Source organism: Choristoneura fumiferana, chromosome 19 (assembly GCF_025370935.1).
Source record: "Choristoneura fumiferana chromosome 19, NRCan_CFum_1, whole genome shotgun sequence".
NCBI lineage: Eukaryota > Metazoa > Arthropoda > Insecta > Lepidoptera > Tortricidae > Choristoneura > Choristoneura fumiferana.
The window spans coordinates 9,215,969-9,360,147 of record NC_133490.1 but is presented as its reverse complement, the minus strand read 5'-3'; the positions used below and the strand labels follow the sequence as shown (position 1 = coordinate 9,360,147).

At 36.2% G+C, this 144,179-nt stretch overlaps 1 protein-coding gene across 8 annotated transcripts; it reads left to right on the top strand.

Moving 5' to 3' along the window:
* The first annotated feature begins 47,257 nt into the window (after positions 1-47,257).
* Positions 47,258-132,508, top strand: dati (zinc finger protein datilografo). Of its 8 annotated transcripts, none has more exons than XM_074102778.1 (9): positions 47,258-48,054; positions 50,210-50,272; positions 50,781-50,846; positions 52,829-52,921; positions 92,458-92,689; positions 122,671-122,855; positions 124,131-124,296; positions 125,087-125,308; positions 126,426-132,508. In XM_074102778.1, exons 1-9 carry the CDS (start codon positions 47,551-47,553, stop codon positions 127,379-127,381), a joined length of 2,487 nt encoding a protein of 828 aa, XP_073958879.1. In that variant the 5' UTR covers positions 47,258-47,550; the 3' UTR covers positions 127,382-132,508. The 8 variants fall into 8 exon arrangements, with proteins under 8 accessions (XP_073958879.1, XP_073958876.1, XP_073958880.1 ...); XM_074102775.1 differs by having other exon boundaries at positions 50,781-50,876; XM_074102777.1 differs by having other exon boundaries at positions 47,259-48,054; positions 50,781-50,876; positions 52,829-52,897.
* Positions 132,509-144,179: the final 11,671 nt, after the last annotated feature.

Here is a 144,179-nt window from a genome sequence, read left to right as displayed (position 1 = left end):
TAATCACATATAACTAATTATACCCTTAACCGCATCTCGTAGTTTACAACACGCGCTTTTTGCCCCAGGCTCAGACTTGACGTATTACTAGCATTAGCTTTAATGTGATTCTAAATGACACTTAGATCTTATGCGGGGAAAAAGACTCCATAATAATAAATACCTACAACTCCATTGGTTTCTTCATGATTTTATTACTGGCGGTATGATAAACAAGATATTCGCGGTCGTAAATAATGGTGATAACTAAAGTATTAATTTTTATACTTGACATTTTAAACTTTATTCTTTTTAATTTTTATTGTGCTTTTATTATGACGATCTCTAGAGGAGAACTATTCTTATTTAAATTCTTTAAATTAAAAAAAAACCTCATAGAACATGAAACTACCGTGAGACTCACTCATATTAAATATATTGACCCGGATAACTCACGTCTTAAATCGAGTTTAGCTCGACATGTTTCGGGCTAATCCGTAGCCCTTCGTGTTCGGAGCAACGCGACTCAGCGGCTGTTGCAACACGCGCACAAAACTCGATTAAACTCGATTTAAGACGTGAGTTATCCAGGTCAATATATTTAATAAAACCTCATAGACTTTAAAAACTTACATAAAATAAAATTTAAACTTAAAACTAAAAAAAAATACATAAAGAGTACCCCTTAGGCAAGGTCCCGAAGATGCTGGCGGCGTTCCTCTTTGAATAGCTAGGCTAATTCTTTGTAAGCTAATTTTAATTTTGATTTTTCAGAAAGAATATCAACATCCTTAATTTTTTTATATTTTTTTTTATCTTATCTATCTTTATCTTCTGTCTATATCTATCTATACATACGCTCATAAGTCATAACTTGTGAACGACGGAACCGAATTGGATAGTTATATTTTTTGTTGTACTTATTTGTTAAGGTCAGGACAAGGTTTGTGTTAAACAAAATAAAAAAAAGATTAGAACGGGGGCAAAGCCGCGGGCAACAGCTAGTTTATATTAATTTTGACGACTTCAATATTAACTTAGCTAAACCCAAAATGTTAATTCATACAACACCTAAAATGAGTCGTGGTGGCCTAGTGGTTTGACCTATGGCCTCTCAAGCAGAGGATATATACCAAATTTCATCCAAATCCGTCCAGCCGTTTTAACGTAAAGGAGTAACAAACATACACAGTCATACTCACAAACTTTCACATTTATTATATTATAGTGGGATAACAACCGGTTAGGATTTACAAAGTTACAGATTTTCAATGCTCTACACTACATTTCCATATTACGAGTATCCAGCTATGTTATGATATATGCACGATTCACAATCGCGGCTGGTTTTGCCATTGGTATGCGTATGCGCATTGAAGAATGTGTTCGGTGTAAAAACTCCTGTCAGCTACAGTGCGCTTTGTCGAACTAGTGGCTCTACAAGTAAGTGAGAAGATGTAATTTCAGAATTTAGGGAGGGGCAAGGGCAGGTGGTTTGTAAACAAAACCAAATAATTGAAAATTTCATAGCAAATGTGTGATAAAGGGAGAAGAAGCTAAAATGGTCAAAAAATGGTTACACAATGGTTTGATAGTTTAATGGGGCAGATATTTGTATGAATAATACAAATGTTTTTTATCGGGTTTGGATGTTTAATATCTATTATGTAAGTATGACATGTATCAATCTATATAAGTATGTTTATCCGTTGCCTAGTAGGTAATATAGTACGGCCATTCTCATTTTATTGTGCACCTGTCTAATTACCGTACCGCTTTTTTACCGCACTATTGACACGGTAATTAGACTTGAGTGCACTGATAAATGTAAATGGCTGCCGTCCTTTTTCTAGATGTGCACTCCAGTTGCAGTGTCAGTTTAGAATGAAAAAAAAAAGCGGTATGTTAATTAGACAGCTGCACGATAAAATGAGATTGGCCGAGTACAAGCTTTGCTTAGTTGGGACTAGGTCAATTGGTGTCAAATGTCCCATGTTTTTTTTTTACTTATGGATGGTTACACGTAAAAAAGCAACAAACAAATATACTTATAAATAAGTTTATATATATTTGTATACATATAACTGAACGTATACTTGCAAATTTTGCATTTATAATATTATTATGGATATTAATATAGAGGTAGGAGTAGATTCGTTTCACACCGACCGCGCGGCCCCGTCGTTCGCGTCAATTTTCTAACTCCATTAAGTGCTCGCGCTTTTTGCAAAGAAAAATGTTTCTTATTACATTACACATTACGATGCGCGGAGTCTGATCGAATAGCATCTGACAACTAAGTTGAACGGTATTGTTTGAAATACTAAACGGGGTTTTATCTGCGAAAGCATAAAAATATTATTAAAATATCTTAAAACAATACTTATAATATTAAAACCCGCGAGTTAGTGCGAGTCAGTTCGCCCCCTTTGTTTGCACAAATGTAGGACTACGAAATTAGAGTACAGAGCCCTTCTCCTGAGCAAATGGACGCAGTGTGGGTTCATGCTGACATGACAATTAACCTACGAGTACTAGTCATGTTATATAAGTATCTTTGTTACGTTGATTTCCATCCATAGTAGACCTAATCGTCGTGTTCGGACATAGGCCTCTCCCATTTTCTCCACTGCCTGGCGATCGATCAACCATATTGCATACATCTGTCGGCAGATATCGTTCTTCCACCTCATTGGTTGGTCTTCCCTCTACTTGCGAGTGTTTTTCCGAGGTCTCCCTCCAGTGTCGCCTTCGCCCAACGATCGTGGTCATTCCGAGGCAAGTGCCCGGGCCCATCTCCACTTATTTCCTCTCGATCTCTCCACAGTCCGCTACTTAGTGACTGTGTGCTGACATGTACTGTCATGCCTCGAAAGGTTTCAGTTTTCATACGTAGTTTATTACGTTGACTTAAAAAACAAAAAAATGAAATGATATTTTATTATTCCAGATTTATTTATTTTTTTATTTTTGACTTAGGTGTTAACTTTTTTTACTTCTTCAAGATGTAGCAGACTTGAATATTCGATATAAATTTAACAAGTTTAGAACATAGTTTGTCTGACGCCATAAATCTAATTTACGGTTCTTTTTTCATTAAACTGGCAAGTACTTTTCGGACCCGTGCACTGAGGGTTCTACAGAAATGAAGCTAAAGTTATATTTCTTAATTTTTTGGATTAACTTATATGACAGACTTGGCCATCAGATTCCTTGTCTTTGATAAAAGCTCTACTTGTCTGATACCAGTTCTTGATTAAGCCGCTAACATTGAATGAAATTTAGTATGAAGATAGATATTTAGTGTTAAACCCTGGAAAAAAAGGACATAGGATATATTTATCCTGGGAAATTGCATACATTATAGTTCCCTCAGGATAGTGATAAACTGCTAGTCTTAAGACAGATTTGGTAGTCAATTCATTTGAGTTTATCTAGCCTTTGCCCACGACTCCTTTTGCGTAGAATTCGTTTAGTTATTTTGCGGGAACTATGCAATTTTCCAGGACAAAAACTATCCTAACTCGCAAAGATTACGAATAACAGTTCAGAGAGGTAATGCTGCCAGTGTCTTGGGGTTAATGCCTGAGGCAGAAAATTTGGATGTCATTTTTATTTTGTAACATTAGTTTAGTTTTTATATAGTTTTAGTTTTGGATGTAAGATAGTATTACCTGCGACAAATAAAGGATCCTAAGTCCTTTCTAGGGTATCAAACTATCGCCACATCAAATTTCATCTAAATCAGTTCAGCGGTTTAAGCGTTAAGAGGTAACAGACAGAGTTATTTTCGCATTTATAATGCCGCCATAATTTTCGTTTCCTTATATTTCTAACTCTGTGAGAACTCAAGCTGCGTAGGAGTCGAATTGCAACGACGCCCTTTCGCACGATCTTTAATGATACAAGACTAGAAAATTTGAAAGTTTGATTTGGAAATGTAATTAGTCTCTGCTAAAACTTACATTTATAATACCTGCTTTTTAAGTCCTGATGCAAAAAGACGGGTGTTATTAATTTGACCGCTAAGTGTGTCTGTCTGTGGCACTGTAGCTCTTAAACGGGTGGACCGATTTGAAGGCGGTTTTTTGTTATTTGAAAGCAGGTTTCCTAGCAATGGTTCTTAGATACGTGTAATCAAAATCGGTTCAGCCGTTTTTGAGATATTGTACTTTGAAGTGACAAAGTCGGGGTTTCCAACTTTTTTTTTTATTCGACTGGATGACAAACGAACAAGTGGGTCTCCTGATGGTAAGAGATCACCACCGCCCATAAACATCTGCAATACCAGGGTTATTGCAGATGCGTTGCCAACCTAGAGGCCTAAGATGGGATACCTCAAGTGCCAGTAATTTCACCGGCTGTCTTACTCTCCACGCCGAAACACAACAGTGCACACTGCTGCTTCACGGCAGGATTAGCGAGCAAGATGGTGGTAGCAATCCGGGTGGACTTTGCACAAGGTCCAACCACCTTTTTGTTGGTTAGGTTAAATAATTATCATTAAAATGACTAAGATAGCGCGTCAAAGTACCTAGTGGCTACCGAAGTAGTGGCATCCCGTGACGTCAGGCCGTGCTTTAATGTCGCACGGCGTGACATCACGCAGACCGTTAACTGGCTAAAACTTCACTGTACATTTAATCGAACTTAGTTATGTATCTACTTATACTTGAAAGATTTGATCCGACAACACAATACAAGAAGGTAAATAAAAGCTTAATTGTAAATAAGTACCCTAACATTGCTAATTAATTAAGCGGGACGTTAATACAAGTAGAAATGAATAAAGAGCAAGAATAATTATATTTTTCTCTTTATTTATTTTTTTATAGATAATTGTAATAATTTCACTTACTTTTGCTAAATATTTGCTATAAATGGGTATTTCTATCTACCACTGTACCCTGAGTTTATCTCTCAGATTTCAACAAAATTTGGGAGGTAGACTCAGTCCATGATTCCGAACTGTAAAACAGGGTCTCCAGATGTGTCCCCAAATGTGATGTGTGTGTGTGTGTGTCAATGTTATTTTTTTATTCTTCCCATTTAATGTATTTTTATGTGTGTCGAATATATGTGTAAATAAATATTTCTCTCTCTCTCTCTCAAAATATTGTATGGATGTGTCAGTTGTGTTACGAAAATTATTAAGAAAAATTCGTAACAAAACGGACATCATACAATATTTTGGGGACACATCTGGAGACCCTGTTTTTACAGCTCGGAATCGTGGACTCAGTCTACCTCTCCAATTTTTTTGAAATCGGAGAGATAAACTCAGAGTAGATAGAAATGCCCAAATAAGATTATGTGTAAATCAAAAACATTTTAGGTACGAAAAATGACATAAAATAAAAAAAACTGACACTGTTTTACTGAGCGTAATTAGTTATAATTATTACAAATATTGCACCAGTAAATTAGACTCTAGTCTAAGTCTAGTCTAGATCTTGGAGCAATTTATTTCATTTGATCTATTGAAAGTTCCCTTAAAGTTAACGGAAATCAAAAATAACAGCGTAGAAAGGATGATTATAGGAGCAGTGTATGTAAAAATACATAGGAATGTTTATTAATTCTATGTTCGTGGTTCTAATTATCTGAAATAAATGTTTATTAACATTATTTTTATTATAAATTGGGGAAACGTACAAAAGTGATTAGTAACTTAGTGATTAGTGTCTTTTTAAATTTGAAACAATCATCTCGTCATATACGTCTCACTGTAGGGCAAAGGCCTCCTCTAGGAATTAGAGGTCTTGGGCCTTAATTGCCACAGGCTGGGCTCCAATTTATCCATACAGATAAGTTATTATATACAATACAAAATTAGCCTTTTAAATAAATAAATATGTTTATATCTATTATAATATAAATATAACTGTATACTTATCTGAGTGACAAAAAATTTGGCACTCAAATGTATGCAGTGATTTTGTGCAGTTTAGTATACTAACTGACACACAAAATAAAAGTAGCCAATTACAAATATCCCCCAAAACCAGTACTAAAATCTGAATAGTCCTAAAATGCTCCCACACAAACGTTCCGCAATTCCTTACATTTATACCAGAGTATATCTCGAAGATTTCTAACATCCAATGTCCTAGAAACAACGCACGCCTACAGACACCATTTCTTTCTACAACTATACCTAGCTAAAATTCATAGTGAAATAAGTATAAGAACTCGCTTCTAAAAAACTTCGTTAAAAACGGCATAGAAACGTTTAACATTCATAAGAAAACAACTTGCGTTATAACGGTGTAAGACCTGTTTTGGAATAAGTCGCGATTGTAGTTATGCCGTTTTGCGTCGTGTCTATCGTTTCTGCAGGCCAATGCACGATGCATACAACTAACTAGTGATGGGTAGTGCTGTACCTTGAGAGAATGTTCGTTAACGATGGTTATTTTAAGTCAATTTTGGTTAGGTAATTTCAACCGTTACTTTTGAATTTTGTATCAAATTTGTAGCATGTTCAGACTGACAGGTATATTTGTTGCCCGTTTTCTCTTACCGTGATGAGTTTGTTGTATTTTATGTGGCAAATATCTGCCTCTTTTTATGCGAACAAAATAAACAAATACAGCAGTTAATGTCTGTGAAATAAAATATAAAAAAGTTTTCAGATTGTAGTGAAGCAGGTAATTGAAGAAACAAACACGCCAGAAATCGCTGAATAGAATGCCAGCACTAATTGATGATTAATATATTTTTATGTTCTGCGAAATTTATGTACAAATTATCTACTTTCAAAAAGTTGTGAATTCGGAAAAAAGTTTTGCGCTTAAATTCTTCGATATAATCAAGTTTTTAATCCCTTGTGAAGCAATCTCGTTTCAGTTTAATTAAATGAGCAGTTTACATACTGTCGCAATCGATGCATGATTCGCAGTGTATAATGATTAATGATTTCCAGTTAAATTTCCCGTTGAAAATTTTACGTCACACGCATGTATAATTTCATTGTATATTATATTTCAGCTAAACGACTTTTCATTACCGAAAGGGAGGTTATTTTGTATAATTTTGGATATGGTTTGATTTCAATATATTATAATTTATTTTTACGGGTATGCGTTCAACATTATTATGCGTATTCAAGGGTGGTAATGTGTATTCAATCTCATGCATCTTGTTTTTTATCATCATCGTCATTATTGCAGCCGTAGGACGTCCATTTGCCTGGATTTTATAAAATAGAAAATTTCGTTACACGTTTTACCGTGTCTGCTTTTATAAATCGGGTAAAGATGACGTTCTAAAAAAGATAACATTATAAACATTTTGATTAAATTACATATTAAGTGATGATCAGTGGTCAAGTGAGTGAAATAAACTTTTATGGATTTATTATATCGCACACCTGGGCCTTAATCAGATTATTATATTGATAAAATTAGCTCAATGATTCGACCACATTACTGTACCTATCCGTAGTCTGCCGGCCTCTGCTACTCGTATAGTTGAAAAGTCAAAGTATTTTAATCAGTACAAAAAGCATGATTGCGTCCAATAATTTAACTTTAAATAGATAAAATTTATTCAGCTATTAGCATTTAAGTAGAAAAGAAACTGTTAAAAAACAGCTACACTTTTAAAATTCATTCCATTTTTAATAGAACTATCATAGAATTATTAAAAGCTGGCCAGCAACTAAACCAGTTATTTCATAACGTAGTTAAAACGAAATAGCGTAACCGTTACAAAATTGCCACGTTTCGGAGCCCGCGCTTAGACGGTGCTTGTAAGCGCTCAATATAGGCTAAAACATATTATTATATGCAAGACGTTTCTTGTACTACGCGAAAATTAGGGTTGTCACTATTTCAGTCAAGCGGTAAATTAATATGAATTTCATTTTATAAAAAAATATTTGTTACTGTCAATCATAAATATCCAGTTTACCTACAATAAATTGTTGTTCCTATTGAGATTAATTTTTTAGAAGGGCCTAATCAGAGCGATTAAAAATCGTTTTTTCAATTCAGTATTTTTGATTTTATAATTCATTGACAAGACAAAATAAAGTTAAGTCTGTCTGTTTATATAATTTTCCATATGTTTTCATCCCATTTTTTTTTTTAATTTATGTGATTTAACTTCGTTTGATTAAATCCTATTTTAGGCATAACTAAAATTCTCTTATAATGTTAAAATTTTGTTTTTGTTAAATACCCAAAAACAAAGACACAAGTTCCTTAGTTCTCATAGGTCATAGGCCTACCATCTAACGCTAGCTCAACCCTATACCTGCAGGCAAATATGAACGAATGTAAGTTGACTTAGAATAAGTATGTTCTGCAATCGAGAGCTAGCCAGTGTTAGATCATAATGTGTTGAAACAGCATGTGCGCCGCCCGTCGAACAATGAAAACAAACCGAATTAAAAAAGTAAATTAAAAAAAGCCTTTCCAAAACATGACGTGGCGGATGGAATTTTTGAATTTAGAACGCGCGTCAAGCCGGCGCGCGAAAATGTGACATTAAAAAATCGAGTTTTCTTTTTAAAAAATCGTTTGCGTTCTTTTTATAGTGACTGCTTTTTTATCTTTAATGGTATATAAAAACAGTAATTTAAATACAGCCAGTACTGCGTGAAATTGAAAAAAATAAAAATCTAAAGTTGCGCAGCGCGTAAAAATTCTGTGTTTGCGATAAGACTTTTCGCGGTAAATTCTGGAAACTGTTCGTAAAATTCTGTGAACTTTTAGCAATTTATTTTTATTTAATTAAAGTGACTTTAAATGGACGTTTGAAAGTGCCGGATAATAAAAAGGAGTGAAGGTTTGTTGTGTTTTATTTTATACATTTTTTTTATATAGTAATTATATACTTTCTAATGCTTGTAAGCTTTTTTAAGAGGCCGGATGGCCTTGTGTGTTTAACGCTGCAGCGTTCGAGTTTTAAAATTTGCGCAATCGATCGTTGTTTGTGCAAAGTATCGAGTTTCTTAACATATTCGTATGTGTGGATTTTTTTCGTTATTTACCTGTTATTTAATATTTTGATGTCAAAACTGCAAAAACGCAGGATTTTAAGTAATTGAACAAATATTGATAAAATATGATCGCCAAAATTTATGGTACGAGTACATAGCTTCTTTTCATAGCTTTACATAGCTTAATTTATATTTATCAAAAATGAAATCACTAAAATATGAAAAAATCTTTCTGTTTAATTTTTTTTTCAAAATCGTTCCGAAGAAAATTTTAACAAAAAACGTTATTTTTTGTATTTAAATTTAACTGTACTTAGTGATAATTTTCCGTTGCTTAAAATTGGTATCAGAAAATATTGTTAGCTCTTTTAAAATTATCTTACATAATAGGTACATTTATTAAAGAAATAAAAGACATTAGTGTCCAACTAGCTTTTCCCGCGACTTCGTACGCGCAAAAATACAAATTTGTGCTGAAATTTCTTAATTTCTGTCATTGAACAAAGCAGAAAGGTTTCCATACTGCGGTATCAAATATTCAAAATTCTGACCAAGTATTTCACCCAATTAGAAAAAAAACTTCTCTTTCAATTAGGGGTTGATACAAACCTAGATTAAAAAATCTGCAAGTAGACGTAAGTTTATCATCTTTCATTTCAAAACCATAAATTGCCCCCACAATTTCCACCCCTTCTCACCCGTTTAATGGATTATTTCCGAGATAGACACTATTTTCTATACTTTTGAAGGTCTTAAACTACTTATACTTTATACTACACTAAATTCCATCTAAATTTTTCCAGCAGTTATTGTGAAGAGGAACCTCTTACTTAGGTAAGCATTTTTAACATTGTAATTTAGCAAATTTAACATTTACCTACCTAACACAAATAAAGAAGCAAATACAAATTGACGTTGACGTACAAATACGAACTTATGTCTTTGAGGGATCTCTACTATTCAAACTTGGAGTGGATGAGAGAAGCATTCATTTAGGACTCGACAAAGCGTGAGCTTAAGTAAAAGTCAGAAATAGTAGAAACTACAACACAATGATTTAAATAATAAATATTATATAACATAACTACGATAATGATTCTCGATTTAAATGAACTTACTGTGTACAAATAAGAATAAATTAGGTTTTTACCCACCCTGGAAAATTAGGTATACAATTCTCTGGTTAATACAAACGCCACAAAGCGATTAAGATGCAGATCTTTAAAAAAAGGTAATCTATATAACACCGTCAAAGTTCTTTTTAAACGTATTGATGGTTTCTGTGACAGACTGATTGGCGACGAGTATCATGGGGTCTTTTTAACAGCGTTTGCGATTGTTAAATATCTAAATGAGCCAATGCTAACGTCTATCGGAGCTCTCGATATTAACGCCATCTAGCTTTCGCCTATCAAAAAATCCTCATTGTATGTTCGATTATTTTACTCAGATCTCTTCCTTGTTTAGCTTTATAATAGTCAAATTATAAACCAGGGCTTGCAGAAAAATCCGTGATATTTATAGGCAACAAAGCAGATTAAAAGATTGTTATAATGTAAAGTTATTTAATAGTTATTTATGTGGCTGGTGCATAATGAGAGGCATTAAAGTACGAGTGTGGTTTTATGAAACGAGCCGAAGGCGAGTTTCATAATAAGATCGCACGAGTGTTTTAATGCCTAATTATGTATAGCCGCATACATAACTTTATCTACATGCATATCATAAGTTTTCTATAATATGTTCAGATATGGCCTGTATTTTGACTTTGACTTTGACTTTGACTTTGAATAATAATTATTATCTACATGCATGTCATAAGTTTTCTACAATATGTACAGATATGCATTGTTAAAAAAAGTATTACCGATACTTTAATGTAAACATTAAGATGCACTGTACTTTAATGTGAACATTAAGATGCACCCGCAGATACCAGGTTTCTTAATAAAGGCCATTTGATAGTCGTTTCTGAACATATAATAGGGAAGTTATGATATGCATGTAGATAAATACAATTATATTTAAGCAACTCTTGCGTATTACAGGGAAACCACACGCCCAAGGAATCCTTATAAAATTTAGGATTAGTTTAACAATGGGAAGTTGTCTCTTATTAGCCGTGAATTAACAGATTTTTTATTAAATAGCCGTTGCCAGCGACTCCGTCCGCGTAGTTTTCGTTTATAGCTATCCAGCGGGAACTATGCAATTTTTCGGAATAAAACTATCCTATGTTCTTTTTGAGGACTCAAACTATCTGTACACCGAATTTCATCTAAATCGGTTCAGCGGTTTAGGCGTGATTGAGCAACAAACATCCTGACATCTTAACTTCCAAACATCTTCACAAACTTTCACATTTTATAATATTAAGTAGGATAGGATATCTCTTCTAAGTCTCTAGGCTGTGGTTACGAGTAAGTAGTCACTCTTTCTAAAAAAGCTGTGGCGGCCTAGTGGTTCCATCAGAGGATCATAGGTTCAATCAAACCCCGGCTCGCCTCACTCTCGCTCACCTCTGAGTTTTTCGAAATTCATGTGCGAAATACATTTGAAACTTACCACTAGTTTTACGCTGGAAAACATTGTGGGGAAAACCGCACAAACCTGCAAAGCTATTCAATGGTGTGTGTAAGTTTCCAATCCGCACTGGGCCCACGTGGGTACTACGGCCCAAGCCCTCTTACTCTGAGAGGAGGCCTGTGCCCAGTGTATAGGTTGGGATGATGAGGAGTCTGCTCGTGTGGTCAAAAAGTAGAGATAATTTTATTAATATAAGTCCCCGATGATATTAATTGCGATGTTATTAATTGGGAACAGTGAAAGTTCAAAACATTATAATTTTAATATTCTATTTTATTTAATTAAATCAACGCTGTCACCTGTTTAATATGTATACTGACATAGTTATAAGTAAACCACTAATAATATATGAATCTTTGTTGTCTGAATAAATAAATGAATGAAATAATTAAATATATAATAGAAACTATGTAAATAACCGTTAATAGTACATTACTGCAGAGGCCGGGAAGTAGGGGGTTGGTGGCCAAGCAGATTTAGACGGCCGAGCGTAGCGAGGGATGCGTTCCGGTCGAGGTTTGTGTAGTGCTTTTCTGAAACATGACATGAAATATAATAAAAAAAAAACAAGAAATGAAGCTAGCGGGACGCTAGTCTCGTCGCCGTGTTGTGTGGCTGCTGGCGCGGCGGCTGCAGGCGGTGATGCCGCAGCTCGCGTTGAAACAAAAGACGGTCGTATTGCCGGCCGAGGGCGGGAAATTTGTATAAATCTCTTTGCAGGCCGCTAGAGTGACTGCTGCCGGCAGCCGAGCCGCAGCGCCTGCAGCACGATACTTCCCGGCCTATTATTTCTAACACAGTTTGAGAAAAACTGTATTATCTGTTGTAACCAGCTGTTGCGGCTTGCAATGAATTCGTTTATTGCTATCCTACGGGAACTATGCAAATTTTATGGGATAGAAACTGTACTATGTCCAAAGGTCTCAAACTAAGCTGAAGCTTAAGCGTAACGAGATAACAAACCGAGTTACTTTCGTATTCATAATATGAGTAAATAAAAAAGATTCTCGAAACTTCGAATGGAGAAATTTGGATCGCAGGAGTCGATACTAAACTAACGGCAGTTATAGTAGACGGCACGGAAGCAGAACCTAAAATCATATTTCCCTCTCGCTTGTTTGAAACATAGGCGAGCGAGAGAGTAATATGATTTAGGTTCTACTTTCATGTCGCTTACTACCCGATAGATGGTACAGTCACCGGCACCAATATCTGACACAACAAGCGTGCATAAATATCTGTTACTACTCATTTCTAGGGCCGGTAGGACGTGTCAGATATTTTTGCACGCTCCACTGTGACAGGTATTAATGCAGGTTACTGTACCACATGCCACATTGGCGTGTGCATGCAACTAAGATTTGATATGATATGATGGTCTGACTGTACAGTCGTACAAATTGAATCATGACCCTAATGCTACTAATGTCATGTTGACATCTCATACTTTTGTAAAGGAAATAATACTGAAATTGATTACTAAAAGGTTCCCTGGGCCATGATTCAATACGGTATTTATTTAACAACTCCTTAACTTGCCATGTCTGATATATTATTATGAAAATATAGATATACAAACAGTGTTTAGCGAAGAGAAAACTGAAATCAGTTGGAAATTGGATTTAAAGTGATTTTTTGAAAAATCTTTATACCTGTCTCTTTCTCAAACGCTTTTCTCTATGCAGCAAGTATGGCGCGTGACGTCATGCATGTCTTGCTCTGTCTAATCTTGAATTTCAAACCTATAACTTTGTTATTTGTAAAGGTAGCTTAAAAATTGTTTCTCTATTCGATAAACGACATTGTGAAGTTTTAATTTATAAAACATATAAAAAATTGACAAATACCGTATTTGTGCGACCGTACGACCGTTTTTAGTATAAAGATGCCCGTGTGGTGTCGGTCGAGAATTGCACCACACCATCTCTTCCCGTGGGTGTCGTAAGAGGCGATAAACCGGAGGATGGGCAGCAGGGTCCTCCGCGAATTATCTGGTATAACCTTAGAGCAACGCGGGCTTCCTACGGAAGGGAGTAGCCATTCGCCGCGTTCCCCTCTGTCAAAGTACAAGCCCAACTGGGCATACGAATTTTATAAAACAAGGCGCGCTCGGATTTCAAGCTAGACCGAATCGAGTCGCGCGAGTGAACGCTGCAGTGCTAAAAATGACGAATTGTTCACTATCGAAAATACAAACTGAAATATATAAGCATAGAAAAACCAGAAAAATAAGACCAGTGCTGGGAATCGAACCCAGGTTCTCGGCATTCCGTGCCACGTGCCACTACACCACCACTGGACAGTGATACAGACACGAATTTCTCTTATGCACCACATATCTCAGCTTGTTTGTATTCTTATTTAGTCACTTAAGCAGCGTCACTAACAATGCCACCGCCAACCGAAGCAACTGGAGATGTATGGGAGAGGCTGTCCAACAGTCCACGTAAGACTAATACGATGACGATGATGAGGTTTTATTAAAAAATAAATGCACAACGGTGCAACACGCATTCTTGTGCCATTGAGGACTTATGTAACGTTTAAAAGCAACCCGTTTGAGAACACGAGAGGACATCTTTGCGTGTGTTTCCATAACACAAAGGACAAAGTTAGTTTTGTTGCACGTCGTCTTTACTAGGGCCCGGAATTTTGCGTGCGGCTATTGACAGGTTGTAGGGGGAGAGCACCGCTTTTTATCGATTTTATCGGCTAATCGATAGTTTATTTTTTAAATTTATGTTTTTATGAAATAAAGCCTCAATCTTTGCGATGGTACGTACTTTTAAGTAAGTCTGTTTATTTGTTACTTCATCACGTCTAAACCGCTGAACCGATTGAGATGAAATTAGCTACAGATAGTTTGAGTCCCGGGAAAGGACATAGGATAGTTTTTATCCCGGAAATTTGCCTAGTTCCCACGGCTCAGCGATAACAGAATGCTATGCGGACGGAGTCGCGGTTAACGACTAGTTACCTTATAAAATTAACGTCAGTGATGAAGCAAGGTGTCTTAGGAGGTTTTTTTTCTACGTTTGGCCGTTGTTCTGTAGTTTCGGAATACGGTTGTTTGACTTTGAATTACGGATGCGTTGCCAATCCTTTAAGAAAAGCGAGTACTTAGTTTTGTTTACAGCATGTCGTGTAACAAGGACGTATCTGAACGAAAACTAATATATTATCTAATGTTTAAAAGTCGACGGTCAAAATATCGAAAATAGGTTACTTAGGTAGGTTAGGTCCGATATTTTGACCGTCGATATTTTAACTATAGATATTTCAATTTCCGATATTCAGATACGTGCCCCGTGTAACAGTGGAAACGCATCCCGCACCGGCTACCTCAACCTATACATAATTTACATACATTTTAATAAAACTGGCGACACTAGATGGAAAAATTCTATAATGCTACCAAGAATCTGCCGGCGATTTCTAGATAATGTGAACGGGTTTGATGGAGCTTAGGGATACATTGAGAAATAACCTAACATACAAAAAGTTGGAAAACCCCCGACATTGTCACTTCAAAGTTCAATATCTCAAAAACGGCTAAACCGATTTTGATAAAACATATCTAAGAATCATCGCTAGAAACCCTGCTGCCAAATAAAAAAAAACGCATCAAAATCGGTTCACCCGTTTAAGAGCTACGGACCAAAAAACGCATTAAAATCGGTTCACCCGTATAAGAGCTACGGTAACACAGACAGACACAGGGACACACATAGCAGTCAAACTTATAACACCCCTCTTTTTGCGTCGGGGGTTAAAAACTGGCCAAGCGTAAGCCGGACTCGCGAGCTGTCGGTGCCGCACAAAATGCCGGCGAAAAATAAGTCTGTATGAAAAAAAAAACTTATTACCATGATTATTGTCTACACTCGGATTCACGATCGTTTTCACCGGTTCTTTCTGTCATACGGTATAAGATAGAAAGAAAGAAAGAAAGAAAGAAAATAATTTATTTATAACAGCAATGACACATAATAAGTAAAAATAACAATAGGAAATGTTGCCGCTATAAAAAGGTCCCGGCTCAGCATATCGCTGGTTGAAAACCAGCACTGGTCTTCCGCCGGGCCAAAGATGAGGGTAGAAAGAGATTATTATTGAATACTTAGATATTCAGGTACTGTCGTCAGTGCATGTCAGGTGGCGGCGCTTCTAAAGAAGAAATTAGTCAGGTAGAATGGAAAGATGTTATAAAACGATATGGTATTCATGCGGTACCTACAATTATTTAAAATTCATTAAAAAGTTTTGCTTACGGTCTCTCATTGCCGGATGGCCAAGTGGTTAGAGAACCTGACTAAGAAGCTTGAGGTCCCGGGTTGGATTCCCGGCCGGGGCAGAGATTTGTATGAATAATACGAATCTTTGTTTTCGGGTATTGGATGTTTAATATGTATGTAAGTAATTATTTATCTTTTATTATATTTATTCGTTGCCTAGTATCCACCGTACAAGCTTTGCTTAGTTTGGAACTAGGTCAATTGGTGTCAAGTGTGCCATGATTATGTATTTATTATTTCTTCTCTTACGAAATTTTTCCGAAATTACGAATTACGAAACCTTACACTACCAGTGACCCGACATGCGCTTGACCGATTTAAAAATCTTAATTTACATTATACACGTGCCCCTGACTCATTCTATCCTTCTCACTCCGATGACACATTAAAAAGCACCTGGCGGACTCGATGCAGAAAATACAAATTTTCTGTAAATCTATTACAAAATACGTTTCTAAAACAACGTGCTAGAACAATGATTGTTGTGATAGTGTCGCTAAAACACGCCAATTGCTGGAAAAACGGTACAATAGCAGAGCCATCTAGTTTACAAACTGTGCAACTAGGCGGGTCATAGTTCTTAGTAACAGCGTGCGTAAGAGCATCGTTTTTGTCCTGTTTCTTTGTTCTGCGATCTTGTAGAAACATACATAAGAACGTTTTTTTATGCTACGAGAACAAAACAATAGGGTATCTTCTTACCATGGAGCTCTAAATGCAATGCTCTACTCGTAAATATAACTGAGCTACTTTTATTGCGCATTTTTTAAAAACATGACCACTGTTTATTTTATTATTTTCAAAAAAAAATGTGATTTCAATGTATGCTAAATTGACAACAAATTGGTAAATGTTGAACGTTTCAACGTTTCATGAAGAAAACTGTGCAAAATATTCATGACCTAGCGGCTAAAATATTTTTATTATTAAGTGGAAATATAGGAAAAATCATCCTTTGTATTATTCTCAAAATCCAGGTATCAGTCCTTTAGGTATCAATTTAAAAAAAAACACAATTTATTAGGCACATTTATATTATTGTAAGTCGTGATGTGAGATTATCTGTAAATTTTGTTGTATCATTTTATTTTTTGTAGCTCATTTATTTACTTACAAATATTTTCTGTATATATATATTTATCTTTATACGTACAATGTGTATTGGATAAACGTAAAAAAAAAATCTAGAGAAACGTGTTTTAAAAAAAAAGTATTTCTCAGCTAGCTAGGTTGAACCCGTTTAAAAACTACATTTGCATACTAGTTGTCTAACTGTACTCGATACCTATCTATCCTTGAACGGTACAGTTAGAAAAATAAATGGTCGGAGGCAGAAAATGCACTAGTGTGTTACTGGTTTTTGCAACATTGTTGCATTAATTTTTAGAATGCGGGAGTCAGTTGAATGGCGTTTAAAAGAACTTTTAGGATATATAATGAGAGAGCGAGAGAGATAAAAATTCATTAACGCATATAAGAAACAAAGAAAAATACATTAAAAGGAGAGAATAAATAAAAATTAACATCGAATCTCTAATACGTGTATCAAACTCTCGTGTCATGGTGTTTGTAACCAAATTCCTCCGAAACGGCTTGACCAATTTTTATGATTTTTTTGTGTATATTCGGTAGGTCTGAGAATAGGACGTAAACTATTTTTCATAATTCTACGCGGACGGAGTCGTCGGCAACAGCTAGTCTAGTAATAGTATAAATTGGGCCCCACTCAGCATAAAGTGCGTAGGAAGACGATTTAAATAATTGTTTAATTTGGTTGTTTCTTGACAACTCCCCCTTGAGGACGGATTTAATTTATTACATACATTATACTTATTTGATCTTCTTTTTCTTTGCTTATTGAGATAAGTGAGACGAAAAAGCATAAGTTCACAATATCTGTTAATGTATTTATATAATGTAATAGTAATATTGAGTGAATAAATAAACTAACTAAACTGTTACCATTCGGAGGTCCATGTCAAAGAGCTACAAGGAGAAAAAAGGAAGAAATATTCTTTTTTATTAAGTGACTATAGGTGTGTTTTAAAGCCAAACGTATTAAAAGGAAAGGGAAAGATTTTTTTTAAAGATAAGTAAATCAAAACGTTTACAATTTAGTTGGCCACTAATCTTATGCAAGTAAATACAAAATTATATTGAAATATTAAAAAATAACGTTAACTCAAAAATGATCATGGTGCCGACATTAAAAAAATGAATCTAAAAAGTCCCTGTGGCAAAGATACAAAATAATTGTATGCTAAAAAACAATATATAACCCCCTATAGCTTACGAACGCATGTCCTCTCGTACAAACTGGAGTAATGCAAAACTTTCAATCAATTGGCTTGTATGAGTGCGGGCTGCGCGCGCGCATGCGTAAACCACTGTTTGGCCGCCGTGCCAAAAAACACAAAGGAGCGTCTGGAACAGAACAGTTTTGATACTTGCTTTTTTGACTGCATTTTTTGACTACCTACGGCATCGTTTATGAAAACTATTTAGAGTTCGGAGTATAATTTAAATTTTGAAATTTTAATTGAATCACAAAGAAATTTCTAACACACAGTCAAGAGAAGTCATGCAATTCATTCAAGATTTAGCGATTTTACGTTTTTAATTCTGATCTGTCGAGATTGTCGAGATAAAAAAGTAGCTGGTGTTAATTCAGAAAACCAGTTATCTGTAAAGGTACTAAACTCATCCAAATCCGTCCGGCCATTTTAGCGTGAAAGAGTTACGTTGCTTACTTTATAATTTTGTTTCTATGTACACTTAAACCAACTGAATCATGGCCCACTGCGGAACCTTTTCGTAGAAAGAGTCATAGTGACATCGCATTACTTGACAAGGGAATTTATTATGACATTTACTCTGAGAACGTTCTACGCTGGGTCAGGAATAAAATGGTTTGACTGTACCGGTTTTTTGTATCGCTTGTGTTATTTGTGGTGTCCAATAAAGAGTCATTGTGCTGTATTATACGATTTAATTATAAAAAAAAACAACTCTTGCTGCTGTCTCTGGGGTCAGATGATGGTCAGATTGCTGATCTCTGAATGAATTTGCAGCGCATTAAAAACACTGAAAGCAAAATCTAATTAAAATTACTTACTTATATTGATCTCTAAAAAAGCTAACTTTCTAGTATTGACCCAAAAACTATCAAAACAGTTGAAGCGGCGTATAAAAAGAATAAAAACTTCACAACAGCAAAAATAGACGGGCGAAAAATGAACGCATACTCGTATATTTGAAAACTGTGTGCGGGCCAATTAGAGCGGCGCGATCTCTGTGTGTGTGGCCTTTGTTTGTAGGCGTTACTAATTTGCCTATTCTAACTGTCTTAAAATGGCGGTTGTGTAGGTTTAGGCTCTAGAATGAGTCGCGGAGGAAAGTTTCAGAAATCGATTTAATATTTAAAAAAGGGCGAGTATTTTTTCGTTTTTTTTTTCTTTTCACATTTTTTTTCGACTAATAGGCAGAGTATGGCGTACAATAATTTGACACGAAAGAAAAGCAGCAGCTACTACGAAACTCGAAACTCGAAGTTCGTGTCGTGCGGTCCGGTCCCTCTGACACTTATACTATTTAATACGAGAGCGAGAGTTTCGAATAAAAACAAAGTAGTGCCGACGTAGCGATACATCGCGTGCTAATTTATTTTACAAGGAAAAAAAGTCCTTATTTTGATAGAACGTAACATGAAAATATGTTTATTAGAGCCTTTATTAGCTACCCTTGAAGTTTGCGGCCAATAAATAATTTAAATTTATTTTGGGGTTTCGATTTTTGGTAAATTTCACTAGTGATCATTTGAGGCTTCAAGCGTGAAAACGTCACAAACACACTCACATTCACATTTATAATATTAGTTAGGGTTAGGATTCTAGAAACATAAAAATAAGTAACTACCTATTTTTTTGTATTTTACTAAAAAACTACAATAAAACATTATCACGTAGCTTGTAATTGTATTTTTTAAACTCGTCACTTCTTTTAAAAAAATTCGTACCCTCAAAATCGATAATTTATTTATCTGAGTGAACTTTGTACAGGGTAACCCATATTTGGGCTACTGAGTACTAATACGATACGAGTGGAAAAAAATTAAAAAAAAATATGAAGTTTTGTGTGGAAGTTGAGTCACAAGCATTGGCGTATCTAGGGTTATTTTCCAGGGGGGGCCTGGCCTGGATTTTTGTGTGAAGATATCATTATTATAGAATTTAGAATCAGTAGCCCAAAATCCTGGGGTGGGCACTAGACCATACTGAGGTGGGCACGGCCCACCCGGCCCCCCCTCTATATACGCCTATGGTCACAAGAAGACTTTATCTCCGTACCTACAATATAAAAAAAAAATTCAATGTTTTTCCACTTGTATGGTATTAGAAATTACCACCATAGGGCTATCCCTATTATGGGTTACAGTATAGTACAGGTTTTTTTAACACCCTGTATAAATTATTTCAAGAGTCAATTTTGTTGACGTATTGATTGAGATGCGAGATTTTTCAAGGCATTGACGATATAAAAAATATGATCGGTTTTTTGGAGTCTATTTGTATTTTTTATTTCAACTCCAAATTTGTTATTTTTACAGGTATCCTGTCCTCAAGCGGTGGTGTGGGGGTTATAGCACGCAGCACGGATTGCTGAGGACCTGGGTCCGATTCCCAGCGCTGGTCTCTTTTTCTGTTTTTTTCTGTGCATCCATATCTCAGTTCGTATTTTCGAGAGATATAAAAAATATCGAAAATACAAACTGAGACATGGATGCACAGAAAAACCAGAAAAAGAGACCAGCACTGGGAATCGAAGCCAGGTCCTCAGCAATCCGTGCTGCGTGCTATAACCCCTACACCACTGGTACCCGTAAAAGTAACAAATTTGGAGTTGAAATAAAAAATACAAAAATACTCCAAAAAACCAATCATAATATAAAAAAAAGTTAACCTCAAAAATATTTCCACCACAAAAAAACAAACTCGAAAAATATCATTGCATATCAGCGTGTATAAAAAAAGAAACGCTCGCTGCACCGAAGCCAAGTGCAATACAAAAATACCCAGTAAAATTCAAGGTCGCATCGCGAAAATAACGCGGTGCATTCAGCTTCGCCCGTAAAATACTCATCCATCCGTTAGAGAACGAGATGCGAAAATTTTGTGAGAAAATATATTTTGCCGTTCGTGATGGTACTCAATTCGATGTTTCATGCAATATCATAATCTATTAGTATCTGTTATAATCTAATACTATCTAATATTATAAATGTGAAAGTTTGTGAAGATTGTAGGATGTTTGGAGGTTTGGACGTTTGGATGTTTGTTACTCAATCACGACTAAACCGCTTAATCGATTTCAACGAAATTCGGTATACAGATAGTTCGAGTCCCGGAGAAAGAAATAGGATAGTTTTTATCCCGGAAAATTGCATAGTTCCCGCGGGATATCGATAAACGCATTCTCGCGCGGACGGAGTCGCGGGTAACGTAATCTCCCTCGTGGCTTCATTTGGAGTAATTTTAGGCTGTGGTAGCTTAGTGGTTCGACTTGTCATCTCAAGCAGAGTCGTGGGTTCGAGTCTGTACTTGCACCTTTGAGATTTTTACTCGGACACGTTGTTGATTGATCTGTCGAATCTCGAGGCTTCAACAGGAAGTTCCATGTGTCAAATAAATGTCAAAGGTTTCTTTAAATTTAAACAAAAATAATGAGGAAAATTACAGTGCGATAAGCATAAGGGTGCTTTATTTTATATTTATATTATTAAATTTTTGTTATTTTAATTTGATTGTGCATTGATCTTAAACTACAAATAAAAACCACGCACACAAGAAAAAATAAAAATAAATTCACGGCTAACTATAAAAAAAATAGTTTTGCAAGATATCCGCATTATCCATTTTTTTGGCACGTTTATTAAAATCTTCTCATACTAACCGTTACTATTTCGTACAGAATTTGATGGAATATCAAGCACCAGAATGTCGAGCTAAAAATATAATGTCATATTTAAAAATACCTACGAATTTTCCAATTCGTTGGTTGATAGCACTGGCCAGCCACGCCTAGACGAATAAATAAAATTCAAAAATAGAACGAGCTTCCTGCGATTCCAATTCTAAATTTAAATTTCAAAAATGGCGGACCATCCGGCCGGCGCGGGATTTTGTGCATAAAACTGCATCGCGCATTAACCGATCTAAACATTAAAAATAGAATTTGCTAGTTGTGGTCGGTGCTGGGAGCAGGCTGAAGCGAGAAGCGGAGCGATTTATATTTACACAAAAAAAAAACTGCTACTAACGAAAATAACTGCTACTGATGGTCTCTTGCGACACATGGCGATTGACTTGTTTATTCCCGCAGTGAAATAGTTCAATGCTTATCAAAATAATAGCGACTTAAAAGATTTGATATTACCTCCGAGCTCCGTGCCAGAAAAATTAAAGTATATTAATGAATGCAGCTTTCGCATTGGAACACGGTAGATTTGGTCTTCATGTTACCAATAAAGTACCTATAGCATACTATTTATTCACATGTATCCTATAATAGCGAAGCGAAGCGATTCAATGGTGCGTGCGAAGTTCCCAATCCGCACTGGGCCCGCGTGGGAACTATGGCCCAAGCCCTCTTGTTCTGAGAGGAGGCCTGTGCCCAGCAGTGGGACGTATATAGGCTGGGACGATGATCCTATAATCAGTGGTATAACTATTTCGTTTGCGATGGCATTGACTCTTCTATCACGGCTTTCTCGAATCCCTTAAGATTACCTACATCTGATGGTATGGTGAACGGTTGTATTGCTTTGAAAATGGTTAAGTGTAGTCGGGTGGTGGTGATAGATGGGTTTGTGTGATTTGTGCATGTTCTCACAGTGTGTAGGTAGAAGAACTGCATGAGCACGCATTTCTTGCATGGCTATTTTAAGGTCGCGAGTGCGCAAAGTAATTATTTTAGTTAATTGACATGGACCTCCGCAAAGTAACACCTAATTCAATAAAATGATTTTAAATGATTTGGCCCTAAGCGGATTCTGTTGTATTTTGGCCGTGCTGTAGCATTATTTTTACACCACCGACCGAAGCATAAACAAAATTACAACCCGTCCAAAACTCACTAAGACCGTACCCTAACAAACACCAGATTGCCTTCTTTCAGCCAGTGAAAATAAACACGCAGATATTTACCAGCTCCTTGCACATGCACTGGGCGAGTGTGTGCGTAGCTACGTATGTGTGTGTTAATGTACAATGCGTTTTATACGAAATGTGTTGTGATATTTTGGAGGTCACAAAGTGTGATTCGCAATGAGATGTGATAGATGGCGTTAGTATTGTGACGTGAGGTCCGTTTGACAGATTTGACATTTGCATCATGTTTGTGATTGGTTGAATAACTGGATGAGCCAATCGCAAGCAAGACTGTATTAAACAAGATCTCTATTTAGTATTGCTGTTATTAAAACAAATTAATTTCATTGATATCTCTCTGCAAATAGGCATAGATGTCGCTAGCGTCGCTGCTTTTGCTGAGATAAGGTTGAAATTCGTGTCGACAACTGGTGTAGCTATAGCACGCGGTACGATTACCAGACCTGTGCATCTAATTCAGTTTATTTTCAAGTTTACAAATTATCTATTCACGCAGTTTTATATAATTGATAATGTGTAGTATATTTTATAACGGTCAGAGGGTCACCGACGGTGCTGGCTGAAAATCAGCGATGGGGCGTTTTTAACGTCTCAGCATTATGCTGAGCCCGTGCGGGAGGCCGTGGTGGCCGAGTGGTTTGACCTATGGCCTCTCAAGCAGAGGATCGTGGGTTCAAATCCCGGCTCGCACCTCTGAGTTTTTCGGAATTCATGTGCGAAATTACATTAGAAATTTACCACGAGCTTTGCGGTGAAGGAAAACATCGTGAGGAAACCTACACAAACCTGCGAAGCAATTCAATGGTGTGTGTGAAGTTCCCAATCCACACTGGGCCCGCGTGGGAACTACGGCCCAAGCCCTCTCTTTCCGAGAGGAGGCCTGTGCCCAGCAGTGGGACGTATATAGGCTGGGATGATGATTATGCTGAGCCAGTGTCCGATTCACGATACGGTACTATCTTCAAGGTGTTAATTAAACAACCGAAAACCTCAGACACCCCAAAAACATTTTTTCATTTTAAGTTAGTCGATTGCATTTATTTTCGAATACCTTCATTATTTAAAAAAATATTCGCGTGTTTTGCTTTCTACATGATTTCTAACTCTACACTCAAAATTTGTATTTTTCAGTTGTGCTTCGACGTTTTTAGAAGAAAATCAGGCTGACAGCAAAACGGCCAGTATTAAATTATCTAAATAGTATGCAATCTCGCTAAAACATTTAGTTGGCGCATGTAGTATTCGTAACTTTTAGACTAGGCACATTAAAAAAGGCTTTAAAAACAAAAACACAACCTGATTTAAAACATAGTGTAATCGATTCTGAGCAAAGTACTTTCTGGTTTTCAGTTATTTAATTAACACCTTGTATACTATATCGTACTTAATAATGTTGTTGTGTCTCTTATCTTGGGTATTGTGTTGTGAATAAATGTATTTCTTTCTTTAAATGATTTTGTAACGGATAACTCACGTCTTAAACCGAGTTTAGCTCGACATGTTTCGGGCTATTTCGTAGCCCTTCTTCTCAGGAGCACGCGACTCTGCGGCCGCCGACAACACCGCCGAAACATGTCGAGCTAAACTCGGTTTAAGACGTGAGTTATCCGTTACAATATCATTTAATATGAGTGAGTCTCACGGTAGTTTCATGTTCAAAATTTCTTTCTTTCACGCCATCTAGCTATATTTCTCCGGTCAAGAAAGTATATCGAAGTGATCATAGTCATAGTGCCTTAAAGTGGAAATATTTGGCCAATACACAATTTACTGTTGGGCATAGACCTCATCTCAGATTGCGCCAGTTCTCACGCGAGCCCAGTACGGATTGAAAACTTCAGACACTCCATTGACTTGCTGCGCAAGCGTGTATGCAAGTTTCCTCAGGCTGTTTTCTTTCACCGAAAAGTTCGTAGTCAATTTCAACCTAAAGATTGTTAAAATACGAAAACGACTGAAAAACCTAGCCAAATATCGCGTAGGCGAGCAAAAGGCTGCGCGCGGGCACAATCCAAAATGGCGCCTAATCCTAACGCAGCCATTGTTCGAACCGGTAGAATTTCGGTTGGGCAACGCGCATGACTCAGGCAACGGGACGGGTTTGCGCGCAAAAATGTGCGCGTAGTTGTATCTTTTTATATATTGACATAGTTAAGTACATCCGGTAAGTATGGCGTATAACCATTACATTATCCACTTGGTGGAAATTATAGAACTAAAAGAATTTCTTTGCTCACCCGCGACCTTATGATAGCTATGCTATGTTAGATACGCATGTTCGTGCAGTGCCTCCACCTCCACAATGTAAGAACACAGATAAAGCCATCTATCACCACCACCAGACTACACTGACGCGTTTCGAACTCAAACAGAGCTCATCTTCAGAGCAACACAACCATACACCATGCTACCAGATGTCAGACTCGTAATGTGATGTGTTGTGTGATGATGTGTGTGTTGTGATGTGGAACCTCGCCAAAATATTTAATTGGCGCATGTTGCAGTCGTAACTTTTACACTGGCCGCAATTAAAAAAGGGAATTAAAAACAAAAACACAACCTAATTTAAAACATAGTGCAATCGATTCTACTGTGGATTCTGAATAAACTACATACATAGGTACTGCTGGCATAATACTACATAGGTACTGAGAGGAGGCCTGTGCCCAGCAGTGGGACGTATATAGGCTGGGATGATGAGGTACATACTCAAACTCTTATAACTAGCCGTTACCCGTGACTCCGTCCGCGTAGAATTCGATTTTCACTGTCCCGCGGGAAGTAAGCCATTTTCCGGGATAAAAACTATCCTATGTCCTTCCGCAGGACTCTAACTATCTGTATACCGAATTTCATCGAAATCTGTTCGGCGGTTTAGACGTGATGAAGTATCAAACAAACAAACAGACTTACAAACTTTCGCATTTATAATATTATTAGGATGCCCGGGCATTATCTATAATTATATAGACTAGTCAGAGCAGAAGCGACTTGGATAGGTAAGGTTCAGAAGGCTATGGTGGGAGCGAAGCGAAAAACGTTTGCAGGCCTCCCACTAGGTGGACTAACGGCATTGTTGCGGGAAACCGGTGGATGCAAGTGGCGAGGTTTCGTTCATTGTGCCTTTGTTCAGCAGTGGACGTCTTCCGGCTAATGATGATGATGAACTCAACGCGTTCCTGAGAAAAGACAGACGTCCACATACGTGACAATAAAATGGTCCTACAAGGATTCCGTTTTTTCCTTTTGAGGAACCTTAAATCCTCAATTCCTCACACAAAGTAGTGAGCGCGGCTAGCTTAGTGTACGGACATAAGTTATGTTGCTAAAGCTAATGTAATACGATATTTCAGAGAAAAAACAGGTCGAGCGAGCAGGCAACCTCGCTTTGATACTGGTTACATAATATTCTTTGTGTTTTATAAAACACGGTTATACAGCTTAGGTTGTATAAAGGGTCATCTATTAACGTTTTTCTTAGTTAACTATTTACAGTCAATATTTTTACCTATTTTTGAGTTCTTAAGGAAAAAAGGAACCTTAGTAGTATCGCTTTGTTATTCATGTATTTGATTGTAGAGCCCTTTTTCACTGGCACGTGTGGAAGTATTTAATACAATGTGTTCTTAATGCAATTGTAATTCAACTTATGTTATGGGTGTCCATGTGCGGCGGTGATACATTTCCATCAAGACCCGCTTGCTTGTTTTTCTTCTAGGTATCATAAAAAAAAACCGTTTAGTTTAAGGAGACATTCAAGCTCAAATAAATTTATTTCCTCCAAGACGCTAATTTAGTCTTACTGTTTAAAAGATAATCAGAATAAAGATAATTAATTGTACACACTAACTCTTACCTTAGTTTTAAATATGTACAACCCTCGGTGCGCGAGCCGTAGTCACGTGTGCCGTGTACTTGACTGTTTTTTTTTTAGCTAGAACTACCTAATTGATTAAATAATAGAGTAGTCGAAGTAGAATTGCACTTTTGAACGACTTTATAATTCCCTTCAATTCGCCCAGAGCTCTTCAATTAAATTAATTATTTTATAATTAAAACTATCTTTATAGCACTAGAGTTACAAGCCCTATCTATCTAACTGGTCTATAAACATGCCAAGAAAAAGCATCAATTAAAAACACTACGCATCTAAATCACGTCTCGACAGATTCATTAGAATAACCCAACTTCTATAACACCTTAATACAGCTATCCAAGGTCTCGATTGAGAAAGCAAGTAAAGGCTATAAGGAAGCAATCGCGATTTTAATAGTAAGCTCTATAGAAAATTGTAGGTACTGTTTTATTTTAAGTTGAAATTGTGTTGTAAATTTCATCGTGAAATTTATTGAGAATTGAGGTATTAGAGAGTTAATTTACACATCTGTGAAGGATAGTTAAGGGGTAATCTAATAAGTTTTATAATAATATGCATTTATCGAGTTTTATCGTTTTTTCATCATCGTCATCATACCATATACGTCCCACTGCTGGTCACAATGATAGGGGCTGGACTGTAGTTCCCACGCGGGTCCAGTGCAGATTGGGGTTAATACACACACCATTTTTTTTTCGCAAGTGAGTGCATTCCTCTCGGTTCTTTCGCATAAATTTAGAAAAACTAGGAGGTGCGAGCAGAGGTTCGAACCTCTGCTTGAGAGGCAATAGGCCACCATGGCTTCTCGTTCGTTCGTTTGTTTCTGTTGCATTATTTTAATTTGTGATATACCTACCTATTCAAGGTTTGATTATCAATATAATGATCTTTTGAATTGATATAATAGGACACAATCCTAAAATTAATGAACAAATAACTTATGTAAATTATACATGGCCAATATATACATAGCTATATTTGAAGTAGGTAAGTCAGAGGTAGGTAAGGTTTATTTTTAATTTATTTAGTTCGTAGACTAAAAAATAGTATTCAATTGATTTCAGTATTTTGACAAAATCTGAAAACTGTTTATTTAAATCTAAAAATAGCGACCCTAAAAATATAAGCGAAAATAAACTTCAAAAAAAACTTAGCCTGATTGAAGTACCTGCCTCCGTCACAGGCTTCCTAATGTAATTAGAAGGCTTGGGTAGTTCCTGGACAAACCAAAGCAGAATGGATTGTATAGCTGCTGATGTATTTTATTTATTCATGCAAGCATTTAGGCCTATGTTGATATATTTTTTACTGTATTCTGACAAATAAAGTTAATTTGAATTTTGAATTTGAATTTGAAGAAAATTACAGATAAAAATAAATACCTACCTGAATAAAAGAAAATCGAAAAAGTAAATTTATACCATTTTCTTGTTTTATCTCAATCACTCCTATTGTTTAAGTTAACAATCAATATAAATTACAGTAGTCTGAAATCATTACTCTTCCTTTTGCCTTTGCCATAGTCGAGTAAAGAGTAGGCAATTATAGACAAACCATAATGAAAGTAAACAAAAAAATCTTAAAAGCTTTAAAAAACTAACGGACAGTCACTAGTTAGCACTAAAAACGTTCGCGCGTTCAAATCAGGAAGAACTTTTCCAGCACAGCAACGCCACGGCTACGTTCGGAACTAAAACCGGCGCGAACGACCGCTCTTTCCGCGCTTTCTTTTCGCCCGTCTCCCTCTATCCCGTGCAAAACGCCGCCATTTTTGGCTCTAAAAAGGGACGGGACTAAAAAAATGGCGAACGCACATGTGCGCGAGAGTTCTATTCGTCTTGTTTTTCGTAGGTCGTTCAACTTGGATATATTCGCTTCGTTTTGCCGGATTTTTTTGTCTTGCTCTAGACTAGCTTTTGCTTTTTTGCCTTCGCGTGTGTCCGCGCTAGGTCGCGTGGGCAGTTGATTTATTTTTCATGTTCTATGGTTCGTTCTAGCATTTTTAGCTGAGTAATAGTGTTATTGGATCTCTTTTAAAGCATTTATGGTGATTGGTGGAAGCATGGTGCTATAAAGATGATTTATGGTGTTAGAACCTAATCAACTTTGGCAGTTCGTGGGGAATCACTAGTTTTTTAAGTACCTAGGTATAGCTTATTAAGTATAAGTTCCTAATTATTGTTACGAGCATAGACAGTAATTTTAAAAAATCTATTTTTTCTAAGAGCGGGGTCTCCTGCTACAGATAACCTACTTACCTACTAGGAGGCCTCAAATACTTGTAAACGACACAGTTATAACAATAAAAAAATTATTATTATTATTATTAATTAGTTTGGGAAAAGTTGAACTTTTTCGTAGCAATTAGTTTCCATTGTTCGTAATAAATATATGTAAGTGAAAATGGGCCGTTCTAAGAACAGATGACCGTTGGACAGTTGAAATTGATACAATACAATTTTACTTAAGTGTTCTGTCATTCTACTGTTACCTTAGAGTTAGATACTGTGATTCCTATACTTTTTTCATTTGTCTGACACTTTGTAGATGTTGTCATAATACCCCTGGAAAGAAGTACAAAGCGAGTCTTCAGTCACGTTTATAATTCACTTTGTCTCATAGCATCTTGTTTGTTACCCCTAACTAAACACAATTTTACCCCTTTGTGGGGTAATTTACCCCTAGGTTTGTAACCAATGAGTTAGAAGAATAAGTTTTTTTTTAATTTGAGTTGTTTTGTTTGGTTTTAATGTACTTTAATGTATGTAATGTAGGTAATGTAGTGTATTTTTTTTCAATTTTTAAATATACGTGTAAATAATATGTACGTGTCTAGATAGATACAGCGAATCATAGCATTGCAAGTAATTTAAGTTACGTTTTTTTTTATTCGACTGGATGGCAAACGAGCAAGTGAGTCTCCTGATGGTAAGAGATCACCACCGCCCATAAACATCTGCAAGGGGTATTGCAGATGCGTTGCCAACCTAGAGGCCTAAGATAGGATACCTCAAGTGCCAGTTATTTCACCGGCTGTCTTACTCTCCACGCCTAAACACAACAATGTTTTTTTTTTCAAAATAATCCCCTTTTTAGGACCATTTTATTTTCCCTAATTAACTAGACCTAAACTATAGTTTTGTGACTAGGAAGAAACAAAATCGGTTTAATCAAAGCCCTTAGTTAGTTAAGGAATTTTCTAATCAAAGTGCGTTGTAAAAAGATCTATCTTTATGCGCCAACGCAGCCGCAGGGTTACCAGTTGCTGGGACGAAATACCCCAAAAATATTAAAATTTCCCACAAATTTACTAGCTACCTAAGTTCAAAAAATTTAAAGGGAATTAATAATTAATAGATACACTTACTATATCTGATTTTGCTGATTTCTCGTAAATAAAAATTACAAATGGATTACAGACGGAGAGCATTCGCAAAATAACGCCTAAACAAATCAATTATTCGAACATAACTATTTTATAAAAATATTATAATAATAAGCATCGTGAAATTAACTATACTTGGTTTGGATAGATATTTAACTAAATGTAAACAAACTTCAGCTGCCCGATTTGTTACATTCAAGGATTTTAAACATTTTACTTATCTATCATTGTAATATAAACTAGACTAGTGTATTTCAATACTGAAATGTAATTGTTTAGATTGTTTAATGGGGGATTTTCAATATTTAAGACACGAATGACGTTGTTTTGTTTACATTTAGTCAAATACCTATCCAAACCAAGTATAAGTTTATTGATAAGTCACACCAAAAAGTCTTTATAAAACTGCTTTTATTCAATTAATTAATGATTTTAATCGCAATATACCTACTTCATCTGTATCTGTTTCACACAAAATACTGTTTCTTAATTTAAAATTCTCCCTAATTTGTGGATTTACACTCGCAAAAATTGTGGCAACCCTGCCCAGTTTCGCCAGAGCTAGTGAGGGCTAATTGGTATATCGATATCGATAAAATTTATCTTAATGCTTCACGGTATTCTTCTAATTGGATTCGATATAGATTAATGTTGCTGTTCCACTGATAGATGGCGCTCTCTACAAAGTTTAGTGGGGTCACGGTTGAAATCTGTTTAAAGTTTGTGTTCGGGGAATGTTTGATTATTTTTGAATATTCATTTTAGGTCTCGCTTTTTTCAGTCTTTAGGAAAGAGGGGAAGCGTTGCCTAGCAGTAACTAAGACCCAGTTTTTATAAGAGATTGTACATTTATATTTAGGTACTTAGGTTAATTAATTGATGGCCAGTTCCTTTTTCTTTGAACCTGGCTGGATTCGCTGCCACGTTTTTAATTAGAAAATTGTGTAACTAGTCAAGTGTTGGTTAATTTGCCATCTTATGTCATAAACATTTTAAAGGCATAACAATTATTAATATTATTATGTTGCTTTGGACTTGTCAGATAGTTTTACTACCCATTCACATTAAGTAGGTAGGGTTTGGTCTTTTTACCAGTGGCGTGTATTTAGATATTATTTTCTTGGTATCCTTTGCAGGTTGTTTTCAATGCTCCAATGATTTCAGCTGAGACCTGAAAAGCATAATATCAGAAACATTAGTATAATGAGAATAAACAATAAAACTATTTATTTTGACTAACACGGCTCATGCAATAAATAGGTAGCTTACAAAGTAACATACGAGTACCTATATGCTAATTAACAAAACAAAATTAAATATGCGGTTCGTAGGTGGTAGGTAACTAGGTCATATTAAGAAAAAAAACCGTAAGATATGAAATATATTGCATTGAATTGTAAAGGTGGCCCGGAAGAGATCGCTCGCCTATTGCTTACCTTAGAAAAAAATCTATGTATATACCTGTGTTCTCTGTACTGCTTGCTATATGTTGGTGTGCAATAAAGAGTTATTGTATTGTATTCTTTCTAATTTGTTTGGATGTAGGTAGACTACTTTGTTCTCAAATGCATAAAAAGGGTGTTACGAAAAAAATCCCTTTTACTAAAAAGAAAAACAGAGCAGATGTGTTTTTCTAACAACCAGGCAGATAGTTATCGAAATATTTTAAAGTTAGTTTTTAGGTACTCTTATTGAACAAAGGCATTCGTTCGGTGAAATTCAGACTGTGATTTATGTATTTAAAGACGTTCTTGTACCTATGCTACAGTAAAATCTCTCCACGCGCCATGTTCTGGCATGAGCATGACACCTTCTAGAAGAAATATTGCTGCTATGCCCTCTCAAGCAGAGTATCGTGGGTCCAGATCCAGACTCACACCTTTGAGTATTTCAAAATTCCTGTGCGATTTACATTTGAAATTTACCACGAGCTTTACGGCGAAGGAAAACATCGTGAGGAAACTGCACAAACCTGCGAAGCAATCCAATGTGTGTGTGAAGTTCCCAATCCGAGCTAGGCCCGCGTGGGAACTACGGCCCAAGCCCTCTCATTCTGAGTGGATGCGTGTGCCCAGCAGTGGGCGTTGCGATGATGATGATGAATCTCTAGAGATTGATTTCCATAGGATGGCCCCCTACCCATATCCCCCATGTCTGTTATAAAAAAATGCACTTACCAAGAGGTTCCTCAAAGTAGAGTACAAAAATACGGGTGGTATTTCAAGAAAATCTAGCTAGTACTTAGTTAAAGCTAGGTAATAATAGTTCTTGTCCTAAGACGTCACACTTAGTCTAGTACTTATCTATAAAAGAGCACTATGCACTTCTTATCTATGTGCGTGTGTGCACGCACACAAGCAAAGCGTGATAACGTTACAACAAACAAACACTGGCCACAGTTTATTTATAAGATGCGCAGGATTCATAGTTAGGGCTAGGAATTTTGCTGACGAAAAAGTTTGAACCCGCACGAAACCTGCGAAGCAATTCAATGGTGTGAAGCTCCCAATCTGCACTAGGCCCGCGTGGAAACTACGGCCCAAGCTCTCTCATTTTGAGAGGAGGCCTGTGATCATAAGTGGGACGTATATAGGTTGGGATGATGATGATGATGATGAAAAGTTTGCTAAAAATGTTAAGTAGCAAAAGCTTTTATACTGACTAAACCTACTTGAATTATAAGTCCGTCATAAGTGTTTAATGATTTTTTTTGGTTTTTAAGTTTTTTATTTAAAATTTAGCAAATATACATAAAATAACATAAAACACATGAAATTAACAGTTAAAAAACAACTAACCTAAGATACCCTAACTAAATATTATGTACCATCAGCCAAATATGTGGTCTACCACCCTAGAGTTGATAATCGTTTGCATGTCAAAAAACAACAATGCCAATAGACGTATAGATCTGTCAACTTGAAAGTTCGACTTTAACTTTAGCAACATATTAATTTGATAGGAACTTGTTTAAAAATTGATAGACCTTCTTGTTTCTCTTCTTGTAGACTTGTTTAAAAATTGGCTGATGGTACATGTTACTATAAAAATAAAAATTATAAAAAGAACACCCATGAATGCGACGTCGGGGACGGTGACTCAACGGGGTCACGCCGTTTTGTCACCAAATTAGTTTTAAATATTATTGATTATAAATATGTATCTTAGTCTGTAATAGGTATTTATTGTATGGGCCAAGTTGCCCGAAATAAATGAAATTATTATTATTATTACCCGTTTGGACCGCAAGTGCGAACCGCTTAAATGAATTGAACTTATTGAGTAATTTAAGCGTACAAGCGTAACAAAAACATACGTTCGCATTTATAATAAATATTAGTTAAAATATCAGGGACTTGGCAGAAAACTGGTATTTAGTCTCGCCTATGGATTGCGCACTCGAGCTTTTTTCCCGCGCGCCCGTCGGGGTTATCGCGGAAAAGTTAAGAATTTTTCAAAATTTTATCTACAAGTACACACAGCAACACACACACTTACAACTAGGGATGGGCAAGTTCATTGCGAAATCATAATCGAGGAAAACATCTAGACTTAGCTGGCGTCATAATCATAGAATATAAAAATAATAGAAACTTCATTCAAAAAGAGTTACGTAATGTGTATTAAATCTTTAAATATTAAGACAATCTCAAAAAAGTGACTGAAAGTAAAAAGTATTTTTACAATGCACAGTAATGCACATGATCACATGAATATTTGAATTACATATTAAATTAGAACTATGAAATCTTAATAAAGTTGAAATCAAGTTAAATATATTTTGAATTGTTTGTAAGTAATTCTTTCGAAAACAAATATGGCCATGTTTTCACTACTCCAGCTATTACTTCGTGAACGGTTACAGTACACACCGGTGAAATATAATCTTTTTGTAGCACAATCTGCGCGTGAACCAGTTTTTTTGGCAATCTAATCCAAAAATAATGAAACAGTAGTTTTTTTTTCATGACATGCCAATTTTTTTCTAGCAGCTATTACGGACTAAAAGAAATAAGAAATACACGTCTTTTTAGCACGTTTAACTTGCATGTCATTTTCTATTCCTTATAATGTTAGTTATGTAATAATCATTATAATTTTTATGCAGTCTTTACAAAGTCGTGAGTCATTTTTATTAAACAGTTTATTAGCGGAAAAATACGCGTAAAACTTGTTCCTTAAACACGTTTACATTACTTATAAAAACACTTGTGCAATTACTAAGTAAGTTTTCATGCGGTCTTGTGGAAATAATGTTTTGCATTTGCGTTTCATATTATTAAAATTAAGCATTAAATAGTGTTTCGAGTTTTTTTTATCTTAAGTATTGCTTTTTATTTTATTTGTAATTAGCTAATAGAATCATGACACTTTTTGTCATTGCACACTCCACGTACATTTCTTTACAGATTACTTATACAAAAATCTGTCAAGGGTGAGTCGGGATTGCACACAAACTGTACCCAACTACCACTGAACAAAATGATCACTATATTCAATTAAGAGTAGTTTATTATGTAACGTTTATTATGTATCGCGGAGACCGCTATGATTTAAATGATTTAAAACTGTAAATTAATTTCACTCCGTTGTATTTGTTTATTCTAATTTTGAACTCCCAGTCACTTTATAGCAACAATATCGATTTTATAGCAGCTTCAAAACTATCAAAATAATTCTAATTCTATAATCACCCTCGTTTCATGTTAGGTTAGGAGCCCATAATGACAAACGATCCAAAATATTCAACCCTATGACAGACAGACTGATAAACAGCGAAACCTTTGCAATACCTTTTGTAGCTTTTTACCTCGTAATGTCGTAGGTTTTCATTTTTCATTTTCATTTTCATTTGTCACACGCAAAAATAATATTTTTGCCGATTCTTATAAGAAATTAACTAGAACATTATGTCCCATCACTATTAGCCAATAAAGTAGACCAAGGAGCTCGACTCTGCGAATCCCTTAACATCCTAAATCGCAACACAACACAGGGAATATGCAAACGTAAGATATAGTCATAGAGTTGATTTGAGTATGAGACAGGATGGGTTTTAGGGCGTTATAAAAAACTAAAAATGCATTTTTTCGTTATAAAAAAGATAATAATGCAGTTGGTTTTAATGGAAATTTTATAAGTCGCCGTTGCTCGGGGCGGTTGTTTTTTTATACGTTTCGCGTAGAATTTTCCACGCATTGCGCATTTGGGATTTTTTGTGAGTTTTAATTTTTTTCATTTAGTTTTTGACGTGCGAATGATTACATAGATCTGTGTTGACTTGATGCTGTGATGGTTTTTTACATAAACATTTTCGTGGCTGTTTTTTTTTTTTTTTTGATGCCAAATTTCAAAGTACCTATGCTGCCTTGTAAATTATACGCAAACAGGTTTGAGGGAGTGTTTTTCCTAGCGATATTTTTTGTATTTTTTTTATCACGATCGTGCATGATTTAGTTTTATCTTTACTTATAGAAAAAGTTTTAATCTAGTCACCGATAGATGTCGTGATTCTGTTGTTCTTATTAGATTTCTCATAAGTTTTTTTTTTAATTTCATGTTCTTTTTCTTAGTCCGTGACTCTTTAAACTTCGTTTAATGACAACCAGGTGTCAATATGTCAGATAAATTTTAGAATATCTTTGCTCAAAAATATGAGGAGTGTTTTTTCATACTATGTTTACCAATACACTATCAGTGGAACTTACAATTATGGAAAACTCTAAGATTTAGATTATAAGAAAGCTATATATATGTTTTCATAAATATTAGAGCTGGACTAGGACTGGCTTAATAATTTTATTAAAGTGATGAAGTTATAGAAAAAGCTACGTATCTACATATACGAGTACCTACTTAATTGTTTGAATATAGACCTATTATGGTTCACAAAAAATTAAAAAAGAAAATTTCTTGAGACTGACTTTTCGGGACCTGGTGCCTTAGGCCGAGTTTAGACTTGCAAGAAAAATCGTGCAAGTTGCATTAGATTGCGGCGCTCGATTGACCACTACAAACTCGTTGGCTTTACGGCCTCGCAATGTAATGCAACTTGCACGATTTTTCTTGCAAGTCTAAACTCGGCTTTAAACTAAATTAAACCGTGGTTTGGTGGCCTAGCGATTTGACCTATTAATAGTCTCTCAAGCAAAGGATCGTGAGTTCAAATCCGGTCTCTATCTCTGAATTTTTAGAAAGTGAGAAATTATATTCGAAATTTACCACGAGCTATACGGTAAAAGAATACATAGTGAGGAAACCTGCAGAACCTGCAAAACAATTCAATGGTGTGTGTGAAGTTCCCAATCAGCCCTGGGCCAGCGTGGAAACTACGGTCCAAGCTCTCGAAGTGTGAGAGAAGGCCTGTGCCCAGGAGTAGGACTTATATAGGCTGGGACGATGATGATGACAATGGCACCCACTGTCGCTTGCTTTGAACTTTTTATAAAGGAAATATAGTTTTTTTTCTTACATTACGTCTTAGGTTACAATAACAATAGCAAAAAAGGCATAAATTATGGACTGTTTAAACGTAACAAATTACATCACTAAGCTACTGTGAGCCGTTTTAAAAGTAATAAACCTTAATTGTAACAAAAAATGCACCCCACGGCATAGAAAGGGAGGCCGCGGTCTAAAAAAAACTAAAAAAAAAGCTGAGGGGCGGCACGCGTACCACCAATTACTTTTTTTTAAAAAGCTAACATATTTTTTTAAAACCTTTTTATTGGTTCGGCGTGCAGGGGCGTTTTTTTGTCGGCTTAACACCAAGGTGTCAATGTTGACGCGTTTTTTCGATCATAAACGTTTTACCGCTTGTTTGAACGATTTTTGAATTTGGATTTTTTCTGTTTGACGGTTGGTTGGTTTGAGGTGTTTTTTGCCGAATGAATATCGGGGTGTGTTAAGTAATAGATTTTTTGTTTTCCTTTACGTTTAGCGCTTTTGTTTTTTACCTTTTCCTTTTTGTAGGTACAGATGGTGTTTTTGTGCGCTTGTTATAACGTTTACATTTGACATGGCTTATGAGTATTTGAACAGTTTTTATTATTTCATTCGTGCCAGTGACTTCGTGCTGTTTTTTTTTAATTTTGAAGACTGGAGGCTTGGAGCCGCTTTAGGCTGTGATTACACCAGAGATTTGCGGAGCGGGGATAGGTTTCTATTGGTTCATGAAGAACACATTCCTCGCAACACATGCTCACAAATCTCTGGTGGAAACGCTGCCTTACAAGCCTCATGTAGACAGAGCAAGAACTATCATGAGTTGCTGATGTCTTCGAAATTCCGTATTTTTTCTTTTTACGTTTCCTAACTTTTACGCATCTGTGGTAAATACGCAAACCGAGTAAAAAAAGCTATCAAACGACTTGTGGTAGATAGTTAAATAGTAAGATTGAATTAAGCGACTGGATAGCCAAATAAATAAATAAATATCACGGGACGATTCACACCAATTGACCTAGTCCCAAAGTAAGCTTAGCAAAGCTTGTGTTATGGGTACAAGCAACGGATAAATATAAATAATAAATATAGATGGTAAGTGAATGTAACTGTGAAACTTAAGGGCCCTTTTTATCGTATCGATTTCAAATTTTATATTCTTTCTGTCCTCAAAGGTGCCCTACATGATAAAACACTAGAATTAATAAATCAGTTTTTTAATAATTTTCATCTTCAAACCGGAATTGAAATATTTACATACTATTCATAAAAACTCTCAATTGATAAAAAGAAGAAACACTCTACTAACTTCTAATAAAATACTATACTACTATTACTAATTTCTACTCGTAGAAAAGTAATTCTTTATTTATTTTACATGATCCATCGTCAATTAATAACCAAAGTACGAACAATTTCTCGAACTCCATTTAAGGTCAGCGAAGGCTTAATTTTTAAATAGTTCAGTAGTTATCGACCCGAAACAGACAGACAGCCCTTTGTCTGCGTATCACTTTGTCACGGAATATGGCCATCAATATTGTTTTTATTCACGTGCTGTAAAGTTGTGGAGACGGACTATTAAAAATAGAAATATTTTTAAATCGAAAATACAAACTGAGACATGGATGCACAGAAAAACCAGAAAAAGAGACCAGCGCTGGGAATCGAACCCAGGTCCTCAGCAATCCGTGCTGCGTGCTATAACCCCTACACCACCGCTGGACAGGAATCTAGACACGAATTTTTCCTATGCATACATATCTCAGGTTGCTTATTTCTACTACGCTACTTATGCAGCAGCACTAGGGACATCTATGTTCCGCTCTCATCGATCCCTGTCCAGCGGTGGTGTAGGGGTTATAGCACGCAGCACGGATTGCTGAGGACCTGGGTTCGATTCCCAGCATCCATGTCTCCGATATGCAAATATCTAAAAGTATTTGCATCGCAAATTTTTCGCTATTTTTTTTTCAATTGATCCATTTCCCAACTGTTTCATATTCATTAGATTAGGAAGAGATTAGGTTAGATTGAAATCAGCGCCAAAATACACTAAGTAGTTTGGAAGAGTAAATAGGGGCCACGTAGCTTTATTGGTACTTACTAATAAATAAAATACTTTATGACATCCCTCGTCTTAAAGATGGATTTAATAGTACAACATAATACAGTACAAACACTTTTCATTCATTAAATATATTCAAATAAAAACGCAAATGTGTTTTAGATTTAATTTTACAGATGAAACTCAAGTGGCCCTTATTTTCTTTTGATGAGTATATAAGTACTGCAGGGCTACTACGCAGCTCGAAACTGGAAGTTCGTATCGTGCGGTCCCACTATTTAATACGAGAGCGAGAGGGACGGTACGATACGAACTTCGAGTTTCGTAGTAGCTCTACAGGTTTTTATTCGTCAAATTTATTATAGATACACAGACTCTACCTTCGTTCCTTACTTCGTTCGTGTCAAATAGTAGATTTGGCGGTTGAATTGAAATCCTGTTATACTAAATTTCAGTGGCAATATGAAAGAGTGACCAACAAGAGTAGGTACCTACTCTAACAAACATTTAAATACAAAAGCGGACCAATTTTTCGCACTTATATTTAGAGTAATTTATAAATATAAAAGTTAGGTATTTGTAAAAAAAAATAGTTTAGGTACGTGTTATTTATTTAGGTTAATTTAATAAAAAAGACTGTGCTTAATAAAATAAATTAAAAATATTTTTAACTTAAATTTGACTGTCAATTGCTTATAAGCGTACACAAAACACACAATTATACTTTCTTTACTACTTATAAATTGCAAACGGTCTTCATTCAGAACCTATAAATTCACAGTAGCTGTATAAATTGCTTAACAACTTTATGATCACCATATCTTATCACCTCATTACCATAACATAATAATTTTAGTGTCTCTAGAAATAAAAATAATGAACTTGTGTCGTAATATCACTTACAAGCAACAAAATACCACGTTTTATGTAAGATATTACATCCTGTAATAAGTTTTTTAAGTACTAATAACGATTTAGACATTTATAGGTATCATTTAAAGTTTTAGTAATAAAAAAATATTAAATACATTTATTTATTTATTCATCATGAATTGTACGTTTGTACATTAAAATCTTATCAAGATCATTCACTTTTTTAATTATTTCAATAAATAAATGTGTCGTTTTTCAAAAAAATTATTTTGCGTCACTTCAATCATCTGCTAATCATTAACATGCTTAAAAATATATGTATAAAAATCAAAACGCGTGGCTTAGGTTAGTGTAAGTTAGGTTAGTTTTACAAAGTTTCTAGGAGACTAGTTACACTAAAAAGTTGGTTGACCCCAAAACACACATACACACACACGCGCGCGCACACACACAAGTTTTTAAGTCTGTTTGCTTGTTACATTTTCACGTCTAAACAACTGAATCAATTTAGATGAAATTCGGTATACATAATGTATACCGGATAAAATTTATTAGTTTGAGTTCCGAGGAAAGACATAGAATACATTTTATCCCGGAAAATTGCAGGATTCCCACGGGATAGCTATAAACGGATTTTACGCGGACGGGGTCGCGAATAACAGCTAGTTTATGATATTAATACGATACAGATTTCAGTCGTGTTAGTGATTTCGAGACCCAGAGTTTACGATGGTAAATAAGGTAGACAATACATTGTTCATTTTCTACGACTCCATACTAACTTACCCCAACCCTTCACGGTTCTTCCAAAAATGATTAAAAATAGGCCGCGATGCGCGCGCCGCCCCTATACCAACTTTTATATCGGCTCCAATTTGTGGACTAGTTTGAATTTCGAATGGAATAACGGAATATGTTCGAATTATTGGAATGAGTAGTTACACTGGCCGGAAAGGATACCTCAGTTAATGGAACGGTGAGTTTTAAATTAAAAAAGGTATAGCGGCCAGTAATTTACTGTTCTGTTTCACAAATTTGATGGCTAGTAAGGCTAAATATTTAATTTACCTAGTGAATTTAAAGTTAATTAAAGGCATTGACTTACTAGCACTAGTCACCAACATAACTGATCATTTGTAAATAGAAAATGCTACTTTCCGTTTCTACCATAAAATACCTATCGATCTACGAAAAAATGACACATAACTTAGAAAGTCATAATGTATTGTTTGCCAATTTTTTCCCTCCGAAACCGTTTTTTTTTAATGTGACCTTATTTTGACCTCAATCTTTACATTTCCCATCAAAATTTTACCTTCGTCAGTTTCATTATTAGATGTACCTAACTACCTACCCAGGTATAATACGACATGCGAGAAACAACAACAGTTCCATTTCCAGGAACTAAATTCAATTTTATTCAATTACCATGCTTAAATATTACTAATGCAAAAACAACCTTACAAACACTCCACTCTATCAATCAGTACAACCAACATGAGAATCAAAATCCAAACTCCTTTCCCATTAAAAAAAAACAATAACGATTTCTAGTTCTCGAAACAAAAGGTATTTTATCATGCAATCTTGTCTCCAGTTCCCATAGACAAACAATAGCCCCTTCGCGACCAAAAAAGACCCAACCGGTTCCAAAACTAAAGGTAAAACAAAAAAGCGACAATATTAGTGCCCTTGTGCTGTTTGGAAATTTGCATATTTTGAAGGGTCAAATGATTTTGAAATGCGAATGTTTTTTTGCGCGAAGAAAGTATTATTCGGTATCACCTGCGCTTGATGTCGTTAAGGGTGGAAGACTCCCTGTTATTAATATGTTTTGAAATAAAGGGACATACCTCAGTAGCCCAGTGATTTAACATATGGCCTCTCAAACAGGGTTGTGGGTTCAAGCCCCAGGCTCGCACCTAAAAAAATTTCAAAATGTATCTACGAAATCACATTTGAAATTTACGATGAAAGAAAATATCACGAGGAAATCTGCACACTCCTGCGGAGAAATTTAATTGTGTGTGTGAAATGCTAACAAACAAAGGTGCCATAGTCATCAAAAAACAATTAAGAAAATTTGAAAAATTTTAATATCAAAGTTCAATATGAACTATTTAGCAAAGAAATCTCGATTAAAATAGCTTTCGAATAAAACCTTGCATGAAAATCGGTCCATCGGTCGGTCGGTGTTTAGGAGCTATGGCACCACAGGTAGACGTACAGACTGGTCATATTTTTAACACCCATTTTGCACGAAAACATCGCGATCATAATATGTAAGGTCACGGGTGAGCAAAGTAATTGTTAGAAAGTAGTTAATTATAGTTCGTTTTTTTTAGCATTACAAAAAGGGTAAAGGGTATTTTATTGAAAACCTTTTTTTTTAAACAGTCACTATTATGTACTTATGATACCAAAAGCATGTAAATGTTCGTCCTTGCTAATTGTTACTATTTGCTGTGACTTATTTTTCAAAACATTTAAGCAGCGCGATGTACTTTTGTTCGTAGTGAACCTACTTGTTCTCTTTTACTTTGGTGGAGGTGGAGAAGCTGCATGAGCACATTTGTTGCATAGAAGTAGCTATCATGAGGTCACGGGTGAGCAAAGTAATTGTTTTCAGTTCATCGATGTAGATGGCAGCGTTTGCTCTCGACTACGTCCGCGTAGAATTCGTTTATCGCTATCCCGCGGGAACTACGCATTTTTCCGGGATAAAACTATCCTATGTCCTTCCCCGGGACTCAAACTATCTGTCTACCGAATTTCATCAAAATCGGTTCAGCGGTTTAGACGTGATGAAGTAACAAACAAACAGACTTAAAAACTTTCGCAATTATAACATTAGTGGGAAGAATAGTATTAAAAAAACTGCAAAACAAATTAACATATGTATAAAATACCTGGCAGTTTTAAGGCGGTGTGTTCACTCACCGTGGTAAAGAATCAGCGGCCCTCCCAGGCCACGCCTGTCTATTACTTGTACCTAGCCTTATAAAGCCCATGGCATAAGGGAGAGCGATTTTTAAAACAAGACATCGTTTTCAAATGGTTAAAAGTTATGATTGACTCCGCAAATGCAAGGCAAAACCCTTGAATGCAATAGTGTTATATGAGAAAGAAAGTGAGAAAGAAGACATTTATTAACACTAGCACACAAATAAAACAAAAAATATAAAAGTGAAGGTAGTACACATACACAATTTAGTAATTGTCTGTGTGCGTGTATGTGTGTATGTATTAAAAGAGGTCAGGTACGAGTACGGTTGTTCTACTTAGTTAGTAAAAATGCGACGAATTGTAAACTTTAGATTAACGTAAAATCGATGAATATGACAACACTGCAAATTCAGGAATTTTCAAGAAATGTATTTCAACGTATGAATTAATTAGCATTATAATTGACCTATGGAGAAGCCGTGGTGACCTATCGCCTCTCAAGCAGAGGGTCGTGGGTTCAAACCCCGGCTTGCACCTCTGAGTTTTTCGAAATTCATGTGCGGAATTACATTTGAAATTTACCACGAGCTTTGCGGTGAAGGAAAACATCGTGAGGAAACCTGCACAAACCTGCAAAGCAATTCAATGGTGCGTGTGAATGTCCCAATCCGCACTGGGCCCGCGTGGGAACTATGGCCCAAGCCCTCGAAAGGAGGCCTGTGCCCAGCAGTGGGACGTATATAGGCTGGGATGTCCACTGTTGGAAATAGGCCTCCCCCATAGACCGCCAGTGGCTTCGGTTGGAAGTGGCCTGCATCCACCGTGAACCCGCGGTCGTCGAAACATTTTTTTTTACCGCTTGCTCCCCTAACTTGAACCACATGATCGTTTTATATTATAGCTATGTAGTCACTAATGATTGTGTAGTAATGACTAAGAATTGATGATCTAGCCTAGATCATTAAAACAGACATAAAGACTTAACTATATCTGTCACGGAAACTGTCATCATTACAAATTACATACTTACTTTTCTTTGTATGTACAATCGGCGTCCAATCGCGTAACGCAACCGTTTAAATTAAGTCACTGTGGAACCTTTTCTAACTAAAATTTTGTTAGTAGTTACTACTACCAACATTTGAGTGGTAGGTGCCGTCAAGGACTTTCATTCACGAGCAACCATTTCATAGTAAACGTCATAGTGACATCACATTAATTATCAAGGGAAATCGTAATGAATTTTCCTTTGAAAAGGTCCCATGGTGGCTCATGACTTTGGACCGTACATAATATACCGACCAATAAGTCAAATTTCAGGAAAATAGATCCAACCTTTTTTATCAAATATCTGGGAAACGAGCAGGCGGGTCACCTGATGGTAAGTGATCACCGCCGCCCATGGACACCTACAACATTATTAGGACTGCGGGTGCGTTGCCGGCCTAAAAGGGGAAGGGGTAGCTTAATAATATAAATGCTAGTGACAGTGTGTGCGTTTATGTGTGTTTGTTAATATTTCGCGCTTAATCATCAGAACGTATTATTTAGATGTTATGAACAACATAAACCCCTAACTATAAAGCTATTTGTAATCGCTCTATTTGTCGATCTCTAATTGATTGCTCTTCTCTACTACTCAAAGGTTCACTGCCAGAGATCCCTTCAGGGATAAGTCCATTTTTGCACTTTAGAGTTCTCTGTTTGTAAGTTAGTACCTGGGTGACAGAGCTCCGCTCGGGCTAAAACTCGGTGACCAGCGTTTTCCCAGAGATAAGACCAAGCTAGATCGATTTGTCATCCCCGAAAACCCCCACATACCAAATTTAATCGAAATCGTTGGAGCCGTTTCCACACACATACACATGCAAGAATTGCTCGTTTAAAAGTACTTATTAGATTGTGTTTTCGTTTTGTATATATTATATTAGTACTACTTTTTGACTATTTAAATATAGATAAGTATTCTTTTCAATCGATTGTTTACGTTCACACTAACACTTTTGTTTTGATAGACACTAGTGCCATCTAGTTCATTTTTCCCAAAACTGGGCAAGGTGAAAATAAGTAACAATCAAGACTTTATAAAAATAATAAATGTACTTAAATTGTATATTTAGGTATCTACTTTTGTTTATAAACATACGTATAATAGCAAATTTAAGCTAATATGCTAAATATGTATCAACTGTAACACAGGAGTTAATGAGAAAATTTAGAGACAAAAGAAAATGGCGCCACTTTCTTTGCATAATGTAGAAACATATCGTCCAATATTTTACAAGCTTTTTTTTAATTGTATTGTAAGTTAAATTTGATCGATCGAATTGAAGTGGGCATTTCAATTTATAGTTGAGCCCTGAGTTCGTCTCTCCGATTTCAACAAAATTTGGGAGGTAGACTCGGTACATGATTCCGAGCTGTAAAAACAGGGTTTCCAGATGTGTCCCCAAAAGATTGTATGCATGTATCCGTTCCGTTACGATTTTTTTAAAGGAACGGACACATCCATACAATATTTTGGGGACACATCTGGAGACCCTGTTTTTACAGCTCGGAATCACATACCTCCCGAATTTTATTGAAATCGGAGAGATAAAATCAGGGTACAACTTTAAATAGAAATGCCCGTCGGATTATGTACCTTAAAGTTGACAGCGTATCTAATGAGATACATAATTTAAGATCATACCTATTTTTGTATTTTATTCAAGAATCCAACAAGCCTTGAATTGAGTACACTTGTCTCAACTTGCCAAGTTTAGGGTTGACCTGGAATTTGGCATATGTAGGTACTTATGCGAATCTGGTGACAATCAAATGTTCTGGTTCTCCCCAATGGTTAATGGCATTAACTTGAAACTAGAACGAAAATTTAGTTATTTTTATCAAATAGCTGGCAAAAAAGCATGCGGGTCACCTGATGGTAAGTCATCACCACCGCCCATGGACACCTACAGCATTATTAGGACTGCGGGTGCGTTACCGACCTAAAGGGAAGGGGGATATTATTTCACGCCGGTATTCTGGGGTGTGGAGTTTGGATGACAATGTTTTTTTTTAAATAGTGTAGTTCCCTTGGCATTCCACACAGCAGAGCTGGAGCCCGGAGTTCGTAGTTGGCAATAGAGAGCGCTGCCCCCTCTCACACCAGGTTTCTTAGTCGCCTTTTACGACACATAGGTAGGTACGGGAAGAGATGGGTCTATCCTATTCAAAAACTGGGCACGGCACGGACTGGTAGGTAGAGTCGAAAAACTTATAAGAAAGCGGTGTATTATATTTTTTATAACAGGAGAAGTAATTCCATCGATTGTGGAAGGAAATAAAAAACATACTTTTCCCCGTAGTAACAATTCTGTGCAAAAAAAACGATTTTAATCTACCGCACTGCAATATTTTTACCATTTTCCTTAACTCACTAAAAATGTTATTGCTTTTTACAAACGATTGATGACAGTTACATGAAAATTATTAAAGAATACGATTAAAATTTGTTAAATTTCTGCTACACGCGTAGCTTAGTACAATTATTTTTTCTAAAATCAAGTCATTCTTTTTTACCCGACTGCCTAAAGAAGAAGGGTTACCTATGTTTTCGAGCGTACGTAAAATACTATGTTACATTGTACATATTTTACCTAACAAGGCTTTTATTTCAAAATACTTAAAACCTTTGAAAATGTACTTAATCTAGACTTAATCCAAATATTATTGTTTTTTAGGTTCGCAATGAGGACACCTACCACCATCTGTTGACAATTTTCTTAAGACTTTCCTCAACGTTTCATTATTTGCAAGTACATGTCTGTTCCAAAAATGTACTAATGAAAATCAAAATTACGTATCTATTATTAATAAAGTTCCAGTATCTTGTTAAACAACTTTGTATTTGATTATATGATTAAGTTATTTCATTACTTTTCCGTTAATAAAGACAAGGTTGGCGCGCATTGCCATCTATCGGGGGGTAGCGGAAGCACCCTATAAAGCTTCATTCTATGACAATTAGAACCATTTTGCCTTAGATAGGAACCTTACGGAGATTACGTTTGAGAAAAGTTCAAATTTGTTCATGATTCATTTTCGTCTTGTAAAGTTGATAAGTTTCCTAAGAAGTATTTTTAGATTTCGTTTCTGCACTTATTACGTAGGTAGTTTTAGATGGTTCCGTTTTAGTTTGAGTTTAAGTATAGCAACGTACGTTGAACAGTAGGCAAGAAAGAATAAGAAAAAAGTTTAGGTAGGTAAACGACTACGGAAAAATGTAAACCACTTAAATACACCGTTGGCCGAAACCCCTCGGCCTAAGCCCCGCCTGAACAGAAAAAAAAACGCACCGCTAAAAGAGGCGTAGCGAAAAGAACTCGAAAAATTCCAAACGAAACAAAAATAGGGGAACGCCACGCGCGCGAGCGGGACGGGAGCTATTAAGAAAAAATCACAAAGAAATCCATTCTTTTCCATTTCCTCCCTCGCTTAGAAAAAAATTGGTAGCGTCGTCCCGTTCTGGCGCGTCGGGGTGGGTTCGGATCGCGGCCGGGCGAGCGAGAGGGCCGACAACCCTTCGGGTGCTTTCGCGCCCTTTTTAATAGTTCTTATTTCGGCCGTGGTCCGAACGGACGGAGAGGCGCGGGGCGCGCGGCCCGCGCCTCCGTTTTCTTGACCGGACGCATTTTTCCGCGGAAAAATCGTAAGGCGCGTGCGCTTGGCACAGGAGGGGATGTTCTTAGCGGCGTCTAAGGCGGGGGCGGCGCGTCTTGCTAGTTGGAGCGCCGTCTTCGCAAGGCGCGCGCGTCGCCCCACCCCGCAAGAAAGCGTCGCGACGCTAACTTTTCCACCAAGAAGTTAGTCGACGTCCGCCCGCGTCTCAAGGAGGACTCGTTTCCTCACTTTTCCCAACGTTCGCGCGGGAGTCTGACTCTACTTCTTCATTTCAGATCGCGACGCATGACTTTGTGACGACGCACAGAAACTGGAATTCATGTTGAAATACTTCAATGAGAACATATCCCTAGCGCTCCAGGAGAGGTATAGGGACCTCCATGAGTTTAGGAAGACGGAAGCGGTAGAGGAAGGGTCTCCTAGGGAGGCTAAGGTACCGAAGATAGCTGAAGAAGGGGAGCAGGTCGGCGGCGAAGGCGCGTTTGAGGCGAGCGCCCCGCCGCCGTTTCCCCGTCTCTTGGAGCAGCCTAAGGAAGAAGACAACTTCGTGGCATCGTGGTTACAGAACAGCTTTAAGATGACGGCAGCGGATACGAACGAAGCCGCTGCGGGCGGGAGTGCCTTGGACCTTAGAGCGGCGCCTCTCTCCCTGCATATCCCTGCGTTGCAGCAAGACCAGAGGTTCAAGATGCAGGACTTTTGGAGCCGGAGCCGGCCTGGCTCGCCGGCTCAAGAGCAGGAGCCGGGCCCGGCGCCGACTCCGCAACCACCCGCCACTCCAGACCACAAGATCATCACTGAGAAACTCGTCAACGAAATACAGGTGAGTTGTTTTTCTTGTTCCGCGTTTTGTTTTTGTTTTTTGACGGAAGTCTGACGTAATCAGGAAACGGTTTAAATTTTTGTCGCGAGCTCTTGTTTACTTTTGGAACGTGGTGAAAAAAAAAACGAAATGCCGCTTAAGTTGTTACGGCACTTAGGTGTTTTATTCAGTTATGAACTAATAATGTGCAAAGTTGCGCGATGAATTTTTTAAATTGTATTTTTTAAATGTGCTTTTTTCTGGAGTTTAGTAAAAGTTAAAAGTGATATTTGATACTTGATCATTTTAACTGTTTTGTGACCCGTTAGGATAAAAAATATTATTTTATGCTTTTCCTTTAGTTTTAAAATTAAAAACTAACGCAATCGCATATTATTTTTGTAGTTTCAAGAAAATCTTTTTTTTTTTGTTTAAAGTGGTAAATTAAGTAAAAATCCAAAGTACACCTAATCAGTATTTTATACCAACTCAAAATGGTTTTTTTTTTCAATAGATATGTGTTTATATTTAATTTACTTTTCAATCTGAATATATTTTAATGTTCACATTATACTTCCGGAATTATCAGAACAGTTTTTAAAAATGCTTTACCTATTTTAAATAAAATAAACAAAATAAGTTTACCTTCCGCTACGGTACTTTTCCGTCGGCAAATTTTTAAGCCAAAGTAGTGACCGAAACTTACTATTTCACCGGAAAATAAATAAGTGTATTTAACATAATTATTGTTTAGTTTAAAATATGAATTATTTTATCTTAAAAATATACTTTGACATTTTGAAAAATATTTCGCGCATGTTTTTCGTCACTTCACAAATTTTTAGATTATGTTTATGATTTTTTTGTTTCATGTTCGATATTCGAACAAACACTAGGTTCTCGAATTTAAATTTTATTTAGACCCTGCGTCTACTTTCCGCAACCAATGTGGATCGACTGACCTCAAGATTGAGGTCTCACAAAACTCGTTCCAAATTTAAATAATCCCTTCCTAAAAAACAACATATTGTAGTACCTTTGTTAAGAAAGGGTTAAGGAACTTATTATTAAATCGTTTTTGTCCTTCTGTCGCATCCGGCCCCACAAAGAACATGTAAATTACTATAATCTTTGATAATTCTATTATTTCGGTATTAGCTGTGATCAACTTGTCTTCGATATCATTTTTTCAAAGCCATATGGCAGCTAACCGATATTTTGATTACGGAACGTGTTTGTTTAACGTTTCCGTTGCGCTATAATTTTGTTTTTTGTAACTGGCCAGTGAGAACGCTATTTGAATAAACGAAGGAAAATTGCATTCCGTTTTCCGCGTTCCATTTGCGAAATATGAAAAGAAGGAATTACTTTTTAAATTTGTTTTCGGCCTGCATTTGTCTATTTCCCACGGCTCGCGGGATTAGGGGTTCATTGTGATTTCATTTTTTAATTTTTTGCGTTTTGTTTCACGAAGGGGTGTTGACAGTTATTTGTTACTGCAAATTTGTTCGAGTTTCGAGTTTTTTTGTTTTTAGAATCGTTTGAATGTCGAACCGGTTTCGGTATCCTGTTCGTTTGAAAGAGTTTTTTTTTCGTAAATAGAGATTTAACGGTTCGTCGCTTGGAAGTGGTTGCGCTTTTGTGGTTTCAGTTTTTTTCGCTAACGGCGGTTAATTGAAATTTGATTTATTAATATTTTTGCAACGCGCCGTCGAGTCAAGAGGTTGCAATCAAAATATCATATGAAATTTAATTCGATTGTTTTTTTAACAGCGCACATTTATAATGAATGTGTCTGATACTTTTATGAATATTAGAATGTAGCTAATAAATAGCTTTACGAGCCCCCGAGCTCTATCAGTTTCGTGTCGCATATGTATATCTTGATACCTTCTGAAGAAATTTGCAGCAGTTAGCATGAAACCTATTCAATTATCTTCAAATATTTGCGATCCCATAACTACATATTTTGTTATTTGCTTGCTATGTAGTAACTGGTTAAATGGGAAGTTAGTTTTTTAATTCTGATACATTTATTTTGTATCTAATTTTGCCATAAATTATGAATAACTCATGCAAAAAAAACTAAAATTGAACTTTACTCCAATTCAGCTCGCAATTCACCAATCTGTCTCTTTCTTTCACGCCTGCCTCACCATACGTTGGAACGGGACAGCAACAACAGTCTCCCTCAGCAGATTCCACCATGAGCGAGCGGTCCCTCGTTCCGTTTGCGCTGGTAAATTTACTGTCCTCACTCAGTAACATCGATGTAAATAACATTTTAACATCTACGTGTGTTTTAACTTTAAGTTAAATTTCATTATTTTAGTTGCATATTTAAAATTTCGGTTTCGCGCTTTGCATTTTTTTTCTAAAGCGATTTTTTATTTTTTAATCGCATGGATACGAGTGTTGTGTTTTACGTTGTAGTGGGTAAGTTGTTTACTAATTTTTTTGTTTTTTTTTTAATTTTCTAAACTGCTTTTTAAACAGCTTTAGTAATTCAACGCCATTGCTTGTATTGTAACAAAGATTTATAACAAACATCTAAACTTATAAATTTTCGTTAAATCTTTTACTCTAACTCTAATTTTTTCCATTCATATACTTTGTACTAAATTCTCTTGCTAATCCGAATCATTTATTGCATTTGAAAAATTCGACAAAAAAATGTAATAGTGCCAGAATTTAGAGTAAAAGAATTTAGAGAAACACAATTTAAAAAAAAACCTTTTTTTGCGCAGCAGCAGCAACAGTCGCCGACCGGCGACGCACCGATGGGTGAACGGAACATGTTGCCTTTCGCATTGGTAAATGTCCTGAATAGCCTCAATATCGATGTAATTATTTTTTTCTTTTTCACTTCACTATACACTACTACGGGAATTCACTTTTTTATTTTTCATTTTTTCGAATTTAGAACAGCATTCCCTATTTCTTTCCGTCAAGCGATAAATGAATACACGTAGAAGGGAATACAATGAGGGCTATCGTTTTTTGTCTCACTAGATGGCGCACTGTTGCGTGAGGTTTTTAAGTATGGCTTTCAAAGTCTGTTTTTACGGGTGTGAAAACAAAGTTTAGATTAAAATCATATTTAATACACCTTAAAACCGTACCATAAAAATATCGAGCATGCCACAGTGTTGCATAGTCCCCGTTTTGTTCGGAAAAAAGGGAGGACAAAGGTTTCCGAAAGACAAAACTGTCTCAAAACACAGACATTCATTGCCCCGGAACGCATATTTGCCATAATTAATTTCAGATATTGCAAAATATTCACAAAAATATTCTAATTATAAATAAACCCGCGTAGCTCACCCAAAAACTATGAGATTTGACATTTCGGAGACCTCACGCTACACTAGCGCCTCTAGCGGCGAATTCATACGCGATAGCCCTCATTGTAGCCCCGCGCGTTAAGTATACGATAGGGTAGGTATTGTAGGACACGAATGGCTGCCTACATAATGTGTGTTCGAAAGAATGTAAATTTAAAAATATATGACATAACAGAGTTTCTGCAGTCGGTCTAGAACTATCGACACATGTATTAACTGAAGTTTAAATAAAATAACATAAGAGTTAGGGGCTGTTTCACCATCCATTGATTAGTGTTAACTGACGGTTAAATGTGATGTCGTCTCCGTCTATTCGAACAAAACAAATAGAGACGGCATCACATTTAACCGTCAGTGCTTATTCTTTTAAATAAGGCTTTTTATAGAGTTGTGGACCGTCTGTCCACAACAGTATATATAGCTTCCTTATCAAAAACATATTATATCAGTTAGATTATCAATAAATATTGGACCTGTATTTTTTTTGTCAGTCAGACAATAAATACAAAGATGAGGCGCGTCAAATCTCGGGAGATGGGGCCCGTAAAGTCACGACGTGCTCAAAAGTGTCGCACGGCGTAAATTTACGCGGGCCTTTAACTGCTTATATCTTAATTTTTATTTTAACTGACGAAGTAAATACACCCAATATTTTCCGGTACGAACCGACGGACTAATTACATTTTTAGAAAATTAGACTGTTATGATCTCTGTTTTTCAAAACGCTTAGAAAAATCGCAACTCTTTAAGTCTAACATGTTTTATTTGACTCACTTCGTCCGCCAATTTTTAAATGACACTTACATTTTTGATATCATCGTCAAGCGGCTTTAAAGAAATAGTGTTTACGTTTGCAAAACGCTTACCTTATGTTACTTATTCCTGGTGTTTTCACCATATACGAATTTAATTTTGAACTGGAATAAACTAAAACCTGTATCCGCTACCTATCAGTATAACCGCAACGGAGTAGTTATATTCATGGACCTCCGCGAAATAACGGCTAATTTAAGAAAAAGCTAAAAAGAAAATAAACTTACAAGTTTGGTAGAGTAGATAAACCTCCTCTTTTTACCGTAACTGTCCACATTATATCGCAATCTTCGGTAAAATTATAATATTATATAGTTATCATTGGTTATTATTACACGCTTAAGGCAAATATTGACATTTTAATAAAGTGAGTTCCCGTAAATACCTATTACATTGTCTATCATCTTATAGCCAACAATAAAATAAAAATCTTTCTTCCTTGCATGCGTCTAATTTTATTTTCTTGAAAAAACCAAGTCTGATATAAAACATTTTTCTCTAAAAGTTAATCAAACTGATACTGGCTTGCAATTCATAACGCTTCTGGCTCTTAGAATTCGAATACCAAAATTTAAATTTAGAACTTCCTCTACTATAAGCTTCTGTCGCCTGTCATTAACAACTCGCTTTTCTCACAGCAACAAGCGAGATCGGGGCAGAGCATCAGCGAGCGAACATTGGAGGAGTGCTGGTCGACACTTCAGCGAGTGAGTTGGCACCTGTTTCAATGCGTATTGTTATCTTCCAAGGGTAAGGGACGTGGCGGTTGCTGTGTGACGATCTTTCCAAATTTGAAATTACTGTAATTTTGCTTTCTTTTTTTTCAATATGTTAAGAGACTTGAGGAATCGGTTACAGTCCCTATTTACGCACGATTGAAACTGATTTAACTTGTTTTACTTAAAAAAAAACTTTTACTTTTTTGTTCCAAAAAGAAGCGTCACTCAGAAGCCAAAGCATAATCCCTAAATAAAAGGGTATTGGTATAACCAATAACTCACAATTATAAGGTGAGTTCATTTAACTAACTTACTGTAAAAATTCCCACAATTTTATTTTCGCACCGGGAAGATTTTATCAGAAAAAGCAGCGGGTGGCAAAGGAAACACGGAACAGTCAGCCATAAAATATCTAGGCTCGATCTATTGCATATTCATTACTGGCAACATTTTCGCATAGAATCGATCTAGATAAAAAATACTGGCTACGATTAAACGCTTAGGGCGTTAACAATTTATTTAATCGCGATTTTTTGTAACTGGCCATCTGCAGACAAGGTGCTGTATGTATCCAGGAAGTGAGCACTTGCTCTGTATTTGTAGGTTTTTAGGGTTGCCAGTTTCAAAATATGATACTTAAGAAAAAATACCAACCTTCTAACACATTAAAAATTATATTAAAAATAAATTACATAATGATTAAAACGTCGAAAGAATTTACTGTTTTTAAATTATCGGCCAATGATAATGTGGCTCTTCTGACAGATGAAATGTCGTTAGGTGACGTGTATCGTGAGGTCTATTTGAGGTTACAGTTTTACTTGCTATTGGTCCACTTAGTTATAAGCCAATTCAAACATGATGTAAATGTCAAAATCATCAAACGTTCCTCACGCGCCAACTAGCCAGTCACAAAATGCGTATTCTTAAAAAATATATATATATAATTAGCAGTTATCACGTAGTTATTCACAATGTCATTCTTGGTTTCTTATTATTAAAGCCCCAAAGCTTTCTCGTGACTCTTTGCCATCGACCCGTGCTCTAAGAATAAACTAGCGAGTAAAAAAGAAACTTTTTAAAACATTCGCTACGGCACACACTTTTAAAAGTACATTTTGAAAAAGAACAAAAACTCACAGGTGGTTAAAAAAATAAAGGGATCCGCGACGTCGGCCGAACAAAAAGTGCGCTCGTACTGCACTTGATCTTTGAAGAGACGGACAAAGAATGTGTGGAGACAACATTAAGCGACATGAAATAAAATAACAAAGTAAAAAATACGGGGACAATGAACGTGTTAACGTGATCGCGCGGGAATGGTTTATGCCTTATAAAGCTATGCTTAGAGCTACTTAGAAACAATGTAGCAGTTTGGATGTCAAATAAATAAATAAGCTAAATGAAAATATACTAGTTTTGAAGTTTAGTCAGTTGTAAGATCAATAAAAAACATTTCTCTAATTGTATTTTTTGTAATGGTATGGTTATCACCCATTTTAATTGACCGTGCGTGAGCGAAGCGAAAGCGATGCGTCTCCGTTTCAGCCTGGGCAGAAATTCTAAAGTATGCCTCCGAGTCCGGCTGTTTTCCTCTAAAGGTCGTATTTCTCTATTTTGATCGATTCTTGTAAAATGTTGTATGCATCTTAGGTTCTATTATTATAGTTTTTCTTGGTGTCGAAGCTAATGGGGTTGAAAAATTAAAAACCCCTATTTTAGCCACTTTGAAAAACTTACAAGGTACCTATAGATACAGCTTACCTACAAAGCCACTAGTTTAACTCATGGCGACTCTACACATCTCCTTTTCAAAAGTACTCGATACATGTTCCCGAAAAAAACACCTCAGCATTTGCATGTCGATCGCAATGAATTTATAGTTATTGCCGGTAGATTTATTACTGGCCGCTTTACGAAAAAAACCGCCGAATATGACCGCGTTCCGAATCTGAAATTCAAATTGCAATTGTTTTTCGTTCGAAATTGAGACGATTTTGACGTTGGTACCGACATGTGTTTTTACTTTTTTCCGCCTTTTTATGCAAGTTGCCAGTAACGAAAAGATTTTTAAGCGTTTTTATGCCATTGTAAATCAATTCGGTGATGTCGTTTTTGCGTGTCGGCGTCTCTGTTATAAATATTGTTTTAAAAATGTTTTTAATGATGTACGAAGGGTTGGCGTCGGGAGATGTTTTATTGTCGAGGATTCTATATTTAGAGAGTTGTTTAAAAAGTAATAAGAAATGCGAGCACGGTTTTTGCTGATGCCCGTAATCAGCTACTAAATTTAAACCACAGCCTTTTAAAAAAAGAACTAAATTTTTCTAAGCGTTCCGACATGCAGCAAAAATAGCAAAATGTTAAAAATAAACGTTCAAATTTAATAAAGGAAAAGTATTCGAAACGTACTTCGAAATATAATTACAACAGAAAAAGTTACAAACTTTTTAAGCGAGGCATAGACATCGAGATTGTTTTTTTAATAAAACTCGGACTACGAAGGGAGGGCAATTCTGGAAAGTGTCCGAAAGGGGGTAGGGTGGCGTTTAAAAAATCGCTTAAACGAGCAAAGTGCTACACTTAATAGGTTGTGAAGTGCAGTCGATTTTAAAAGAGGTTTTAGTAAAACGAAGTTTGCCTGTGTCCATAGGTACCTAACTAGTTTAAGGGTGTTCTTTCATCGAAACTGAAGACGTAGAATCGTTTTAGTTGAAGTCCACGTTTTGTTCTGAGCCCCTGCACAAATGTCATATATCTCGGCCTATATACGTACCACTATCGGCCACAGTGCAGATTGAGAACTTTACACAAACCGTTACATAGCCCTAATAGAACGCGAATGCGCGATCATCGTAGGTTCGCGCGAATTTTATTCGTACAAACGCGCGATCAAACATATTGAACTCGAATAGGTGTCCTAACTGACAATCGCACGATCGCACGATTGTCACGAGAACCTATGATGATCGCGCATTCGCGTCCTATTAGGACGATGCCTAAATTCGTGATTAATTTGAAATGTCATCATCATCATCATCAGCCTACAGCAGTCCACTGCTGGACACAGGCCTCTTCCATGACGCGCCACAACACTCTGTCTTCAGCCCCTCGCATCCATCCGCCGCCAGCGATCCTCTTAAGGTCGTCCGTCCTACACTACGTTTTCCCGTCCGTGGTCTCCATTCGAGGACTCGTCTGCTCCACCGTTCATCGGTCCTGCGACAGTGGCCAGCCCAACGCCACTTCAGAGAACTAATTCTCTGAGCAACGTCGGTGACTTTAGTTCTTTGTCGTATAATGTGATTTCGGATTTTATCCTTCAAAGAAACCCCTAGCATTGCTCTCTCCATAGCCCGCTGAGCGACCTTGAATTTGTGGATTAGTCCCGCAGTCAAGGTCCACGTTTCGGCTCCGTAGGTTAAAACTGGTAGGACGCACTGGTTGAAGACTTTCGTTTTTAGGCACTGAGGGATGTCCGACGACAAGATATGCCGAAGTTTCCCGAAAGCAGCCCAGCCCAACTGTATTCGCCCATTAGCCTCTTTCTCAAAGTTGTTTCTACCGAGTTGTATTATCTGACCAAGATATACATACTCAGAAATATACTCATATTTGAAATGTAATTCGTACATAAACTTCAAAAAACTTAGAGGTCCGGATTTGAATCCCTCGAGAGACCACAAGTAGCACCACTAGCTCGATCACGACGGCTCTCTCCCCCTTATGAGTGAGTTATAATTTAACGCGCTATGGTTATATTAGAATAGGTTGCATAGTCGTTAAGTTTCCCTGAATTTTCTAACTTTTTTGACCATCTTGCTTTTTAGGGTTCCGTAGCCAAAATGGCAAAACGGAACCCTTATAGTTTCGCCACGTCTGTCCGTCCGCGGCTTTGCTCAGGGACTATCAATACTAGAAAGCTGTAATTTTGCACGAATATATATGCAAACTATGCCGACAAAACGGTATAATAAAAAACATTTTTTTTGAGTATCTCCCATAGACGTAAAGTGGGGTTGTTTTTGTTTTCTCATCTAACCTTGTAGTGTGAAGTATCGTTGGAGAGGTCTTTTAAAACCATTAGGGGGTTGCTAAAACGATTTTTCGATTCAGTGAGCGTTCTAAATCTAAAACGGTGGGTGGAAAAATTTGAAAAAAATCAAGATGGTAGTAAGTATATCAAACTTACAAGGAAAACTATAAGGGTTAAGTTTTCTTTAGAATTATTAGTAGTTTAAGAGTAAATAGCAGCCTAAGGTATAAAATATACCTAAACTTGGAATATTCCGTACAAAATACGAAATCCTAAGAAAAATAATTAATTACTTAATTTTTTCGTAATAGCTAGGGAACCCTATTTCGGGCGTGCCGACACGTTCTTGACCGGTTTTTTTAACAACTTTCTACAGTGTTAGAAAACTTAAAAAAATATGGATGAAATTGGTACAAAACGGTTTTCACGTTATGGTGTGATCAAGGGTAAAGATTAATTTTTGTATATATGTAAATTTGAGAGTTGGGTGTCAGTTTATCATTCAGTTCGTATGTTCATAGGTTGTTTCACCGGTTTTGAGATATTGAACTTTAAAATGACAATGCCGGGCTTAACTTTTCTAAGTTGTTGCAGTTATGCTGTTCTTTAACGCATAATAACCCATTTTCAACTTAATCTTCCGAATGAACTTCGTGTAAAACATCCTTAACTGTCCAGTAAAGTACTATAGATAACGTGGTTAAAAAGATTTATTTAGCGCCGTTTGCGGGGCGCCATCTATCGCCACATTTTTTGTCGGTGGCAATTTTCTTCAACCCTTTAAACGCTTGAGAAATTAATCATGACTTATACTTTTATTAAAAAAACTGGTGTAAGTTAAAAGGCAGTGTTAAATAAATACGTTTATTAAACTTGCAATGTTCATAAATGTACATGACAAGGGAACTGAATCGCGTACCAGGGAACCTTTGTCCTAGGTTCTAATATAATATACTACTTCACGTCCAATAAATACGTATGTACAGTCACCAGCATTAATATCTACCACAGTGGAGCGTGCAAAAATATCTGACACGTCCTTCCGGCCCTAGAAATAGAGTCGTATTAGATATTAGTATACGCTTGTTGTGTCAGATATTGGTGCTGGTGACTGTACAATAGAGAATAATGATTATGAAATATTAAGAAAAGGTTCCACCGTATGTGGTTCAGTTTTCAGGAATTTACAGTTGTCTTCAAATCTTGCCAGTCGCTAGTGTTCAATGGTGTGTGTGAAGAGAAATGTGTGTGTTAAGCAATTCAATGGTGTGTGTGAAGTTCCCAATCCGCACTGGGCCCGCGTGGGAACTACGGCCCAAGCCCTCTCATTCTGAGAGGAGGCGTGTGGGCTGGGATTGTTATTATATTATTTATTAAGCACATGAATTTCGAATGTAACATGAATTCCGAAAAACTTAGAAGTGCGAGGCCGGGCTTGAAGCCACGATCCACTGTTTGAGAGGCCATAGGCAAAACCACTTAGGCCACCACGACTTTCTACTCAAAAAAAAAAGCTACGCGCTATAACTTAAAACCTACTAACTTAAAAAAGACTTCGCACCGCAAAAAACGTCGCCACCCCGTTATAACTCATACTTTGCGTTTTTTGAGGAAAGTTGTTAATTTATTTCGCAATTAGCGGTTAAGACACTTTACCCGGGGACGTTATAAGAAAACTTTTTCATTGCTCGTAAAAAATGTTGTTTTTTCGGACACCTGTTCTGTTTCTGAATATTTTATTAGATACGATGTTTGGGAAGTTATTTAAGAAAATGTATACTTACCTAATAAAGGGTGTTTTGATATTTCATCTATAATTTTAAATGGGTTGACTTATTAAGCATTGCTTTTATAAACAGCACTGCGCAGTCCGATGCGGCCCTATCAGATTGTGACATGTTGTGTTTATTATATAAAACTAAAAAGCATGTCGTCACTATTTTGATAAAATCTCGTAACTAAAATCAATACGGCAACAAAGTTGACTCTCGAAATAATTTTTATCGATATTGGGATACGAGATTTATAAATTAATGACGATAAAATATAAAAATAAAATCAATATTATAAAATACCTTAATACAATTGACACCAATTGATCTAGTCTTAAACTAAGCAAAACTATGGCAATGGAAACTAGGCAACGGATAAACATAAGTATGTATATAGATAAATATATACTTAAATACATAAAACTTCTAAGACCCAAAATCCTAATATTCATACAAATATCTGCCTGACCGAGGATCGAACCCGGGACCTTAAGCTTCAAAGCTTATAGTTAGGTTCTATAAACACTTAGCAATCCAACCGTCATTTTTAAAATGGCGGCTTTTTAAAAATGACGATGTAAATGCTTCTTAACTAAAATGGCCAGACTAATAAGCTTTTGACGGAAAATCCCAGAGGGAGTTAAATAAAACGTTTAATTAGAAAACATCACACAAATACTAAATACCACAAAAACATAATTTCTATTCATATTCAAAAATTAACCTAACAGCTTTAAAAATAGGGTTCGTTTTTAATTACTTGAAATTATGTACATAGGACCTGTATGAGTTGACAATTAGACTTATAAGCACATGCAAATTGGCGCCAAGGCACTATGAAAAAAACTGAGTAAAAATTAGATTTCTCTAAACACCGACTAACGAATCTTGATACTTTCAGATTAAATAATATAAATCGCACTATCACAGCGTCATAACAACTCGATTCCAACTAAGTTGCTTATTTTTTTTATATGACGTCAGAGCTAAAAAGTATGGAAAAGTTTGTTGACAGTAACATCTATCTAGGAGATGTAACTGAAGGCAACCCTAGCTTACGCTTTTTTCGCTCTCCAGGTTTCCTAACAAAAATGATCATTTCACACTACCACTAGGTACTTACTTCATTTTATAATGTTCACTTCTGGGCAGTAGCCTCCTTTACCCCACTTTTAATCTGTTTTCTGCTTTAACTCTGCTGATAATATAAGCTCTTACTAGTACCCGCAGTTACGCCTCCACTATAGGTCCTCGATCCTTATTCCATGATAATTTCGCAAAATCCGTCCTTAATCTTTAGGTATCTGAACATATCTAAAACGAAAACTCTTGCAAAATTACGGCATTGTAGGTCCACAGGCTTGTTAAATTTGCATTTTATTAACCTTATATTTCGCCAAATGCACAATAGTTTGTTGAAAATCAATCCTTATTTTTAATGTTATGAGTATAAATACCTGCAGAACTACTATCCCTACTATATTAAGTCACAAGTATTATCAGTTCAGTCACATCACTAAGGTAGTTTTTGACAAAAATTAGTTAAAATTATTTTCTTTAATGAAAGTATCCATCAAACATGCTTATAATTTGCATTTAAATACTTCTTTAATGCACTTTGTCTCGTGGTAAAATTGATTGAAAATTTATAGTGCTTACATAAGTGTAGGTATGTAGCAAAGCACACATCACAGATTAGTGAGAAACCGGGTTCAATTCCGACCTAAGCTTTAAAATTTCCGTTTTTTTATGTAGGTATTCTCGTTGCAATATTATTCAGATAAAATATTTTCTAACGGGAAAACTACAAAATAAACACTAAAATTTGGAAATAAACATCTAAGTCTTAAAGTGAGCAAGTATCAAGAACACCTAACCCCTGTATATAACCTAATGGCTCGTGCTAAAGCAAAAAAGACGACGGAGATAAAAATTAGTTGAAATTAAAAGAGGCTAACGAACGCCATTCTTGCCTGGCCCTCTTGCCTCTTGCCTCTACCCCTCTTGCCATCTTCGTACTAATTCATGCCTTATTTGCTCGATTTGAATCCTGTTTAATTTTCTCGGAAAAAAATTGGTATGATTTCTTACGAGATTTAATTTAAATTGCAACGTTTGTGTGTTAAATGTCTTCACATATCGAACAAGACGACTTTGTAGAATTGCATTGGAATTTGTTTAGGATACAGGGTGGCACACTTAGATCAGTCAGTATGGACAATTTTAAAATTATAAGACATACAAAGATCTGTCCTTAAGAAGCATGTCATCGATTTTAATAACAAGAAAAATTGCGTACATAAATAAAAAAGACTTGTACTCAGATCGGGAATCGAACCTGGTCGAATTGAAAAATAATTACCTTGTTTCTATTTGGATATCGATTGTGTAGGTCATACGCAGTTAATGCTACTTACTGTGAAACATGATATCTTAAATGAATAAAATATCTACATTTTGCAATTACAGTGTATTTTATATACTTTGACTAATAATATATACTATAAAATAAATAACAAAGATTTCTTATAATAAAGATTTCAGTCTATTCCCATTCCAACGAGAACATCTGCTTTTATTAACATTTTACTAAGGTAATTAATTACTTTGAAAGCACGAGTAAATTGTTATTTCCAGTTCAAATGCTACTGTAAGTGTTAACTTTTGTTACCCAAATTTAATGAAAATAAATAAATAAATAATTTGAAGAACTTAATTACCCTATTAATAATTTCGGAGTCATGTAACAACACATCCACAACTAACTCAACTTGTCCGTAATCCGTAACTCAAATTGCGGTCGTTTATAGCGTATATTTTGATATACCTCCAAAACCCATGGGGCGCGAGACAGAATTATGCTTGGCCTATTTTTAATCTTCAAATCTCTTGGTCACAAGAAGAGTTAAAGTATGATAATTGCAACATCCTGTAGACTTGACTCGGCAACTTTAATCGGCGATTGCTTATAATAGTTTCGCAAATAGCAATTATTGTTGCTGTATAATTTAGTGTGTCGCTCCGTTGACTCCAAAGTACTAAACTGAGTACTAGTTTTTTTTTGTATTGTAGTTTGTGGCTTATTAACTAATTTCATGGTCGTTTGACTTGGTTAATTAGTTATCCAGTGTTGACAAAGGGTTAAAAAAATGTTTTTACGGCTTACGACGCCTAGGTTCGATTCCCAGTCGAGGTGGAATTCGTATGGAAAATATGATACGTTTGCCCTTGTGACTTCTTCCGGTAAAATTCTTTGAGTTATCGTGTTAGAACTATGCAATTTTCTGGAATAAAAACATCCCAGTCATTCCTATTCAAAATAATATAAAATGTATATCTATCATTACACATTCCAGTTATTCATACTAATATTATAAATGCGAAAGTGTGTGTGGTTGTATGGTTGTCCGTCTTTTGCGTCGAAACGGAGCGACATAGGCTACTTTTTATCCCGGAAAAATACACAATTCCCGAGGGAACAGCGCGCGATAACCGAATTCCACGCAGGCGATGCCGCGGGCAAAAGCCAGTTTATTATAATTTTTAATAATTTTTGATTACCTATTCTTGTCTATATTTGTACCTGATTGTACGTGTTTTATGTATGTAGCTGCCTAATCTCTAGAACTAATCAACCGATTAAAAACTTCTTGGTAGAAATCTACTCTATTCCAAATTAAAATAAGCTAGAGCAGAATTCCGCGGATCGGCTAGCGTAGCGTAGGACGTCCACCAAAGAGATGGATGGATGACCTGGTTAAAGCCGCGGGTTCACGGTGGATGCAGGCCGCTTCAAACAAGCAACTGTATGTATAGGTCTATGCAGGAGGCCTATGACCAACAGCGATCCTACGGCTGGTATGATGATGATGATGACGTGCGGAATTCCCGCGTTGTTGAAACGGCGACTTCTATGGATCATAAAACAAGTACTTTGATAACTTACATCCTAAAAAAATGCAACTTTATGTGAAATTGAAAACATAAAAAAACCGTAAAATAGTGACTCACGTACATCGCGAAAAAAATGTGAACCGATTGACATTTGTCCTTTTTTAAAAACCTTGTACCGTTTTAAACTTATCGCAAACCTTCTTTTTATCGCGACTTAACAATACTGGCACTTTTTTATCACGCTGTCAATTTAAAAATAAAACAATCGTAAACATTTTTTTTTCGCATAAAAGACCACCTACAAGACATAGTATTAAAAACTCGATAAAGAAAGGGAATAAGATGTAAAAAGTGGAGGGAAAAAGTACTGAGCGAGTGCGAGCGGGCGAAAAACTGCAGTTCGCTGTCCCTGTCGCGCTGTTAGCGGACTGAGAGGTCTTGATGCTTTTGCTATTTAAGTTAGTAAGTCGTATAAATAGCGAAGTATTAGTTTGAGGGATGTTTTTACAAGCTTTTATTTAGTTGTGTCTGTACAAATATTAGAAGTTAGATTTGATCCACTTTCAGTAGTTTGGCATAGTTAAGTTAAGTGACAACACAATAATCTAGTAGTGGCGGGAATTCTGGTAGTGCGGCCAAGATTGTCTCCGCAGTAAGAATATCCTCAATAGTTTATAAAGCATGGCTGTGAAACTTGGTATAAATATGTAGTTTTGATGACAATGTAAGTAATGTCAACAAAAAAGCTTGTATTAAAAAATATTTTTTTATCAAAAACTTATTATTATTTTGAGCCAACCTTGAACTATTATGAGCTCAAATACATAATTGTAAAAAAAAATTAAAAACGTTTTATCTGTAGTGTGACAAATTAGGTTATAAAGTGATGTTTATAATTATGTAATTAAACTAAGAATACTTAAATTATCGTCAATACATTTTATTAAAAGATAAAATAATGGGAACAAGTCATAGTGTTATCTATGAAATTGTTATCATAATACTTAAACTATAATGATAACAGAAAAACCTACAAATATGATTTTAAGAAATGCTATAAAATTGTTTCTTAAAAATGTTTTTACATATTTTTAAATATATACCTAGTTTTCTTAGTTGGAAAGAGGGCATTGTCACCGTAATTAACCTAAAAGATTATTAATTAAAAGGATAAATAGTGACGAAATACTTTTTTTAAATGTAAAACCGTTATATTTTAAGAGACCTTACTAAGTTTTCAGTACAATTAAGAAATCCAAATGATTACTAAAGATTTAGTCGTAGAAAATCTAAATTTAAATATTAGTCATAGCAAAAATTACATTACGTAACCCAAGTATCAAGAACTAACCAACGCAAGGCTCAAACTAAGGAACCGCGCGGATACAACTGCCTATAATAAAAAAGTTGGTGAGTACACATAAGTGCATTACGATGCACTACGACTATACTATAGTGCACTACGGCCCACGGTTCGAGCACTGCGATTTTTTGCACTGCACTGACATTTGAAAAATGCATTTTGACGAAAACGCACACCTTTCGCGCTAAAAAAAAAAAAAGAAAAAAGTTTTGTTGTTAGAGTGTTCAAAGTTCGAAGTTTGAATTGTTTTGACTGTGGCAGTGTTTTGTTTTTTTATCGAGTGATGCGTAGTAGAGTTCGAAGTGGATGTACTTTGGGCGTTTTTCAATGCAGGTATTTTTTTACGGTCGTAATTTTACTGTATGTTTAGAGGCGAAAAATCCCTTAGATTGTTTGGAATTTCTTTTGATAACTGCGGGTTGTTTTGTGTTCAGTTGCCGTAGCAACGGGATTTTAAAACTTATAGCTGTTTTTTATGATAAAACATAAAACTGTTTAGTATTTAAAGAATGTTGGCTTAGGCTTAGAAACTCGGCAGTTGACGTTTCAATGGAGAAAGTAACCTAACCTCAAAGTATTGGTCTAGTTTGAAAAATTCCTTCGCCGCATTTAATGAGATCGTTTTTAAGATAACCTAAACAGGTTCTAAAGCTATGTTTAACAGTTTCAGCAAAGTTTCCTCTATTTTATCTAAACTCTTTAAGCAGCGGTATACTTTTTGGCTAAGCCAAATATTGTCAAAAATAAAATGGAGTTTTAGTATTTTGTTCAATCAAACAAAAAAAAGTACGGTTGCTATAAGACCGCCATGTTACATGACGTCATAGTACACGTCGGATCTCTCTGTCTTATTGACAATATAACATCCATATCTTCGTATTTTTTAAAGGTATTTTACGATTTCTTCTAATACTCTGTTTTTTACACAGTAAAGATATATTTGAGCAATAAAAAAATGCTTGCCTACTCGCTATTGGATCATAGAATTGGCTATTTAGTTATAGTTATATAGAAAGAAGAATACTAACTTTTTCGACATCAATTGCGTAAGTTTGCGCAAGAAAACCTAAAACAAACATTTTCCAAGTATATGCACTCTGTTTAATTAAAGCTTCTCTCTTATCCACGAGAGAGACGTGTTAGTTAGAGGGAGTACACTGGAGAGGAGATAGAGATAGCTAGATTGGTACTAGATATGGGTAAATCCGGATCTGAAGATTCAAAAGAGTCAGATCCTTAAGCGGATCCGAATCCCTTATTGACTCCTTTCAAATCTTATCGACTCCGAGGAGTTACCAACTCCGACTAACCTATTGGATCGAGCGACTCGCGATCGGCGATTCAGCACTCACTTCACTTTCGTTCAATCACGTCGGATCGGGCGGATATGTGTCGTCCCGCTCACGCTAATAGCATTTATTACGAGACGAAGAGGGATAGCATGATACCAATTTCAGAGCCGCTCATTAGGACGAATCGGTACTTCAGTAGATACCTCGGTACCGAACCGAGCCGGATCGGCCATAGACAAACTAACATACGCTCGATAGAATCGGAGTCAATATAGGAGTCGGAGTCAATAAGCGGATTCGGTACCGATACCGGAGCTGGATTTATTGAATCAGATCCTTTGTCGGAGTCGAGATTACCCATGTCTAATTGGTACAGTGTCCTACTAGGCAAAGGGCTCCCTTCTTGACCTCCACAACTCTCATTCTGACGGATCAATCCCTCGCATAGACTTCGTTTATACGCTCATTTTGTCGTCAGTTCAGTTCATCATTCTTGTTTTCTGTCTTTCACATCGGATTCACGAATATTATCAAAAACTTTTTTTTACACACAAAAATCACGCCTATATTCCCAAATGGGGTAGGCAGAGCACACGAAACGTTACCGCTTCGGAGTCACTTAGTAATTTTAGGTTTTAATAAGTTTGACAAAAACGGTACAATAGTGACAGGTTGCTAGCCTGTCGCCTACGGTATACCTTAACCTATATCCTCAGTCGCCTCTAACGACATACACGGAAGAAATGGAGAGGTGTAATTCTAACCCGACACCACACGGTTTTTTTTATTTATATAAGCATTTACCGTAAGAAATATTTCGCCAAATTGCAAAACAATTTGTAGACGAATCACACACTCATTAAAACAATTTTGTGCACAATACTCACAGTACATTCTACAGAACTAGATACTGAAATGAAATTAAATCGAATTAAATTGAAATGAAATTATTTATTTCGCAGGAACATACACAGGTGTTACAAATATTACACATAAATAAAAATAAATATCACGGGACAATTCACACCAATTGACCTAGTCCCAAAGTAAGCTTAGCAAAGCTTGTGTTATGGGTACTAAGCAACGGATAAATATAATTATATAGATAGATACATACTTAAATACATATTAAACACCCAAGACCCGAGAACAAACATCCGTATTTTTCATACTAATATCTGCCCCGACACGGAAATCGAACCCGGGACCTCAAGCTTCGTAGTCAGGTTCTCTAACCACTAGGCCATCTGTCCCAATTTGGCATGCAAAATCTTAACCTAATCGCAAATTAATAATTTAATTTAAAAGCAATACTTCATTAAATTAATTTTATACTTTATCAAAATATTCATTCAAATTATAAAATGGTCGAATAATCAAGATGGATTTTAATTTTCTACAAAATTCACTAATATTATTACATTGTTTTATGTCCTCATTTAAATAATTATAAAATTTAATATATTATATTTTTTTATATAATATTCAAGTCAAGATTCCTTTTAAAATGTACGTAATTCTTAGATCCTGGTAATTGAAGGTCAAAATTTAATTTACATAATCTACGTGGTCTACTATTGTATTTTTATAAACAAAAACGCAAACCAAATATATGTACAGAGATATCACAGTTAGTATCTTGTGTTTCACAAAAAGTGGACGGCAATGTTCGAGAGGTTTTGCCCTTTCAATGCCCCGGCCGGGAATCGAACCCAGGACCTCAAGCTTCGTAGTCAGGTTCCCTAACCACTTGGCCATCCGGTCGTCAATAACATTTATAGTCAAACTTACACGTCCGTAGAAAATATAAAGGTTAAATTCAATTTGCAAGATTAAAAAAAAACTTATATACCTACGAATTGTAACTGAAATAAGTTTGTAATATAAAAATCTGACTTTTAAACTTATCAATTAATTTACTGTTCTAGAACTCCTAATCAATATTTTTTGCGGTTTAACATCCGTGCTTGATTTTTTCCTGTTTTTAAATGTAGGTATGTACAGATAATTCTGTTGTTACCTATGTCTTATTAGTAAACTGTAAAATGTTTCCGTATGCAATAGGATATTTTTATTAAAACTATTGTTAATTATCCTGTTGCGTAAATAAATGACACAATGTGTCTCAATCATCCCAGCCTATATACGTCCCACTGCAGGGCACAGGCCTCCCCTCAGAATGAGAGGGCTTGGGCAGTAGTTCCCACGCGGGCCCAGTGCGGATTGGGAACTTCACACACACCATTGAATTGCTTCGCAGGTTTGTGCAGGTTTCCTCACGATGTTTTCCTTCACCGTAAAGCTCGTGGTAAATTTCAAATGTAATTCCGCACATGAATTTCGAAAAACTCAGAGGTGCGAGCCGGGGTTTGAACCCACGATGCTCTGCTTGAGAGGCCATAGGTCAAACCACTCTGCCACCACGGCTTCGGTGTCTATTAGAAAAAATATTAAATAAAATATTATTAACCACTAGCTGTTGCCCGCGACTCCGTCCGCGGAGAAGTCTATTATCGCTATCCTGCAGGAGCTATGCAATTTCATCTGTTCATCGGTTTAGATGTGAAGAGATACAATGAACAAACAAACAGACTTACAAACTTCCTCATTTCTAAATTTTTTTTTATTCGACTGGATGGCAAACGAACAAGGGGGTCTCCTGATGGTAAGAGATCACCACCGCCCATGAACATCTGCAACACCAAGGGTATTGCAGATGCGTCGCCAACCTAGAGACACCATTAGTGGGAAGTGGGATTACATAAATTAAATTGCCAAATTGATTAATTACATCAAATTATAACGATTAAAGCGCATACAAGTTATTTTTTCACCCATCAGATTACTAGCTTGTTAAGGCATAAGTAATCATCATCATCATTATCATCCTAACTTATAACGTCCCACTGCTAGAGCTAGACCGTAGTTCCATCACAGGTCTTTATGGATTGGAAACTTCACGCACACCATTAAATTGCTTTTCAGGTTTCCTCATAATGTTCTTCTTCACCTTAAAGCACATGGTAAATTTCGAATGGTTCTTCGTACAGTCGAGTTCATAAACTTGTGAGCAAAAATTTATAAATTAACAAACAAATAAGAAACAAACAAGTTGAGATATGTGTTGCATAGGAGAAATTCGTGTCATGGCACGCAGCACGGAATGCTAATGACCTGGGTTCGATTCCCAGCGCTGGTCTCTTTTTCCGTTTTTTCTGTGCATCTATGTTTCAGTTCGTATTTTCGATATGGATTTTACGGGATGACCGTAAAAGTAACAAAATTTGGAGTTGAAATAAAAAATACAAAAAGACTCCAAAAACAAATCTTAAGCAAAAATTTTATCAAAAATATCTGAACACGCCACGCCGTTAACAATAGAGTTGTGTTCAGACATCTTTGATCAAATTTTTGCTCACACGTTTATGAACTCCACTGTACATGAATTAAGGAAAATTCAGAGATAACGCCCGGGTTTGATACGGTCCTCTGCTTGAGAGGTCATAGGTCTAACCACTAGGCCACTAAGGCTAAAATAACTGCTAACTTATCCTATTACTTACCTAGCACTTCTCCAGTCAGTAATTAAACTTAACTAAACATTATTCTTAAAATTGGATCATCATGTCAGCCGAAAGACGTCCACTGCTGGACATAGGCCTTCCCCAAGGCTCTCCACTCAGACCGGTCTTGTGCTTTCCGCATCCACCGCGATCCCGCGATCTCAACCAGGTCGTCGCTCCATCTTGTTGGAGGCCTACCGACAGCTCGTCTCCCGGTCCGCGGACGCCATTCGAGAACCTTCTGACCCCATCGGCCATCAGTCCTGCGAGTACTGCGCCCCGCCCACTGCCACTTCAGTTTTGCAAAATTGGATACAGAGTTTTTAATGTAAATTTGTGCGTCTTACGATTTGGTCAAAAAGTTAACTACCAGGTAGTTTCTATGAAAATAAATAATGATGATGATGATAATGATGGTAAATGTCAAGTTAACAGAAGTTCAGCATGCGTTTATGAATAAAAAGGGATGTTTATGGGACCTATTTGAATATGTCAAGTCGCTAACAAAACAATCCTTCGAATGAATACAAAAAATTACGAAACCGATCTCTTGTTCAGTAAAAAGCGGCCAAGTGAGAGTCGGACTCGCCCATGAAGGGTTCCGTAGCAGTAATTACCATTTTTTATATTTGAGTTGATTGAATGAAAGGTAAATTGCGGTTTACGATTTATGACGTATAAAAAAAACTACTTACTAGATCTCGTTCAAACTAATTTTCGGTGGAAGTTTGCATGGTAATGTATATCATATATTTTTTTTAAGTTTTATCATTCTCTTATTTTAGCAGTTACAGGGGGGCACACATTTTACCACTTTGGAAGTGTTTAGAAAAATAATAAGTATATTAGAAACCTCAATATCATACACGTATGGGTTTGATAAAAAAAAATTGAGTTTCAGTTCTAAGTATGGGGAACCCTCAAAATTTATTGTTTTTTTTTTCTATTTTAGTGTGAAAATCTTAATACGGTTCACAGAATACATCTACTTACCAAGTTTCAACAGTATAGTTCTTATAGCTTCGGAAAAAAGTGGCTGTGACATACGACAGACAGACAGACAGACATGACGATTCCATAAGGGTTCCGTTTTTTGCCATTTGGCTACGGAACCCTAAAAATGGAACCTAAATGTTATTTCAAATGCCAGCGTAACCTTTTCGCTGCCATCGACTTTAAGTTAACGATCTAATTTATTTTAAAGCGTCTCCGAAGGCGGTTTAGGTTACGATTGCAATGTTTCTATCATCGTTTAGATGCCTAGCTAAGTAATTGTAAACTTGAGACAATAAATACAAAAAGTTACAAAAGGCCGTAAGTGGCACTTGAGTCAATTTCAGGTTGTACCGTGATACCGTCATAGACTTCATCTGTACTTACCATTTTACTAAGGCCATTATTAAATGTGGCTAGAAAATTTAAAAACAACAATTTCGGATTCGGATTGACTTTAAAATTAAGAAGGTTTTCGGGGATGATAAATCGATGTAGCTTGGTCTTTTCTCTGGGAAAACGCTTATTATCGAGTTTTAGCCCGAGCAAAGCTCGGTCGCCCAGTCACTCCTTATTGAAAGTAAAACCGAAGGTCATGTTTTACTTTTAAAGTAATCTAGATATGATAAGAAAACACACTTAATTATACACCATCGACTTCCACCTTAAAATCTAGAAAAATATCTCTATAACGACTTAAGTCCACTTTCAAAATCTAAGTTCATCATTATGCCTTCATTCACAATAATAACAATACAAAACACGACTTAAAAACACACACACACACACACACACACACACACACACACACACACAGTCATTGTCCTAGGTCAATCTCACTCACACAAAAATGCATCAGAGTACAACGCACGCAAAGTACGGTACCTAAGTATCATTTTTCGTTTTGAAACGGACACGTACAATAACAGAATATCGTAATTGCAGTTACAGCACTTTAACTGGGCCATGGGTTTACATGGAATGCTGAATGTTGTTTGTTCTGTCGCATTATATTTTGACCTACCGCAAATGATATAATGGTAGAGTCAATGATCCTGCGAACGTTAAAAAAATGCTATAATGTGAGTATTTGAGTTTTGTTGTTTTTAATTTCACAAAGTTGTTGTTGTTGTTGTTGTAACTCTTTATTGTACATAAACATATGAAAATTACAATTAACAAGAGAAAGAGATGTACAAAGGCGAACTTATCCCTTAAAGGGATCTCTTCCAGTTAATCTTAGAGCGATTTAAAGTTAGGTACTTGGTGCAATTAAAATTCTAACCACATTTGCATTAATATAGGAATGGTTTTATTTTTTATAAAAAAAAATCTAGGTTTTTATTTTAAAAGTAGGTATCTAAGTATTTTACTGTTATTCGTATTCACAAATGTATAAATATATTTTACATTGATAGAGTATAAAGATAGTGCTCTTCGTTTTGTGTTAAAATTTTGGTGTTTAGATAGCCAATTGATATTTAAAAAATCTTTTTTTATGTTTGAACGTAGGACTAACAAAAAAACATCAACCATTACATACATTAAAAACACAATCAAGCAAAACGCCGCTGTTAAAAAGAGAATTTCTTCCGTTTGTCCGAACTCGTTCGGCGCACGCGCTGCCTTTGCATGTGGGCGTGCGCGCGTCTGTGTGCAACGCGCGTGTGTGCGTCGTGCGTATACGCTTGTCTTAGGTTAGGGAGGTGAGCGACCTCTCGCAGACTCCATTTATTTTTATTATGGCAACACGTGGCACATCGACAGATATTGCCATTTTACTGCACCTTCCTGTTCTCTTTTTGCTTTGCACAACAATATCTTTTAAGTTTTTAGATTTTTTTACTACATCAGTGACAAAGAGATACTTGTTAATAAAACGTGAGATTCTTTATTTTATATATTAAATACAAAAAAATAAAATTGACACCAATCGATCCGATCCTATATAAACTAAGCGAAGCTTATAATAAGGGTAGCTACCTACAAAGTAACGGATAAACATAACTAGGTACGTACAATACAATACAATACAATTACTCTTTATTATACACCAGAAATAGTGAGCGATACAGAAAACAGGTACACAGAGAAAATTACTTACAAAACGAATACATAATGTAAATACAAAAAACGCCCATTTCCAATTTTCAAGTTTCAATTCCCGAACATTTTTTTAATAAAAAATATGCGACATAAAAAAGTTACTTTCCAGTAAAATATGCGACATAAAAAAGTTACTTTCCAATCAAAGTAAGCAACCATGCAACTAATGTGAAAAAGTGAAATAAATTTTCGTATCCGATACGAACTTACACTTGAAACATTATAACGTAATTAACACACAATCAAATTTAATTTCCGCTCGAATTTAGTCGATTAAAAACCGAAACGATCGCATTGTGCGTTTGTAATCGATGTAAAAATTCAGGTTCGTCGGCCCTGATCGTGACCTGTATGAATACTGCATGAAGCGCGCGCGCATCGGTGGCGACGTTTGAGTTCAAATAAGTGCAAAAAATAATTAGAAAATATTTATTTATTTTAATTATTTTCATGGCATTGCAGTACAAACTGAAGCACTGTGAGGCTAAGATGGAATGTTGGTTCTGTTAAAAATATAAACAAAAGGAACTATACAATTCATATTTGATTTAGGGTTTTCTAATAGTACATTGTGTCTTAAGGGCGTTAAATAAGGAATTACGAACGAGAGTCTATTAGAAGCCCGAAGTCGAAGTCATAATGAGTAGATGTTCGTAATTCTACTACTGCCCGTGCGACATACAATGTTTTTCATCACATTTGCGAGTAAAATTGTATATTTGTAAAAGAAAAACTGATATTTTTTCAAAAATTGCCGATACCGCTGACTGCGCTCTTGCCCCCAGCAGCATGTGCCCGACGTGCAGGTGCTGCAGTACACCATGCAGTAACAAACTCATTTACCGACCTTGGGCTTCATGACATGAAAATTAGTACGGGCAACGACTCATTTACCGACCACGGGTTTCATGACAAGCACATTAAGGTCGAGGGTTTTATTTGGGGGGTTGCAACCAAGGTAGCCTGCATGTTACGACACTGTTTACGAGCAAGTGTGATGAAAAATAATATATTGCAATTCTGTGTTAGCTGCAAACAATGCAGTTCATCAGCAGCAAATCGTTCGGTGTTTTCATATTTTTATTTTTAATAACTACCTACACTTACAATGATTAAAATGCGTTCAACTGACTTCGTTTTTTTAGGAATGCAAACAAGTTTTACTGAAAACCGCTTAATTTTTAAAAAATATTACCTAACCCGTAACAAATTAAATAATTATTTTTCATTCTGTTATTAATTGTTACTTATTTTGTAAACTTATTTTCAAAAACTGGTCAGGATTATTTAACTTATTTCTATTACTAATAATTAATACAATAAAGTTCTTCATAGTTAAGAAAAAGCCCTAAATATAGATTACAGAACTGACGCTCCAAAACATCTAATTCAGCTAGTACCTAATCTACCATAAATATTCGATACTATATTTCTGTTAAGATCCACAGGACCATTTTTCTTCGTAACAATAAAGTCCTTTAAAAACCCCTTACGCATGCTTGAACTAATAAACTTATCTTTATAAAAAAAGATAAAATCAAGGCCTCAAGTTCACTGGCTTCATTATGAAATACCTATCTTTATGATACTGTCCTTTGTTTTTCTTATCAAGTAACCCTGAAGGTGCGTTTACCCTTTAAACCTAAGACTGTCTTTTATACTTTTTTACAAGGTTAAGTCCTATATGTACTTACGCCTTTTTTCATTGTTTAAACGCTAAAGGGGTTAAGTTGTGTCATTGGAAAAAATGACAATGCACGTTGTAAATGATGTTAGTATCTTGGAAATGTTTTTTGCTAATATCATTGTAATAAAACAGACGACGGGACAATCTGGACGCATTCCAGGAAAGTTTGCAAGATATGACGAAAAAACAGGACGACTGTATTAAATAGGAATGCTTCTGTGGCTGAAAGAATGCATTCCTTTTTCAATACGCTTTGTTCTTCGTTTCTTTCGTACCAAGGTTTAAGAATGTAAATAAGTGGAGTCTATCTTCTACTACCCTCTAATGGGAAGAGCCGAAATTGGTTAAAGCCGCAGATTCACAGTGGATGCAGGCTGCTTCCTACCGAAGCAACTGAAGGTCTATGTCCTACAGTGAACCTACCCTACGGCTTATAGAATGATCATGAATGGGAAGAAGGAGTTTTGTCTTAAGCGCCCAAATTATTACTTACGCTATTTAAACTCCTTCCGATAGAAGTGTTTTTAACTATGAAATTTTAATGCCATTTTACGACAGTCGTAACTATAATGATAAAGGCAAAAACGCCAATACGACGTCAATGAGTTAAGACGTGTCATCAAATTATATAACAGAATAAAAATGCAGCGAGCGTCGCCACGATAAACACGATTAGCCATTGCATCACCGTATGCAGCCATATTGATCACGCACACACACATAAAAAGTATTTATTTAACACTTACGCCGCCAGACAATTGAAAGGGATATAGATACAGCGGTTTTTGCTTGGAAAGTTTTAGACCTCCGCTTTTTTAGGTTGAAGTAACCAACGTTGTTTTAATATAAAACACGTGCCAACTTACATGTAATAAAAAGGTAGATACAGCTTTTTTTTACCAAACCAATTTATACGACATTGTTCGCTCACCTTTAGTTACCTTATTTCAGAAAGAAGATTGGAACTGAAACATTGAAGCAGTGTGCGTGTGTTTGTATGTGTGCGCTATCGCAGAAAGAAATGAGGTTATCTGGATGCGCATGTCATTGTCTGGTTGCCTATAGGCGGGCTACAGACGACGACCGAATTACAGAGATTTCTTTGAAAAAAAGAATAAAAATATATTACGTTAAAGTTTTCAGCAAAATATTTTTAAATACGTGTAAAACAAGTGATTTTGTTAAAATAGCTGCAAAGTATTTACTTCGATTGAAAAAAACCGAAGCTCGTAGTACATTTCTTACTAAAATTTACAAAGTAGATTCAATTCTCATTAAAAATACTATTCGAAAAATTGATCGTAAAGTGTGTCATATTGATTAGGTGGACCAATTTTTATTTTCTTGTGAACATCTTTCTTTTCGCAGATTTCAATGCAATTTGGTGAATTGGTAAAGTTGCTTATTCTGACTATGGTAAACCCAATTTCACACTATGTCCTACAAATTATTCCATTGAGTTACACAAAATGCATGGAAACTTCGTAACTAAACTGAAAATTTAGTACAAAATGAGGAACTCAAAATGAAAAAAAAAACAACAACAAAATAAAAATTGACCCAAGTACATAATTTTTGGCACTTACGACAAAACTAATTTAAAGTTAATTACCATACGACATTTTGTTTCCAATTTCAAACAAAGTAATCGTATCTGATTTTCGGAGCGTCTGTCTTGCGCCGCCTACTCTGCACACTCACACACGCTCGTTGTTGACATAGGTCAGTGTCGGGCACTTCACTCATATTTATTATCAGCGTTTTACCTTACAATAAAACGCTTATTAAATACTTACCTTATTCGAAGCCTACCAATATAATGAGAGAAGCGTTTCCGTTTCCCTTAAACATCATATAATTTGTCTACATTTCCGTTATATATACCACCCCCCTCCACTGCCAGCCCGGCGAGCAAGCATTCTTGTGATCAGCTGCTCGGTCTTTGCCTCATTGCGGCTCTTATTTCGCCAGGCAGGGGTTATTTGGTAGGCTTCGAATAAGGTAAGTATTTAATAAGCGTTTTATTGTAAGGTAAAACGCTGATATTAAATTCTTGACCGTTATTCGAAGCCTACCAATATAATGAGACGTGTTTGTTATCGTCTGGCGGTGGAGGATAAACGCCAATGTGACTTCTAGATGAGAGAAACATTCGCATATTAGAACTATTCAGCACTTACTAACGTGATTAGCAAGCCATGTACCTATCTATATATGTGTAGGTTAAAAAGGGGTGACAGTCTGACAGAACAAACTATGAATCAAGTAAATAAATCGCTTTAATCACATTTATAACTCAAGTATCATTATTATGACAGATTCTAGATTTAAGAACTTCATCTCACATAGAAAACCTGAATAAATCGTTTTATTTAGTACGTTATCAATCAAACAATTGCATAGATTAAGTATACCCATTGGGTGACAAACGAAAATTATACACCTTCAAACAAATTACTCAAATTGTTCACATTATGATCAGCGCGAGAAATTTCTCGACGGTAAAATCGTCTAAAAGTGTCTTCTGAGCGCCAATTTCCTTGTTGCAAAATAGAATCTAGGGCAAAATTATCGATCCAATTTCTAGAAGCTACTGCAGCTCGTACACTACCAGGGGTTGCCTCGATACCAGCTTCACGTAGCAATGATTTAACCCATCCCGCTATGATAGTACGGGAAGCTTCTCTTGGCTTACCAATTACGGTGAGGAAGAGTTTTGAACTCTTGCAAACCTCTCGTCGTTGTCGAGAAATTTCAATTAGTTGCTTTATCCAATAAATCGGATCTGCTTGATTACACTGAGTATTTGGAAGAAGCTTCCAACCAGATTGTCTAGTGTCTGACGAATCTGTCTTTGATCCGAATCTTGGCCACAAAATGATGTGACTGCCCATATCAGTCATATGATCGGAGTCAATGCATAACAATGTGAGATCATGTACCCTTCGCCCCGAGCATAAGAGCAATAGAGCAGCAGTATGCCTTGCGACTTCATATAGGTTGTCCTGTTGAAACTTTCGACTTGATAAGAAGAGTACTAGATTAGCAACATCCCATATTGGAGGCTTTGGCTCTTTTGGTTTCTGTAAGGCGATAGCTTTAAGTACCTGTTTGACCAGCTTGTGGGAACTAAGGGCCTCTGATTTATCGGCATCGCAAAGTGACGAGACTACTGATTTGTGTACTAGAATGGTACTATAAGCTAAGCCCTCTTTTTGGTGAAGGTCTGATAAAAACGGGCTAAAGAGGATCCCGTAGGTGATGAAATGTTTAAGTCATTATCATGAGCCCAACGGCACCATCTATTCCATGCGACTTTGTACGTCTTTAAAGTCGATGGTCGCCAACTTGATAAGAGCAAAGATTTCTGCTCAGGTGACCAGTCTGTTAAATTCCCAGACCACCCCCACATCTCCAAACCTCCAGCGTCATCTCCATCACCTTGGCTGGTGGAATCCCGGTCGACAGGTCTAGCAAGACTTCTGGAAGGTTCCATATTGTATGTGGGGGGCTCATGGCTCGACTCTTCAAGTCTGCTCTCCAAAAAACTCGTTTCCATTTGGGGACTACTATTAAGTATGTTCCCTTGGCTTGGTTCAGGTGATGAAGAACCCTGGGAATTAAACATGGTGGTGGGAAGATCCAGAGAGACGTGCGCTGCCTGTGACGCAAACAGATCTATTTCCGGCGTTCCCCATTTGTGAAAAATCGGCCTTGTGGCTTTTGGCAGTAAGTGCCATTCCGGGGGAACTTTTAGCCTTGAAAGATGATCGGCTTCGACGTTGTATAAGCCAGGAAGGTGAAAGACTCGCATCTGGATCTGATACGTATCCAGCAGGCGGTAAATTTGGTAAGTATGTTCCATGAGCGCCTCCGACCGAGTGCCGCCTTCGTTTCTTAGATAAGCCACAACTGTTTGGCTGTCGCTCTGAATTAGCAATGATGCCTTGTACAAATCGAAATGAGCCAGTTGCAATATTTTGATGATAGCTAACATCTCCTTTCTGTTGCCATGTAGTTTCTTTTCTGAGGTTGACCAAGGCCCCGATAGATGAGCGTCGTTTAACTTCCCGCCCCAAGCAATATCCGAAGCATCGGTCGTTAAATAGTGCGTGGGTGGGGGGATTTGTATTGGTGACGACTCTTGGCAATTTCGCATCCACCATTCCATTTCGTTCAGGACTTCCCTGGGCAGGGGAAACTGCTTCCTGGGGTTTTGATAAAGATGTCGATTTATCATTACTTGTAGGAACCGATAGTTCAGGCGTCCCCTTGGTACAACGAAACTGGCAAAGTTCAGCATCCCTGCCAGTGATTGGATTTCCCTGAGAGTACCTGTCTTGGCACTGAGGTATCTGGATACAGATTCTTGAATCTTGTTTATTTTCCTCTCGGGGAGGCTCTTTTTGTCCAGCCAAGGATTCCATACCACACTTAAGTACTCCAGATGAGTCTGGGGAATAAGAACTGATTTCTCCCAGTTTATCTGCCAACCCAGTTGTTGCAGCATGTTTATTGTTATATCTACTTGGGTCCCGAGAATATGGGGATTTTGGTGAGCAATCAAATAATCGTCTAAATAGACCAGAATTCTTATTCCCTGTTCTCTTAGTTTTTGTGCAATCCAGTTTGAGATTGAGGCGAAAACCCTCGGTGCCGAACTTAAGCCAAATGGAAGACACGTCATTTGCAAAAGTTGACCCTGGTAAATGAGTCGAAGGAATCTTCTGTGACTTTGCGTTACTGGAATGTGAAAGTAAGCCTGCGAGAGATCTATTTTGACAAGCCAGTCCTCGTTTTGTAAAAAGTGCGGAATTTTTGCCACGTTTATGAGGCGAAATTTCTCGGTTTGCACAAACCAATTTAGGGCTCGCAGGTTGAAAATGGGCCTCAGAGAACCGTCCCCTTTTTCTACCAGGAACAATTTGGACAGGAAACTGGGGCTCTCTGTCGCTACCTCTAAGGCACCCTGATCCTTTAGTTTTTGTATGGCATTTGTCATTTCTGGTGATGACGGGGTTGTGAAATTGTCGTCTTGAAACGAGATTATCAGTGGTGGAATTTCTACAAATGGAATGCGATATCCCTTGATTACTTTTAAAATAAATGGCGGGGCGTTCCAATCTTTCCACTGGTTGTAAAAGTTTTGTACTTGACCCGCTTGGAAGGTCCTCGAGTCAAAATCGCCTCCGTTTACCAGCTCTGTCCTTGTAGGCTGGTGACGCCCCACGTTTGGTACCACGTGGTTGTTGTCCGCCCTTATTTGCCCGCCAATTCTTGGGACGGTAGCTAGTGTTATCGTGGCGTGGATGCACTCTTTGGCCCCCACCATTGTTTGTTCCTTGCGCAGGACAATAGTGACAATAGCTGGGAGCCTGCCCATGCGACGAATAATGATTGCACGTACCCTGCGCGGGTGCGATATGAGAAGGGTCACGCCTTCTATTTTGGAAATTAAAGCCTTGCGCAGGCATAACACGAGCATTCGACCCCTGCGCGGGGCGATGTGTATTTCCACTGCTACCTGCTTGCGCAGCAGAAGCACTTGTGGTAGGTTTTTGTGAAGGGTAGAAAACTTTCCGTACTCCTCCCGATTTTTCTAGCGCGGCAGTAAAAGCCTGTGGTTCAAATAAGCTTGACGCTGTAGGTGGTATTTTTCGGAGGGTAGATTTATGTAATGGGTCTTTGACAGCTCTTAAAATCTGCTCCCGTCTTTGTTGGACAATATCAGCTCTGTGACCACACACAAGCTGTAAAGTATCGGCAGAGACTTTGTGAAAATCCCCCGTATCAAAGAGCCCTTCCAATTTATCCTTTATCTGCGAGAAAGACAATTCACCAGAGCTACGGGCCCAGTTAAGATATTCACGAATATTTTTCTCGATAGCCTCTTTCTGCTTTAATAAGGCGAACGTAATTGCGGCGTAAGACCTTTCCGTGTAAGATAGAGACTTGGACACATCATAGGCTACAACTTCTTCATTCGTTTCTAGCTCAACGAATCCCGGGGAATGAGTATACAACTTTTGTACATCCAAGTAACGAACCTCAGACCAGGCTTTATTTGTGAACCTATTTAACTTTTGCAAGGCTTCTAAATAATTATCTGGAGTTTTAGGAATTGCGGGCTCCTTAAGACTGGTTTCCAGATTTATAAAGAAATCTGACGCCGGTGCAGGCTCTTCGGAGACACCGACAGTTGATTGAAATAAATCACCGCTAACATTATGATCAACATAATCTGAGTCATGAGGGTACTTGGGGGTACTAGAATTAGGATACTGTACTATGTTGCGTAGCTCGCTTACCTCTTTTGCTAATTTTCTCAGCACGCGATTTGATTTACTTGCACGACGACGTCTTCGGCGTTGCTTTTTCTTTGCCGACGAGTTACTACTCGAACTCGATGAGGAAGAAGAGGAACTAGAGCTCGAAACTGACTTTTCTCTAGTTTCGTCAACACTTCCTTTGCGTGAATCACTCATTATTGCTGCAAAAGGAGGTTAATGCTGCACACACATACACACGCACAATAACGGTAATCAAATTCAATTAAGTAGGAAGAATAATAATTGATGTCTTCAGACTAGACAAGACTCACGACCGTTCACGGCGGGAAACAAAACGCCAATGAGGCAAAGACCGAGCAGCTGATCACAAGAATGCTTGCTCGCCGGGCTGGCAGTGGAGGGGGGTGGTATATATAACGGAATGTAGACAAATTATATGATGTTTAAGGGAAACGGAAACGCTTCTCTCATTATATTGGTAGGCTTCGAATAACGGTCAAGAATTTATTACGCTTTTTATTGCTACAGTTTTAAAATGAAGTTATTTTTGCAATTGAGTTATGAAGATGCTTAATTGATCGCATGCAAGGCAAGGCTAATGCCAATAAAACTTTATATATGTAACAGACTCTCGTTAGTTAATTAAGCTGTAATTAAGCATTATTTTCGATCGTTAACTGACTTGTAAGATAGAATTGATGCGTGAATTACATTTCTAATTTTATTATAAAAGTTTGGGCGAAGGAAAACATTGTACGGAAACCTGCGCACAGCTGCGAAGTAATTCAAAGGTGTGCGTGAAGTTTCCATTCCGCATTGAGCCCGCGTGAATGAAATGCGTGAATCCAAGCCCTGCCTAGTATTTAAAATGAGATGACTGGAAATAATTATGACGATACGTAATGAAATACTTCTAACTGAACAAAAATAAACTTTTAAAACAAACACCTAAAAAGTGACACTGTAGTAAAATACACAATTTTTGAATGCGTTGGTATTAACGGTATGCATGAATTGTCAGCACCCACAAGTCAACGCAAAGCCAGTTAAAAACTGCTATTGGTACGTTCGTGCGTTGGTTTTGGCCCCACCTCTATAATACCTAACCATTTCATCAAACACATGATAACCGCTTGCACAATCATCTGCCAAGGCTGTTGAGACATTGTTTTTATTGTACGGATTCAATGAACGATCTAAGCGAATAGACATGTATTTACATTCAAATTGTTGTAAGCGCCAAATACTGTTACTTTTAAGAAATGAGCCTTCTGTAAGGTCGAGCACCATTGCCAGCACCAACTTATTAGTTAAGCTTGCTGCCACGCATGCGCTGCTGTGTTTAAGCGTGGAGATAAGGCAGCTGGTGCATTATCGGTTCATGAGGTATTATAATTATATGTTTGCCCTCTGGGGTAGCAAAACCCATTGGCAATCTTCTGGTGTTCCAAATATAGGAGATAGTTCTCTTTCAACATCAGATGATCCACTTACTTGTTTGCTACCCCATGTCATAAAAAAATGTGATACTGTAGTGCAGTAAGCTCTGTATTACTAGAGTTAGGGAAGAATACATAACCTAACGATAAAATATGAGAGGGTCCTCAAAATTGTTGTAGGTATAATTTTGTTCAGTTAGTAAACTGCTAACGCAAACATTTGTTATTTCTCAATTTTCGTTTCCTCTTTCAGACGAAAAGACTTTTTTTTCCGTTTTTCCATGTTTTGTTTTGTGTCATTAAGTTAAAGCGGATTTAGTATTGTAGGTTCCAGTTTTAGACTATCTCGTTACATTAAAGGTGCATTTAAGAAAAGATCCTTAATTTTTCTTATAAAATTAAGTTATTTTTGACATAAACATATGTGCTTAAAATACACTAATTTTGAACACATTCGGGCAGAATGCCAAACACCTACATGACAAAACACGTTTAAACTACACATTCGATTGTTGATTTCATTGTTTCAAAACTCTTAAAATACTTTCAAGACTTACTTGACTAAATGTGACGAAGAGATTTACTTACGATAATTAACCGGTGAATAAAGTTGAATCGATTTATAATAATACTCGTAATAAAAAATCATTTTACTATTGCCTTTATACTGTGGTACTGTATTTTGTTTCATCGTTTTTGCGGAAGAAAATCAAAACTGACAGAAAAACGCTCAGTATTAATAATTCAACAATTGAACGTGCAAAATCCTTAAGACTTTAGTTAGGCGTATGTTGCATTTCTAAATGTTAGAGTAGGTACAGTAAAAAAGAGGGATTGAAAAAAAGAACAACCTGTTTAAGGAATAGTGTAATCGACATTTAACTAACACCTTGTAATACCCGTCTCCAGATGGAATTATTTATCGGTTTTCTTTATATGATGAGAAATCATTAAAAAAACGGCCAAGTGCGAGTCGTACTCGCGCACCGAGGGCTCCGTACAAATATTTTATTATATGATGTAACTAAAAATTTATGCTTTTCGCAATTTTTCCTTTATCTGTGCTTTATCGTTGCTTTTCACCAAATTTCAAGATTCTGAGTTCACCGGAAGCACCCTGTAGGTTATCATTCCCCTTGCGAGTGTCGAAAATTTTCAGCATAAACGGCTGTATCTTTTAATTGCGTTGGCTTAAAAGTTTGATTTTTTCACAGCTCCAAGGGACAGTAAACCTAAGTATTTGAATAAATTTTAGCTTGATGCCTCCACGCGTTCCTGAGAAAAAGGGTCTTGACAGACGGACGGACGGACGGACAACAAAGTGATCCTATAAGGGTTCCGTTTTTCCTTTTGAGGTACGGAACCCTAAAAAGACAAAAGTCAGTAAATTACGTAAATTTCCAGTTATTTGAATTGCAATTACTTAATCCTTTATGGTTAATAACCAGTCGGCGACTAAATTAATTAAAGCCTCACATAACCGTTTACAACTATATCAGATGTTAGCGATAATTTACGCACAAAACCACTAATTGTTCACTTAAGTTAATAAAAACGATGCAAGTTACAATTACACCGTTTTAGTTTCCCCCATTCAACAATATTTCTGACCGTTAAAAAAAGTCGCAACTGCCACTTACGTTCATATTCCATGAGGACCGAATGGCGTATGTTTAAGTTATTTTTTAAAATGGTGAACGTGTTTTAAAATGGAGTTGCAATGTTAAAACAATTTGGCCGAACTACGGGAAGTGACAAGTTGATAATTGTCACCTTTACACCTGTCGCATGTCGTTTTGTACTCCTATGATTTAATACCTTGTTTACCGTGAGAAATAGCATGTTAGAATTGTAATTAAAAATGGCTTGTTATTTGGATTATTGTTGCTTGTTAAAATACACGTAGTAAAGGGGTTAAATGCATTGTTACGTGTAATTTTTAATTAGTAGTAGTAAAGAACGCTATTAAGTATTTTTATGTCTTGTTTCGCAAGTCTGGTGTGTAATTCATGTCCATCAAAATAAACAGGAATTCAAATTTAATCTAGCTATTTATTATTAAAGACTTAAACCGCAAAATATGACGTACCTACAAAAAAATAAAAACGCCATATCATCATAATCCGGTCAATCGTTCAAAGGTCAACAGGTAGAGATCTGTTTAAGGGATAAGTTTGCCTTTGTACATCTTATTATCTAGTTATCTGTTAGTTTACAATGTTTTTTTGTGCAATAAAGAGTTACTTATAGGTAAAATAAAATGTATTAACCACCAGAAATGTTTTTTTTTATCGTTTTAAAAGATCTTGTTTTTTCTCGGGGCTTTCCTTAAATACCTCGTCCTTGTGACTCAGTGCATTTCTTTGTGCGCTGCGCTGACGCACTTTTTTGATCTTGACTTGATTCTTTTTGGGCCGAGTATTTTTAGCTGCACTGACCGGGTTCGTTGCATTTTGCAATTTAAAGCAAAAAAAGTCGCTCATTTTATAAGTTTGAAAAAAAAAGTCTAATAAAATGATCGAAGTTTATGAATTTAAATTTATTATTAGCTTTTCAGAGTAAAGCAAAGGTTGAAAAAATTCAATTGTGAATTCACGTGAGAACTACACAAGCCCTCTCACTCTGAGATTAGGCCTACCTTGTATTTGTGGACGTATATAGCTAGAGATGATTATGATGACGTCAACAAAGGTAAACGCAATATAAAAAGTTCTTACCTAAGATAGTAAGTCTTATCGTTTTCGAGAAACTCGGATTTTTTGAAAAATTTGTACTAACACTGCACTAAGATTTCAAAGAATAATAGTACTAACAAATCAATAAAATGATAATCTATCTACTTAAAAAAATACCTACTCTAAAAAGTTGTTTTAAACCTTTTCTTTTCTTTGATATTTTTTTACAACACAATGAATAATTTAATGAGACTCGGTCTCGATTTTAAATATTTTTTGTCTTAAACGCCAGAAACCTTCCGTAAAAATCACGCGACAAAATCTTGTTAAAAAAGGGGCTTAAGTCATATTTCTTAATAGAGTCGTAACGGCGCACAATTTGAGCGGAAGGGGTATATTTCATTCGCTTTTATGGTGAGCGCTCAATTTTTTATGTTACTAATTACACTCTAAAGGGTTGTCCGAGTGTGCGCGTCATGCTGGCAAGACTAGCATTTCAATGTATAGTTTGATTCCCACTATAATATTATAAAAAATTGATTCACGCGGGATAGCTATAAACGAATTCTACACAGACGGAGTCGCGGCCAATAAGCTGGTAAATTATAATTTTGTTAACATAAAATCAAAACACATTTGTTGAGAAAACCGTGGTTTGATTAACTAACAATCTTCTGTACAAAAACATTTTTAATACAAGCACAGACCTCCTCTCCGAATGTTGAGCCGTAGCTAGTGCGGATTGAGAACTTCAACGTACCATTCGCAGGTTTGTGCAGCTTATTTCAAACTTAGAGATGCGAGCCTGGGTTAGAACCCACAATCCACTTATAAGACTATAGGTCAAACTTAGGTCACAGTTTTTTTTCGGAAAAGTAAAATAAAAATATTTCCCAGCTCTCCCAACTTAACGCACACATTTTTTACGAAACGGCCGCGGTGGGAGATTTTTCCGGCGCCCGCGTCACTTAGCATTCATTACCGACGTCATGTTTTACGATAACGTCACTTCGCAGTTTTAAAAAAAGAATTAGGTCGGTGCAAGTTTTCGTACAAGGCGAATATTCCAGCGTTCTGACCGCTCGGCTAAAAGTCAGAGTCAGAGGCAACGTCGAACAGATTTAGGGGCTGCTTCACCACCCATTGATTAATTTTACACACACACACACATCACGCCTGTATTCCCAAATGAAAATGTGTATTGGAAATGATTACCGCTTCGGATCCACTTTTAGCACTTTTAAAACTTGTGTGAGTGTTAACAAAATAAACAGAGACGGCATCACATTTATCCGTCAATCAAATTGAGTCAATGGATGGTGAAACAGCCCCTTACAATGTTATTTATTGATATCAGTGCAGCACAAGTAATTCATAATAATTCATTTTTGGTTCATGCGTACAAATGTTTTTGTATTTAGCAAGATCCCTGTCGAATATAATAATTCTTATTATATTACAATAATTAAATAAAAAAATAATAATAATTGTAATCAGAAACATTAAAACTTACAATTATGATTCAATTATTTAACAATTTTTTTTTATTTATTTCAACTACATAATACTTTATGCGTCTCCTATATTGATACAAATAAATAAATTATAAAAGATATGGCATCTCATCCTCCTTAATTTTTACGCCTTTGCGATTGATCACCTTTGTACAATTACATTTTCAACACGGTAGATTCGCTAGGACTAAGGTATTGTATTTCCAAATATCCCTGTACAGTAAGATTACTTGAAGTTAACACTTGACAGATAAATAATAAAATAGTTTTTACATAGTCTGTAAACGTGGGTAGCGGTATACTAAAAATGGCTTTATTTGTATGACGTCAAAGTTGAAAATTGACTGAAGGCACTCCCATCTGTCAAGTGTTAACTCGAATTAATCAAACTGTACCTACCCATATTGCTGAAGGTTTAGTTCGTATCTGTTACACTAGATGCCACTATCACGTATAGGCGTATTTCCAATAATACAATGTTTCCTGTAATACATTTCACACGAAAAATAGGACGCATCCGTTATTTTATTTCTGGACGAGATTTGGCCCCTTCTGATGCTTCACGTGTCATAGGTGTCATATCCCCTAATGCCCTCATTTTGTTAGGAGGCCTGTGCCCAGCAGTGGGACGTGAGGCTGGGTTGATGATGAGGTGTTATACCAACTAGACCACCGGGAATCCCAACAATCAGTCGAAAATCGTAAGCTCACAGCTCCTACGTTTGAAACAAGTTAGTTAATTTAGTTACATCCAACTCGTATATAGAATTATAGCAGTTTGCATCCCGCTATTATAACAGATTTCATCCATATCATCATCATCATCTCAGCCTATATATATCCCACTGCTGGGCACAGGCCTCCTCTCAGAACAAGAGGGCTTGGGCCATAGTTCCCACGCGGGCCCAGTGCGGATTGGGAACTTCACACGCACCATTGAATTGCTTCGCAGGTTTGTGCAGGTTTCCTCACGATGTTTTCCTTCACCGCGAAGCTCGTGGTAAACTTCAAATGTAATTCCGCACATGAATTTCGAAAAACTCAGAGGTGCGAGCCGGGGTTTGAACCCACGACCCTCTGCTTGAGAGGCGATAGGTCAAACCACTAGGCCACCACGGCTTCATCCATATCAGTCCAGCTATTTTAGCGAGAAAGAATAACACTTACCACAAAGTTCTACATTCAAAATGTGAGTGGGAAGGATATTTTCACAGGTCATTAACCTTTTTTAACCCTACTTTTTCCACAGAGCGCTAATAAATCAGCAACCCGGAGCCGAACCTCTATCATATCGCATCAAAAGCATAAATTCTTTGCGATTCCTTAGTTGCGTGATACCGACATTTGTATCCACTTTCTAACACGCGTGGAAGGGTTAAGATGGCGGACAAAATAAAGTATACATTTAGAATTTAATAGAGCAAAGCAGGAGAAAGAGCGAATATGATACGCTTATGTTAGGGCGAGATAGATAGACCAGAATTCTACACGCCATGGACCTGTGTGTGTATTGACCTTATACATAATTTAAACGTAAGACATAAAACTGTTTTTTTACGCACGCAAAGATGTAAAAAATTTCAGTCTCATCTTAGCTATTAGTAGTAGGTTTAATGTGAATATAATATGTAAGATGAAGACCTGGATATAACTTGATATAACCTGGGCGGTGGTGACTGCTTTCCATAAGGTGACCCTCCTGATAGTTTTATCCCTAACATAATAAAAAAACATCTACAGGAATACTAAAACCGAACACGACAGCATATAACTAAATTAGGTTGTGGTTAATACACCGAATTGACATTGTGCCTATTTCTAGAATTAGTTATAACTGATTTTTTTTTTACATTTTGGGAATTATATTAATGCGCTCCGTTATATTTATATATTATAAACAAAGGCTTTAATTAGTTTCTGCTAAACCACAACAGGTAAATGAATTTAAAATCTTTTCGTACAAAGACAAAATAAAACACGATAAAACTTAAATTTAATTCAATTGGAGCATAAAATTTATTTCCTGTTGTTCAAAACATTTGCCTTCTGAAAAGATAATTGTAATAAGTTATATTTTTTTCGCTTTTTTCCTTCTAACGTTCGTTTTAAATTTAACATAATTGACCGTGAGTTTGAAAAGGAAACACGTGTTAAGTATAAAGTTTTTTGGTCATTTGTTAATGTTTTTTCTGCAAAAATGTGGGATTACGGTGTATTTCGTCCATTCGTCCATTCGACATTGCTGCCTGAGGTAACTTGAATTTTTTGATGCAATATTTTTTTAAGAAACCCGCGTTTTTCTTATCACCATCAGCCGGAAGACGTCCACTGAACGAAGCCTTCCTCCTTAGAACGCCGTAATTAATGCCAACGCCACTTGCATTCACCGGTTGCCCAGAATTCTCACCATGTGGTCAGTCCAACCTGCCTGCCAACGCTTCGTCTTTCAATTCATGGTTGCCTTTTTTAGGACTTTTCTCCTCCAACGGTTATCTGAGTCCAAGTGCTTGCCGAGCACCAGATGTTCCTCCGCTCCGACTTCTGGCCGAAGGGTGTGGTGTTCCTTTGTTTTAGGGTAGTGACGAAGAGAATCACTAATTAGTATTTTTTTGTATGTCATTTTTGTCTTTTTAACGTAGCTACCTATTTTTTGTATAATTTGAATATACAGCGCATTGGCGTTTTAACTGTAATGCTGTATTTTTTTATTAACAAATAATTAGATAAATCTGTTCTTCGAACAATGTGGCCCGCCCATTGTCTCTTCAACTTGCATATTTTTTGAGTTATGTCGACGACTTTAGTTCTGGTTGTGGCATTTTTTAAATAAAAAAAAGTTTTTTACATTTTAAATTACACAGCACAACACAGAAAAGGACCTAAAAATAAACTTAATGTCAACTCAAACTGTGACCTCATAAAAATAGCGATTTATTAGTGTACCCTTATCTTGCCACTGAGTGTACAATCGCGTGCTGGAGGCAGTTTCTTCGCAATCGCGCCACGAAGGGTTTTCAATAAATATACACTTGTATACTATGTTGTATACCGTATAAAGATTCGACCGAGATTAAACTATACATGACAACCGGTATCGATTTAACACTGGCACAGTTCAAGGAGCGCCTATTATTTTTAACCACCAACACAAAAAGAGGGTTGTTATTGAGCCGCCAATAACTGTTTGTATGTGGCATCGTAGTTCTCAAACGGATAGACCGATTTCAATGCAGTTTTTATTATGTAAAAGTGAATTTTCCTGCGGTAGCTTTTGGCTACGTTTCATTGAAAAAAAAAATCATTTTCCTTTCTTTCTTCTTACTTATTGCATTTTGAAATGTCAGTGTCGAGAATTTTTCAATTTTTTAAGCCTCTCAAGAAACAAACCCAAGCCTGGGTTCGCACATCTGAGTTATTCGGGATTTATTTTCGAAGTACCTACGGTACATTTTGTAATTTAACCATTCCATCCCAGCCTATATACGTCCCACTGCTGGGCACAGGCCTCCTCTCAGAACAAGAGGGCTTGGGCCGTAGCTCCCACGCGGGCCCAGTGCGGATTGGGAGCTTCACACGCACCATTGAATTGCTTCGCAGGATAGTGCAGGTTTCCTCACCGCAAAGCTCGTGGTAAATTTCAAATGTAATTCCGCACATGAATTTCGAAAAACTCAGAGGTGCGAGCCGGTGTTTGAACCCACGACCCTCTGCTTGAGAGGCGATAGGTCAAACCACTAGGCCACCACGGCTTCTTTTAACCATTTAAATTAACCATTAGCTTTTCGATTTTTTACTAAATTACCGGAATTGATATTCAACTATTGAATCTAATACGCTCGTAAAGTCGCGTGTGAACAGCAGTGTCAAAATAAATTTGTAAACAACCTTTGATGTTAAGCCGTACAACTCATACAACAGTCATTGAAGCTTATAAAGCATCTTGGTCATACAAAAAGATGTTTGTACAACCAAACAGTCATCATACAACCGTTAGTCCATTCCATGTACAAAGCTTCGCGTGATGTAAGCGTCTATAAATAATATTAAGTCCCTATAATTCCGTTTTATCTGACTTAAGGCTTGAAGGCAATTTCTTTGCGAGCTAAATTATATGATGGCGTGAAACTTGCGCTGCAGTACATACATACATACGTATGTATGTAGTTTTGTAATTCAAGTTTATCTTACTAATATTAAGTGCGAAAGTGCGTGCTGTGTGTTTGTTGGTCTTGCACACTAAGGGGCACGTGCAGGCTTTTTTATCTAGGTTTAAGTCCTGTAAGATCCATACAAGAACTGACAGTTTAAGCCTTAAATCGAGATTTAAAAAAAACCTACAAGACGTCCTAAAACAGTGTTACTAAAAGTTAGATTTGGATGAAATGGTGTGTTGATAGTTGAACGTCTGGAATAACACATAGGCTATTTTTTATCCCGATATTCCGATGGATAAAATTATGAACAAACTATTAAACAGCGTTTCCACCAATAATGTGCGAAGATGTGTTGCGAGGGATCTGTTTTTCATTAACCAATAGAAACGCTTCATTTACACATCCTCGCACAGCACAGCTCTGGTGGAAACGGCTGAGCGGAGCGAGGCGAGGTAAATGAGGCGGTTGTTTTTAATGAAACGTCAAGAACCACGAGTATATTTTAGAAATTTCCATGGGAATTTCGTAAAATCCCGGATTTCCGCACAAATTTCTCGGAAATCCGCACAAAGCGTTTTCGCTCTTCCTTCATCAACCGCACAGCAAAAGAGTGGAATTCCCTGCCTGCGACTGTGTTTCCTGAACACTACAATTTGGCCGCCTTCAAGTCTAGGGTGAATGAGCATTTACTAGGCAAGCGTGCTCCATCGTAGGCCTCATCCTCGCTTTCCATTAGGCGTGATTGTGGCCAAACGCAAGCCTATACTGTAAAAAAAAAAAACAATCCGATGTACCGGGTCAAATGATTTACGCGCTTGCCCAGCAAGTAAGCCGCCAGTAAACTCTGTTTTAATACTACCCCTAAAATTAGGCAAAAAACCGGCCAAGAGCGTGTTGGACACGCCCGAAATAGGGTTCCGTAGCTATTTCGAAAAAATTAAGTATTATTTTTCTAAGGATTTCGTATTTTATATGGAATCTTCCAAGTTTAGGTATATTTTATACCTTAGGCTGCTATTTACTCTTAAACTACTAATAATTATCAAGCAAACTTAACCGTTATAGTTTTCCTTGTAAGTTTGATATACTTACTACCATCCTGAATTTTTTCAAATTTTTCCACCCACCGGTTTAGATTTTAGACGGGGGTAGGATACTCGATTTTAATGAAAATTTGCACTTTAAAGTTGAATATTTTGCAAACACATCACTGAATCGAAAAATTGTTTGATTAACCCCCTTAATAACGACATCTCTTGTCCGGGTGAGCGGTTAGTTCCAATGGAGTGCCGAAAGTTTCTCGACGAGGGCTACGGTATAGATGTCGCTAGCGTCACTGCTTAAGTGGCTAAATAAGAAACAAACAAGCTGAGATATGTGGTGCATAGGGGAAATTCGTGTCTGTACCGTTGACCAGCAGTGTTGCAGCGGTATAGCACGTGGCACGGAATGCCGAGGACCTGGGTTCGATTCCCAGTGCTGGTCTTATTTTTCTGGCTTTTCTGTGCATCTATATTTCAGTTTGTATTTTCAATTTAATGTTGTTCAGTTTGACGAGTATGATCTATGTTTTAATTATTTGCTCATATTACAGGCCACACCCGGTATATCTTTACATTATATAACTGTAGGTACACTTGACTGGACCTCCGCAAAGTAACGACTGATTCAATAAACACCTTCTTAGTTAGGTTATGTTTATTTGAACCGAGTAAACGAACGGTTTTCAACCTATCTAAGTTGTTTAGGTTATGTATAGTCAACCAAGACATTCCTTTACCACCCTAAGGTCTAATGTCATTTGTAGCGCTTAAAACGTCAAGGCCTCTTTCCACTCACAAGTCAATATGTTTTATTTCTGAAGTAGGAACTGCCATTAAAATTGGTAAAGCAATTTCTTAGTTGACCATATACTCGAACCAACTGAATTGTGACCCAGCATGGAACCTTTTCGTAAAGGAAGTCAGTGACATCGCATTGCTTGACAAGGGAATTTATTATGACACTTACTGTTAGAACGTTCTAAACTCGGATTTTTAATCCCACGGAAAAAATGTAAACAAAGGTGTTGCCGTTATCAAAAAATATTTACAGAATTCAAGATATTTTATTCTTTCCACATTTGCCAGAAATCGACTTCCCATTAAAAATTGTATTTCTTAATCAAGATAAAATATTTTAATTTACTGATGAAAATCTTTACTTTGGCATTTACTACGCTTTTATATATAAATTTACAAAGACAGTACTATTTTCGTATGCATAATTTATTTATTGTCCTGGTATTACACCCGGGTTCTTAAGCTGTGGGCCGCTTGTCGCGAGACGTCACTCAATGCTCTAACATTCGAACCTGAATTCGTAATCGTTTTCCAGTGACTCTTGTTCTGTTTTTTTTTTACTGTCGATATTGTTGTTATATTTTTATTGTAGTTAAGTTGTTCATTGTTACGTTTTCCGTTGTTTTTCGTTCATTTTTGTATGAAAGGATGGACTCCGGTCCGAGTACTTCTCGGTCAAAAGACGACTTGTAAGTGTAAGTGAAAACGGCTCTTTTATCGAAAATAGAAAACACATGGCAACAACAGAACTTTATATAATATTTCTAGCGGGCCCATACCTTGAAATCCCCTGAAATGTCACTTTGACAATGATGAAACTTTGTTTACATTTTCTCCGTGGGATTACAAATCCGGGTTTACGTAGGGTCAGGAATCAAATGGTTCGAATGTACACGGAAGCCGTTGCTTCATACCACCTTTTCTTCCAGATCTTCATGCACAAGAACGCAATGCAGATGCACGCGCGGGAACTCCAGCGAGGCTTGGGTGGTGAAGTGAAGCCTCATCAGTGCCAGCAGTGCCTGAAGTCCTTCAGCTCGAACCACCAGCTCGTCCAGCACATCAGGGTCCATACGGGGGAGAAGCCCTATAAATGCTCCTACTGCGATCGTCGGTTCAAGCAACTTAGTCACGTGCAGCAGCATACGAGGTTGCATACAGGTCAGTTTAGAGCTTAAGGTTGTATTTGGGCCAATCAACTTTTTTACCGACACTAATCTGTCCGCGACATTTTTCAAACAATTGCAGATTTTTGTAAGTAGACATGTTTTTTCTGTAATTTAATAGATGGTGTACCTGAATACATCCCATCCTACGTAAGTTTAAGCTATTCAATCGTGAAATATCTTGTTGAAGTACGATTTTTTGGTAACGCAGGAGACGCCCAAAGTGTCGGTAAAATAGTTGATTGGCCCATTTGTGTTTCTTAAACTTGGGTCGCGACCCAAATTCGGGTCGTGGTTGGTATTGGAATTGGTCGCGGATATTCTCTATTTTTTTTACTTTGGTAGTTCTTTTGGTGTTTCCACCGTTACAGCTTCACCCTGACTTTGGAGGGCCCCGCTTCCAAGGATGTTCTCTAACTAAAGCGTTTGGTATTTATTTTTTACAATAAAAATGATTTTATTAATACCTACACAGTACCTTGGGCGACCGAGCTAGGCTCAAGCTAGAACAAAAAACGGGATAAGACCAAGCTTCATCGATTGTTCGTCTCCGAAAACCCCTACATACCTACCAAATTTAATCGAAATCGTTAGAGCCGTTTCCGAGATTCCCAAAATAAATAAACAAAAAATATATGTATATAATATGTATTTAATTGTCAGTAGTTAGTTATACTTTTACTTATTTTAAACATAATCATTTACGTCATATTGTAAAACGGCCAATCATTATGTAAATACATGCAAGATAACGAAATATGCTAAGGATTTTATTCAAATTCAGTGTCCATGCAACTATTAAAATAAACTGGAGTCATAAAATCCATCAGAGCATACGGGATGTGTCTACCAGACAAGATTCCAAATTTAAACCGGTCCGCCATTATAAAATAGACGCGCCGAACGCCAGCAAAAATACTGGCCGCTCACAACTACAAGACTAGATGCTACGGACAACTTTTATAATTAAAACTAAACACCGCGCGATTGGCCGATGTGCTTCACAAAAAAATCAACACTCCGTATACGTGAAAAGCGGGAAAAAAATTGTCCAATCGTTGAACGCGGAGCGGCAGCCGACCAATCACAGCCCGGCTAGCCACGCAACGTACATTCTACGTGGTTTAGAAAAAAAATCACGTGTTTTTCCACGTTCGGATAGCCAATGGCTGACGCGCGTTCTATTTGTATGCACATTATAAATTCAAGCATTTGTTTTATGTGAGAATTTTTAACGTCCGCTTGTTAATTTAGTTTGTTTGTGTTGAATGATAGTTTTTATTTGGAGCTATAAATGTTGAATGCCGTTTTGTATTCTGTTATAAAACTTGTATTTACTTTAAAACTAGTTAGATAACTATGAAATAAAACAATTGGGATAACACTTCTGTCGTGCATTGATAGGAGTCAGTATCCACGATACTAGCTATCAATCCATAATTTTGCTCAAAATTTATTTTACAAGCCAAACTACATCAATTACTTAGGTATTTCTAAATTCAATTTCCAATTTCGAACGCTTCCCACGCGTTTACTTTTTTTTCGCACGCTGTCCGAAGCCAAAAGCGAATGTTGGCAGCCAGTAATTAAACGGCTATTACTGGCAGGCGATGATTATTGGCTGTCAACGATAGTGAAGTTCTTTTTTTCAATCGTTTGTCGCGCAACTTTGGAATGCACAGTTGTTTTTGCCACTTAAATAAAATAGGTTCAAATCGATGCAATAGTCTAGTATCTACTAGAATAGATGCCTGCTTTTAATTAAACAATGATTGAGATCAATTTTTTTAGATACATAAAATGAGAGATTTACCTGCCTTTTGTGGTTTTGTGTGCTACCTTTTCTCATGTAGGTACTATATATGAACGGTTTAAAAATAATTATTAGTTTTGCTCATGCACGAATAAAAAACACACTAACCCTAGACTTCGCCTCTAGACTAAATACAAAAGCTTTCGTTTCTACGTTGCTTATTATTAATGTACGCAAATCTACCCTCAAACAACACATAATTTCACACACGTATCAACTGAAAGCTAAATTGCATGAAAAACTACAAGAAATTGGCGCCATTTTGTTCCCTCCTCTATAATTATCCGTTATTAGTCTATGGATTCGAAAGACGTTTGAAAAAGGAAGTTGCACTAAAACTAGGTACAGCAGCTATAGAAGTAATATTTAAAAAAAAGTACAGTTCCGTTCTTCGTCAATTTGTTATGCTGTTAAAGAACACACGTTTTTTGTGTGTGTTCATGTGTTTTATTAAATAAATTACATTAATCATTAGACATTGAATTCTTTTTTATTTCCTCAACATTGTTATTATAAATCTTAGGATACTTACAAACAAATAAAAGTTACCTTAGCCCTAGTCCATTCCATTGAAGCAATTAAGATAAGTATTGCAATAAAAAAACAAATGAGAAATAAAACAACCAAAAAGACATTATCATAATAGCATAAAAAGAAACTCGGAACGGAAAGAAACTTTACTTGTGTCCCGTTTTTACATAAATTAGGAAAAAGAGGCTTTTGAGAGGGGCCCTTTGTTTTTTGTGCCATTGTCATGTAAAATCGAAGAAGTTGGAGTTTTCTTCAACAAGTTCTGATTGGATATTGGTAAAAATGGCCTTCGTGTTTCATAGAGAATGATGGGCGGATACATAATTTTTGACAGATACTTTAATTTTGTATAAAGAAGATGGAAGATGTATAGAGGAACGGACGGACAGACAGTAGACACAGGGTACTATTTTTAATAAGTAAGTACCTGGGCGACCGAGCTCCTCTCGGGCTAAAGCTCGGTGACCAGCGTTGAAGCCGTTTCCGAGATCCCTGAAATATATAATAAAATAATTGCTCGTTTAAAGGTAGGTATTATAGATATATAGATAGATGATTAATTGTGGTAGACGGTCAATTAAATGTACAAGTCCTTAAAACGATTTACTTATTTAGATGAAGTTTGGTATGGTACGGAGGTAGTTTAAGACACATGGGAAGGACATAAGATAGTTTTTTGTGGAAATCATCTCCTAAGTGGATGAAAACGGGGCTGCGATTCGGTATCGGAACTTCGTTATTGAAAAAATATTTAGTGTAAAAATTTTAAGCAAAGAATTTTTAGGACACTACAGGACTAACGTGTATCAGTGATATTGTAAAATCGACCTCTAAAACAGCGTTTCTTAATCTTAGGTCCTAATACGGGCCGCGAGCGGTTTTGGGATCATCATCATCATCATCATGTCAGCCGAAAGACGTCCACTGCTGGACATAGGCCTCCCCCAAGGCTCTCCACTCAGACCGGTCTTGTGCTTTCCGCATCCACCGCGATCCCGCGATCTTAACCAGGTCGTCGCTCCATCTTGTTGGAGGCCTACCGACAGCTCGTCTCCCGGTCCGCGGACGCCATTCGAGAACCTTTTGACCCCATCGGCCATCAGTCCTGCGAGCAATGTGCCCCGCCCACTGCCACTTCATTGGTTTTGGGATAGGTCGCTTGAATTCTATGATTAAAGCATGCGGTAAAAAAATATATATATTTTACTGTGACGTCAATTTTAGCGATATTTTAGGGTCGCGGGTACAAATATTTTTAGTACACTTTGGGTCGCCAGAGGTCAAGAATCGCTGCCCTAAAGGGATGAAACTTTTGTTTAGGTACCTATTCGGTATTTTCGTGCGAATTATTTGCTTAATTTGATGAAATAGATGAAGCACCGCTCCACAAATTTGATTTTTGCGCGGACACAGTCTCGGGTAACAGCTAGTTATTGAGTAAATGATGTTCAATTTCTAAAAAAGGAAAGGAAGTTGCTTAAAAAAACTTCAGAGAATCCAAAAATTAATAACGTCTCAAAAATTCACAACTTGAACCAAACTCGATAGAAAAAGAGCAGGTGCTCAAACTTTGGCGAGCGTAACTTTGTATCATAATGAAAAGTCCGAGGTGAAAAATCCCGGGAAACGGGCACAAAGACCCGGGAAATATTTTAATAATTGTCTCTTTTTCCGTTCCCTTATAAAAGTTTTTTTAATAAGACGCAAAGTTTTCACACCTTTGCCTTTATTTTTTTTTATTGCTAAGTAAGTATAAGTTTAAGATGCATCTTCGTCTTAAAAAAATACTGAAGAAGTTTTACCAAATGACACGGCGTGGAAATAAAATATACGTTAGACATATTAAATCACATTGTAACGGATAACTCACCTCACGTCTTAAATCGAGTTTAGCTCGACATGTTTCGGGCTAATTCATAGCCTTTCTTCCTAGGAGCAACGCGACAACGGCGCAACATGTCAAGCTAAACTCGATTTAGGACGTGAGTTATCCGTTACAATATCATTTAATATGAGTGACCAGTGACATGTGGCACGGTTGTTTTTTTTTCAACGTCAATGACCTCCGATATACAATATCATATGAGTGACCAGTGACAAGTGGCGCGATTGTTTTTTTTCAACGTTAATGACCTCTACGATATAATTTTGGGAATTTCCACGGATTTTTTTCCGAAATCCCGTAATTCGATTCTTTTATCTAGTCTAAGGTCACGGGTGAGCAAAGTAATTGTTTAAACTTGTTTGTTGTAACAAAAAAATACTTGAACAGGTATATTATATACCGGTAAAATAGTTTCAAACCTACCGCAACGTAATTGCAAGCCTTTTAGGGGTCTGCCTGTCATTTATTTACATGCACTTATGTATACAGGGTGTACATATACAGGGTGGGTTATCTCGCGCCAGGGGTGGGGGTGGGAGGTAGTGAAAATCAATAGAATCATTGCATTGCCTTGCCACGCGTGATGACTGCAAGCATCATGGAAAAATCCTTGAATGATCCGCGGATTGCGGGTGATTTTTTGGACAAAAGGTCATTTGGGATCATTGACCGGTCAATGTAGTGTGACTATATTATTCTTTACTTTGAGAGATAATTAAAATAAGTTAAAATAATATAATATGCACTACATTTTTCACTGTTAACTTTCTTGTGGTTTGAACATTATATAATCAAGGTTATAAAAAAGGTTAGAAGGTTAGGTTCAAGGTTATATAAATAACAAAAACGTCAAAAATATATAACCACTTCATGCCACTAACCATAAGTTGGTGCATACTTTATATCTGACGTTATGACTGTAAAGATATATTATGCTCTTGACTGTAAAGTATTTAGTAAGGTATAAAGATATTTGTATTTACATCATACTTATTATTCAAAAAATAATCCATAACTTAATATTGATAGGTACATTAAAATTGTAAACATGGACTTTTAAAGGATTGTGGTTTGTAATCTCAAAATGGAACGACCAAATATAAAACTGAAGTCTGCTGATAGCGCATTAGAAACACTCCCTATGACTATATACTTATGTTGGTTGCCGCAAGACCATTTGAGTGGGCTTCAATTTATACTATTTGGTGTTCTTACAATATGTTTTCCTTGTTGAAAACAAATATTGCTAACGGCACAAAAACAACGGGACAAAAGCGTGTTAATACAGCCTTATTGTCAAAAGTATAAAAGTGTGTTCTGATTTTGAGAAATTCTCTACAGTACAAACAAACCTAACCAACAACAAATAAATAACCTAACCAACAAAAAATATGTCTAAAAACCATCGCTACAAAAAGTTGGAAAACCACCGACTTTGTCACTTCAAAGTTCAATATCTCAGAAACGGCTAAACTGGTTTTAATAAAACATATCTATCAACCATCGCTAGAAAACCGCTTTCAAGTAAAAAACCACATTCAAATCGGACCACCCGTTAAAGAGCCACGGTGCCACAGACAGACAGACACACACACAGACACACATAACGGTGAAACTTATAACACCCCTATTTTTGCGTCGGGGGTTAAAAACGAGCCTATCAGTCTCTAAAAAGCCGGCAACGCACTTGTGATGCCCGACGTGAAGGCAGGTGTCCATGCATGGGCGGTGGAGATTGCCTCCATGCCCCATCTATAAATATGTTAATAAACTCATCGGTTTCCTTCGTATTCCTGAATATTCAAATGAGAAACAAAAAGAAAACCGATCTTTTGTCTCTAGTTTCGATAGACTAGCAAACTAGTTCAAGTGCTTGTATGTATAGTATACAAAAGATTATACGCAAGTGTTGTGCGTACGTAGCCAACATGAAAGCTCAGACTTAATGCCATAAGGCATTTCTCCCAGTGAACCATTAGGCAAAGCCAGGAAGTTAACGCTATTTCGCCTTGCATTGAAGGGGTTGCCCTAGCAGATTTAGTCTACGAATCGTCTGACCTCTAGTGACCTCTTATACCTAAAGATAATATATATATGCTATACGTTGGTTCATGCGTTTTGACCGGTCGGATCTAGCGCTATTACAGGGAAAACTTACTCTCTTTGTATGTTGTAGCAACGTGTCTATAGAAAATCTAAGTCAAAGTCAAAATATCTTTATTCAATTTAACACAATATTTTAGACTATCGCGGTCATTACTAACACACGCACACACACACACATACACACACTACGTACTCGCCGCACAACTTGTTCGTTTAGCTGCCTACTTTTTATTTCACCCATTTTTGTTAAAATTTAGTGATTTCATCAAATCAATTGTTTGTACCCCGAACCAGGTTTCCACGTGACAGGCATAGCCTAGTGTGGAACCAACGGAAACCCTTCTTGTAATTTGTTTTTGCTTTTAATAAACCATTTTGATTTTGATTTTTTGATTTTTGAGTTGCATGCACATATTATATCGTCTCGTGATCATCTCTAAAATCAAGGTACGCGGAACAAAACCCGAATGTAATTGATAAAATATATATTCAATTTAAGCTCTAACAAGTATCGAAAATACAAACTGAGACATAGCACAGAAACACCAGAAAAACCAAAAAAAGAGACCACCTGGGTTCGATTTCCAGCGCTGGTCTCTTTTTCTGGTTTTTCTGTGCATCCATGTCTCTGTTTGTATTTTCGTTATGGTTTCACGGGATACCCGTAAAAGAAACGAATTTGGAGTTGAAATAAGAAATACAAAAAGAGTCCAAAAAACCAATCATACTCTAACAAGTACTTATGAATGTCAAAAAATAACCACCACCGTTTCGGAAAACCTCTGTTGAGAAGAATCCGACAAGAAACTCAACGGTGCATTATATATTTTTTTAATTTAAAATGTTATTTCGTGATTTACATCACATTATGTATTTAACACAACTACTTTAGTAACACAGTATGTAGTAGGTAGTAACGTGTCCTAGATAAGTCGACGTTCCATATTCGAAAAATGACTTAAGCCATATATCAATTCTAATATAAACAACAGGTATTTATGTCGTAGACTAGCTATTGCCCGTAACTTTGCTTTCCTTTGGGATTTAGAAATGTGAATTTTCTGGGGATAAAAAGTAGCCCAAGTAGCAGTATATAACTGAAAGTTTTTTGCAAATCATTTCAGTAATTCAGAAATAACTCACGAACAAGCACAGCTTACCTACTTGTATATATTAGCATATACTTTATAATCCATCTTTTTAACATTTCCACTGCCCAGTGGCTTGCTTTTACAAATAACTGGACAAAATTCACAGTTTTCATCCACGATACGGTGCCCACGGCAACCTATATTAAGTAAATATTAAATAAAACCTACGAAACATGATAATATTATAAGTATTCTCTATGCACCGACCGCAATGTTGCGGCTACGGGAAATGCATTTCCTTTAAATTTAACTAATGTATTGAATCAGCAAATTTTGAGCGCTCTGGTTTTGCTTGTGCTTAATTTCGTTAATGATTTATTACTCGTTGTTAAATAAATAAATATCACGGGACAATTCACACCAATTGACCTAGTCCCAAAGTAAGCTTAGCAAAGCTTGTGTTATGGGTACTAAACAACGGATAAATATAATTATATAGATATAGATACATACTTAAATACATATTAAACACCCAAGACCCGAGAACAAACATTCGTATTTTTCATACAAATATCTGCCCCGACACGGGAATCGAACCCGGGACCTCAAGCTTCGTAGTCAGGTTCTCTAACCACTAGGCCATCTGGTCGTCTAAAAATAATTAGAAATAAATTAAGAATCAAGCTAAAAATACTTAATTTATATTTTTTATTCACAGTTAATAAATATGCGTAGTAGTAACTATCTCGTCATTTCGACCACGTCCACTCGCGACCACTAGGGGGCTGCTACGAAATTCGAAAATAAAAGTTCGTATCGTACCATCCCTCTCACTCTCGTATTAAATAATATTAGCGTAAGCGGGACGGCAAGATACGGAATAGTCCCGAGAAAAAAATTCATAGTTACGAGTGAGGATCGCAAAAGTTTTAAATATTTTAAATCTACATAATCATCATCATAAGCCGTGGTGGCCTACTGGTTTGACCTATCGCCTCTCAAGCAGAGGGTCGTGGGTTCAAACCCCGGCTCGCACCTCTGAGTTTTTCGAAAGTCACGAGCTTTACGATGAAGAAAAACATCGTGAGGAAACCTGCACAAACTTGCGAAGCAATTCGATGGTGCGTGTGAAGTTCTCAAGCCCCCTTGTTGTGAGAGGAGGCCTGTGCCCAGCAGTGGCACGTATATAGGCTGGGATGCAATCATCATCATCAATATCAGCCGTAGAATGTCCTTTGTTGGACATAGACCTCCACTTTCTTCGGTCAAAAGCGGCCTGCATCGTAAATCTACATCGATTGGTGTGGATTGTACCGTGATATTTATTTATTTATTTATTATTATTTATTTACATAGATTTTTCAAACGAATAACTTAACACTTACAACTACACTTATAACTTTTTTCCACGCACAACTAAAATATGGAACCAGCTTCCTGGGACAGTGTTTCCGGAGCGGTACTGCTTGGGATCTTTATAAAACGAGCCTATCAGTCTCTCAAAGGGCCGGCAACGCACCTGTGATACCCCTCGTGTTGACAGGTGTCCATGGGCGGCGGCGGCGTTTTCCTCCTCTTATATAAAAAAAAAAACCTAATACTGTATTAATCAGGAAATCTAACTAACTTGCTTGCATTAAAGATATTAATCAAAAAGACTCGTCTCTAAGCTCCCTTTTTATAACCACAAAATATCGGCCATCTTCCCAAAATTCGAACTACTTACTTCCATATTTAAATTCAGCCACGCAACCGCAAGAAAGGGATAAAGCCCCCAGACCTTTGGGACCATAACTCTAGCACGTAATCCGTCTTATCATTTTTAGACTATTCTTAATGGAAAAAATTGTCCGGGTGAAAAACGTTCTGTCCCACTGGGGATTGTTATAAAAGTGGGGGACAAATACATAGTGGCTTTTTTAGGTAACTTTTTTGGTTCACGTGACTCACGTGATGTTTATGTGACTCGTGATGTGTGTACAGTCGAGGAAATTGAATCTTTTCGTAATTAATTTTGCTATGATTTCTTTGACATGTGTATGGACTGTCAATATAACATCAGGTAGCAAAAAGATTCCACTCTGATGCGCGATTCAGTTTTTTTTTTCAATTGTTACTTAAGGGTTTTTTATCACTGATTTCAAAATCATCATACTTGTCAACTGAGCACAATAATAAGGATGTGTTATAAATTTTAATAGAATGACATCTAGCAAAAGTAACTTTTATACCAAAAGTACCTGGGCGACCGAGCTTCGCTCGGGCTAAAACTCGGTAACAAGCGTGTTCCCAGAGATAAGACTAAGCTAGATCGATTTTTCATCTCCGAAAACCACTACATACGAAATTTCATCGTAATCGTTGGAGCAGTTTTCGAGATTCTGATTATGTACAAGAATTGCTCGTTTGAAGGTATTAGATTATTTCTAATTAATACGATACCTACGAGTATGACTTAATTATAACAGCGACTGATCTTATATAAGAACTACCAAATGTATATTATGATTTACGTCAATTTTATGCCTAAAGTTAAAACACCTGAAGAAAATTCAAAGATAAACAAAACAAAACGCAGCCAATACGAAATAGGCGTAATTTCCATCATTGGACTAACTGAGAGGGAATCTGTTATCTTTTTCTGTCGCTTTTTTCATTTTCCATCACGTCTTTGTGCCACCCTCCAGAAAAGAGGGCACGGAGTACTGCAATTTATAATTTTGATACTTTCACATCGAAAAATTAACTTTAATAGAAAAGGCCTACTCAGAAACACTACCAATACCTCTTTTTTAAGTAGCCAATCACTATCAGTAGTGTCCCACAGTTGGGCAAAGCCTCTTGGCTTCCACAACTCCCGTTCTCAACTGCCGATCTGACACTATGTCAGGCCAGTCACGCCAGTAATCCAGAACATGTCATTTTTTACCACACTCGTTTAGCTTGTTAGCTTTTATCTCAGTTGTGGTATGTAATTGTTACTTTTTATTTCCAATACACTAAATAACATTAGTACTATCACTGTCGTGTCGTGTCCTCAAAATCATTAATATATTTCTCAAATTGTCGATGCAGTTATAGAAACTAATTTATTATTGCATTTTTTTATGGTTGCCTAATATTTTTATCCTTTTTCTGGGTTTGCGGTCATCGTCATTTAAAAATAAATTCAAGAAACCAACACGAACTTGCCAAAACGGAAAATAAACGTGATAATTTGTATTTGAACTTTGAACTTCATTAATTAAAATTGAAATTAAATGTAAAACAGTAAAAACCAAGCCAAATATAGGAATTGGTGACAAAGTATTGTTAATATTTCAGAAGAAAGGAGTTTGTCTTCTGACGCCAGTAAAACTGAGATAATTAAACAAAACATAGTCATTGTTAGTTTTTGGCATTGTTTTTTGCGGTAGAAGTTGAAAGTTACGTAGGCAATACCATAATAGGTTGTTATACAAAATTTTAATGGTGAAGCTTTACGATAAACATAAAATAATGCACTATTGCTAGTATAAACCTAGTTTATAAAACTACAGAGTAGCATAACTGGTTGCACCCGATATCTTGAGTTTTCGTTTTAATACCAATTATTTATCCTATTTATCTAGTTATTCTTGCAAGTCTAATTTGGGTCTAAAGTATTAGTCGTTGTTTTACGCAAAGTACCAAGATAGTTCAAACGCATCACAAGGTATATTTATTTACAGAACGAAATGGAAAAAAGGTTGTTCCGTGCGATCGGGTTTTATTTGATTTTTCCAATGTTTGCGTCGAAATTAGCGCCGCGCTCCGTTTCGTCTTTGCTTCGCCTTATTTTCCTTTTTGCTACGTTTTGCGGAATCGAGTTTGAAACATTGTGGTATTCAATGTAAGGAACTGTATTGATGGCTTACTGCACTTTGAGATATCGGGTAATTTATTGATTAGTGTAGTTTACTCAAAATATATGCGTAAGTAACTTTATTTTTAATTGGAATGAGGCCCATGCTATTTGACGTTTCTATTTAAGGTGGTAAGAGACTCCTAATAAAGTATATCTTACTTAATATTGAATTATGCTTATAAGCACTTGAATAATAAGTTTTTCACTACTTCGTAATAGTAGCAACAGCGCTACTAATTTATTTTTATCACTAAGTAATTCAACATCATCATCAGCCGGATGGCGTTCACTGTTGCAGATGTTTGTGGGCGGCTCTTACCATCAGGAGACCCACTTGCTCGTTTTCCATCCAGTCGAATAAAAAAAACCTGTTTAGAACTCTTGGCAATTATTATTCTCGTTAAATATAGGGTTCACAATAAGTAATTTAGAGAAGTCAAACTTCTTGTAACTTTGATCACACTATTTCCTGGAAAATTGTTGAATGAACGATAAAATCGAAGAAAATTGAACAGAAAGGTGTGGGGGTAAAAAAGTTCCTCACTTCACAATCGAAGCTTGTTGTGATTACATTAAAAATATCTGTTGTAGTTTCTAGTTCAGTGTTTATTGGCTGTCTCGATTTCTGTGAATATTTTAGTAGTTATACATACTATATCTATAGGTAAGTTATGCTTGTTGTTAGGTTAGGTATGAGAAATACGGAGAAGTTACACATGATGATCGTATTCTGCTATCTTTGCTCTCCTTTTTTCCTAATACTTATCCCGATTTTATGTCAGAATTGGATAGTTTACTGGGTAAAAAAATATTATTCTATTTAATCCATATGTAACATTATCTGATAATAATAGACATATATTTATTATTTTGTCAATCAAGCAAAAAAATTACTAAGATGATCGCGTCAAAGTACGACAGTAGGCCTGTGGACTCACTCCGTACAGTCAAGGGCAAAGATATCGACACGGCCAAAGTTGCAAAAATATGTATACGCGACTCTATGCACTTAACATTTAGGCCGTGTATACATATTTTTGCAACTTTGGCCGTGTCGATATCTTTGCCCTTGACTGTACCTACCTACTAAAAAGTGTCGCACGGCATAACGGCACGCGAAACTTTAACTAGCTATTATCTTCATAATTTATTGTTTGTAAATATAATATATGTCCAATATTTTCTAATAATCTATCTGATGGGCTTATTACAATTTTATAGAACTTAAGCTTTTTTTATTTAACGAAAATACAACCTAAAATAACCCAGAAAAAGAGACCAGCGCTGGGAATCGAGCACAGGTCCTCAGCATTCCGTGCTGCGTGCTTTACCCTTACACTACCACTGCACACACATTTCAGCCTTTTTTTTCTTAGTTACTTAAGCAACGACACTATTTTATTTATAATATTGGCATGTAACAAAAACATCGTATGTATGACAATTAGATATTTGGATGGCTAAGTCTTTTGTGGAGTAAAAGTGCAAAAAGCTAAATTTAATATCATAACTGATTATAGGCAAGCAGAATATCAAGGGTCAAAATCGCTGCTATTTTCAATGAAGCTAATATCGGAAAATGCTTTCAAATTTTAAATTCAAAATAAACCAAAGGTCAACCCTTGCTTTTTTAGAAAAGGAAGGAGTTGTCTTTCAATTATCTCCCCTTTATTATATCAAAGTTTATAGATTATTAATACCGTGAGAACGGAAAATGTATATCTGTTCCTAGTCCTGTCTAACAAGAAATAACATGAAACTAACGTGAGACAAGTAAATCCGGGTAAATCATGTCTTAAATCCAATTTAGGTCACCATGTTTCGGGCTAATTCGTAGCCCTTCCTCAACGAGCACACGCCACTGCAGCTGCTACGTTTTGCATGAAACATGTCGAGCTAAACTTGATTTAAGACGTGTGTTATCCTGTTTTATTTCACTAAAAAGTATATCATTGTTTTTGTTACATTCAACTTTTTCAATTTAATAAATTGAACTATTTTTCAATTAATAAAATATTTAATATAACCACTCCAGTCAAAAACGTAGCTCAACTTACGAAAAATTTCGTGTCTAAGATCATCTTTTTTCCACCACGCCACATCACACCCTATAGGTCCGCCATTTTGGCAATCGCACCTCGACCACTCAAATAGTAATGGGAAAGAAATCGCCCCCCTCGCCCCAGGCCGCAGATGTCGTGAGTTTTCGGGCAAAATGAGCTTTTGCCTAATTTATTTTTTGCCGCCTTCTTTTGCCGGGGTAAATATTGACATCACGTCCGGGCGCTGTGTGGATACGCCGAAAATTTTTATTTTCATTCACTCACCAAAAAAAGGTGATAACACCAGCAATATGGCGTTAGATGAATAATGTTGAATGCACATCTTGTATCTTATTTCTTATTTATTTTTCAAACCTTTTTGTGTAATGAAAAATACATAAAATTCAAAAAAGATTTCGATGCATTTATAAAAAATGATACTATTTGGTAAATGACTAGTTGTCAAACGATAAGTTTTATATCCAAACATTTTACGCAACAACAAATTTATAAAATAAATAGTATTTAAAACATGGGTGGGAATCGAATTTTCGTCAAACAAGTTTCAATAAATATTAGTGAACCCAGATTTACAGCACTCATGTTAAAAGAAGTCACAATGTTTCGGGCTACAAAAATAAATAAAAATACCAAATAAGCAATAAAAAAAAATTACCTACCAAATAAGTTTTATTAATCATACCTACTCCCAAAAAAATATCTCTTCGTATGCTTACGCGTACCTTAATCTAATGTCACTATAATCAAAAGTTTATTATAATTTCTAATTATTATTATCATATTAGCCGTAGGACGTCCACTGTTGGACATGGCTTCCCCGTGCCTTCTAAATAAAGCGAATAAAATTAAAACAGGTCGTATCCACACAATTCTATTTCTGACAAGACGCTCTGAAGGTCGTATTTGAGTTTTTTGCGGAACAGGACGTTCGGCCCGCCGATTAGGAAATTATATTGGGGGACATTTTCTTTTTTAGGCGCAATTGCTTATTAAATCAGGCTTACTGTGCTTTCTTCTTAATTGTCTTATAATTTTTTGTCCTGAATAAATTTCGCCTGAACCACTGGGTTTTTGTAATGCTTATAAAAAGAAGCGCGAAGTATTTATTATGTTGACCTTTTTGTCTTCTTTTTTTTCAAGTGGAACCATTGTGCAGTTTGATATAATTTTTTGTTGACATTGTAAGCGATTTTTATAAATGACAATAATTAATTAAGTCATGTTAAAACATCAAGGTGAGTAATTAAATCAACTCTCTGACAAAGTGGAGGAAACAAAAAAGTGTTAATAAAAGAAAAAACAAAGAGCAAAAACTCAGCGATGCGTCAAAAGAAATAAAAACCCGCGTCGCCAATTAGCTTTTATTACTTTTACAAAGAATATAATTAATAGTAGATATTAATTGTGACCTTTTGTTTTTGTTCTGCAGCATATGCCGTTTGGGGTTAAGTTTGGGAGCAGTTGAAGGGTTATTTTATTGTATTTCTCAAGTTATTGTTTTGTTGCTTTTTTAATTCTTCAGTTTCTTACTAACGAAGGTGATGATAGAATTATAACACCAAAATGTTACGAATCTGCAAGAATTAAGTTGACATCTTCAGTTTGTGTGTCTGTTCGTTTGCCTGGAACTATTGAACTAATTATAAAAATACTTTCACATTGAAACAAGAAACATTATTGTAACATTATAATTGCATATAGGAAAAAGCTACCTAATTTTTATCCCAGAGATATATAAAATTTCTCATGGGACGCAAACTAACTTGCGGGCAACAGCTAGTGTAAATCAACGCATAATAATTTAAATAAAATAGATAATATTACTTTAGAATCGTGATAATATGCATATTCCTATAGTTTCTGAATAAATATTTTCTCCACGCACATCTGTTTTCACAAGTCAAATGCAAATGTCATTTCATAAACTTTTTCCAACAAAAACCTTCGTATTACAAATCGAGGTCGCCATTTGTAAAACAAAGATGGCGCTTTACATCACAATTAGCGGAGCATAGAGAATAGAAACAATATGGCGGTGAAAAACACGTTTCCGTCTTCGTAATGTAATGACATAGTTGAGAAAAACACAAGTATTCGTTTTTGAGTTGCTTTTTTATATCCGATAGTATTTCACTTAGAAATTTTAAAGTTTGTGTTTTTATTGAAGTTAACGAGAAATACGTTCTTAAAATCAGCCATATTGTACAACGCGCTGACGTTTTCGATCGCATTTACTATCTCTACCCTCGTCTTATACAGTGTGACAGAAAGAAGTGGTAAAAATTGTGATTCCAAGTGTGGTCCAATAGGCCTATGACCCTAATTCTACAGTCAAGGGCAAAGATATCGACACGGCCAAAGTTGCAACAATATGTAATACACGATTTTATGCACAAAACATTAAGGCCGTGTACACATATTTTTGCAACTTTGGCCGTGTCGATATCTTTGCCTTTGACTGTACTACCAATAGTCCGTAAGGTAACTTTCTACTAAATTTATACAATGTTTTGAAATGGTGACTAGTAGTTGGAAAATAGCCACCACCATCTCGCTAATCCTGCCGTGAAGCAGCAGTGCTTGCAAGTTGCTGTGCAGCCGGTGAAATTACTGGCACTTGAGGTATCCCATCTTAGACCTCTAGGTTGGCAACGCATCTGCAATACCCCTGGTGTTGCAGATGTTTATGGGCGGTGGTGATCTCTTACCATCAGGAGATCCAATTGCACGTTTGCCATCCTGTCGAATAAAAAAAAGTAACTACTAGACTGAATTTATTTCAACCAATGAGGTTTTTTTTAACCCCCGACGCAAAAAGAGGGGTGTTATAAGTTTAACCGCTATGTGTGTCTGTGTGTCTGTCTGTCTGTGGCACCGTAGCTCATAAACGGGTGGACCGATTTGAATGCGGTTTTCTAACGGTGGTTCTTAGACATGTTTTATCAAAATCGGTTGAGCCACTTTAGAGATATTGAACTTTGAAGTGACAAAGTCGGGGGTTTTCCAACTTGTTGTTGCTTATACTCGTACTAATTTAAGTAGACAGATGAGCTCACAGCCCATTGATATAAAGCTAAAACTAAAGCTCATGACCATAGACATACGGCAACCAAATGGGCTACGCGCTGCCTACTCTGAGAACTAAGGTGGTATATTTTTTGACAGTGCTTTTTGAAGTGCTTGTCGGATACCCTTAATTGGATAAAGATATTTTAACTTTGACTTTAAGTCTGCCGTTGCTTATGACTGTTTCTCAAAAAGTAGTCCATTTTCAGTTGTCCACTTATTAAAAAAAAACCTGGCCCTATGTTAACACAAAAAATAAGTAATATTGTGTTTAAATATATACAAAACCTTGTGGTTAAGGTGATAAAAAGTCAGTTTCGATGCAGTTACAAAATTACGATTTTTCCTCACGACATTTCGTGACGTTTTCCTGACGTCAAGAAATTTCGGATGTTTTATGCAGTTTATGTTTTATGATCTTGCCCTTCATGACGGGACAACTTTTTGAGAAATGCTCTTAAGTATAGTACCTACCTACAGAAATAAAATAAACAAACAAAATTGACGGCAAATTAAAGGTTTAAGATGGTGGTAGCTATCTGGACGGACGAGGTCTTGCTAACTGTTCAATAAATTAAAATCAGTGATGATCAACACAAGAAATATAAATAATTCAATGGTGTGTGTAAAGTTCCCAATCTGCACTGGACCCGCGTGGGAACTACGTCCCAAGCCCTCTCAATCTGAGAGGAGGCCTGTGTGCCCAACAGTGGGACGTATATAGGCTAGGATGATGATGATGATGATACACGGTATGTTACAGAAAGAAACGTTTTGAAACGTGCATCCCCATATTACTGGATTAGAAAAACTAGTAGGTACATAATGGATCACCAATTAAAAATCATCGTGTGAAGACATCAAAATTTTATGACTTACATTTTACTCGAAACTTATACAAAATCACTCAAATATAACATACAAATGTCAAATAAAGAATAACAGGAAATATAAACAAGGTCACCGAAGCAATTAATTTACAAGCCTTTAACGATTACAATTTAAATATAACAAAATTGATTAAAAACAAAGTTTCACTTTTTGTCCACTACGCCCACTGGGCAAACAAAAATAAAGGATGCCCCAATAACGCTATCAAACATCAAACGTTATAGCAACATGACCATAGACTATACCCATAATCATTTAAAATTACACGGTGGTAAAAACGATTCCAAAATCGAACATCCAAAAACCGGTAGAAAACAGGTGGTACCAATCCGGCCATAAAGTCTTAAAACTTAAAAAAACCGGAACTGGCTCATCAATAACTCTACCGATTTTTTACCGAGATTTTCGGTAACATCTGAACACAACAGATGCGAAGCGTAACATTTTAAAATAAAAATCGCTACGGAGCTAAACTAATTATAAATGCATTACTGGCTTAAAACAAAAAAGAAACAAAAGCGACACTACGGGAATAATTCAAAAATGGAATACCACAAACAACACGAAAACTCGCTCTTTCTTTTAAATCCCCGTTGCGTCCTTTTGTTTTTTTTTAAGTAACTTGCTACTTAAGCGTTCTTTCATTCAGCCAAAGCCGTTTCTTTAATTAGCAACAAAGAATGTAGCGTGTTGCTTTCAATTTTTTTTAATTTAATTACGGCTTTAAATAGACAATAGAAATGTGTTCCGACATTGCTGATTGTTATGACGTGCAAATTGCAGTCTTTTGTTTTATGTTTACGTAAGTTCTTTAGCACTTGAAATGGGGCGAATTTTATAAAATATTTCTACAAATAATAAAAAAATAAAACATTCAGATAATGCCAGAGCAATAGTTTGAAAAAATGACTTTACTGACCAAGTAAACTAAGAGATTATTTAATTATTTAATAACACTTGCCTTCTAAAGAATAACCTTAGATATATCGAAATTGAAAGGTAACACAATTCAGATCAGAGCATTGCAATTAAAATTAGATGACATAATAGCCACAAATGAGGAAGTGAGCAGATAGGTAACTTAAATAATAATATTAAAAACTATCCTATGTCCTTCCTAGGGACTCTATACTCTATCTGTATACCGAATTTCATTTAAATCGGTTCAGCGGCTTAGACGTGATGAGGTAGCAAACAAACAAACAAACAGACTTACTTCCGCATTTATATTAGCGGGATAAATTCGTGGAAATAAAGAGCCTTTTGATTGGCAAAGAAACTTTTGACGCAACGTTCAATGTGTTGAACAAAATCGCAAAAATTTGTGACGCGATATCGGTTTGTTAGCAGTTTTAACATTACGAGGCAATAACTTGAGTCGTATCACGCTTGACTATGCTGAGCACAGGCCTCAGCTTTGACTGAGAGGAATTAATTGTTTGACTTTGAATTAATTGTCCCGAAAAACGCCTACACAGCAAATTTCGCCGAAATTATTAAAGTCGTTTATGAGACACTCGAAATAAATAAATATATATATAAGAATTACTTGTTCGAAGGCATTAGATGTACAGCCAATTTGAACAATTTCTCTTCTCATGTTAACAGTCAAAGTACAGCACATAAAGGCTCAGATAAGTGCACTATTACGTTATTATAGGCATCAAATCCTACTCATTTTCGACTACTCGTATCATAACAAAATGCCATTGTCAAACCAACTTTAGGTGCTGCTAAATAAAGTTGATACGTTAAAGTTGCGAGTTTAGATACGAGGCTTTGAGAGTAAGCTTAGTAAATGTTGCAATGGGGTAACGGTATGGTACTGGAAAACTGGTTTTAGCAACACGTAGGTTCGATTCTGTACAATTTGTATTTGGAACTTATGGATTAATGAGCGTTGAAGTTCTATTTTCAAAGCGATTTTGTTTTTTAACGGTTTTTTATCTGGCAATTTCGACTGTCTCTACCTTTTCAGCTGTTCTGATTGAGAAAAGCGCGTGAAATTGATTTGATGAAAAAATACGGTCTGGGCCTTTCCAGAACACAATAGTGTGGTATTGCATAAGTACATAAACTGTAGGCAATAGTGGTGAGACAATTTATAAGTAATGATACAAGTTTCAGTTATTGTGCAATATGTGGAGCAATTAGCAACTATAGAAATAGACTATTACGGTGTCAGCAGAATACGTCCCGGCAAATCCTAACACAGATACGTATATATTTTAATGATGACAAAAATATTCGACTCTTGAATTCGCACCCTAGGTGCCTTTATCCCAATCCATTATATAACCTCGCCATTCCCTAACCTCCGCTAAAAACGACTCAAGTTTTTTCACTTAATTTAAACTCAAAAGATACTCGAGATAATTACTTCGAGCTTTTCAATCGAATCCATTTTGAAGGAAAACTCCACGATTTTTTGAAGACGGCCTCCATTGTGAGCAAAGAATCGGTAATTAAAATTCAATTTTGGAACAATCGAATGTGTAAGAGGTTAGGATGACGCGGTGCATTTTAATTGGATGAATAATTTTGGCGGGAATCGCGCTGATTTGCTCGTTTGTCAATGGAGCGTATTTTTCAAATGTCTTTTTGGCGAAGGTTTTTTTTGTTTAGCCAGTTTTTTCTTAAGCGTGCAAAGAGAGTTTAACCCCATCATCTCTATATAAAGTAAATATTGATTAGCTACGTTTCACGTATTAAGAATTTTGCTTTGAACGAAAGATAATAAACTTAAAAACTACGCTACACCAGTGAAGCATACAAGGCCATTTATATTCCTCACCCCAAACAAAAACCGCTGATGTGTAATAATTCAAATTGGTCACGTCGGTCAAAAAAATGTGCAAACATAGGGTTAGGAGATGTACCTGTGAAAATAATAGCATACATTTGAAATTTGCATAATAATAGTGCAATAATAATGCATTATTTCGGCCGTCCCGTGGACAGCTGCCTTAGGTCATTGTCCATCGCAATTTTTAGAGTTTGCATTTTGAAAGGGTGACCTTTTGTACGGTTTTTGTTTACGGAAGAAGGGATGCATGGCATAGACAATGAATGTCACACGTCGAACTTTTTAAGTCTTTGACGTCCATTTGACTTACTCGTGTGGCTTAAAAAAAAACCATTATTTCGATGCGTGATTTCAATAATTACGGCCGGGCATAGACTAAATACTTTTTAACGTATGCAAAATTTGTCGATCTTGTACGGGAATAGTTTTAAGATGGTAGCCAATTAAATTATGATTTGGGAAAATAGCTCATTTTAGTACTGTTCAACACTAAACATTAGTTTATTTGGTTAGAAGTTCCCTACCCTTTTGAAATGCGACTCTCTTTACATCTCTAAATTTTTTCGACGCGACGTCCATGTAAAAAAATGCGTGCGTTCTGGATACGTATGACACTTCTAAGATAGGGTTGCCATTGTACTGTTTTCTCAGAATGTCCTGCTTTTAGGCTGTCTTGAGGCCTTGATAGTTTTTAACAAGCATTCCGGGTTTTTAGGCGCCCTGATATACCCTTATATTTTAAAATTAGCACGCCATCTTTGGTTCCTCTATATTCTGAAATTGACACTACACTTTTGCCACTCCTCATGAGGGAAGATTACCTATATCCTTGGTTATGGATCTTGTTTTTAAAATGAAAAGTCTTATTAATGTCTGCATTGCGCTCATTGGGCTCATGTCCAGTGGAGTGGTAGTTGGGTGCTAATACGCTGATGATGATGATAAATGTCTGAATTTACTAAGCCTAAGCAATTAAAAAAATTACTGCAATGGTATTATATAAATGATAAAAATAATCATGATAATATAGATTGACGTACCGGACCCTTCGGACTTAAAAAAAAACAAAGCCAGGTAATCAAAGGGTTGAAATAATAGAAACAAAAAAAATATCCAAGGGTTGCTATTGAATTATTTTATAAATGAGTATTGTATTACAGTATAACAGTTCATTTTATTGTCAACGATCTAGTTTTAGAAATAAAGAAGATTGTTATTTGGACAGGCATTATTATTAACAAGATTTTATGTTTAGACTGAATGGCCTCTAACATTCATTGCCTATCTCGGAATAGTCGAATTAAAAAATAAATGAATGTAAAACATCGTTCGCTAATTTAAAAACAATGTAAAATATCCTGTACGTAACGGTAAAGCGCAAATCCAGCCAGTATTAAAAACATATTTCAACTAAAAAACAAACAAAGCATCCAAATTTGAATTCCCCAATTATAATTTAAAACGAACGATAAAACTTTGTACAAAAACTAACGGCAACATTTTAAAAGTTCATTCCAATTCTGAATTCCCAAATCGGCGGGTTGCAGTTTGAATTTTTAAAATTCGAACCTAGAGATGCGACACGTTTTAAAAGTTAAAATAGGGAGGGGATGAATAAAAATAATCGTCGAGTGATGCCAACCTCTTACTGTTCACACGATCTTAGTTTACTCTAGGGTTGCCACTGAATTCGTCTGGACAAAGTAATTAAAAAATATTTATTCTCAATATTTATAATTACGCAATTACTTTGCTGCCTGGAAATGTACTTCCATTACGGTTATGAGAAAATAGCATTACTTTTGCATCTTTTATGCTATAGGCAAATCTGAAGTGTATCACAGTAAAATAATACGTTATTAGCAAAATAGAGAATAACTTTATGAATTCCTAATAACTCAGCGGGAGTACTAACAACAGTGTACCTATATAATTATGTATCAAAATAAAAGTTCAAGTATAACTAAAGATAAAAATTACTCTTTAGATCTTAGTGTCTTAACCTTGTAAGAACAGAGCTAATAACAGTAGTATTAATCACAGGAGCGAATAACGTTAAAGTAAAATAAAAAGTCATAAATTATTAATTCTCCTAGCTAGATCTGCCACGAACTTACCTGTTCAAAAAATGTTTTATTTCAGTGATGGTGGTTCAAAATGAATTATAATTCATTTATCGTACCGTCGCTAGTGGCAGAAACTGGCTAGGTTCGTCTACTGTGGAAGGACGTCCTTGAGTTTCTTCTCAACCGAGGGTTTTCCGAACCGCTGATAGATTTTGTTGACAGCCTAAACTGAGTAAAGATATTTTGACTTTGACTTTGACACATGATAACATTTATTTTCATGTTAACATCAGTTCTGTGGTTGTAGTACGATTACACAAATATTGCACTTGCATTACAATAGGAGAATTACAATAAAACTTAAAACAACTTAAAACAAAACCAGTAGCAACCCTCCCAGACGTACCGAACTTTAGGAAAACTTGCCAAGAGAACTCGAGTCTTGTTCTTTTTGCATTTTTCTCTTGCAAAACCGTTTTATTTTTTTATTCGCTTTTCCCCGGAATCTTCTCGAAACGTTGTACCCTTTTCAGAAGTTGGCTGGCTATCTTTCTTAACTTGACTGCTTGCCGAGAACTGTGGAGTCGACACTCTAATGTTTTTAAATAGACATTATAGAAATCGAACAAACCATTAGGTACGGCCAAGGACTTTCATCCATGAGCCACCATGGAACCTTTTCAAAGGAAAAGTCATTACGATTGTGTTAATTATTGCAGGTGGTAGGACCTTGTGCAAGGTCCGCCCGGATTGCTACCACCATCTTTCTCGCTAATCCTGCCGTGAAGCAGCAGTGCTTGCACTGTTGTGTTTCGGCGTGGAGACTAAGGTAGCCGGTGAAATTTCTGGCACGTGAGGTATCCCATCTTAGGCCTCTAGGTTGGCAACGCGTCTGCAATACCCCTGGTGTTGCAGATGTTTATGGGCGGTGGTGATCTCTTACCATCAGGAGATACTTGCTCGTTTGCCATCCAGTCGAATAAAAAAAATTAATGCGATGTCACTATGACGTTTACTGTGAAATAGTTCCATGGTGGGTCATGGATTAAAGTCCCTGATCGTACAATACATTACAGCTAGTAGGTATTTAATAAAATTATTAATTACTAAGAATGTATAATAATAGGCCATATTTTTTTGTTTTATTGTAAAAAACTTATAGATCGATCAAATTATAAATTTCAGTTTGACTATACAGAACTACCCACGGTAGATAAGTGTGTACTTATGTATATGTCTATACTTATACGTATATATATAGGTATACGTATGTGTATATATTTTTTAAACCCCTGTAGTTCTAGAGATATTCAAACAACAACATTTTCAAGTTATACCAATACCAGTAAATATGAATTATTAAATTATCATCAAACAAATTGTTACAACAAGTCTCCGTGTCTTTCTCTGTTCTTGAACTCCTCAAGTTTTTATTTGACCACTGAAGCATTGCCGAGATAGCGGTGGTGAGAATTAAAAAAAAACCGCTGTAGAAAAAAACGGTGCTTTCGTTAAATATTTCAACGTGGGCTGTATTGTTTGAAATAAGTTCGAGGCGTTGTTTTTTTTTAATTTAATTTGATTTGACATTGATAGGGTACTTCGTAGGTTTCAAAGGTTGAAGTTAAGAATTGACGTGGAATAATCGATGTATAAAGTAGGCTTTGAATATTCGGTTTACGCTTTTATAATTAGCTGGCTACAGGAGCTTTAAAGGGACTAGTTTTTTCTTCGATGTTTTTATATGTCCGAATTTATATTTTAGTTTGGTAGGTAACATTATTTTCGTAGAATACGTCAAACTCAACATCTAGTAACAGCTATAGGTATATAACACACATCACAATTATAAACTACAATTATATAGCCGATCCAAAATGGCCGTGGTACGTACATTGAAAATGTCAATACTAAAATTCAGTCGCGCGCAGGTGTATATTTTTTCCATGCCCACTGGCCACCCCAAAATAGTTGGGGGGTTGGGGTTGGGGCGAGGGTGGCAACCCCACCCCCACTATGGGGTGGAGCGAGTGCACTACCATGTGTGCACGCATTTTCTGCCTAATAATTTAAATTTCGGTCCGATGCTGTAATTTATGGACGGATTAATTATGATAGGTATCGACGCGGCCATTTTGTTTATTTGCTTTTACTATTGGTTGTGTGCGTTTCGTAATTTCAGATAGGTAATGTAAATACTTAAATAATAATAAATAAATAAACCGCGACATTTGACACCATTTAACCTGGTCCCAAAGTCCCATAATACTACAAGATTCAATTTATCTCACCATGTATACAACATGTACCTACAGTCGAACTCATAAGCTTGTGAGCAAAAATTTGATAAAAATATCTGAACACGACTCTATTGTTAATTTTTGCTCACAAGTTTATGAACTCGACTGTACCTGCCTATTGAATTCTCGTCCATATTTTTTTTATCTTAAATTACTATCAGGTAAGTAGTAATAATTAGTTAAACAACTATTAGATTTACCTGAATAGATAACCTACTCAAGCATTGTTAAAGAAAGAAAAGGGTCTATAACAGACGTTGATTTTTTTTCTACTTTTCTTAATAAGATACTACATGCACGATATTAAAACGGAGAAAACACGCGAGATTTATTTGCATACAAGTCAAAATGGCGCGTAAGTCTGCGTTCCAAATTCAAAAATAAATTCGCTACACGCCGCCGTCGGTCGTTTTAAAATCGACGCGCGATGCATTCCGAACGCAATTTCTTTTCAAATTTAGAATATTTTTCGACGCTGTTATTTGCAGCCAGTGTTCAAATTAACAGTTATAATACGTTATGCTATGGTGACGTAAGAGTAACGACGTTTTAGTACAGTTGTCGATATAACAATATGTATACACAAAGATTTTACAACGCCAATTATGTTGTTAAGGTTATACATTACTATACTACTAAACAACTACTAATGTATACTTGCTACATAGAAAATCATTAAAATTTATTCGAAAGCGACGTAATGGGCATTACATTCGTCCGTGCAGTTTTATGAACTGAGCGCTGTTTTATAATTGACTAGGTCTAGGTGTACCTATTTGAAAGAAAAAATAGCTTTTTCTTGCATATAAAACTTAACTGAGTAAATAAACGGTAGAAAATCGTTGAAAGATGTATTTCAGCATTTTTTCTTAAAAATGCATCACTTAGGATTTAAAAAAAAATCCCCTCTTTTATTTTGTACTTAACTCTTTATACTAATTTGCGTGTTTTTTTATATCTATGTAGTTAGTGCTAAAACCTAAGCTTAAGCTCAGAATGCTTTATGCCTACGCGCAAAGGCGCTTGCAAGGAAGTACTTTTGTATGTAAATCGAATGCGTAGGCGACGCTAGACTGGAGCTACGAATGCGCAGAGTTTACATTAATTAACAATCTTGTCTATGGTTTTTGGGGTCCATGATTTGGTAAAATTGAATGCCTTTGAATTAGCGGTTTTTTTTTCAATAATGACATGACATTTTTTTTCGTTCTGTAAGTAGTATGTATAAGTATACAAACTTTTAAAGTTGCAACTTTTTTACTTTGAACTAGCACTTGGGCTTTTGAATTTTCTTTTGTTAGCAATCAAATATGTATATCAAAATGTGCTGTTATAGATTTTATATGATAAAGTTAACTGACCAATAGTGTTTTGGTGCATAATATGCTTGTATATATATTCTTAATTAGTCAATATCTATGTCAAAGTGGCTTTAATACAGTAAAAATAGCATTTAGCCTTATTAGCATACGGCCACTTTCACATTTCTATAATTTACATTGAATGTAAAATCACATTTCTTAACGCTATGTTCTAGACTGTATACAAAAATATATACTTAAGCATACAATCTAAGATACCATCCTTTAGGCCATCGTACATCGTCCTAACTGTGCTAAGGCGAACGCCTTTCCCTTCCCTACATTTATTCATAGAGAAATAACAAAAATAACCTAACCATAAACAACGACCAGCATAACTTGACCCTTAGAGCTATTCTAATGTGAACTTAATTCTACCGCAATAAAGAGCTGCGAAGGCACGCAAAGTTCAAGTTATACTGGTGGTTCGGACGCGTAGGTTGTATAGGTTGAAAAATAGCTGGCACAATAGATAGTTCTTATGTATAGCCAACCCGGAAGGCTGGATAAAATTATATTTATGGTTGCCTGTTTCTTTTTCTTTAACGGCGGGCTTCATACAAAATTGTTTATGCCTTTGGATTGGACCTTTGGCTTTTGAAAAAGTTTTTTTTTATGCAGTTCGAAATTCGAAATGATGTAATAACACGAAGAGTAAGACTGTATAATATTGTACTGTATACAAACTTTTGAAGTTGCAACTTTGTGACATTCGATAGCTTTGTTGAATTTTTATTTTGTAACTAGGATTGTATATACATAATATTGTCTTAGTGGGATTTATTACAACGAGTGTAACCATGGGGCAACACTATGGCCCCACCTGAGTTATGACTCACTGTTAAGTGGGCAACGTACAAGAGCTCATTGCAAAATAAGAAAAAATATTACTAAATATAGATACACCATAGATATTAATCTAAATCAATATTATATTTACACAGTTCTTTTAACTGTTAAAATGATGGTTTTAATTTGAATTAAGACTTTAACTCATCCACTCAAAGGTTGACAGAGAGGTTTTGTACAATAAAGAGTTTACATACATACATTAACTCAAAAATAAAAGTTGCGATTAATATGATTAATATCACAAAATATTTGTGTATTATGTAAGTATATTTCTTTTGGGACATTTATTTAATGCTATCAAGTCCCGTCTGCCTATTGGTTAAAATTAGTTACAGGGACTCTTTTCTCTATAAGATTTAATCAAAGCTTTCATTAATCAAATTAATCGCGCCGTAACTCGTTATTGTAAAACGATCTCATTACCCATACTTTCTAATCCATTTAGAACCAATAAACCCTTAATCACTACGCTACCATAAAGTATCTAATAAAAGTACTCAAGTAACGTAATATTTTACGTACTTTTATCTGCAAAACCGACCTAATAAAACCGAGTCTGTTATAAAATTTAGTGGCAATAAATATAGCAATTGGACCGTTAGAGCCGATTAGTATACAAAAGGCACCATACCATATTTCTAACCATTTTGCCGTGTCAGGCCCACCGTCATATATCTATCTAGCCGCATCTAGGAAATAATTCTACAATATCTTTCCGTACACGCGCAATGTATGCGTACATTCTTCTCTAACATGCAAAATCACCAACACAGCTTCAGGACTAAAAGATACCCTATATCGACGTGTACACATTATAAAACTTTGCTTTTGTGTGCGCCGCGCGGCTGTGTGCAGTCAATGACCTATGCATTTGCTTGCTGGTACAGGCTAAAAGTATGCGTCGGTTTTATTATGGTCTTATTTTTTAAAAATGGCGTCGTACGTTGGGTTAGGTCGGTGTTTGATTTGGGTTATTCGAACTCGGCCGGGTCGCTGGCCGGTTGCGTCATTTCGAATTTCGAACGGGCCCAACGGCGCGCGGTCGTGTTTTGTTTTTTGGGTGGGAAACACCGGGGATGCCCGTTAGAAAAAAACCGGGCAAGAGCGTGTCAGACACGCCCAAGATAGGGTTCCGTAGCCATTACAAAAATATCAAGTAATATTTTTCTAAGGATTTCGTATTGTGTAGGGAATCTTTCAAGTTTAGGTATATATTACATACCTTAGGCTGCTATTTACCTACTCTTAAACTACTAATAATTCTGAAGCAATCTTAACCATTATAATTTTCCTTGTAAATTTGATATAGGTACTTACTACCATCCTGAATTTTTCAATTTTTTCCACCCAACAGTTTAGATTTTAGAGGGGGGGACGGGGACGCTCGATTTTAATGAAAATTTGCACTCTAAAGTTGAATATTTTGCTAATAGATCACTGAATCGTAAAATCATCTTGGCAACCCTTCAATGGTTTTAAAAGACCTATCCAACGATACCCCACATTATAGGATAAGTCGAGAAAAATTAACCGTTATAACATTAAATTAACCGTTATAGTTTTCCTTTTAAGTTTGATGTACTACTACCATCCTGAATTTTTTCAAATTTTTCCACCCACCGGTTTAGATTTTAGAGGGGGGGGACGCTCGATTTTAATGAAAAATTGCACTTTAAAGTTGAATATTTTGCAAACTAATCAGTGAATCGAAAAATCGTTTTAGCAACCCCCTAATGGTTTTAAGAAACCTATCCAACGATACACCACACTATAATATTGATCACCCCCACTTTACGTCTATGGGAGGTACCCTAAAAAAAAATGATTTTTAATTTTTTATTGTACCATTTTGTCGGCATAGTTTACATATATATTCGTGCAAAATTACAGCTTTCTAGCATTGATAGTCCTTGAGCAAAGCCGCGGACAGACGAAAGGACAGACATGGCGAAACTATAAGGGTTCCGTTTTTGCCATTTTGGCTCCGGAACCCTAAAAAAGAAACGAGGGCGAAGCTGCGGGTAACACCTAGTTTCAAATAAATATTTTCATAGTAAGTGCCAGTCCACTATGATTGCAACAAATGATATATTTACTGTAATGCTCATTAATAACACAAGTTACAAAGCTTGTACTTAACACCTGCCACACCGTGGGCAATAAAAGTATGCTACAACTTATTTTAATCCACATCCCGTCGTTCGATCATGTTTAAATTTGGCGAACATATTGCAATTGCACACATTGTAATGTATGTTTAAATTTTAGCTCTTACCTGTGAATATATCACGTATCGCAGATGCTTGCTCATACGTTTAAGTCAAGACAGTGCTATAAAACTGACAGATACAGGAAAAATTTGAAGATACCTTTTATACCTACAACCGATATCGATCTAAATATCTGCTTTTCTAAATCTACAATACAATACAATACAAAGAATCTTCTCTCTCTCGAAGCCGTGCTGGCCTAGTGGTTTGACCTATCGCCTCTCAAGCAGAGGGTCGTGGGTCCGAACCCCGGCTCGCACCTCTGAGTTTTTCGAAATTCATGTGCGGAATTACATTTGAAATTTACCACGAGCTTTGCGGTGAAGGAAAACATCGTGAGGAAACCTGCACAAACCTGCGAAGTGATTGTGCGTGCGAAGTTCCCAATCCGCACTGGGCCCGCGTGGGAACTATGGCCCAAGCCCTCTTGTTCTGAGAGGAGGCCTGTGCCCAGCAGTGGGACGTATATAGGCTGGGATGGATGATGACAAAGACTCTTTATTGTACACCAGAAATAGTAAGCGATACAGAAAACAGACCTACACAGAGTGAAAATTAGAAGGTAAGCAACAGGCGGCCAATGATGCCAAATTGGGGCAATAGTGTCTTGTATGGTGAAATGTTTTTAAGCAGTAACTTTTTTACGCCCTGGCGTGGTCGCCTAGGCTTCTCAAGCGGAGTATCGTGATTCAAACCCGGGCTCGCACTTCTGAGTTTTTCGAAATAGCATTCAAAATGTACAACGAGCTTTACCAAAAAGCATCGCAAGGAATCCTGCCCAAACGTGTAAAGCATTCAATCGCGTGTGTAAAGTTCCCAATCCACACTGTGCCCGCGTGGGAACTACGGCCCAAGTCTTCTCATTCTGAGAGTAAGCCTGTGCCCAGCAGTAGGCTAGGATGATGATGACGATAATGATGAAAAAACTTTTGGTCAACTCATTTATTTCTTGCCAACTGAAACCCACCTAACTTCAGCCGTTTTTCCAGGCGAGCGTCCCTACAAATGCCACCTTCCAGAGTGCGGCCGCGCGTTCATCCAGCTCTCCAATCTCCAACAGCATCTGAGGAACCATGACGCACAAGTTGAACGAGCGAAGAACCGACCCTTCCACTGTAACATCTGCGGCAAGGGTTTTGCCACCGAGAGTAGCCTTCGAACTCACACGGCTAAGGTGAGAGACAGTTGGACTAGTTGACAATTCAAGCAGTTGGCAGTTGTAAAGCCTAAAACGACTTGAAACAATAAGGCATAGTTTATGGTCAGCGAGAAATTAAAAATTTAAAAAGATTGCAGGCGCGCTAGCTCGACAATAATTAATTATTGTCGAGACAAACTTTTTAAAAAGTGAAATCGGCCATGGAAATGTTGGCACAAGTCGTATACAGCCAACTCAAATCAATTTTATTGTTGGAACTCCAGACTTTTTTTATTAGATCTGAAACAGCTTGTGGTGTTTTCGGTGGAAAAATACACCTGCTATTTTTTTTATGAAAGCATGCAAATTTTTATTGGAATAAAATTAAATGTCATAATAGTCGAAATAAATATACAAAGACCAAATATTTTATAAAAGTGATTCTATCAAATTTCTTACTGTGAAACAAAGGAACGCCACTTGAAATAACTATGTAACTTGATATTTAGTTGGCAGAAGTAAAGTGTAAATTGACAATTCAAAAGTGAGTTGTTAGTCAGGTGTAAATTAACAACTGCGAAATTTTTATTGAAATGTGACATTGAGATCTCTGCACATTAGACATTTTTGATTATGTTTGTTTTGAGAACTAGAAGATTCGAATTTGGTGTACACGAATACCCATGTACCCTTATGCGCTACTTATTGTGTATTCTTATCCTGAATCGTTTCTAAAACGCGCTATGGTAGTTGAATGGTCCATGCGTACCGACCAACTTTGATTTCGTTGAAAATATAATAATTGACAATAGAGCTAATAGTCAATTGACAATATTAAAGCTTTCTTTTTTTATAAAAAAACAGAATAGTGCTGAAAATGTTGAAAATTAGAATAAAATATCGCACTAAATTAATTATATTCTTCACGTGACATGCTATGCCAGCTTTAAAAATTGTTTTATTGTTCTTTCTTTGCTTAACATTTTAAAAGGAATGGAATTTTTGTTCTTATGTTTATGGAATCGCAAATCTCTATGCTCCAGTTTTAAGCGTTTTTTTCCATAGAATCACTGCTTAACAATTATTTTTATGATGTTACAGTTTTGTTTTTACCATCATCACTGAAAGTGCATTTTAGTTATTTGCGTTTGTTCACCAAAATTCACATTTCGGACGTTTTTATTTTATTTTCAAAAACTCTTTTCGGCCAACCATCAAAATTCACTTTCGGCGTACATTTTACTTTCTAAATTCCCTTTGACATGTGTTTTTATGGATGTGTGCTAATTTTTTAACTACGCGGCGCCGCAGGAACTTCAGCTGCACCTTGGTGTTTTGCAGCAACACGCGGCCCTCATGATTGGTGGGGCCACAGCCACCCCATGCCCCATTTGCCACAAAGTAGTATTTGGTGGCGAAGCACTCGTAGAACACATGAAGAACACACACAAGGACCCAAACGCCTCTGGCGTCGCGAGTAAGTTTCCGAACGCACGTTCGATTTTGCATTCGGACTCGAAAAAGGAAACTTTTTTGGATTCAGCCAGTGTTAGACTAAGTTTAGTTTTAAGAACACATTTGTTCCGAGTGATGTTCAGTTCGATATTTAAAATTTTGAAATTTAATTCAGTTCTGAATGCGGAACAGATGAGTTTAATAGTTCTAAGTGTCGTCACTGGAAGTTTGGCTAACGTTAAACTCTGACAACAACGTTCTGGTTGTGTAAATATTTTGCAATAAAACATTTATTGATTTAAAAGCTTCCAGCTGGCGAGAAGCCAGAAGGGGTGTTGGTTGAAAAACCGAACGCACAAAACAGTATCGTTTCCATAAAACAATATTAATAGTAATTTAGTATAAGTCAGAAGCCGAACGGAGGATCTGCTGTTATTGCTTAGAAGGGTAGTGTGTTTTGCAAACATTTCTTGTTTCGCGCTGCAGATTCTTCGGATGGCGCTCTGTTATCATAACATGTTTTGTTTATGTTTCTAATAGCTACATTTTCCTCGTTTTCTGTCGTCATGCGTTTGTTGAATTCATTACCGCTAATGGGGAAGGCAATTGTTTCTAATCTTCACCAATACCATTAAACAAAAACCATTAAAGTGTACCGTCAAAAATATTTTCATTTCCAATATTGCCATCCCCATTGGCTTCTACTTTTAAGTCTGCGACGGCATCGTCGTATCAACTAACATAAACTAACCTGTATATTTTCTTTTTCTCCCCCTAACCCACTAACCTATCCACTTCCTGGTGGCTCGTAGGTCCTCCTGCGACGTCACCATACCCTGCGCAAGCTAAACCTACTGATCCTTATATAGCGAAGCGGAGGACTGCGAACCATCCCTGTCCGGTGTGTGGGAAGCACTACGTCAACGAAGGTTCCCTGAGGAAACACCTGGCTTGCCATCCGGAGACCCAGCTGACCAGCAGCCTACGGATGTGGCCCTGTTCTGTATGCCAAGCCGTCTTCACACATGAAAGTGGTAAGTGCAACCGATCATTCTTCAATTCTACTTTATAAGAATGGGGAGGGCATCTCGTGATGACAAACGTTGGGTAGGGGGGTAGCTAGTTAGGCCAATGAATGGTATTTGCAAAACAGCGGGCAAGTAATGCTGTAATAATGTTTTATTGATAAATCTCGATATATTAAAAGTAAATATCCTTATTACCTAGATTCCTCGTAATTTGGGCGTATTATTATGCTCTAAGAGCTAAAACATAATTAAGTGGCACCGGTATTCCTTAAATAGACTTAAATATTTACTACCGAACGCTGCATATTAAATTACGAAATATTATGATCAGCTAATCATAATAAAATATAAATCGTCAGCAATTTATTATGCCTTCGGGAATAAATTATATGTAGAGCATAATTATGATTGAAACTAAATTCTAGCACTGTTTAGCCAATTATCAATCAATTAAATTTAATTACTGATTTATTTGGATAATAATGTGGAATATTTACTGTCTTTTTTAATGCCTGGCATAGTTTTAATTCCAAAAGCATTCAGGGTGATTAATAACGGTTCTAAAAACACCATGACGGCTATAAATAAATAAATATCATGGGACACTTGACGCCAATTGACCTAGTCCCAAACTAAGCAAAGCTTGTATTATGGATAAACATACTTATATAAATAAATACGTACTTAAATACATATTAAACATCCAAGACTCGAGAACAAGCAATCTTATTATTCATACAAAAATCTGCCTCGGCCGGGAATCGAACCCGGGACCTCAACCTGGGCTATAAATGATTGTTTTAGAATTGTTTTATCTTCTTCTTCTAGAGGTATATAATATGAAGTCTTTTTCCTCCATCGGTCTGTCTGTATGTATGTACGTTTAGATCTTGTAGGAGGTGAAAATGTGTAATGCTTCTGATTATTAGAAATCTTTATTTTGAACTCTTCTTTTGCGATGATGAAAGAATAAAAATAGTACGTATTGAATTACTTTGATGAATGAAACTCTTGCTAAAATATAGGCAATTCCTTTTCTGAAACACATTAAATGGCCTTCCTCCTCTCATGAAAATGAAACAATTTGAAGCTCTGAATATAAATATACAACCAACTGTTTCAGGTCTTCTCTCCCACATGGAGCACATGCGAATGGAGCCAAAACACCAGTTCGCAGCGCAATACGTGCTCTCTCGCGCTGCTGCTGAGCGCCGCGAGCGAGATATCCTGGCTGCCGTGTCTTCCGCCGGCAGCTCCGGCCTCCTGAACCTTGCACCTCCGAGCCCAGCCCACTCCGACTCATCCTCCAACGGACGCCTCTCATCATCAGCAGGCTCCGAAGCAGGCGCCGCCGTCAACAAACTCACGGACCTACTTAGATCAGCCAGCAACGGACACCAAGGATACGGAGACGAGCGTGTAGCTGCCATCGCAGCTGCCGCCGCCAACATGATGGCTCAGCCTGGGGAAGGAGCCAACGCTGTCCAAGTCGCAGCAGCTAACTTAGTATCTGCTATGCGTCAGCAATTAGCCAGAGAAACACCTCCAAACCAACCGGCGGCGGAAACTCCGCCAGCTCCAACTGAAGCAGCTTTGAGGATTCAACAAGCCGAAGCTTTACTTAGAAGCCAGGCGGAAGCTTTAAGACTGGCGGTGTCCCAAGCGGCAGCCGCTCATGGCAACGAGCCCCCCAGCCCGTTAAGGCACAACGGGGGTTTCCCTCCACAGGCTCCTAACGATGCTAGCGGGCAGTTGTCGCCTGAGTTGATGGAAGCTTTTAGAATGGCGCAAGAGCAGAGATTAGAGCAAGCGTTGCGGTTGCATGATCCAAGGATGCTTGGGTTTAATTTGCCGTCGCCAGCGCAGGCGGCTCAGCAGGCCGTGGCCGCCCAGCAGGCGGCTGCGGCCCAGCAAGCCGCCCAGCAAGTTGCCCAGGCCGCCCAGGCCGCCCAGGCTGCCCAGCAAGCCGCCCAGCAAGCGGCGCAGCAGGCAGTGCAACAGCAGCAGATGCAGCAGCAACAAGCAGCGCAGCAGGCTGCCCAACAAGCTGTCCACCTCCAACAAAATACTCAGCCATGAAAATTCAGCTATTACTAATCCGATGCGATTTCATTTGAGGAGTGACTTTTTACAATCAATCTCGCAGCGGTTACGCTATTTAGTTAACTTTGGTGAGGAGTTTAAAAAATCGTGATTTAATTGAAGAGGTCACTCCTTTTTTTAATTTTAGAAAAATAAAGGCTGCATGGGCTCTATTTTTTTTGTTGCAGAGTGTGAGTACGAAATCGCCTCTGATCAGTAATTTACTTAGCGACATGAAATATTTCAGAAAGTTCAATTCGAGTCTACAAATTATACAATGTTAGTGATAATGTCGCATACAATAACGGTAATGTAAGGCTAGATAGAACTAACTGTTGTATATAACGTTTAGTGCAGATTTTACTGTAAATAATAAAAGAAACTAAATTAAAAAAATGATTGAACAAACGGAACACACACTCGCCCGAACAAGTAATTAAGAATAGAAAATAACGAAAAATAATATTCTGTGCAATCTTCAATATTTATTTGTTTACGCGTGTTATTATTTAAATGACATATTTATTTTTTATTAGCTTTACTCTAGGGGTTTCTTAGCAGTACAAAGTTTTGGATGTGCCAAAATATTTATGCACCTTTTTCGCATGCAGCGACTGTGTGCAATACTTAGTTTCGTTAAACGTTTTCCACATAAGATATTTTTACAAATAATATTGTTATAATTTGTATTTTTTTTTTCATTTCACGCAATAACAACTATGCTAGTCACGTTTTGCACAAATTGATCTATACGAATTGGAGGATTTATTTTACTTATTTTCGTTTATTACAAAATCTTTCTTCTCTTGGCGTGAATTGTTATTTTTATTAAATGCCATATTAGATAATAAATATTGTATATAATGTAGCCAAGTTATGAGATGCTTTTGTTTCAAAAAACATTTTATTTTAAATCACTAGATTATTTTGAACAAAAAAAGCATTATTTACAAATTATTTTGTCTAGTTGTAAATAAAACATCAACTATTATTTTTCAAAAGACTGCCGTTATTTTTTCTTTATTGTAAATATTTGAATGAAATTGTACATGAATAGTAAAAAATAGCGATTTTTCACCGAAACGAGCTACTGTCAAAATGACAGTATAAACACCTAACCAGACTTAGTCGAAGATTCCATTTCGTAACATCTATCTTCGACAACACCTTAAATGACACACACAGACATTCTTATCAACATCGGATGTTGACGTATTAGCCCAATATTACATTTACACTTAATTTCATTTACAATTTACACATAAACACTTTAAATGAATCACAATAGCCCAGTGAATCATTTTAATACTCTTATTGAAGCAATCTGTACTTCTGGTGTAATTTTTTGTCAGAAAAAACATTGTTCAATGCGTTTGCGTTAACGTTACAATTCCTATGGGCCAATTAGCAGCGCTTTTAGCGGAAAATTACGACAACAAACTGCTCTCATAGAACTTGACACTTTAACGTCGTTTTTTAGCCAGAATTTTACACACAGAACTCTGCTCCAATATTACAATAATCGAAGCATCTAGTTGCTCCACAGTTGCTATAATAGCTTTAGAAATTGAGAATTGTACAATTTCAAAACGAGTTGAACTCTTGACTATGTTTCAACTCAGTCGAACCAGTTGACAATTGTACAGTCCCCGATTAGACTATGAGAATGTCAAGTGTTGCCGAATATGAATTCTTTTAATATTCACCATGTATTATAAATAAGTGACATTTTGTGCGTACAAATTGGATGGTTTCGAATTTGTTCACACGAAATAGTTTATTCTACGTATAATCGTAACATTAGGTAAGGTATAGTAAGCTGATTTTAATGTACGTAATTATTTCATTCTTGAATTGATGTTGGTATTTCCGGTTTGGCCCGTGCTTGCGCGTGCGCCCCCTAGCGGAGTATCAATGTAAATAGTCAACAAAATCACACTGCAATAGCCCAAAAATTGTGTATCGTTTTTCGTGAGATTTGGTTGGAGAATGAAGTTAATTGAACTTTGTTTTGAACGTTACGTAATCATTTTTTCTAATACAAAACTTTTCGGCAGATTTTTCAAATATTTTTTTGGTGAGATATGGCCAGTAACATCAAGATGTGCGGTTACCCAAATATAATGTTTTCTAGGAAACGTGAATAATTCGTTTAAAAGAAAAAAAAAACGATTTGGACTGATACAAAAATTACTGGAACATTTTGAATAAACTAAAAAATATCGTGAACGGATCGCTATTTATGTAAAAAAAATGTTCTCATAAATTAATATATAAAATAAATTTAATATAACAACAAATGAAGTTCCTATGAATATTGTATAAAAGGTATTGTTTTAAATTTAGATCTTAGTAGAAGGAAAAATTTATGGACGTTTGGTATTTTTAAAGTTATAATTAATGAACCATCGTGTTAGGGAACTGACGGAGTGTACAAACATACAGAAAAGCACGGATCTTGAATCCTACGTTTAGAATATTATATCAAAAGTTACGTTTCCAAGAAAGTGTTCAAGTCATACGGCCCCACCGTTCCGCGGCCTTTTCGTGTAAAGATATTTGTGTAAAAATATACGCATGTATTTTCGATTTTAATGAAATTTGTAATGTAAGATTTTTGAATAGTGTGGATTCGGTCCACGGAACTGTGGGCTACCGTTACTGTGATCAAAGGAATAGTTATAACACATCGTGTCCGCAATTTGTCATTACGTTAAGTTGACGATGGAGGAATTTTTTAAAGTTTAAAATTAAAAAAAAGGAGTAAACTGTTTTTCTACGTTTTATTTTACGAGAAATTCCGTAGTTAAGCTGTGTACATTAAATTTAATACTAATAATAAAGCCTAAACAGGCGTACTTGTGTCAGTAAAACGGAGTTGAAAAAAAAATGATTTACGAAAATTAAAATTTTTCAAAATTAAAATTCAGTTTTTTTTTCGGCTCCGTTGATTAGTATCAATAGAACTGGATTATTTTGATGTGAATCTTTGAAGCAAGTAACTCCACTTGTCCAGCCTACCAATGCGCTGTTGGTTCAATTTAATTTTAAAAATGGATACGACGCTCGTTCTTGTTTTATTGGCTATTAAATATTGCGTTATCGTTATGTTACTAGGAAAATTCGTTGATGATTTTAAAATCAGCATTTTTGTGAAAAAAAAAACACACAACGAAAATGTGCTCTCAACTTTTTGAGTGCTTTAAAAATGCTGCTTATTCATAATTCGACGGAATCGCATTAAAAACCAGCGATTACATTACATTTTTTATTTCGAAGTTAATGCCATATTTTCAACTGCACTCAAATATCATTTGGGTGCGATTGAAAATATAAATTGTTAAGTTTTCACTATGTCTTGCTGTTGATTTGATCTTACACATCCTCATTGAATGTTAAAGTTCTTATTTTAATGCTTCATCGTTTATGTTTTCCATTGGGAGCTTGTTTTAAAATATTTAGCCAAATATACAATTATTAATCGTATTTTTAAGATATAGACAGGATAGCCAGGTTTTCAATTTAAACTCACATAATAGTTATTATCTTATATTGTAAGTTAGTGTAATTAATGTAATGTAATTATAGGGGTCAGTTATAAAGAAATATTTGAATTGGCAAATAAAAGTTTCTTTATAAATGAAACCGTATTAACATGTAGTAAGTTTATTTAAAAACACGAACTTACTGAATGTTATGGGAGTAGTAGACAACGAAATAAAAAAAAACATAAATACAAAAAAATCTGTGTACTTTAATGTGCTTAAATGTCATAGATAATCGAACAGTATTGGTGTTAAACCGGTCGCTCCGGGCTCTAGCGTCGAATCCATTTTTAATTTCAAATTACTATTAAAAAAAAATTGACAATATTTAGGATGTATACAGTGTTAACGTTACAAGTTGAAAATCGTTAAAAAAATGCAGGATCGAAGTATCAAACGAATACTTTTGAATTTGGAACGTCTCTAAAAAACCGACAGCGCATATTTCGTCTAACTGTAACGACTAGCCGTTCGATGCCACAAAAGGCGTTTGCGTTGTATTTTTCGTAATTTCCAACTTTAAAAAAAAAACAAGAAAGCCGTCTTCACATTAAATTTTTGTACGGTATTTGAATATCGAACGTTTCCACTTTGTAAGAGGGTGGCTTTCTTGAGTTTTTTTACTTGTTTTTGGAATCGAGTTATTGTCCCTTTATATTTTATCCCGAATATTACCCCTTTTTAATTGGTGTATTTTCTAGTCTTGTTCTTGACGTTCCGTTACCGTTTAAATTTACGGAACTTTTTCCACAGAACATCCAACGTTACTTTGCTGTATTTTGCTGTCGTTTTTGTCACGTTTGAGAGTTGATGGTGAGAGGGCAGCACAATCGCGTTGGATGACTGTTCATGTCGTGATTGCAAAAGAAAAATGAACCTTTTGGAAACTAACAAAAAACATTAGTATCATAAATTATGATACACTATTCGGATAAAACTTGTAAATTGAACAATTATATTGGAAATGCTTAATGTAAATTGACAAAATTGGAAGTGTTTCGGCGTAAAATTGTAAAATTCCATTTGATTAGAGGTTAGAATAAAATTACGGTTTAGAGGTCAAAATTCGTATTTGGCATGTTAAAAAATTAAAAAAGAATGTAAATAACATTAGGGATGTGATGTGATGATAATATAATTGTACCTTATCGGTGTTTAGGCGACAGACGTACATACATTATTAGATTCCATACGACAGAATCGTTTTAAGTGTAATTTTGATGTATAGTGTTTCACTTTAAGTTTATATTTAATATAAAAAAACGATGCCATGTTTTTTTTTAATTAATTATTTCTAGCGTTGACCTGTAACGTGTTTATTGAATTATATTTTTTATAAAGGTTATTTTTTTATATTGTACTCGATATATAGTCAATCAGGAACGTATGATAATTAAGTTTCAGTGTTGATTTATATTAAGCGTATAGTTTTAATTTTATTATTAATTATGAACAAACTAACCCATCATATTATTTTTTATTGTGGATATATTAATTTTAACAACGGAAAATGCTTATTGTGTCATTGAATTGATAATAGTAACTATTATTGCCGAAACGGTTAGCTATAATTATTTTAAAAAATAAAAAGAATGATACATATCAGAGTTTGTTTTAACCTAATCATTATAATTGTTACGGATTTCCGATCACGGGTCCATGGCAGGGTTGCCAGGTCTTTTTCAGGATAAATACACGCGCACGAAGCGGCAACATTGATTGTCGATTGCTTAAAATCTGACAGTTGAATCGTTTATTAGGGAGAAAAATTTTATCAGAAAAAAAATACCTACTACCGTACCGGCCATACTTCGGTATTTTTTGTTTACCGAACACAGTGCTAAAATAGCGAACGGTTCGTTAGAATACCGTACATCGGCAAGCCTGTTCCATGGGGTCCCGGTCATTTGGGATAGTATAAAATTGAGATGGGCGAAGTTATCGGGACCGATTTCCTAATCAACAATGAGTATAGGTAGTACCATCAAACTTGAGATCATCCACACAAGAACACGTCGTGTAATGACAGCAGGATTTTGTCATTTACTCATTCGTTACATTCATTCTCCTTTTGTGTAATCAGTTCTTTTTGTAGCTGTTTGTGTAATCTTTAATAAATCATTCATTTCAACTCTGGATGAACTACCTATACTTGTTAGGACTTTACATACATACACATTTCTACTTTACACCGCTGCCGTTAGGTACTTCACCGTAAATTAATTAATAACGTTTACTAAAAATCCTAGTTATATTAATATAGTTAATTAATTAATTAGGAAAGTAATAACTTTCTGCTAGAGTCCACAATTAGTTTTAACGCAACGTCTTAAATTATCTAAGAATGCAACCGTAATCATTCTAATAAGACTTTACAACGCCATCTGCCGGTGAGTAGAAAAACTAATTCTTCGGTATCGAAGTTTGTGTTCCTAAAAGAAGCTAATTAAGCAAAAAACTTTTAAAAATATAAATTATTTTAAATAAAAGGTATCAGCGACAGTTGTCAAAATAAAAAAATTGAAACTAAATTGATTATCTCAAAATAAACTGTGCCATTCCCACCCTAGTTGGAAAATTCGTTCAACTTTTTTTTGGTTTGGTAGACCTTCAATGATGATCAAATTTGTAACTTTTAGTTTAAACTTGTACTATTTTAATATACATTTCCGACATTAATTTGTTCTTAATTTTATTAATGTATTCTTTAGGACAATTCTTTAAATTTGACAAACATCTGATTTAATTATGCTAAGCTTAAATATAGTAAGATACTCGAATCATACTCGTACAACTGCAAAAACTTACCATAGAACAGCAAATTTATTACTTTCGCTAAATAGTGTCATCTACCAGAAAACCGTGCAAGTTTTTCCTATTTTACTTCATAAGCCTACAAACACAAACAATAATAACGTTGAAGCGCCATCTTTGGTTAAATGCTCAAACTACCTTGTCAATGCCCAAGCTAGTTAGGTAGCTTCGCTTTACATGGCTGGAAGTACAACTACATAGGTATGCATAGAAAGAAGTACGACCAAATTACAATAGACGGCGCTGTGCGATGATGTAGCTTGCTGGAGCAACTGCAGCAAAATAGAAAATGTAGATGATTAAAAATATCGGTTACTGTGACAGTATAGTAAGACAACTTTGACAATGAGGGCTATCGCTTTTGTCTCACTAGATGGCGCACTGTTGCGTGAGGTTTTTAAGTATGGCTTTCAAAGTCTGTTATTACGGGTGTGAAAACAAAGTTTAGATTAAAATCATATTGAATACAACTTAAAACCGTACCATAAAAATATCGAGCATGCCACAGTGTTGCATAGTCCCCGTTTTGTTCGGAAAAAAGGGAGGATAAAAAGTAGCTTATATGAGCTTATGTAGCTTAGATGGTTAAACTGATCGAGTGTTGCCATTATTTCCGGTTGCGAACTTCCTTCCGCTGGCGTTCGTGTCGTCCTAGTGTGTTGTATGTTTTTATATGTTTTAGTTTTTAAATGGGTCCCACTGAAAAACAGCGTTGCGGCTTGCCGTAACAGTATGCTGAGTGGGGTCCACTTTATACTATTCGATGTTATTTTTTTTTGTTCTCTCCATGTAATGTATTTTTATGTATAACGAATATGTGTAAATAAATGTTTCTCTCTCTCTCTCTCTCTCTCTCTTATGTGTTATTTCAGATGTCCAGTTATCTACATACCAAATTTAATGACTGTAAGCCCAGCGGTTATTAGTTCGAGATTTTATCCCTATCCCGTGGGAATATCGGAATAAAAAGTAGCCTATCTGTTATTCCAGAGGTCCAGCTACCTACATACTAAATTTCATGGCTCTAAGCCCAGCGGTTGTTATTTTAAGATTTTATCCCTATCCCGTGGGAATATCGGAATAAAAAGTATCCTTTATTTAAGTCCAGGTTATAAACTAACTTCTTGCCAAATTTCATCCAAATCCGTCCAGCCGTTTTAGCGTGAAGGAGTAACAAACTCACTCACTCACTCACTCACTCACAAACTTTCACATTTATAATATTAGTAGGATTTTATTTTTCATTTATTTATTAGGATTTGGTATTGTATCACATCACATTATACCTAAGATATAATTTTTGATAATCTTTTTCTATTTTTTTTAAGGTTATTTTTGTTAGCTCTATAAGAAACCAACGAGGTTTGAATTCAGTACATTTGTTTCAACAAGGGATGCAAAACTTATACCTACTAAATTTTCTCTGTATACTACTTAGCGGTAAATATTTTTGGATTTTACATGGATCCAACGGGGTAAATGTAGCCTATTAGATGGAAATATATTCCATACGTAAGGATATCTACATAATATATACATACCAGACATTCAAATCAGTCAAGCCTGAAGCAGCGACACTCTTATTCCGAGAGGAGGCCTGCCTGAGCCTTGCATTAGGATTCAAAGCTTACCCCATAAGGCCCAAATCAAATGTTAATGTGCAAGTGTGTTATGGTATGTTTGTGTTAACTTAATGTTTTTTTTTCTCTTTTTCCGTTTTTTTTTAATTATAATTTTTTTTTGGTTGTTATGCAATTTTGGTAAATAAATTCTTTCTTTCTTTTCAATAGTTAAAGTTGACATTTGCAGTATATCCTTAATTTAAGGTTTTGGACCTTACCATGTTAAACAGACAGACAGATAACCAGGAAAAAGTACGATGATAAAGGTGCAACAGCACCGTAGTAATGGATGCGCTATTCGCTATTGGAACAGACCGACGTACGCGGGCGCAGCTCAGCAGTGTGGAGTTGACTTTTATTTATTTACTAAGAAAATATTTTTTTTGTATTACTACGGGTTTTTGACGAATTTTAAGACTTTATAATAACGATTTTTTTTATTCGACTGGATGGCAAACGAGCAAGTGGGTCTCCTGATGGTAAGAGATCACCACCGCCCATAAACATATGCAACACCAGGGGTATTGTATGTCATATTTATATGGTGTCAAGTAAGTTGCTGTATAGCGACAAAGTACAAAAGTAAGCAGGCTACTTTAGATGCTGACTGTACGCTTACATGTACTACCTAGTCAAAAGAAAATAAGAGCCCCCAGTTGAGTTTCATCAGTAAAATGAAATCAAAAATATGATGAATATATTGTATTTATCATCATCATGTCAGCCGACAGACGTCCACTGCTGGACATAGGCCTCCCCCAAGGCTCTCCACTCAGACCGGTCTTGTGCTTTCCGCATCCACCGCGATCCCGCGATCTTCAGGTCGTCGCTCGATCTTGTTGGAGGCCTACCGACAGCTCGTCTCCCGGTTCGCGGACGCCATTCGAGAACCTTTTGACCCCATCGGCCATCAGTCCTGCGAGCAATGTGCCCCACCCACTGCCACTTCCCTTTCGCAATTCTTCGGTTTTCTTTATATTGTATTAATTAGACCATTCTAAAGACAAAAATGTTATAAAGAATTTTATTTATTAGTAATATTCGCTGTACCAATTAAACTCCGTGGCCCCTATTTTCTTCTGGGTAAGCTAGTACCCAATAATTCTTAAAATGCCTTATAAGTATTATTGTGTACTTATTTAAATTAAATACAGAAGCCGCCTCCGCGCCGCTTGCTTGCGTGCGCGCACCGATCGCTAAGAATACGCTCGATGCAGTTTTTTCCCGCCTTTTTCACGTCGATATATAATTTTCATTCCGCGTTACCGCTTTTTTAAGCCAGGGGCGCCGCACTCGCGTTTTTTATTAATATTTTTTTGACAATTTTTTGCGTATCTGCGAATTATGCGTTGTTTATTGTTTTTGTGGTTAAACGTTATATTGGTAACGTTTAGTGTTTGCATGACAGTGTTTTTTGGCGTCTGCTCTTTTAGATTTATATCGCTTTCGTTTTAAGTAATTTAACTAGTTAAAATTGAGAAAGTTTGGGAAGATATTTGGAAGTTTGTTAGTCAGCCACGCTGAACGGATTAAGATGAAACTTAAGGTACATACCGAGATCTGGATTCCTGAAATTGAAGTTCACGATTCAGGCCTCGTCGGTACCTTATAGTCCAAAAAATTCTACAGAAAAAATATACAAAAAGGTTTCGTGTGGCACACTGCCAATTTAAGAGACAGATTAATTAATAAGTCGTCAATACATTGCCGTTAATATTTTTACTTTAAGCCTCGTTGAAGTACCTCTGCTTTCAGGATCTCATCAGGATCAGGATTAATTTGATTATAAACCATTATTTTTGGAGTTCTTTCTTTCGAAGTTGCACCCGTGCGAAGCGGGGGCTGATCGCTGGTATTTTACTATTCGTATTGGATTGGAAAAAAATGTGCGATATATGTATTTATGTGAGTGCTTTGGGTAGTTTCCTTCAGATCTCGATGCGGTTTTGACAACAAGTAAATAAATAAATAAATAAATATCACGGGACAATTCACACCAATTGACCTAGTCCCAAAGTAAGCTTAGCAAAGCTTGTGTTATGGGTACTAAGCAACGGATAAATGTAATTATATAGATAGATACATACTTAAATACATAGTAAACACCCAAGATCCGAGAACAAACATTCTTTTTTTCATACAAATATCTGCCCCGACACGGGAATCGAACCCGGGACCTCAAGCTTCGTAGTCAGGTTCTCTAACCACTAGGCCATCTGGTCGTCAAAACAAGTATTTGAAGTATTTTTTTGTAATACTAACAAATAACACTTTTCTCGTGGGTAATTTCTTTTGTTAATTTGATGAATAAGATTAGTTCTACTTAATTTGTGTATGAAACAAGCATGAAATAAAACAGACATTCCTCCTGTATCTATTGGAAAGTGAAATATAGCTCTAACTGTATTAAATAATTCATTAACACTTCTTTTGTTACTTAGAAAAGACAGAACAATGTTTCACTTTGTATATAATCAATCGAATTCTCTTTTTTCTCAGTATGTTTGTTCGTTTTAAACACGTAAGTATTGTATTTACGAATTGTATAGTTTTCTAGAATAATCAATTATTGTAATTTTAATGCGAGAAAAAGATAATAAATTTTATATGACCAATCTTAGTCAGTTTTTGATTTTCACTTTCCTTTTCTGAACTGTCCGCGTGAGAAACACTAATGGTTATTTATGGAGTTCATTAAAAAATTTGATTGATCAATCTATTAGATATTAGCTACGTTGTTGTAATGTATTTTTTATATACAATTTCAAAATATTAAAATTACAACGAGGTTTAATACAGTTTTAATTAAAGTCGAAAGTGTTTCCAATTTTATGACAATGTTGTTATCGGAATAAATAGAAAAATTAAAAATACCACTTTCTTTAACCATAAAAAAATTACGATGCACTGAAGTAATAGACCACAAATGGTTTCTTATGATTTTTTTTATAAAAAAGGTTCATAACCCCTGCCTTTTCTCATTTAAACTGCCAGTGTTGCCACGCTTCGCGGCTCTCTAACAAATAAGCCTCACTGCCATCGCCCATAAAAATCTTCCCCATAATTAAAAAAAAAACTTGCCGCGTTCAATCTTAGTACGGTACTATGCCCGTTCATGGTTGAATTTGCAATAACGAATGGCTCACTTAAGTCTTTTTGATTCAGATAACCGAAGCTCATTATAAGTATGTGAATTTTAAGAATTTTAAATTATCTAGATTAATTTCACTCCAAGTTTACGTTAAAGAGGTTAAAATGAGCTTTTATTTTATGGTAAGGAGGTATATAAAATAGCAATTAAACTAAACAGAGTATAAATCCTTTGCGTTTAGGTACGAAGTAGTTACGACCGAAGGTAACATAGTGCGCAAAAAGTCTTGATCGCTCTCCGGTTTTCTACAGGCTACACATCAAAGTGTGCGATTTTATTCCGTCACCTCTTTTCTCACAGTCCGACCATCTTGATCTTTACCCGTATGTTGTTAGCATCCGCAAGCATCATCATTATCATCATCAATCGAAAGAAGTTTCGCAATTGCAGAGAAAACAATTAAAATAAAAACAAGTATTAAGTATTTGCGAAACCCCGAAGCGGTCCCAGCTCAGATTAGAGTTGGCCGTAGAGGCAAAACAAAAAAAAAAAAACAAAATTAATAAAATAAGTTTACTGCTGAACCCCCACTTAGAACGCCACAATAAACGACAACACACCGGTTGAACCCAACTCTCACGATGTCGTCATTCCACCTGGTGGGAGGCCTGCCAACGCTTCGTATTCCGATGTTTTTAACCCCCGATGCGAAAAGAGGGGTCTCATAAGTTTGACCGCTATGTGTGTCCGTGTGTCACTCTGTAGCGCTGTAGCTCTTAAACGTATGAACTGATTTGAATGCGATTTTTGTTATTTGAAAGCAGATTTTCTAGCAATGGTTCTTAGGCATGTTTCACCAAAATCGGTTCAGCCATTTTTGAGATATTGAACTTTGGATGTTGGGGGTTTTCTAACATTTTGTTGGTTAGGATATGTTATTACGGTGTTAAGACGGAGGAACTTTTGTTGCACAGAGGTAGCTATTGTTATACTTATTTTTTTTTAGCATTAGAAAGACGGCAAGCGATCTTGACGTGTCTTTATTTGAAAAACACTTTTGAAAAATAAGTCCCAACAAATTGTAACAATTAGCAAGGACATATGATTATTTACATTATTTTGGTGTCTTAAGTATAGTGTCTACTGTTGTTTTAAAAACGATGTTCAATGAAAAGACCCGTCAAGATTGTTTACCCTTTTTCTAATGGTAAAAAAACGAAGTATAGGTCGTGGTGAGCAACGTAGGTAATTGTTTAAAGTTTATGGATAAAGCTATTGGCGACTCCCGTAATAATTGGTTTGTGGCTTGAGCTAAAGGAATATTACATTTGGTACGTTGTAAATATCTGTCTGCACCAATTAATTTCTTACTCTTTTGAGTCTTTTGTCAATTTTAGTTATGGGGGTTCATTAATTAGTAGTTTGATACGATTATTTGCTAATTTGTTCAGATGTTTATGATGTGACAAGTCGCCATTATCCCTTCATTATAAAGATTTTATTTGACTTACAACAACTCGTGTGTAACTTTGTTTGTAAGTTGTGGTCTTAAACTTTGTAAACCATTTTTAATATCTCACACAAAAAGTAACAAACGAATTGACCGATTCAAATGTATTTTTTTACGTAAAAGAGAGTTTTCTCTTTTGTAGCTATGTTTGATCAGAATCATCGCTAGAAACCCTGCTTTCGAATAAAAAAAACCGCATTCAAACTGTTTCACCCGTTTAAGAGCTACACACAGCCACAAACAGACATAGCGGTCGAACTTAAAACACCCCTTTTTGCGTCGGGGGTTAAAAATAGATTTGGTCGTTTTTTGAGCTGTTAAACTTTGAAATGATAATGACGGGGGGGGGGGTTTCCCTGAAAAGTTAGAAAAGTAGGTAAGTTAGAAAACTTTTTTGTTTCAAGCTGAGATATGTGGTGCATAGGAGAAATTCGTGTCGTTACCACTGTCCAGCGGTGGTGTAGCGGTATAGCACGTGGCACGGAATGCCGAGGACCTGGGTTCGATTCCCAGCGCTGGTCTTATTTTTCTGGTTTTTCTTTGCATCCATATTTTGGTTTGTATTTTCGATATGGGTTTTACGGGATGACCGTAAAAGTAACAAAATTTAGAGTTGAAATAAATAATACAAAAAGACTCGAAAAATCAATCTTATAATATGCCATTTATTTCGGATCCATATAGTTCTTTTCTAATTTTTTTTTGGTTACTCGAACACTTTCTGGTCTCCGATTGACCTGAAATTTTGCATAGATAGTTATGTAGGCCTGGTGAGAACATAACAATCTGGTAGTGAAATGACTACCCGAATCACTAACAGAGTCTGGTAGTGATTGGTTCGACAAGGACCGTCTCCGCTAGATGGAACTCTTCGTCTTCAAACTTGGTAAGTACGGATAAGTTTGGATGACAATGCAAGTAGTCAGCTTTTTTTTAAATTAATAATAAGATTTTTCACAATAACTTATTTTATTCTAAATATTGTTGACTCAATCTGCGAAGAATTCTTTTACTGCTATACCGTAGGAACAAAGCATTTTTCTGGGATAAAACTATCCTATATCCTTTCCACAGTCACAAACTATCTTCATATCAAATTTTATATAAATCGGTTCAGAAGTTTAAGTGTAACAGACAAACATACTTTTGCTTTTATAATATTAACTAGCTGTTGGCCGCGACTCCGTCCGCGTAGAAGTATGAAAAATGGTTTACGTCCTATTCTCAGACCTACCGAATATACACAAAAAAATCAGAACAATCGCTCGAGCTCGAGCCGTTTCAAAAGAGTTCGTCCACGAACAAGTATTAGAATTAGATTAGATTAGATAAGGATTTGGTGAACCTATTGAATAGTCTTAACCGCAATTTAAAATCCCAATTAAACAAGAACAAACAAAACCGTTATTATTATCAAAACACGTTTTTTATCGTTAAATAAAATGGAATCATCTATAATGTCATTAATATTTATAGCTTTTAAAACTTGCGTGTGGTATCTGATAAGGAACGGTTATTAGCTAACCGTATCGGCTTAACATACACACACAACCTTCACACAACACATATACTGGTTCTTAAGGAAGGACGCCATCGACCGGCAGGTGTTTGTCAACAAATGCCTTAGGCGCATGAAATTTAATGACCTCGAAACATGTCCGCGACTGTGGAAAAAGATTGACTGAAGGCCATAAACCAAATTCTAACAAAGAAGTAACGATGGATAAAAACTTTTAGCCTTAAATAATAGGATTGTTGTCAATGTTAATAATATTACTTGATTACCGATTGATTACTTTATATGCATGCTTCAGAGATCGAATACCCACCTGTCTAAGATGGCTGGGTGCGACGTTGGAAACCTCTGGCGTTAAATACAAATACATACAATACAATACTTTCATCTATCCGAGGAGTTCAGGCTCATCGGGGTAAAGGACCTGGGCTTGGTGCACCATGGACATTATATTATAGTTTTATAACCGATTTTGCTACATAGTAATTAACTATATTAATACCTGCACTATATTAATACTCTGTCCGCGTAGAACTCGGTTTTCACTATCTCGCGAGAACTATGGCATTTTCCGGGATAAAAACTATCCTATGTCCTTCCCCGGGACGCAAACTATCTGTATACCGTATTTCATCTTAATCGGTTCAGCGGTTTTGACGTGATGGAGTAACAAACAAACAAATAAACAAACAAACCGACTTACAAACTGTAATTTTGCACGGATATATATGTAAACTATGCTGACAAAATGGTACAATAAAAAATAAAAAATATTTTTAGAGTAACTCCCTGGAGACGTAAAGTGGAAGTGATTTTTTTTTCTTATCCAACCTTGTAGTGTGGGATATCTTTGGATAGGTATTTTAGAACCATTAGGGGGTTGCTAAAAGGATTTATCGATTCAGTGATTTTTTTGCAAAATATTCAACTTTAAAGTGAAAATTTTCATTAAAAATCAAGCGTCCCCCCTCTATAATTAAAACGGGTGGAAAAAATTTAAAAAATCAGGATGGTAGTAATTACTACCTAAAAAACTAAAACGGTTAAGTTTTCTTGAGAATTATTAGTTGTTTAAGAGTAAATAGCAGCCTAAGGTATAAAATATACCTAAACTTGGAATATTCCGTACAAATTACGAAATCCTTAGAAAAATATTACTTAATTTTTGCGTAATGGCTACGGAACCCTATCTCGGGCGTGTCCGACACGCTCTTGGCTGGTTTTTTTATTTAAAAGCAGGTTTCTATCGATGGTTCTTAGACATGTTTTATCAAAATTGGTTCAGCCGTTTTTGAGATATTGTACTTGTTGGTTAGGTTGTTCAGTGAACGCGAGGATGCCTTTTCTTTTCCTTTGTATCTGAGATCTCTCCGTTACAGTAGCGACTGATACCCGCAATACATTACAATGATCGTCTGTCTGTGTGTTTCCTGTTAGTATGATAATAACGCCTGTACGGAACGACAAGGTGCGTGTGTTCTACCTAATTATTTATTATTATTTTAATTTCCCATGAGATTTCCCGAAAAATATTTTCCCTTATTTCATTACCAGAAATGGCATCACATTTATTTGTCCTCCCGTTTAAGAGCTACGGTGTCACAGACCGACACACAGACACACATAGCGGTCAAACTTTATAACACCCCTCTTTTTGCGTTGGGAGTTAGAAACCATGGTAAATAGCACATCTGTGAAAAATTCAACGGCGTGTGTGAAGTTCCCAATCCGCACTGGGCTCGCGTGGGAACTCCGGATGCCCTTTTAATTTGAAAAGCCTGGCCCAGCTGTGGCACGTACCTATAGGCCGCGATGATCTGTGATTATGCATTAAGCCACATAACGCGATGGACTTTCTGCTAAGATATAAGTAATTTTTAACTCAAGGGCAAGGTGGTTTTTTTTTCTATAATTACAAGCTATTACTTCGGATACGCTTGGTACCTCCAAAGAGCATGCAATAGTTGCATTAGATTACATATGAAACCATTTTGCCACACCCTTCTTGGATCAAAAATAGACACTATAGTACAGTACATACATAGTATTATCCTTTGCAAAAACATAGGTCCCTACGTGTAACTAGAGCATCTGCTCTAGCTCTGCTTTAAAATATCTATCTTAATATTTAATGTTATTCTAATACTACGCTTTGTAAAGTATAAATTCTGTCAAGCATACATTTTTCATTTATCCTTAGTTAAGTTTAAATGTAGCATTCTGTTCCTTATGGACTAACCAGCTTTTGCCCGCGGCTCCGCCCGCGTGGTATTCGGTTATCACGCGCTGTTCCCTCGGGAACTGTGCATTTTTCCGGGATAAAAAGTAGCCTATGTCACTCTCGGGCCCATAAACTATCTCTATGCCAAAAATCACGTCGATCCGTCGCTCAGTTACGGCGTGAAAGACGGACAAACACACAAACATACAAACACACTTTCGCATTTATAATATTAGTATAGTATGGAAAGTATGGATAGCGTTAATTTTTCAATTTCATTTTTAAAAAGTTAATTTAATTTTGTTCAATTAAGTACCTACCTACTAACCGTATAAGTATTTGTGTTGAGCCAACTGTTCGGTTTTGTATCTCGTTCATTTACTTTTACATAAATGAATCAGTAAGTGGTGTAATATAAATAAAATAAATAAATATATAATAAATATTCAGCCAACTGGCAAAGAGACTGGTCGACG

Excerpts from the sequence above, each read along its gene's own strand:
- dati (XM_074102774.1), top strand. The coding sequence starts at position 47,551 with ATGTTGAAATACTTCAATGAGAACATATCCCTAGCGCTCCAGGAGAGG. Across the intron at positions 50,877-52,828 it reads TGAATAGCCTCAATATCGAT|CAACAAGCGAGATCGGGGCA; the intron begins GTAATTATTTTT and ends CTTTTCTCACAG. Across the intron at positions 92,690-122,670 it reads GCATACGAGGTTGCATACAG|GCGAGCGTCCCTACAAATGC; the intron begins GTCAGTTTAGAG and ends CCGTTTTTCCAG.